Source organism: Canis lupus, chromosome 32 (assembly GCF_003254725.2).
Source record: "Canis lupus dingo isolate Sandy chromosome 32, ASM325472v2, whole genome shotgun sequence".
Taxonomy (NCBI): Eukaryota; Metazoa; Chordata; class Mammalia; order Carnivora; family Canidae; genus Canis; species Canis lupus.
The window spans coordinates 30,560,844-30,684,380 of record NC_064274.1 but is presented as its reverse complement, the minus strand read 5'-3'; the positions used below and the strand labels follow the sequence as shown (position 1 = coordinate 30,684,380).

The 123,537-nt window shown below is 37.5% G+C and overlaps 1 protein-coding gene, 2 long non-coding RNA genes and 1 pseudogene across 6 annotated transcripts; 3 read left to right on the top strand and 1 right to left on the bottom strand.

Annotated features, from left to right (window-relative positions):
* Positions 1–9,601: 9,601 nt before the first annotated feature.
* On the bottom strand, positions 9,602–97,436 carry LOC112671654 (glutamyl aminopeptidase). Its single transcript, XM_025465924.3, has 20 exons — positions 96,668–97,436; positions 85,532–85,673; positions 83,318–83,449; positions 67,978–68,098; positions 64,889–65,043; positions 64,325–64,438; positions 61,279–61,413; positions 59,422–59,487; positions 54,456–54,521; positions 54,178–54,329; positions 44,470–44,549; positions 34,481–34,617; positions 34,290–34,345; positions 25,398–25,548; positions 24,331–24,404; positions 24,119–24,223; positions 23,860–24,030; positions 21,902–22,042; positions 13,478–13,556; positions 9,602–12,496 (listed from the first exon to the last, which is right to left on the bottom strand). Exons 1-20 carry the CDS (start codon positions 97,300–97,302, stop codon positions 12,344–12,346), a joined length of 2,865 nt encoding a protein of 954 aa, XP_025321709.1. The 5' UTR covers positions 97,303–97,436; the 3' UTR covers positions 9,602–12,343.
* LOC112671657 (uncharacterized) lies at positions 12,234–56,159 on the top strand. 4 transcript variants are annotated; one of them, XR_004811445.2, is made up of 5 exons: positions 12,234–13,663; positions 14,556–14,726; positions 37,499–37,702; positions 54,963–55,019; positions 56,004–56,159. It is a non-coding gene; the product is annotated as an uncharacterized LOC112671657 (long non-coding RNA). The 4 variants fall into 4 exon arrangements; XR_004811444.2 differs by lacking the exon at positions 12,234–13,663 and adding an exon at positions 13,670–14,076; XR_004811443.2 differs by lacking the exon at positions 12,234–13,663 and having other exon boundaries at positions 13,670–14,726.
* LOC118353138 (uncharacterized) lies at positions 56,428–67,559 on the top strand. Its single transcript, XR_004811442.2, has 4 exons — positions 56,428–56,523; positions 57,891–57,969; positions 61,289–61,382; positions 67,130–67,559. It is a non-coding gene; the product is annotated as an uncharacterized LOC118353138 (long non-coding RNA).
* LOC112671592 (dnaJ homolog subfamily C member 8-like) lies at positions 68,161–71,447 on the top strand (annotated as a pseudogene).
* Positions 97,437–123,537: the final 26,101 nt, after the last annotated feature.

Sequence of the window (123,537 nt, the reverse complement as noted above, 5' to 3'; positions counted from 1 at the left end):
ATGCAATGAAACGCTTGGACACCTGCACCCCAATATTTATAGCAGCATTGTCCACAATAGCCAAACTGTGGAAGAAGCCTCAGTGTCCAGCAAAAGATGAATGGATAAAGAAGATGTGGTCTATGTATACAATGGAATATTACTCAGCCATTAGAAATGACAAATACCCACCATTTGCTTCGACCTGGATGGAACTGGAGGGTATTATGCTGAGGGAAGTAAGTCAGTCGGAGAAGGACAAACATTATATGGTCTCATTCATTTGGGGAATATAAAAAATAGTGAAAGGGATTAAAGGGAAAGGAGAGAAAATGAGTGGGAAATATCAGTGAGGGTGACAGAACATGAGAGACTCCTAACTCTGGGAAATGACAAGGAGTAGTGGAAGGGGAGGTGGGTGGGGGGTTGGGGAGACTGGGTGACAGGCACTGAGGGGGGCACTTGACGAGATGAGCACTGGGTGTTATGCTATACATTAGCAGATCGAACTCCAATACAAAAAAATATACAAAAAAAATCACTTTGTTTTTGAGAAGTTTTTGCATACCAATCAAAGACAATCATTTCATTGTCTCTGAGAGGTTTGGAATCCTCCCTTTTAAGACTGTCCCTTAAGGTGGACTTACATAAGTTAAAGATTCCCCAAAGTGGCCTCTACAATTCCAAAAGTTCACCCATTTTCTAAAAAGGCACAAGATTCTGGTCTTTAAACTAGGTGGAACCGAACTTTGCCTTTGGATTCCCTAAGACCTTTTAACTAAGAGTGGCTTTGTTTTCCAACAACTGCTCTAAAACACATGGAATCACATGTTTCAAACACTCTTTTAAACAAAATAGTTGGTCTAAATCAATACTCATGTCAACGACGTTAGATAACCTTTCAAAAGTCATTAATGGCTGAGTGAAGTAAGTCAGTCAGAGAAGGACAAACATTATATGTTCTCATTCATTTGGGGAATATAAATAATAGTGAAAGGGAATATAAGAGAAGGGAGAAGAAATGTGTGGGAAATATCAGAAAGGGAGACAGAACGTAAAGACTGCTAACTCTGGGAAACGAACTAGGGGTGGTAGAAGGGGAGGAGGGCGGGGGGTGGGAGTGAATGGGTGACGGGAACTGGGGGTTATTCTGTATGTTAGTAAATTGAACACCAATAAAAAATAAATTAAAAAAAAGTCATTAATGAAATTGCAGTGGAAAGTAACTCAGAATCAATTTATTTAATTACAAAAGAACCCTTTCTACAATAAATAAAATAAATTCTAACTCTGCCACGGGTGGCATACCAAGAAGCTTCAACAAACAAAATAAAGGTATGCACAATAAAGTTAGAAAGCTCAAAATGCAGAGATAACAGAGCTCAGAACCAAGAGAGATCCTCAAATCCCAGGGTTGGTGAGAAAGCATCAAAGCTCAGTGGGCTCTGTGGATACCAGCTTCTGTTTGCTTACTGCCCTTGGAGTCATTTAAGATCTCCTTTGGATCCCACTTCTGATGCCATGAAATGTCCAAAATTCATAAATAGCAGAAATAAAACCAATGAATTACCAAAGTAATCATTAGTAAAAGTTTAGTGTGGACACGTCTAAAAGACAGTTTGCAAACCAGAAACACTCAAACCAAAACATGGGATGAGATTCAGTATAGTGTTATAAAGCAGTGACTGTTGATTCTTTATTGTCGTTGATTATATTAGAATTTTCTTAAGTGATAGGGAATTGGTCAGTGGTTACCTCATATCAACTTTGAGAAGTAACTGAAATTTTGCTTTTCATGATTTTCAGAGGCATAGGTAAGAAATGACAGGTCAAGTTAGTCTGGCAAAATAAACTAACCTAAGCTTTGCAAAACTGGTTTTGTTTGCTCAGGGAATTTTTAAGGCTGGTCTTCATTTTTCTAATTTTTTTAAAACAGTTTCATTTATCAATACCATAATTTTTACTATTTCCTTTCCTCTAGTGGCATTAGTTTACTCTTCTTTTTCTAGTTTCTGCAAGTAGAAACTTAGGTTATTGATTTGAAAACTTTTTTGTCTTTAATATACATGTTCACAGGTATGAATTTCTCTCTGAGAATTGCTTATGCTTCATCCCACAAGTTTTAGTGTATTGTATTCTTGTTTTCATTCATCTCAAGCTATCTCTTAATTTCTTTTGTGATTTCTCCTTTGATCCATTGGTTATTGAGAATTGTGCTGTTTAATTTCTGTATGCTTGTGAATTTTCCAAATTTCCTTTTGTTTTTGATTTCTTGTTGGAAAACACACTTTATATGATTTCAGGTTTTTTTTGTTTTTTTTTTAGGGTTTTATTTATTTATGTGACACACAGAGAGAAAGTATACAAGTGGAGTAGAGGAGTGGCAGTGAGAAACAGAGGGAGAATCAGGCTCCCCACTGACCAAGGAGCCCAACAAATGGTTCTTTTTTTTTAAAATTTTTTATTTATTTATGATAGTCACACAGAGGAGAGAGAGAGAGAGAGGCAGAAGCAGGCTCCATGCACCGGAAGCACAATGTGGGATTCGATCCCGGGTCTCCAGGATCGTGCCCTGGGCCAAAGGCAGACGCTAAACTGCTGTGCCACCCAGGGATCCCCCCAACAAAAAGTTCTATCTCAGAACCCTGAGATCAAGTTGCAAAGGCAGCTGCTCAACTGACTGAGCCACCCAGGTACCCAGGTACCCTTTATTTCAATTCTTTTAAATTTACTGAAGCTTGTTTTCTGTCCTAACACATGGTCAGTCTTGGAGAATGTTGCCTGTGCACTTATGAAAAATGTGTATTAAATAGTTGTTAGGTACAGCGTTCTAAGCATGTCTGTTAGGGGCATTCTCTTTTAATAATTATCATCTTTGATGTAGAAAAATAAGTTTTAGACTGAGAAAAATAAAGACAGCAGCTCTTTGAGAGGAACACTATGTAAGTTTCATGTATAGAAAAATTCAAAAAAGCATTATGAGTTATTCTCTAAAAATATGTTGCCCTCATTTCCACTTCTGGACTTTATCCCTTCTTAGATTATAAGATCACATTCTTCTAATTAGACAAGTATGTATCATTACAGAAAAAGGCAAAGATTCAAAGATACAGAACAAGGTTTGCAACTGACCACACTTTTACTTATTGCTTAGAAAAGTAACACACTATAAAATTTTAAAAAATAAATTGATATCTGTGATAAAAATTAAAATTCTTCCTAGGCATTTTATTTTTTTATTTTTACTTTTTTATTTTTTTAAATATTTTATTTATTTATTCATGAGAGATACAGCAAGAAAGAGGCAGAGACACAGGCAGAGAGAGAGAAACAGGCTCCATGCAGGGAGCCCGATGTGGGACTCGATGCTGTCTCCAGGATCACACCCTGGGCCAAAGGCAGGCGCTCAACTCCTGAGCCACCCAGGCGTCCCTTCCTAGGCATTTTAAAACACATAATACAATATGACACATGCTTGAATTAACAAACATATCTTATAGGCTATGTGCTTTATCCTGCTTCATTAAATAATTTTTTTTCTTCTTCATATGGTTTAGCTTCTTCCCTCAGTATCTCTTCTTGGTTTATTTGCAGGGAGGGAAGGTGGTTCTTTTTTTTTTTTTTTTTTTTTTAAGAGACTCTTAAATTTTATTTTATTTTTTTTATGATAGTCACACAGAGAGAGAGAGAGAGAGAGGCAGAGACACAGGCAGAGGGAGAAGCAGGCTCCATGCACCGGGCCCGATGTGGGATTCGATCCCGGGTCTCCAGGATCACGCCCTGGGCCAAAGGCAGGCGCTAAACCGCTGCGCCACCCAGGGATCCCGGGAAGGTGGTTCTTTTACTTGTTTTTCCTATAGCCTTAGAGATTTAATGATTGATTGCTTTTGTTTTCATGATAATGAATATAACATTGGTCTCACTTACTAGGGTTATTATTTAATTTTTCTACTTCTTATTGTTTTTTGTTTTGTTTTGTTTTAAGATTTTATTTATTCATTCATGAGAGACACGGAGAGAGACAGAGAGGCAGAGACACAGGCAGAGGGAAAAGCAGGCTTCATGCAGGGAGCCTGATGTGGGACTCGATCCCGGGTCTCCAGGATCAGGCCCTGGGCTGAAGGCGGCGCTAAACTGCTGAGCCAACCGGGCTGCCCTACTTCATAGTTTTTAAATGGAGAAAAAAAATGCTATGGTAATATTAGAAAACAAATTAGAAGGGTTCTTCCATTTACATGCTGATATGTGATGATAATTATCACAATTTTCTTATTTTTCCTTCCTTTTCAACTAAAGTGCTCCCTTCCTCTCTCTATCCCTCGCTTCTTCTTTTCTCTTTTCTCCCTCCCTTCTTTCTTTTGTCCCTTGCTTTCACCCAGCAACAATTGTTGACCCTTTCTTTAGTTTTAAAAATGTATTTTCCGTAACATTCTCCTCTAGCTATATAATTTTCCTTGGGAGAATGTGAGGGAACAAAGTATTGAGGTTCTTTTCATTGAAAGTGACAGAAACTCAATTTAAACTAGTTTTTTTTTTTTAAAGATTTTATTTATTTATTCATGAGACACACACACACAGAGAGAGAGAGAGAGAGAGAGGCAGAGACACAGGCAGAGGGAGAAGCAGGCTCCACGCAGGGAGCCTGATGTGGAACTCAATCTCGGGACTCCAGGATCACGCCCTGGGCTGAAGGCAGCGCTAAACCACTGAGCCACCTGGGCTGCCCTAAACTAGTTTAAATGCAGAGAAAATATATAGATTTATTTTTTTCCCAAAAGATCTAAGGGATGCCTCCATACAGACAGAATCAGCGGCTCAAATAATGTCAGGATTCTGTCTTTCTCCTAGTAGCTCTGCTATTTCTGCTTGGCTTCTCTTTATGTGGTAGTAAGATGGCCAAGAATGGCCCAGGAATCTTCTATCTCAGCAACCCCAGCAGAAAGAGGACTTCTCTAATATTCATGTATCATAACCCCAGAACGTGTTAATTTGCTCTGCTTGGGTCAAGTGATCACTCCTGAGCATCATGGGGGTGGGACACCATGGTAGGAAGGGTGGGAGGTACAGGAAATGAGGCACTATGATTTTTAGTTCTGTCAAGATCACATGGAATTCTGATGATGAAAAATGCAACTTACGAAACAATCTTTGAATAAAAATATAAGGATCTCGTGGAATTAATAATGCAAATTATTGAATCTGGAAGTAGAAAAAATTTAAGGAGAACAACTTCTTAAGCACTTAGTGCTTATGCCACTAAATTTCCACTCTCTATTGCAGAGAATATAAGGCTTTCTCATGAACCAGTACTATTCTGTGATTTGGTTTAGTGAGACTCCAAAAAGGAAACACAAATTTTTTGTAATAGGTTTATTGAGATATGTCATAGATCATAAAATTCAACTTTTTAAAGTACTATTACAATTCCGTGGTTTTAAAAAAAAAAAAATTCCGTGGTTTTCAGTATATTCAGACTTGTGCGACCATAATCATTATTTTGTTTTATTTTATTTTTTCATTTTGAGTAGGAACCACACCCGACATGGGGCTTGAACTCATGACCCTGAAAGTAAGTCACATATGCTCTACTGAATGAGCCAGCTAGGTACCTCAGCATTGTCTAATTTTAGAACATTCTCATCATCTCAAAAGAAAGCATTAGCAAGAAGTCCCCATATCCTCTTCCTGAGCCCCTGGCAACCACTTATCTACTCTCTGTCTCTACAGATTTGCCTAATTAGGACATTTCATGAAAATAGGGTTGTACAATGTGAGGCTTTTTGTGACTAGCTTCTCTCAGCACAGTGTTTTCAAGTCTCATCCATGTTAAGGTACATGTCATATTATTTCATTTCCCTTTAAAGTATGGTTTTGGGATCCCTGGATGGCTCAGTGGTTTAGCACCTGCCTTTGGCCCAGGGCATGATCTTGGAGTCCCGGGATCGGGTCCCCACATCAGGCTCCCTGCATGGAGCCCACTTCTCCCTCTACCTGTGGCTCTGCCTCTCTCTCTCTCTGTGTCTCTCATGAATAAATAAATAAAATTAAAAAAAATAAATGAATAAAAAATAAAGTATGGTTATACTACTTTTTGTTTACCCATTCATCAGTTGATGGACATTTAGATTATTTCCACTTTTTGGTTATTATGAATGATTCTTTGAATATTCATGTATCAGTTTTTGTGTGGACTTATATTTTCAATTCTCTTGGGTATATTGTTGATAGTGGAACTGCTATATCATTTGGTAACTCTTGTTTAACATTTGAGGAATTGAGGAAGTCAAGTTTGATGGTTTATCAGTGATGCATTCTAGTGTGCTTATGTATCCCAACACAAAAGGGAAACACACCACTCCAGCTTTTTTTTCTCCTTTATTACAGATACGAATCTGACTCAAATGCTCCCTATCATGATTTCTCCTATACTGTAAAACTCATAAGGCTGAAAGTAGACTCTCTGAGGGTCAATCCAGTCTGTGCCAAGCAAAGGACCCAGCTTGGAGCTTTTTATATGCTAAGGACAATGGCAGGAAAAGGAGCAGTGAGTACAATGGAAATATAAACCCAAACAAAATCTGTAGTTACACTTTGTATCACTCAAGGGTCAGTTCAGAAAAGACTGTAGATATTCCAAGCAGAAAAAATATCAAATACATGAAATTAGGCACTTATACATCATTAAAAGGCGAGGAGGAATAAAGTGAGAGGGTTAGTGCCAGTCTTTTTTTTTTTTTTTTAACTTATTCAGAGGCAGAGAGAGAGAGAGAGGCAGAGACACAGGCAGAGGGAGAAGCAGGCTCCATGCAGGGAGCCTGATGTGGGACTCGATCCCAGGTCTCCAGGATCACGCCCCGGGCTGCCGGCAGTGCTAAACCACTGTGCCACCGGGGCTGCCTGGTTAGTGCCAGTCTTCTGCAGAAGTTTCAGGTTTGCATGTCATCACCTTTCTGATCCAGAGATCAAAGCTGCTAGTATCACCCAGAAGTGAGGAAACAATGACTGTCTCTTCAGAGCTTCCCTGCACTTCAGAGATGGCAAATACACAGGGACATGACATCTACCCCAGAAACTGCTTTCCCCTGTGTTCTCCTGGAAAGGAAGAACAGCCTCTCTTCTCTCTTTTCCTTTCAAGTCTCATAGAAGTGCTTATCATTGGCAGAACTTAAATAATCTGGAAGCCAGGGAAGTGCAATTTTTGGCATCCCAGCTTGGCAATACAGGAGGATGGGGACAGAGAAGATGGAAGAAATGGAGGCACGGTGACAATGGACAACGTCTAGCACATTGTCAAATACAATCTAGATCCGACGATCTAAATTACCATTAGGAAATACATGTTTTATTCATGTAAGTGGAAAATAGTATTTAAATGCTTTCCACTGGAGTATCAGGTCAAAGTATTATCATTTGCTGAAGTTAGTCAGTCACTTCCCACATTCTCCTTGCCCCATGTTTTTCACCCTGCTCTATTATTTCTTCCAGTTGTCTTCTTTTTATTTTTTTTAAAAAAGGATTTTATTTATTTATTCATCAAAGACAGAGAGAGAGAGAGAGGCAGAGACAGAGGGGGAAAAGCAGGCTCCATGCGGGGACCACAGGATCACACCCTGAGCTGAAGGCAGATTCTCAACTGCTGAGCCACTAAGGTGTCCCTGTCTTTTTTTTTTTTTTTTTTTTAAAGTAGATTCCATGCCCAGCAAGGCACCAAACGTGGGGGGCTTGATTTCACAACCCTGAGATCAAGACCTGAAATTGAGATCAAGGGCCAGTTTATCTGACTGAGCTGCCCAGGTGCCCCTCACCTATGTTCTAAATCCATTCCCAAATCTAGGTCAACAGGTTTGTCATATAATAGATTTCTTTCTTTCCTTTTCTTTTCTTCTTTCTTTCTATCTTTCTTTCTCTCTCTTTCTCTCTCTCTTTTTCTTTCTTTCTTTTTCTTTTTTTCTTCTTTCTTTTCTTTCCTTCCTTCTTTCCTTCATTTCTTCTCCTTTTTTAGAGAGAAAGAGAGGAGGAGAGAGAGAGAGAGGGGAGGGGCAGAGGAAGAGGGAGAGAGAATCTTAAGCATGTTCCACACCCAGCACAGAGCCCCATGAGGGGCAGAGATCATGACCTGAGCCAAAATCAAGAGTTGGACACTTAACTGAGTAAGCCATCCAGGCAGCCATATAATAGATATTTTTTAAATATTAGTTATCTGAACAAATATATGAATGAATGAGTACTTTGTTCAGCCTTCTTTTCATTATCATTCCTTACCTCAAACTTCTTTTTCCTTTCAAGGGTCTTTGGATTTCTATACTCTCCTCACCTGTCACTTACATTGGCTAAATAATGTCCATGGTATCTCTTCACAAGTTTAATAGGCAGTGATCCTCAACTGGGGAGATTTGGCCTCCTCCAGGACACTTGGCCATGTCTAGAGACATCTGGGGTTGGGGGGAGACACTACTGGCAAGATAAAGAGGATAAAGGATAAAAGATAGAGGATAAAGACCAGGGATGCTGCTAAACATTCTACCGTGTGGAGGATTGCCCTCCACAGCAAAGGATTAACAGACTCCAAAAGTCAAAAAGTGCCGATGTTGAGAAACCTTGGGTTGGAGTATGGAAGAAGGGGGAGGAAGGGGAAAGCATTGAATGAAAAGTGAGGTAAGAAGTAAAGATAAGATCTAGCAGGGGTCTGCAAACTTTTTCTGTAAAGGATCCAAGAGGTAACTATTTTAGGCTTTGAGGACCATAAGATCTCTGCTGGCAACCACTCAGCACAGCCATAATTAATATGTAAATGAGTGCCTGTACTCATGTTTCAATAAAACCTCATTTAAGGGCACTGACTTATTTAAATTCCATATAATTTAAGGCAAGAGAACTGGAAAAATAACTCTGCTAGAGTACCACATTAGTTTGGTACAAGACAGATTAGGCTAGAATATGCTGAGGTACAGACAACCTCAAAATCTCAGTGGTTCACTGTAACAGAGGGTGTTTCTCACTCACAGTGCAGGTGCACTGTGTGCAGGCTACATTCTACTCCATGTTGTTTTCATTCTGGAATTCAGACCCACAGAGCCACCTTTATCTGGAACATTGCTGGATCTAGTGGCAGAAGAAAAACAGAAGGCATGGCAAACATGCTGACTTTGGACATTTCTGACTCAAATCAGCATACATCACTTTTACTCATATTTCACCAGCCAAAGTCAGTCACATGCCCCTGCTACACTTCAGTGGGGCGAGATAATGGGACCCTCCCCAGGGAGGGGCAGGAGCTATTTGTGAACAATACCCTAGTCTGACACATCACCTCCCCTTAGTGCCTTCACTTGCTTAGGTTTGGTTTTTCTTGAACCCACGTTTACAGTGTTGTCCAAACTAATGTAATAGTGGGGACTAGGAGAAACCATAATTATGACAATAAAAGCATCTAATGTTTATTCGATGATTATTATTTCCCATCCATTGAGACTTGACCTGCATTCTTGCATTTCATTTTCACAGCAACCCATTGAGGTAGTTATTATTTTTGTCCCCCCTTTATAGATGAGAAAACTGAGCAACAGAGATTAAAGGTACTTGGCTAACAAGTAGTTGAGATTCAATCCAGATCACTCCAGTCTAATTTTTTAATTTTTAATTTTTTAAATTTATTTAAATTCAATTAATTAACATATGGTGTATTATTTGTTTCAGAGGTAGAGTTCAGTGATTCACCAGATGCATATAACTCCAGTACTCATTATATCACGTGCCCTCCTTACTGCCCATCACCCACTTACTCCATCAGATCAATCACTCCAATTTTAAAGCACGTTTCTATTCTAACACTGTGGTTAAGAACACAGATCTAGTGATAAACTGCCTAGGTTCAAAATCCTGGCTGGTGCCAGACACTACTTTATGGCTTGAGCAAGTTTTGTAACCTCTCTGTTTCAGTTTCTCCATCTGTAAAATAGGATATTAACAGTACCTACCTCATAGGGTTTTTGTAAATGTAAATATAGAAATTAACATATGTGGAGTGCTAGTGTTTAGAACAGTGCTTGGTTAAATAAAAAAGTTTGCTATTATTATTGTTATTATTTGCTAATGTTTCAGAAAGCCCCTGCCGTCTGGTCCCTCCTTATTCTCAATTTCCTTTGAGAATTACTATTCTAAATTTTTGTTCCCACATTATATTTATCTTTTTTTGGACTAATTCTTTACTAACATGGAGGGTAAACTATAGGAATACCAGTGCCTTCAACTCAGTTGTATATCTCTGCTTCCCAGACTTTCCCCACCTGTCACTTTTACGTTCATGGTTTATTATTTGAACTGCTACTTTATATTTATGTGGGTGCATAACAATGATCTGGAATACAGGAGTAGACTTCCTAGGTCCAAGGCAATAACACAGACCCTGCTCCTTGCTACATGACCTTGCTGATCATTTCTTCCAGTTAATTTTTTTAAGTTGATGGTTTACTGCGGTTTAATTTTGGAAACAACATACTAATTTTCCTCCCTTGTGAAAATCAGGACAAACCAAGCAAGCAGAGTAGTAAATTGTTCTTGGCATAGATCTGTCTTTCGGTCTTCAGCCTTTTAAAAACCAGATGCTGTTTGAGAAGGGCCTGATGGGCTACTGAAGTTATTATGACAGAGTGGGCATAGCTCCTTTTCACGTGGAGTAAAGAGAACTAAACAATTCATTCTCCATTTTAGGCTTAAAAGGGAATGAAACAGAATGACTTGTAGGCAAGTTGGAATGGATTTATTCCTTAAACTTATATTTTTCTTTAAAAAAATTATTACATAAAGCAGGAGGATCAACCATGAGGATAGTGGGGCTTTCCTGATGATTTATATTGTTAATGTATTTTTTCTTCCGAAGCAATTTAAAATAATATTTTTAAAGTTCTGGTATGGAAATTCCTTTTTTTTTTAAATCTTCTCTACCCCACCCCCCACCTTTGAATTTGTCAGTTTAGCTGTGTAGATTGAGAAGCAATAATTAAGAAATAGCAGTAGTTTAATTAAGGCCCATTATTATGTAAATAAAGTCAAAGCTAAGATTTTGATTGTTTTCGTGTGCTTTAATTATCATTAAATCAATCTTATTTTATACTTCTGAAGATTCTAGATAAATTTAGATTTTCTAGATATAGCAGACTCAAATACAGTCATTTACCTTCTTTTCAATTGGACTTACATTGTGGATCTACTAGGCATCAAGTGCCATAGTAAACATATTCTTGCCGCTGGCTGTTACAAAATTGATACCTTTAATCAAGTCACGAATATGAATTTGATCAGTGCTATTTTGTATGGATTAGGATCTAAGGGTTTGTACATAAAAGTTATCTATGAGAAGATATAGCCTCAGATATGCAGAGTCATGCTGGAGATATACATGGGTTTCCTCATTTTCACACTTAGATTGCTAGGTTAGATCAAAGCTAAATTCTAATTCCATTTAGTTTTATGGAATAATCAGCCTTCTCTCTTTCCTGACCAGTTTCCAATTATTTAGCTTTTTTTCTCTAAAATCCATGGAGCAAAGTTAAGCACCGTCTTCCCTCTAATTTCATAGCATGTTTGAAGGAGCTTTGTAGGGAATGGAGCAGGACGACAGAGTCCCAAGCATGAAAAAAGCTAGGTTCTTGAATTGTATTTGCCTCATGCTAAATTATTTAGGGAATGCTGCAGTCATTATTATTCGAGAGTCAAGTGACACTGGAACACAACATTTTTTTTTTCAAGTTAATCATTCAGATTTATTTTAAAAAGGAGAGGAGAGTTCTCTTGTTGATTTTATAGTGAAGGCAATAGCCATTTCTTTGGCTAATTTATTTGAGTAAAATTTAAACCTGGGTTACTGTGGTAGGATTTAAAGGAATAGGACACATGTGAATACAATGATATTAGGTATGTGTAATTCTGAATAATAAAATAAAGATTAAGATGGTAATTTAGGTCCCTCAAGTACTGGTATTTAAACTTTAAAAATCAATCAAGAGAGAAGATTAAGTAGTGTTTCTTTGGTACTAAAAATGTAAAGCTAAGACCAAATTGTTCTATTTTCACAGATTTAAGATATAAAGAATGATATTTAAAGACATTAAAATGGCTATTAAATTCTCTTCAGTTTGCGAAGAATCTCCAATGAAGTACACTTAGAAAAAAATCCCTGAGTACATTAACTACTCTATTAGTATCTTCCTTCATAAACAAAGAACAATTTAAAAGCTTTGCAAACCATATAAACACACTACTTAGCAAAAGCAGTATCTGTGTATAAGACTCCCTCCATAGTACTTGTAAATTTGGCCACCAAATATAACAGATTCACAAAACCAAAATATGACATTTGGACACATTAGCCATTCTTAGGTAAATCCAAAAACCACTGTCTTATCGTGTTCCTATTTTGTCTTAACCACTCGATATTGTTCTTCACTGTTTCCAGCACTTGTTCCCTGGGTTTTTCTCCTGCTCCAGCATCTGGATATCTTTTGAAAAAGCTCTCCATCTAGAAAAGAGAGGGAAATAATTAAGAAAGTCATTTTAAGCCCCATTAGTTTTCAAGGCTTTTATTTACAGGCTGGATTTGTTTCCTTCTTCCCTGGAAATTCACTATCATTGCACATGTCTTGGTGCATCATTTGGACTGAGCCTGTCTCTTCGATTGGCAATCATTACCCATGGCTTTTGGACTGTTGGCAGCACGTCAGGTCAAAAGAGGCTCTCCCATCCTGGGGAAGGAGAGCAGCACATCGGTGGCTGGTGTGCCCCTCTGTGATTCTGCTGCTTCTCTACTTTGTGCGTTCCCCGGGGTGTTCCCTGGAAAACCCAGTCTGTCAAATGCTGGCTTGGCTTATCTTTCACTTCAGGAGTCCAGAACATTTTAATATACTTTCAGTTCCCTTATTAAGGACTCACAATAACCTCTCTGTTACCTTGGTTCTATCATTTGTCTTCCTTCCAAAATCCTCCCCCAATCATAGTATTGTTTGCTACTTACACAAATAAAAGTTTTTTTTGGTTCTTAACACACAGAATGTTAACATTCCAATATATAATATACAGATATTGAAAATTCATACAATCTCAATTTTCCAACATCCATAAACATTTTCCCCTCTGGGAACTGAGATATTTGAAACTGAAAAGTCTTTAAATTCCAAAACAGTGAATTTTGGAAGGAATCAAATCTTGACCATCCTATTTCAGGTCACATTTACTATCCATGCTTTGGTAAAGTCAAAAGGTCTCATGTAGCCTTCTAAGCCTCTCAAGGCCTCAGCTTTCTCAACTTTTACACTTTGTTTCTTAGTTAATTGAATTTTTTCAGTTTAGAAAAAAATAGGTATACATTTAATTTGATATAAGAATTATTTCTTTCTCCTTGTCTGAGAACTAAATAGAGAAAATGCCATTTCTATTTAAAAAAAGAAAAAAAAATTGTAATCCTGTTCTTCCTAGATGAGTATAGAGGAATTTAACTTCATACCTGCCACAGCTGTAGTTCAGTGTTGAATGGTTCTGCTACTGTGACAATCCTGCCAAGATTTCTGTCATTGATTGTGTATCTGAAGAAAAATTTAAGGAAGTAAAAGGGAATATAAGTGCCTAGAACTTTAAATCTTGGATTTTGTGGATTTTTAATAAAAGTCATTTTCAAAGTAAGCAAAACACAGTAAGTAAACACATTTCATTTAAAATTTCTTTTTTTAGTTTTAAAGATTTTATTTATTTATTCATAAGAGACACAGAGAGAAAGAGAGAGGCAGAGACACAGGCAGAGGGAGAAGCAGGCTCCATGCAGGGAGCCGGATGTGGGCCTCTATGGGCCTCGATCCCAGGACCCCCGGGATCAGGACCTGAGCCAAAGGCTGACGCTCAACCACTGAATCACCCAGATGTCCCCTCATTTAAAATTCCTATTCAAGAACATTTCTTAGCACATCTTTCAGTCTTTTTGTAGACAGGGCCACAACATCATCCCAGATGTGGTCAACTGCTGGTTGGATTCCCATCCAATGATCTGTTCTTTTATCCTGCACATGTGAGAACCCAGACAGAGATAACATCTCTCAGCCTCCCTCACAGGTAAGTGCAGACCGGCAGCTCAGTTCTTATCAGTGGAACAGGAGCAGAAGCTCCACCACGTTCAACCTCTGGCTCCTTGCTTAAGTCAAGGAAAATTGTTTGCCTTGGACTTCTTGGATTTTTTCCCCCTTCTTCCAAGCTTCAATCACACCGACAAGATAAGGTAGGCCTCCTGGGGCAGAACCTTTTAACAACTTAGAGTGCTCACTTCAGGAGCCTAACATGAGTGAGAAATAATTATGTATGTCCTTTAAGCTGCTGCATTTCTGTGTTTCCCATACAGCTGAGAAGCTCAGTCATATAGGCTGATACAGACTAATAGAATAGGCAAGTAGCTAATAAAGCTTTTTGAAAAAAGAATAAATAGCTTATATGATCTGTATTACTCAGGCTACGCAGACACTTGAAGCTAAGTGCAAATATAGGATTTTAGAGATGATACTCTATTCCTGTCTCTGTTGTACTTTTTTTTCTTAAAGAGCAAGAATCAGAAATTTCCTTACAGACCGTAATACAAAAAAATTGTGATACAGATAAACATCTCATCGCAATCAATCACTGTGTGAGAAAAACCACAAGAATTATGTATTAACTTTGAATCAGTGGAATACTGGTGAAGAATAAAAGAAAATGTATCGCTATACAGACAGGTAAGCAAACAATAGAAGAAATTCTACATTTAGTAATTATCACATAACAGGGGGGCCTGGGTGGCTCAGTCCATTAAGCATCTGCCTCTGGTCATGATCTCGGAGTTCCCGGATGGAGCCCCATATTGGGCTGCCTGCTTAGCAGGGAGCCTGTTCCTCCTCCTGCCCCTCACCCTCTCCTGCTCTCTCTCTCAGAGAAATAAAATCTTTAAAAAAAATTATCACGTAACAATCACAGACGCCATGGAGATAAAAGCTAATAAAGTTTGTTGTACATATCTTTACATTTTTTATACTAAAAACTCATAAAATTAAGGCAAAATTTTTTTTGTTGTGAAAAGAGGAAATATTTTCACTATACAAAGAACACTTACAAATTGGTAAAAGGGAAAAATATGCCAATGTGAAATTATGAAAGAAATGAATCAGCAGTTTGCAGAAGAAACATAAAGAGAAAATATACCAATGGGAACAAAACATGAAATGTATCTAATAATTAACACTGATTTTCAGTGGACTAGGTCCAGTGTTCACTCTTATCACAGATACCACTGAATTTTATTCCACTATATCTTTCATCTTTCATGTCACAGAAGTCTAAGGTAAGCAATTTCCCTTAATGTTATCAGTCATCCCAAAATAAGACTGAGCCATCTATTCTCAACATTGTCCCGATAATGTATATGCTGTACTTCCTTGCTCCTGACAGACTCTGAGATTTCCCAATCTCTTGATCCCTTCCACCTAGCCTTCTGGAACTATCCTTTTCCAGGAAATATTACTTCTCATTTGGAGAACGTTTATTTTCCCACATCCTTCATAGAACCAGATCAGAAAAGAAGTTGTATGCTCACGCTCCCCACTGTGGATTCCAGACCTTTATTTCTCCACTTTTTAAAAAGATGTCTGTTCTTTCTAGTTACTCCTTCCCCTCACCTAATTTATGATACACTTTGACACCTGACTTCTAGTCTTCCTCTCTACTCAAGCTGTGATTTCAAGGTCCACATCGATGATAAATATAACATCATAGCTCCTTAGTTTCTTGACATTCTCATTCCCAATGATTTTTCTTTACCTTGGCCAACAATTTTCTATGATCATATCTTGTGGTCATCCATAGGTACACTATTCATTTATGCATCCTCCATGATAAAATTTACCTTTAGTTTTCACTATGACTATTCTCTGACTGGATTACTGGACCATTGACCATGCCTATCTCTACTTTCTCCTGGACCATCAGCTCTTCCTTTTCTTGCACTTATTTCCTTCTGTAATTTATAGTCCATGGTTTACCACTTTCAATAACATTTTTTTCTAGGTCCTAAACTCCCTGATAGTTTAATAGTTTGTTTCTAGCAAAACTCCAGCTTGTGATGAAATCAACTGCCCATTTCCACTATATCTGCCAAGGGAGGTCTCTCAACTTTTTCTAAAATGTTTCACTATAAATTCATGAACATCCGTCTTAAACGTTGACAGTCCTCTTACATTACCCTAGTCAATTCATTCTCTCATTCTTTGAATTACTTTTTTCAAGTGTTTTCACTCTCTTCCAACCTCCAGACATTCTTCTACTTCCCTCCCTCTGCAACAAAGATGACCTTATCTTCTAATTCACAGAGAAAACACATAGTAACTCCTACATCTTTTAGTTTACAAACATACAAAGATGCCTGTTTTTCTTCTATCATCTGTGCATTGCTCCAGTTTCTCCCATTCTTAAAAATTCTACTTTTAAAAGAACCTTTTATGTCTTACGTATTAAATTTCTGGGTCTTTCTCTTCAGCTGTAAAACATATTAAACATATATAAACTATCTTCCACATAAAAGAAGAAAAAAATCTTCCTTGATCTGGCATCTCGATATCCTTTCTTTCACCTTCACAATCATAGTCAAACTTTTCAAGAGATTTCTGTATATTTCATATCTTCTTCATTGATTGATTTATTAATTTGCTTCAATTTAGGTTCGGCCACTTTCACTCCACTGAAAAGCTCTTTCTAGAGTTACCAATAGCTTTTGTGCCGATAAATCTAATGGGCATTTTTCGGTCTTGGATTTACTCAAATCTTAATTAGCATTTGACAAGGGATAATAACTTCCTTGAAACAATCTCCACTTCAATATCTCAAAAAGAGACTCAAAGGCATCATAAATAGCAAACTAAACCCATTGTTCTTCTTCTCCTTATCTTTTCAGAAATCTAGGCATTATCCTTATTACCTCACCTCTGTCCTATTTCTAATTCACCAAGCTCTAAATGTTGTCCTTATCTCTCTAACATCATTATTCTATCCAGAGTCCAATCTACCACTATCTTCTGCTCAGACTGCTCCAATAGTTCTCTAACTGCTTTTCTCAAATTCACTTTGGCCCCCATCTACATCTATGCTTTACCACCACAGCTTTCTTTTCAAAGTAAAATCAATCATTTTACTTTCTTAATTAAAACCCTTTAGTGACTTAGCATTGCTCTTAATACAATAGCCCAAATCTTAACCTGACCCTGCAGATGTTGGCCCTTACTTTTCTCTTTTCTGATAGAAGGTATCAGGAATGCTTCACCTCCTGTTCACCTAATTCTCTCCTGCTCTTCCTTTAGAATTCAGCTCAACAAGCCCTTAATGTCCAAATTCTCTTGACTTGGTCAGTTTCCCTTTTACACTCTTTCAGTGTGACCAGAACCTCTTCTATTTATAGTTATTACAGTTTTAAGTGTACATGTATTTGTGTGATTCTTTTATTAATATCAGTCTCCATTACCAGACCCTAAGCTCCAAGAGGACAGAGAGCCAGGTCTATTTCTACTATCATATCTTCAATGCCAAGCACAGTGTTTAGCTCATAGTAGATGTTACACAATATTTACTGGATGAAAGGATTATAATTTAAAATGAGATATCAGTTTTTATATACTCAATTACCAAGGAATTTTCTATTTTTCCATAATTTAAATTCTAGTCAATTGACAAAGTTCAGTATTACTTCAGGAAAAGAGTTCAGTGGTTCATCATTTATATATAATATCCAGTGCTCATCATAACAAGTGCTCTCCTTAATACCCATCAACCGTCTATTCCATCCGCCTCCCACCTCCATCAGCCCTTGATTGCTTCTCTATAATTAAGAGTCTCTCATGATTTGTTTCCCTCTCTCTCTTTTTCCCCTCTTGAATGTTCATCCGTCCATCCGTATATACACACACCACCTCTTCTTTATCCATTCATCAGTTGATAGACATTTGGGCTCTCTCCATAGTTTGGTTTTTATTGATAATGCTTCTATACATTGGGGTGCATGTACTCCTTCGAATGTGTATTTTTGTATCCTTTGGGTAAATACCTAGTGATAGAATTCCTGGGTCATAGGGTAGTTCTATTTTTAGCTTTCTGAGGAACTGCCATACTATTCTCCAGATTGGCTGCACCAGTTTGCATTCCTGCCAACAGTGCAAGAGGGTTCCCCTTTCACCGCATCCTCACCAACACCTGTTTTCTCCTGTGTTGTTAATTTTTGCCATTCTGACAGGTGTGAGGTGGTATCTCATCATGGTTTTGATTTGTATTTCCCTGATGTTGAGTAATGCTGATCACCTTTTCATGTGTCTGTTGGCTGTTTGTATGTCTTCTTTGGAAAAATGTCTATTCATGTCTTTTGGCCATTTCTTAACTGGATTATTTGTTTTTTTGGGTGTTGAGTTTGATAAGTTCTTTATAGAATTTGGATACTAGCTCTTTATCAGATATTATTTGAAAATATCCTCTCTCATTCAGTAGGCTGCCTTTTAGTTTTGTTGATTGTTTCCTTCATTGTGCAGAAAAGCTTTTTATCTTGATAAAGTCCCAATAGTTCATTTTTGCTTTTGTTTCCCTTGCCCCTGACGATGTGTCTAGTAAGAAATTGCTGCGACCAAGGTCAAAGAGCTTGCTGCTTGTGTCCTTCCCTAGAATTTTGATAGTTTCCTGTCTCACACACATATAGGTCTTTTGTCAGCAAGAATATTTCTAAGGACAGCCCTAAATATTAGCAAGGATTGGAAAAATGGGCAAAGTTAACAGTAAATCTTTTTCTGGGTGACCATTCTACAACATTCATCAGAAGATCTGGAACAGTTTTATTATCCAACAGATAGAGATTGGCTAAATAAACTAATGTATCTCCACACTGAAATATGATTGAACATTAAAGATAAATTGAAGAAGCATACTTAAAGACTTGAAAAGACATCCACAATAGAGGATGATATAGGGAGAAAATCAGGTTATAAAACCATGTGTATTATATGATTCCATTTCTATAAATAAACAGCCATAGAAAAATGTCTCAAGAAAACAGTAGTATGACAAGGGTTATTTCTAGGTGGTAGAATTACAGGTGATTTTTGTGTCCTTATTTTTGCTTATCTGTATTTTGTGCAAGAAATACTTACCTATTTTATAATATGAAAATAGGGATTTAAAAAAGGAAATCACATTAAGTTGCTATATTGATATTCTGTAGATTCAAAGAAAGTCTGTTAATTAGAGGTAAGAAAACAATTTTTCTCAGTGACCTTCTATAATTATAATATTCCTCTTCTGTTTTGTTCTTAGTGATTACAAATTAAAGGATATTTTGGGGAACTAGCAATGAACAGATTGAATTAAGACTGAAACTACTTGTATAAATACTAAAAATGTAAGAACAAAATATGTTTATCCCAATAAACCAGTATCATATGAAGTATAGCATTTAGAGGGAAACATGCTGTAAATTTATCATATTAATTACTTTTAAAATAAGAATTTATCTTAAGGGATCTCTGGGTGGCTCAGAGGTTTAGTGCTTTCCTTTGGCCCAGGGTGTGATCCTGAAGTCCCTGGATCAAGTCCCACATCAGGCTCCAAAACATGGAACCTGCTTCTCCCTCTGCTTGTGTCTCTGCCTGTCTCTCTCTGTCTCTCTTATGAATAAATAAAATTAAAAAAAATTTATCTTAAATATTTAAAAAATAGCACACAACACAACTGACTTGAGTTCATTTACCTTCACAGTTTCATCTAAGACTTTAGCGGAATAAACAAAAGCAAAGACTAATTGCAGAAGTATCTTTGGAATTTTTTGAGTAAATCTCGAACTAGAAAGGGCAATAGTAGTGTGGCCATCAGTTGTCATAAAAATGACATGACAAAACCCTTTATAAAAAAGCAGCTTACTTATTTTAGGATGACAATAAATTGTTCAGGAACATAGGCAGGAAAATCACTCATTCTGAGTTCTGGGAAATATTCAAGAGTTTGGAAATTTTTGTACAAAGCTTGCTCATTTTTGTTTAATTCATCCTATCCAATTTTAGTGGGGAAATTCTAGTTATTCAAACTAACCATAATTAATATTGAGCATTATTTTTGTGTGCCACATGTGGTTGTAATATAATTTTATGTTTGAGGCTATGTAAAATAATACCTCAAGAGAATTAGGTCATTAGACTATGAAGAAATATTAAAAGCCTTGGGCAAGGGTTTTAGAACTAGCACTGGAAATGGTTTATCAATTTATTATTTTTTTGAAAAAAATTCAGGATTAGGTCTAATAAATTTATTTTAAGGCCAGGTGTTTATGACTTTTATTACAAAGTAACACCTGTTTTTTCGAATTCTTAATTTTTAACAGGTATGATAAATGAACTAATTTTTTAAAATGAAAAATGTATTATTTGAAATAAATCATACCAGAACTATTAAAAAAAGGCCTTGAAAAGTACTTTATTTAATAAACAATAAGGGAATGGCCATTTTATTCTACAAAATGGAACATTATTTACTTATCTTTTTTCAATAATTCAAAAGTAAGCATTCTTCTTCATCTGCATAGGTTCCCTGTAGCATGTACCAAAAAAAAATGAAAGACTTATAGTCTTTTTGATTAAAACAAAATACTCAGTACATGTCACTAGGCATATATTAAGCAAATGAAAGGTACTAGCTTTCATAACATGAAGTGTTACCTCCAGATAACGTGTTTTCAATAAGTAGATTTATAATTCTAATTCTAATAAGTAGATTTATAATTCTAAGTCATGAATTTCACTGAAACAGTTAAAAAGAGATGGACAAAGTATCACATGTGCACACACACACTCACATACACACGTGCCAGTCAATTTTCATAGAGATGGATAAGCAGTTACATTCAATCACTGCAAGAACAGAAAAGGCAAAAATTTATCACAAATAAGCAAAATGTTGGGTATTTTAGTTGAAAGCTACAGATATAATCTGGATATCAGAAGGATGAGAAATGTGAAAGAACCTAATGGCAGCCTGGTGAATTGTGGGGTAGAAAAGAAAACAGAAATAAAAGTTATCTTCATGGTTAGTACTTCTGATAAGGCAGCCATTATCAATGAGGCAGTGCTGATGGGAAAACAGGAGAGATTAGGAAGGGATGACAGGGGCTATTACCCATTGTGGGGATTACAGACAGTAAAGGTCTTTTGGTCAATATTTACACATCTATTTGGGATATATAATCTATATTCTATTTGATATTCTGTCAAAAAATTTTTAATGAGACTAAGCACTAAATTTGGAGGATTGGGACCAAGAATAGCAACATTTCTTCTAAATGAGGGTGAAGAAATAAGGAATTTGGGAAACCATCTGTTTAGTTTGATTTGCTCCTCTCTTGTCTCTATTGCCTGGGAAATATAGGTCCCTATAATACCTAAAGTATAATTATCTGGTCAAGGGAAATAAAAGTTATCATCCATATAAACTCAGTAAGATATAAGGCTCTAGTTTGAACCCAAGTCCAGAAACTTACTTAGTTTTCATTAAATATTGAAATTAAATAAGTGCCTGGCATTATACCAGGTGCTAACACAACAGGAAGAATCATATTAACTTGTTTTAACCAAACTAAAAATAATGCAATTTAGGCATCTTTCCAGATTTCAAGACTCTGTAGATCAGATGGAAACAATAATTTCCAGAGAAGGAATTAGGCCTAAAATTAACTAGTAAATTGCTTCCTGAGCAGTAAAATACCATGATCCTTTACTTCTAATAATATGCCATTCCAGATATTGTATAGATGGCAGAGAAAGTACAGCAGAGAGAAAAAAGAAAGAACCTGTAGATGATATCAAACAAAGAGAACAAAAAAACCATTGTCTAATTATCCTACCTGTTAACTAGATATTCCCAGTTGAGCTGAATCCAATTCCAGGCCATAGTCTTTCCATAGCTGTTATATGAGATATATCGGATGACTGTAAACACATCCTGACTTTTAATAAGGTTTGGGTCCTTGAGCAAATCTAAATATCTAAGAAAAGACAAATAGAAAAACAATTCAAAACGTTAACTATTAACTTTAAAAAATTAATTGAATTTATTGAATAGAAGCACTTCACTCACCTTTATCCCACTTAACTAAAAAAAAAAGATTAAATTAAGGGAAAGTACTTATACTTTTATTTTCTAAAAGATAACAATTACATCTTATTTGTTCTTCCCCCAGATTATAAGAAATAAACTTCTAATGTAAACTATATGGTTAGATTAGTTAGCTATAATTATAGTCTAATACAAAGAAGTCAAAGATAAATTAAGTGACCAAGTCAATAGATTTTTATTAACTCTATGCTGTGTCTGTACCTACAGAAATATCTCAACGTACTCTAGACCATTGAACTTCCAGAAACTGCACTTTAGTGATAGTCCTGAATTTTTGTGTAACTTATCATTCATTCTCTAATTCCCAAGAGTCTTAGTAAGACAAGTAAGCATTTGCTAATTTTCTCATCCGATAATCAGCACGCTGCCATCAAAATAATAGATCAATACGATGTTTTATGGAATGGCAAAATGATCAAGTTCTTGGTAGACTATTTTAAGGCAGAGAGCAGGAGAACTGACATCTACCTTGACGCAAGATGATAAAGGAGTATTGTTGGCTTTGCCGGGTGAATACAAACTGCTTCCAGTAGTCCTTACAAACTGGCTATTGCATTGTAATTTCCTAATTTAAATTCTGCCTCTCATGAGCTCTACATTTCTCAAGGATAGATATCATGACTTATTCAGTTTTATTCTCACAATTTATATACCTACACATAGACAGGACATCATAAGTGTTAGTTAAGGGAATGCAGTAAGTAACTCAGAAACCAGAACTGAATTAAGGCAGATGCTAGTTGATTTGGAGCATCGGTGAAGTGGTTGAGGATTCATAGCTGCACTTCAAGCGACTTTCCAAGTGGAATATAAATGTATTTTGTGTTTTCTGTGCATATTGTGGCACAGACTCTTTCTCCGCTGACAGAAACCAACTTTGTTCTGGGCTTGGATCAATGTATCCCTGATCCTAGGAAAGTAGGTAGGCGCCTACCCTAGCCTCAGACTATGATGATGGCCCAAATCAGTCAAAAGAATTCAAGTTCCTCCTAGCTGGCAAATGATCAAGTGGTAGATCTAGAGTTTAACTCAGAATGATCGGGATCCCTGGGTGGCGCAGCGGTTTGGCGCCTGCCTTTGGCCCAGGGTGCGATCCTGGAGACCCGGGATCGAATCCCACGTCGGGCTCCCGGTGCATGGAGCCTGCTTCTCCCTCTGCCTATGTCTCTGCCTCTCTCTCTCTCTCTCTCTGTGACTATCATAAATTTAAAAAAATAAAAAAAGATTTAACTCAGAATGATCAAGTATGATCCAGTTCTGGTTATGAGGGGAAGCAAAGATAACTCACCTTTAGCATAAAAGACAAAGCCTTGTGAGGAGGAACTCTTTTGCTCTTGTTCTTCTTTCACTGAATGTATTTGTGTGAAGACAAAATATTTGGAGCTCTAGAGGTTATGAGACATCCAGTATGTTGAGGATGGAAGAACAGAAAGAGAAACACCCCAGGCCCTGGATGAAAATGTTGAACCACTGCTCACCACTAGAACCTGCCTACTCCCAGAATGTTTTCATAGGAGATTACATTTCCTTATTACACTCGTACACGGATATTTTGTTTCTTGTCGGGAAAATACATTTTAATAGATTTTCTTGGAAATGTATCATACTTTAATTAGCATCTTAAAGTGACCGTGATGCATAAATCATCAAATGCCATTCATATGAGTGAAAAAAAAAAAAACTTACCTTGACAAGAGAGTAACGTTCTTCACTGATGCTAATCCATACAGCAGTTTTTCTTTTTCCTGAGCTAATGAAGTTTTCTGGTATTGATCAAGAGTGTAGTTCCATGAAGTCTCATTGCCAGAGTTCTGCATTCCATACCGATATACCAGAAGCCTCAGATTTACAGGAAGCCTAGAAGAAGAAATTGTGCTTCAGAGATTTTATTTCTTCATTTCTAAGTTTGAAGTCCTCTAGAAATGAACACACAGTGAACAGTCACCTTACAGTCCCACTTAGCCACTGCTGAAATAATTGTGTAGCATTGTTCAAGGCTTCTTGATCTCCCATTTTGCATGCAAGCCCTAATACGGAGGCACGGAGCAACCTTAAAAAAACAAACACACACAAAGCTGGGCCAATGAGCACTTAACTTTTTTAACATACACAAACAAATATTAAATGAAATTTAATTTTAAAAATGTAAGAAATAACTTTGTAAGGTGGTCTCCGACGTCATTCCATCCTAGAAGATCTGCAATGGGCTTCACTCGACTTTGGAAGTATTCCTGAAATAAAAGAACCATGTACAATGAGTAATAATTTACTATTCAGCAGTTACTCATTTGTTATAATTTACAGTTTCCCCCCATTGTACTCTTCTCTCCTACTAGTTCAGAGAACTTTGGGCCTCTCCTTAGGGAAGGAACATTTTCAGTTCTTATCCCATTGCAAATTTGCTTTAATCCTGAAGAACAGAACATCCTGGATCATTCTATAATGTTTTATAAAACTTTGGGTAAGTCCCTTTTAACCTCTACTTTTTAGTTAACATTTGTAAGAAATAGAGTAACACTGGACATACTGCACTGAAAAGATTAATCAAATATTGATGAAATAAAAATAGTGATAACCAATATACATATATTGCCTTTGGATTTACAAAGGATGTTTATTTTATATGATCTATACCTATCCCATTGCCACAGGCAGGGAGGTGCTGACATTCCTATTGTACAAAGGAAATGAAGACTCATAAATAAAATCATCAGTCCAAGTTAGTAAGTAGAAGAGCTAGAGATTTGAATCCAGAATTTCCTTAAAATTGCAAGTGTCCTACCAATGTGCTGCAGAAAACACAGAGCAAAGTATTTAGAATAACTATCCTATAATAAAATCTCAATGTGGAAATAACAGCAGTAGGGATAAGGAAATATAATGGTATATTTTAGCAAGAATAAATTCATTTTAACATAGATAAATCCATTAAAAATAGGATCTAGTTAGTATCCTGTCTATTGCAACTAAAATATTAATTCTTGTATTCTAACACTAAAATACATTAAGTGGTACGCCAAACCAAAAACACTGATACATCTCAAGTTGAAAAAAAATAGAGATAGCATCTCTTTGGTTTGACTAGTCATGTCATTATACTTTCCTTTAATTTCACTTGGCCGGCGGATGTGCTTTTGTGTCTTTCAGAAGCTCCTTCCCTCAGAAACCTCCCTATTCTGCTCATGCTGCACATTTACTTGCATAAGATATATCATTAACATCACCTCAATCACAGGGTAGAGTTCTGTATCATCTTCGAACATGCTAATGATATAGGTTACAGCTGAAATTACTCTCTGCCATGGTAAAAACTCTTCTTCCATTTTGAGATACTTGGTCAAGTTTAGAGCCATTTTATAATCTAGAAGTTGAGCTCTAAAGAAGAGAAAAAAAAAATGCCCCTTAATTAAAAACCATAGACTACAAACAAAACAAAACAAAAAACCCCAACCATAGACTAGTACACATTTGACTGAAAGTACTCATATGGAAATCACAGAATTTAGTGTTAATGAGAATCCTTCTATTAAGCAATTAAGAAAATGCATTTATTTTGGGGGGTTCAATCAAAGAGGTTTATTCACAATGATGTGTTAACGCTTTCATATATTCGATAGGAAAGAGGAAAATAGAACATTAAAAAGTACATTTGAAAAATCACTGAGGCCAAATTCTGAATACAACAAAAGCCCTTTAGCTATAGTTAATATTGATGAATAGACACAAGCTGATTATAATTTACAGATGCAGGGCACCTGGGTGGCTCAATTAGTTAGGCATCTCTTGATTTCTACTCCGGTTGTGATCTCAGGGTTGAGGTATCAAGCCCCGTGTGTCAGGCTCCATGCTGAGCAAGGAGTCTGCTTGAGATTCTCTCTCTCCCTCTGCTTCTCCTTCTACCCTCTCCTCCTGCACTCTCTCTAAATATATAAATAAATACCTCTTTAAAAATCATCTATAAGAAAATAATATACAAATGACACATATATCTTATTATAATATAATAATAATATAATAATATACCCTGATAAATATATCTTATTGAAATTACATTTGATATGAAGAGGAAACATAACAATACTCATGAATTATGAATGCTTAAAAATTCTAATTGAACTTATTTTTCCCATTAAAATAACTCCTTTTTAAGGGAGACAGAACATGGAAGACTCCTAACTCTGGGAAATGAACTAGGGGTGGTGGAAGGGGAGGAGGGTGGAGGGTGGGGGTGGCTGGGTGGCAGGCACTGAGGTGGGCACTTGACGGGATGAGCACTGGGTGTTACACTGTATGTTGGGAAATTGAACACCAATAAAAAATAAATTTATTATTTAAAAAATCTCCTTTTTTATACATTTTCAACAATATTGATAAATAAAAATGGATTTTGTTTCTCCACTAAATTTGAAGTTTCTATCAACATTTCAAAGTTTAAAGAATCCAATTTCTTCCTCCTTAAAAGGGATTCTAGAACTTTGTGAAATACTTTTCTCAAAAATCTGTTATGCCTCAAATTTTACCCTAGATTTTTAAAACAGCCTTAGATGGGAATTCTGTCTTTTCAAATTATATTTTGAAAGTTTAAACTGAATAATAAATCTTGAATTATTGAATTAGTAGTACTGATGCATTGAATGCTATTAGGTTTGATAGTATTTTGTGAATGAAGAATGTAATTATATCTTGATTTCTCCCCAAGAGTTTGATTAGAGGATGAACTAGTAGTTTTGGACATAAATAAGAATGGAAATCTTGGGCAGCCTGGGTGGCTCAGCAGTTTAGTGCTGCCTTTAGCCCAGGGCGTGATCCTTGAGACGCAGGATCGAGTCCCACGTCGGGCTCCCTGCATGGAGCCTGCTTCTCCCTCTGCCTGTCTCTCTGCCTCTCTCTCTCTCTGTGTCTCTCATGAATAAATAAATAAAATCTTTTAAAAAAAAAGAACGGAAATCTTTGGCATCATTTGATTTGTACTAGTGAGATATGATAGAGTTTTTTTTCAGTTCAGAGTGCTAATTTCCCCTATTTTCTCAGGTCCTGATCTTAGTTAGAAAGAATTACATTTTGGAGCATGCAACCTCCCTTAATAAAAGTTCAAATAATATGAAGAAATGGAGGGACGCCTGGGTGGCCAGCAGTGGGGCATCTGCCTTCCGCTCGGGTCGTGATTCTGGGATCCAGGATCGAGTTCTGCATCGGGCTCCCTGTGGGGAGCTTGCTTCTCCCTCTGCCTGTGTCTCTACCTCTCTTTCTCTCTGTGTCTCTTAGGAATAAATAAATAAATCTTTAAAAAATATTGAGAAATGGAGTGTTTTACTGAGAATATTTTTTTAAGTAAGAAAAATTTTAGAATTTTGTGTTGATATTTGAAACTTGAGAATTTTCTAATTTTGACGATTCTCTATTTTTCCTAGGGGTTACAGCAACAACTATGTTCAGTTGGTAATTTTTAAAGGTGTTCATAAAGAATAGTTGTTGCTCTGAGGATCAATTTAGTGAAGAGAATAATGAAAGGTTAGGAAGAACGACAGTTTGGTCAGAAACCAAGTGGTCACCTACATTTTAGGTAGGTGAAAAAATTAGAAGGAGTGGATTTCAGTTACCAGAGCCAGAAAAATTGGCTAATTAGGTAGCATAAGTAGAAGTAAGAAGGGAATCCAATTATCCAAAGGTTAGAGGTTCTGAGGAAATACTATGTATTCAAATGTTGAAAATCGATATCTTATCCTATTGCCTTATTTTTCCAACATGCTTGATAACTATGCAATAAGTCCATTTTGGTATCACTTGTTTTCTTTTTTTTTTTTTTTTTTTTAATTTTATTTATTTATGATAGTCACATAGAGAGAGAGAGAGAGAGGCAGAGACATAGGCAGAGGGAGAAGCAGGCTCCATGCACCAGGAGCCTGACGTGGGATTCGATCCGGGGTCTCCAGGATCGCACCCTGGGCCAAAGGCAGGCGCCAAACCGCTGCGCCACCCAGGGATCCCTCACTTGTTTTCTTTAAGTCTTGAGTCATATGGTCAGAACATTGGACTGGGAGTGAATTTTTGCTGGTTATTATAGGCATAACATTTTGAGAATTTAGTTGATGGAATTTTCATTTCCCACAAATTATGTTACTCTGTAGCTTCAAATACAAGTGTATTTGATACTCCTGATGAAGAGCAGTATCATTTAGAACTATGATTCTCAAATTTGAGCATCTATCAGCAACACCTGGAAAGTTCATTATATCACATACTCTTCACTCCCACCGCCCCAGAGTTTCTGATTTAGCAGGTTTGGAGTGGAGCATAAGAATCTGCATTTCTCACAGGCTTCTAGCCAGAGTTGATACTGGTGGGACCACATGAGAAGACCTGGTTCTGAGAACAAAGGCATCTATATGCCCTTCTCAGATCCCCTTACAGTGCTCTGTTGGCTCACAGCTGCCACCTTCTTCAAAGAATAGCGCTTGGCCAAATATATCCATCTTGCCTAAGAGGTTAGGCAATCTCCATCCCTTGCCATTAATTCTCTGATTCAGGAATGCAACAAGCCAGCCTGCTTCCCTCAAGTTGGACCCACTCTACAGCACAATTTATAGCTTCCTAGTAGAATCTGGCAAAGCTAGACTCCATCTGAGACCATATCAGGGCTGAGCTTTTAATCCCTGCCCTAACCTGGTTTTCATACTCCTTATCTCATTAGAGTACTCTCTTAATAAACTAAATGTACATGAACCTGCGTTTCATACTCTGCTTCTAGGGATCTCAACCTAAGGCAGCATTCTTATGCAACTTTGAGTCTCAAACTCCATTTGTAAAATCCATAGGCACATAGTAGTTCTGAAAGTCAGATATGGTTAAGCATTTTATTTAATTTTTTAAAAGATTTTATTTATTTATTTGAGAAAAAGAGCAAAGCAGGGGAGAGGGACAGAAGGAGAGGGAGAAGCAAACTCCCTACTGACTAGGGAACCAGACAGGGGCCTCAATCCCGGGACCCCATGATCATGACCTGAGGCAAAGTCAGATGCTTAACTGACTGAGCCACCCAGGTGTCTCACAAATATTTTTTAAAGATTTTATTTATTTATTCATGAGACACACACACACACACACACACAGAGAGAGAGAGAGAGAGAGAGAGAGAGAGAGACAGAGACACAAGCAGAGGGAGAAGCAGGCTCCATGCAGGGAGCCTGATGTGAGACTTGATCCTGAGTCTCCAGGATCAGGCCCTGGGCTGAAGGTGGCGCTAAACCACTGAGCCACCAGGTCTGCCCTCCCACAATTTTTTTTTTTTAATAATAAATTTATTTTTAATGGTGTTCAATTTACCTACATACAGAATAACACCCAGTGCTCATCCCGTCAAGTGCCCCCCTCAGTGCCCGTCACCCATTCCCCCCCACCCCCCGCCCTCCTCCCCTTCCACCACCCCTAGTTCGTTTCCCAGAGTTAGGAGTCTTTATGTTCTGTCTCCCTTTCTGATATTTCCCACACATTTCTTCTCCCTTCCCTTATATTCCCTTTCACTATTATTTATATTCCCCAAATGAATGAGAACATATAATGTTTGTCCTTCTCTGATTGACTTACTTCACCCAGCATAATACCCTCCAGTTCCATCTACGTTGAAGCAAATGGCCTCCCACAAATTTTTAAAAAATCTTCCATCATCTAGAAAAAGCCCAGCCTGATGGACTTAAACTATATAACTATCCTATCACCTGGAGAAGATGGAGGCTATAACTTAAAGTTCCCACCAAATTTGATGGAAAAGAGGACAAATGGGTCCGATGAGAGAAATCTTGCCCTCCTATTTTGGGCTGAGGTACCCAGGAAGTTCGGGGAATCCTATAAAAAAAGGTTTGTTTCTGGGAAACAAACTAGGAGTGTTGGAAGGGGAGGTGGGCAGGGGGTGGAGGTGACTGGGTGATGGGCACTGAGGGGGGCACTTGATGGGATGAGCACTGGGTGTTATTCTATATGTTGGCAAACTGAACACCAATAAAAAATAAATTTATTAAAAAAACAAACAAACAGACAAAAGGGTTTGTTTTTGCTTCACTAGATATGACCTGGAAATACAGTATAGTCCTCAGAGAAGCTGAGTTAAGCAGTGTTTTGTCCAACATCTCTCTTCACTGAGACATTAGAAATGGTCCCGAAAGGTGCCTAGGTAGATGCAACTAATCCCATGTGCTCATGTCCCCCAGCAAAGCCTTTGGTGATGTGGAGAATTTCAACAAATCCCCGTTTGTGTCTGCTCTCCCAGTGTTTACTTGCCAATTAAATTCAGATTTCTGGCTTAACACAGTCTCTTTGCAAACAATTAGGTCTTTTTTGGTATCTTCCTGATTACCCTATTTCTCCTATGTTTAAAAGGCAGCATGAAAGTGTGTGTGTATGGGGGGGCAGGGAGTAGGAGGGTGAAGTTGCTTATCCAGTCCTGCGTTGTGCTCTGGTTACCTCTGCAAACACCTGTAAAATGGTAAGACCCAGTGACCCTAGAGGTCTATAACTTGGTGTGGCTTATGCTCATTTGGTGGTCTTTATTTGGTAATTTGCTCCTCACCTTGGATATCATGAGAGCCACTGCTGTGTGAAGCATGTGTGGCTAAAATTCTGTTTGGATGATTAGCTTAGATGGCCTTTTAAACCATCCTTTGCCATTGTTTCCTCACCTAGAGACTCCTGCTTCCACTCACAGGCTTGTTAGGCAGTGCTCTCTGCTTTCCCTTGTTATTCCTCATCCCTTTCCTGGCTTTAGCAAACAGTGGTTACATAGCACAATAAGCTATTGAAAAAGAAAACCCTAATGTAACAGGTGGACAAAAAAGGATTCTTTCTGCCTCTGTTCTGGCAAGACCCCTTGCCTAACCCCCAAACCAGGCCCTTTGGCCTAAACCCCAAAATAAGATACAGGCCCACCAAGTTGGAACTAACGTGGTGACCCTTTTTGTGACCTTAGCTGATAACCTATCACCAGCTATTAAAAGCACTGGAGAGGCTAGGGGCAGAATGAGACATGTTAAAAGAGGGCTTTGGGGGAGCACTGTCAGGGTATTGTGAATATTCTCCTCCCACAGAGAAGAGGAGGATGCAGGAGGCTTTTCCTCTCACATGAAGCCTAGGAAAAGGGGCTTCAATGAAACCACTTGAAGAGTTGTACCTGCGTATCCTAAAGTTTGAGGGCACAGTGGCCTAGTGTTTGATACTCTGAGAAATCTAATAGATAAGAGACTACGGTTGACTACTGCTCTAATCTCAGAGTGAAGGAGTTAAGACTGTATGAAGTCGCCCATTCTTCCAGACTTTGTTGGGGGAAAAATATATTCATACTTCCTTTGGACCAGATATGGTTCAGAGGTTTTCACTTACCCATCTCAAGGAACTACAAGAGAAAGACTCTTAGCAGTAAAAATGGGTGCAGATGGCAAATACCCCATGAACACAGTACACAAGAAAATGAGCTAGTATTAAACATCTACGAAGTTCACAGAGGACCAAACGTAGATAGCATATGAGGATCTTTCTTCCCTTCACCTGCTCTCCCTCCCTGCTCTCCTCACCTTAGTTCTGGAGGAATCAGAGGCAGTCTAGTGAGTAAGGAGAAGTAGAAGTTCCATGCAGCAAAATGGAGAAGACATTAAGCACCTTGTTCCCACTGTAGGTGGCTGGCCTGAAACCAGCCTGAGTTGGGGGCAGGGAAGAACTTTAAACGAAGTTGGTAACTTTGGTGGTTTTACTGGACTTGACTCAAATTCAAAGACGGGGGGACTTGAAGTAGCTGGGAGAATTTTTATTCCTTGTCTTGAACAAATGTGCCCATCTGGATATTCATCCAGGACAGTAACAGTACTAGCTCCTCTATTTTGGGGATAGGAGAATCAAGAATACATTTATATTTAGATGTGCTCTTTTACCCCTGCTTATGAAACACGATAGTTAACATTTCTTTTTAAACACCCAAGTAGAACTGTATAAATTCTTATCTTATCACAGGTACTAACCTGTTTAACTACATGTTTCTCCTTTTTTTCTCCCTAAAGTTTCAGAGTGAACCACACCTGGCTATAGCCAATATTGATGGACTCTACTTCCCTGAGTCCTGTTTTCCTCATGCATTACAGAAGGAAATTGGATGATAACTAAATAGCTCAGGTTATAGCTCAGGTGATTGCTCAACTATTTTCCAGATCAGTTGCTGTGTGATTTTACGTATTTTTTGGTTTTCAAATTTCTTTTACTTTCTTCCTTTCCGTATCTCTCCAAAATTTTACTGGGCTGTGGCCAAGGAACTGGGCAAATGCAAGAAAGTCTTTCAATTGTGTGAATTAATTGCTTTATACACAGTTCCCCAGAGTGACCTGTTCAAGAAGCTTTTACTTCTTAAAGCAAAAAAGAACTGTCTGCATTGTATTATGATGGGAATTTAACCATAAAGATATTGCAGTTCTGTGTAATCTCTAACAGCCAAGATGCCAAGCTTTGGAAAAGGTCATGATGCATTCCTAGGAGAGTTTCCCCCCAAAAGAATTCTTAATAGTTCTATTGTGTTTTCATATACTGATTATCTTCCTTTACCATTTAATTTCCAAGGCCTATGCAGTGTCTGGTACAGTCAAGTGATACACTTTATTAAGCACTTGCTATGGGCCAGACATTGTTTGGGGTGTTTTATGAGCATTATTTCATTTATTTCTCAAATGAGTCTTATAAGATCATCTCCATTTTACTCATAAGGAAATGAAGTCAGTGAGAAGTTAAGAAATTTACTCAAGGTAGGACGCACAGTTAAGTGTCTGCGTTCATGCTCAGGGTGTGATCCTGGAGACCCGGGATCGATTCCCCCATCGGGCTCCCTGCATGGAGCCTGCTTCTCTCTCTTCCTATGTCTCTGCCTCTCTCTCTCTCTCTCTCTGTGTCTCTAATAAATAATAAAATAAAATAAAATCTTAAAAAAAATTTACTCAAGGTAATACAGAATCAAGATTTTAATTGTCCCAGAACCTGTTTTATAACCCTATCCATTTCCTCCTTAAAAGATGTCAAGAAGGTTTTCTGACTTCCAGTGTATCATCTAGGAAGTCTGTGTAAAATAGTTCTCCCATGCCTTTGGTGATGGTATACTATCCTTCAGACATGTGGGGGTCATATTTAATGAGCTTCTGCCATGGGCCAGTCACAGTTAAGAGCCAGGAATAAAATAAACAGGAACATAATCTGGGTGCCTCCCCTCACGTAACTTACAATTTGGTAAGTGAGATGGACAGTTAATAAGAAATGATAGTATAGTATTGTGGTGACACACAGGGCCCATGAAAGGGACACCTAACCCAGACAAAGGGGCTAGTGAAGACTTTTTGAGAAAGTAGCATCTCCTTCTCAGTACACTGCTTGTATCTAGGATGAAGCCACTACAAAGCCAGCAAAACCAGTTGGTTGTGTCCCTGGCTCCTACAGTAATCCCAGAAATTCAACAAACACCTGTTGAAATAGTGGTGTCAGACTACTTGAAAACAAAACAAAACAAAAAATCCCAAAGATACTGTAGTTACTACTCCTGCATTTTCCCAATCTATGCTGATTTTTTTTTTCTAAGTGTAGGTTACCTTCAGGTCATGAAAACAAAAAAAGTCGAATTTCTTAAGCGGTACCTTAATTCTGATCAATCCTAGAGCACCCGGTCTCATTCTTCTTACCCTCATGACCTGAACAAGAGTTGACAACTCTAGCCATAAACTCATACAGTGGGCTTAGGCTCATAGAAGTAAGTTAATGAAACACATTATCATTTTATTAAATCAAATTATGAAGGTGCACTTCTGAGCATTTGCAAATGTCACTCAAATTAGCTCAAAGGCTCTGATATAAATGAACCTTACTCAAAGTCAGTAGGGTAGGTGAGTTTTTCTGTGTCTGTTAAGAGTGAATATGAGTATTTCAGCTATGAGGCTTATATGAGTTTTAAAAAAGAGTTAAGGAAAACAATAATGTTATAAATAGTGACTTTGGATATTTTAAACTACCACTAATACTTAAACTTGGCTGCAATTCATCAAAAAAAGAGATTCATGACAAAATCCACTGTTCTTTAAATAGTCCACTCTCCTTCCAAAACTCACCTTGCCAAGGCAAAAGCATCATCTATAAGACTTGCACGGTCAGCAGAAGAAAAGTTCTGAAAACAAAAAGAAAAAGAGGTAAGTAGCACAATTACTAAAGCAAAGCATGTTGAAAAAATTAATATCATCAAGATGCTGTTCTTAGAGCAATAGTAAAACAATTCACAACCACAACCAATTTTTACTCTTACCTTGTGGTTTAAGAAAAGATTGGTAGCTATCCATTCCCAAGTTGGTATTTCATAATTTACACGATAAAACCCAATATGATCTGGGTTTATTTTGAGAAAAAAATTTCCAGCAGGATTAGAAGAATTCAAAGTGATTCCTGTGGTAGTAAATAAACACTAATGAGAAACATGTTTGCATATGCTGTAAACACAGAGAAATTAGGCCCAGAGGGTCAGAAGAAAAGAAAAGAAAAGAAATATCAGCTCAAGGAGTCAAGTTTGATTGGATTCAAAACCCCAAAGCCTAATTCTTCTTTAGTTGCCTAAGTTTAGAATGTCACTGTAGTGCGTGAGCTGAAAAAGAATAACCAATGTAAATAAGTGTCCTATGGTTTGTGACTTATACTTTTTACTGGTAGAAGCTTGCCAAATGAGTGAAATAATGCTGTGCTTGTCAATCCTCCAATAAAAGAAAACAATGCCAAAAGACAGAAAGGTCCATGCTGTTGGGGGTAGTCCATATATTTTTAATCATGATGGATTAATTACACAAAGAATATTCATTGGGCAGCCTAGGGAGAGGATAAAAATGTAAACATTTAAAAGAATGCTTCATTTTTTAAAATCAACATTTAAATGGATGGAAATGGCTATTGCCTATCAAAATAATGATTTAAGAATCAGTAATGCTTTTAAAATGTCAAGAAGGTTTGCAATAGAACTGAAATCCAAATACAACATTCTTGATTTTGTAATTCATGTCATACTTGCTCTTCTAATTTTATTTATCTTTGTAAAGTCTTCTGTTTCCTTATTTCAATTGATTACATCAATGCTTTTCATCAATGGATTTGCCAAATTAAATCTCTTTCTAAAGTAGCATCCAGTATTTACATAGGGCTCTAGTATATAGATTTTTAGAAATTCAATTAAAGAAACAGAGACTTATGTTTGAGGTAAAAAAATATTCACTTAAAATAATAGCTGTGCTCTGACATGACCAGTATTCATTTGTTGGCATTGCTTTTATATTTTTAATTCATACAGTCTTTTGTCTGCAAGGACAACATACAATTTAAATAATAAGTGAGCAGCAGCATCACTGCAAGAGTGATGGTGGTGGTGCAGGAGGGTGATAATAAAATCCTTTTTTTTTTTTTTTTTTTTTTTTTTACAAATACAGGCTATATTGGAGGATGCTGGGGGGAGGGGCACAAGGGCCATCAGGGGCCATGTCAGTCCTCTTTCAGGCTCCCGAACAGGGCGGCCAGCACACTCTGCTGCTTCAGCCGCACCTCGTTGGGCTCCAGGTCCATCTCGTCCTCATCCTCATCCTTGCCCAGCTCAATCTCCTCGGGGTTGGCTTGCTGCACCAGCTCAGCCAGCCCCTCCCAGGAGCTGTGGGAATGCTTTGTATTGTTTAGAAATTTCAAATAGTTTAATGTAGTGCAACATAGGATGTGATACTGGAAGATGGAAGATGAGGCTGTAAAGAAAGTCCAGGGCTTTGGAGTGCAAGAGCCACGTGCCATGTAAAGGAATCCATCTTCTGATACATGGTTAAATAGAGAGGATTTTTAAGCAGGGCAATAGCATGCTCAGATCTGCTGTCTAGAAAGACAATTTTGATGGTGGTATGAGAGAGATATTGGAAAGAGGTTTTAGAGTCTCTTATAATAACCTATGGCAAGAGGGAATGAGACCCTACTCTAATGTGGAGGTAATGAAAAAGAAAGAAGGTGATGTTTTCATGACACATCTCAGGTCAAATCAGCAGTCAGTTTTCTTACTAGATGTGGACGGTCAGAGGAGGGGAAATGGCTTGCATGATGGGATGAATAATGATGTTGCCATTGCAGAATAGAGGAAGGTGAGTTAGTTTGGGAGGAAAGAAGATTTAAATTTTGAAAGTGTTCACATGGTTTGGAAGATATCCAGGACACAGTAGTTTTTCATAATATGAGTAAGCTCTTCAACAAGACAATACATTTTTTTTAGGAATGTTCAGAGTAGGTACTTGACAAATTATAAACTTTTACCTCACTCATGTAGTATTTATCTTTCTTTGTCATTTTCCCATGGACAAGTTGTTGAAAGGAAGCTAATCTTTTGGCAACCGTACACTTTGAATGTTTGTATCTGGAGGAGAGCCTCTTGCTAAGCGCAGAGCCATATGTTTTAGGAAAAAGACCATGAACTTTTGAGTCTGACAGATCTAGGATAAAACCGTTGCTCTGTGACTAACAAGCTGTGTGATCTTGGCCAAATCACTTGACCTCTCTGTGTCCCCATTCACCATAGGGAAATCGGGATAAAAATCCCTCACAGGGCTGTTGTGAAGATTAAATAAGATAACATTGGTAAAGTGTTGGTCACACAGTTATTTGTTCAACAGATGGTAGCTATCCTCATTATTATGAAAGGGGATATGCCGCAGTTCTATAAATAGCAAGGCGAATATAAATAACATTGAGAAGTTCCTGGCAATCCATCTAAATACTGCAGTATTTCAGTGTGCTTTATATATACCTAGTTAAGCCTGTCTAGAGTTACTGTGATTTTTCTCACTTTATAGATGAGGAAGCTGAGATCCAGGAAGTCAGTAGTTATGGACTTTCCAAGTTCATGCTACTTTCAAAACAGTTGTCAACAGCAAAATACTGTTGGATTGTTTAGTTACATAGTGAAGTAAGATAGGACTAAAATACTGGTGCCCATTCCTGGCATCACATGGCAGTCGGGGCGTATGTTTCCTCTTGTTTCTCCACTTACTTTTAACTGTTTTTCTGATTGTCACGGTCCTGTGTGTTCCTTACAGTTCCAAATATGTATTTGGAAAATACAAAAAATGTTTAATGAATATAAAAATTACCCACCACTAGTTAACATAATGTTTTTGTCTTCTGCATGTGTTCCCTCCATATATGTGCATAGATGTGCACACAATACACATAATGGGACTTTCCTGTTTTTAAGATTCATAATCCTTTTCATTTGAAAGTACATTGTAAATATCTTGCAACTTTGTCTTCTATACAGAGCGCCCCCCATCTGAAAGTGGAGCATTCCTGTGAAACCTTTCATAACCTGAAATGGCATAAAGAGAGGACTCTCATTTTCTAAAAGTCTGTAATAATTCCACTGTGTTTTCACAAAAGACCTACATTAGTACCTGCTTTTGCTAATGGAAAGAAATCCAAAGAGCATCTTCATTTTTATGGAAAAACCCATTACCATACTAAGGTAGGTCTTTTGTAAAAATGAATGGTAGAACATGAATATTCAGAAAGTGGGGGATATCTGTGTGTGAAAATGTGAATCTAATGGCCACATAACACCCTATCATTCAATTAATAGGTCATCTTGTTCTGTTTCTTGCTATTTTTATGCATAAAAGGGTTGAGTGAATTTTTTTGGGGGTAGGAGTTCTTTCTAGAAAACTTCTCTTTTTCTTTTATTTGTCTAGATGGTGAGGATGGATAATTACCTTTTCAAAATTTCATCCAGGGGCTATTTAAGGTCCACACAGATAGATTTCTGCCATAGAGTTCTCATAACAGTTCTTTAATCCATGCATACCTCACTCTATTATACTTTGCTTATTGCACTTTGTAGATACTGCATTTTTTTACAGATTGAAGGTCTGTGGCAACCCCGTATGGAGCAAGTCCATTAGCATTGTTTTTCCCAACAGCATTTCCTCACTTTGTGTCTCTGTGTCACAATTTGGTAATTCTTACATTTCAAACTTTTTCATTATTATTATATTTGTTATGGTGATCTGTGCTCAGTGATTATGACTCACTGAAAGCTCAGGTGATGGTTAGCATTTTTAGCAATAAAGCATTTTTGAATTAAGTATGTCCATTGTTCTTTAGATATAATGCTATTGCACATTTAACAGATTACAGTATAATGTAAATATAACTTTTATGTTATGCACTAGGAAGCCAAAAAATTCATTTGACATGCTTTATTGCAATATTCGTTCTGTTGTGGTAGTCTAGAACCCAACCTGCAATGTCTCTGAGGTATGCCTGTATACTATTTTATATAAATAATTATAACAAAGTTTAGACAACTAGATAGTTTGTGATAGCTTGATAATTACAAAGAAAGAAACATTTTTCTTTAGTGATGTAAATGCTTTCTTGCATTGATCCTTTAAGCAAATTATTTTTTGGTATAAAATGACAGTTGATATTACATTTTCTGTATCACATATTAGTAAGACAGCTGAAAGATACATGAGTAGTACTTTTTGACTAATGACACACTATTTATACTTAAAATTTTCTACTAGGATGCACTATCAGAATTTAGGGTCAAGGAGGAAAATTTTAATCTCTGAAGCTAAAATTAACATCATCTGTTGTAAAATGGATAGGGTATACATTTGTGGTAATATTTTAACAAATCATTTATTTAAGAAAGTATTAGTGATTATGTTATTAGTAATAATTATAGGGTCCCTCTTAAATTAAATGCAAGTGGCCTAGAAAATCTCCCTAAAAAGAAAAGTATAATATAATTAGCAGGAATCTGGAAAAAATGCATCCTGGCTACTATGATGAAGAATGATCACTGGTGATGTTTTGGTGACTACAAAGAAAAGTTGGATAATGGGAAGAAATAATTACAAAGAAGAGTTGGATAATGAAGATCTCTCAGGGTGTGTCAGTCTACCCAGGGAAGTAGGTGCACAGTTGAGCTGGTACATGGACTCCAGATCTTTCAACAGATTTCCTCTTATTGAGAACAGTATATGTGACAGAGATATGTTAGTTATTTACCACACTATTCTTTTTTCTCCTGACTTTATTTATTAGTCTCTCTTGCAGTTAGGTAGCAAAATGGGATTGACAACTAGACACAAACTGTGGGGAGAAGTAATAAATGCACTTCTAGACCTGGTCCCTTCATTATCTTCCTCTGTCTCCTGGTCAGATGCAAAGATCCAGCAGAGGAATCAGAGGTCCAAGGGGCAGTGGAGCCATAAGAGGAAGGACAAGAGGATTTCTAAGTTATTATTTGAGAGTGGGCCACCTAGGAGAAATAACATTTCAGGAATATCTCCATTGGACTGATGCATGAATAAGAAACTTTCATTGCATCAAAATAGCCTCTAAATGCAATAATTAGACTCCCCTGGTTAATGCAATATATGAGGCTATCACAGCGTGATGAAATCTCTAAAATAATTGATCTACCTTAACTCTCTCTTTACTCTTATTAAGTAAACTTTCTTCCTGGAAAGAGATACCTAATTAGCTGACAAGAGTATTCTGGTTCACCTTGGCCAGTGTATTTTTATTTGTATAAATTAACAAATTAGCATTCTTATGTGTTTGCTTTGTGTGAATAAATCTACCAAGACTTGGTTGACCAGGGCTGAATTGATGAAACTGAGCTCTTGAATCTGCAAAACTGAATTCATAATGATCCAATCAAAATTCAAACATTCCATGAAGCTCAGCTTGAAAGAATGAAGAAAGTCTCTCTTTCTCATTGTTATTAAATTTAAAAATATACGCCCATAATTATTTTGACATGAAATATTTAAATATAACTACCATCAACTTCTAGTAATATTCTATTTATATGTAGTCAGGGTTTGGTTATCTAAACCATTCAGAATGTATCCTCAAATCTACAAGAATTATGAAAATGGTCATCACAAAGTCTATACAATTTCCTATTGCCTAGACCCTCTTTTGGACCCTATGTACTTAGAAATACCTATTTTAAAATATTATGTTTCAGTAAGATTAATTTTCTGACATCATGTGATAATCTTCAAGTCTTCTAAATATTAGAAAGCAGAAGATAAAAAGCAAAAAGGTGATATACTACTAAATGTAGTAGTAACTAACTACTAAATGTATACTACTAAATGTAGGTACACTGACAAAATAGTAGCTGGTACTAAAGATAGAGGCATGACTAAAGTATATACAGATATCCTCTAAAATCACAGCAGTCTGAGAGCAAACAAGCATCTATTCAGCAAGGACTCACTAAACTCTTAGTAAGTCTTAAAATGTGCAGAGAACCTTGCTGAGAATAGGGTATTCCTGACCTGCTATCAAGGAGTGTGATGTAGAGGTTGCATCTCCAAGGACTTTATCATTTACTTAAAAAAGGAAATACAAAGCATACGGAGATTAAATTACAATGATGATATTTAAAATATAAAGTAGTAATACTAGTTATAAGGAAGGATTGATTAAACTGATAGATAAAACATACTATAAACAATGAGAAGAGAGATTACACAGGGCAGGTTGGAACAGCCTGAGAAGGTCCTATTCTTTTGTTATAAATTACATGTTTCATTTTTCTAATGTTTAAAATATCATGTACAACACAAATGTAAATAAAAGACCTTGGGGGAAGTCCCAACATTGCCTGGGAAATTTCTAACTGATGAATCATCAAAGAAGCCAAGAGGAGGGAGGTAGGGCTGGTAACCTGAGCTGACTGCCCATCCAGTGCACTTGGGACATGTTTGTCATCTGGGCTCTAAGCTGAGAGCTGAAGATGTCCCCAAACAGGAAACAGGAACTTATTGCATAGCCTAAAAATGGAGCAGACACTTTGAAGTAGGAAGAGATTTCTAGTTTGCTTCTAGCTAAGTAAGCAGTCATGATTCTGAAATTTCAGATAAAGGCAGGTTTGTCATCAAAGCTCTGTGAACATTAGAGCCTCTTCATTCATTCTTGTACTCATTCATTCAATAAACAATTACTGGGTAGCTGATAAGGATATAGAACAACCACAAGCAAAATAAATAAGCTCCATTTCTTCAAGAAATATTGTATGGGGAGGAGAAAGACCACTAAGTCAATAGTTATAGTTGTGTTCAATGTAAAAAGAGGGTTACAGTTGCTGGCAGAGCCTTCTGCCCTAACTTTCCTACTAGCATTCTCTGCCCAGAGCATAGTTCGTATCTACACTTGGTCAATTCTATCCCCCTAGCTCTCAGCCTAGAAGTTCTTTTCTTTAGTAACTTCTCCCAAACCCCCAAATCTGGGCTGGTATTTCTTCAGTGAGTCCCATTGGCTATTACCACATCAGCCACTCACGACACATCTTTGCCTGCTGACTTGTGTGCACCCTCCCTAGACAGTAAGTGCCAAGAGGCGAAGAGTTTTTTCCCCTCAGCATTATCTCCATGCCTACCTCTGTGTCTGGCACACAGTTAGTTCTCAGTAAAAACTTCCTTGAAGAACGAATTAATTGATCGATTGATGATTGATTAACATGGAATAAATTTATTATTCAAATATTCTAATAAGTATATAATCCATATAAGAAAAAATGTTTATTGTTAACTCTTCAACTTTATTTTACAAAACACTTGAGTAAGCTTTAGATATCTGGAAAATTCACTTTTTTAGAAACTTCATTCCATGAAAATGCTGTTAGCAAAGACAAATTATTCATGCTCTGAAATTTGTTAGCAGCAAATCAAGCAACTGCCAAAATTCCTCTAACCCTCAGTTAACCAATAGTAACCAATGTGTGTGCAACACATATACTTGTACATATTCTAATTTTAAACCAAATTCACTGAAAACTTTCCAATGGAATGGTAGCTTATTATGCCTTTTATCAGTGGTATTTGACATTTTTTAAGGAGGTGGTGAGACAGAGGCAGAGGGAGAGCAAGAGAGAGAGAGAATCTTAAGCAGGCTCCAAGCTGGTCGTGGAGCTTTACTTGGAGCTCAATCTCACAATCCTGAGATCATCACCTGAGCCAAACTCATAAATTGGACACTTAACTGACTGAGCCACCCAAACACCCAAGTGGTATTGCACATTTTAAAAAGTCTTTTTTTTTTTTTTTTTGGTCTTCTCCACTTTCCATTGGCAAGCATTCTTATGAGTAAGAGAATGGTCAGAAGGCAGATCTTGAAAGATAGAGCTCAGTATTCAAAACAACATAATCATATGTAAAAGAGTTAGATGAAATGGCATTGATCTGGGAACTCTAGAAGAATTTGGGAGAAATGTTGACCATGACAATCAAAGTAATTGTTAGTATAAATGGTCAAGAGAAAGTTTTGCAATAAAGCAACAGAAAGCATTCTTGTCTCAACAGTAGCAAAGCTGGTAGAGTTTATAGTAAAAATAAATACACACACACACAAAAGAATTTATAATAAAAGTAAAAAAAATCCAACGATGAAAAAAAAACCTGGATTTGCAGAAAAATTTGTACACAAATGTCTATAGCAGTATTAACAGCCAAAAAGTAGAAATAATGCAAATGCCCATTAACTGATAAATAAATGGGAAGTGGTATAATGATATGATATGAATATAATTTGTCAATAAAAAGGAATGAAGTATTGATATATGCTTACAACATGGATGAACCTTGAAAACATTATTCTAAGTGAAAGAAGGCAGTCATGAAATACTGCACATATCATTCTATTTATATGAAATGTTCCAAATAGGCAAAACTATGCAGACCAGAGGTAGATTAGCAGTTGCTTAGGGCTGGGGGTCTGTGAGGGGAGAGGGATGGGCAGCTAAAGGGTACAGAATGTCATTTTTGAGGTGATTAAAATGCTCTAAATTTGACTTTGATGATGATAACACATATCTGCAAATATAATAAAAAAAGCCACTGGATTATATACTTTAAATGGGAGGAACTGTATAATATGTGAATTTTATCTCAATAAAGCTGTTTAAAAAATCAATCTCCTTGAAATGGGGTAAAAATTTTCTTGCTAGGGGAACTCAGACCTCATTAATATTTTATAATATTTTGCAGGAGCAAATAGGCATATGTAAATAAAGGATAAATGATTTACTTTACTTTTATTTCTTTTTTTTTTTCAATTTTTATTTATTTATGATAGTCACAGAGAGAGAGAGAGAGAGAGAGAGAGGCAGAGATACAGGCCGAGGGAGAAGCAGGCTCCATGCACCGGGAGCCCGATGTGGGATTCGATCCCGGGTCTCCAGGATCGCGCCCTGGGCCAAAGGCAGGCGCCAAACCGCTGCGCCACCCAGGGATCCCTTACTTTTATTTCTAAGAGGCTACAGGTGAAAGCCCATGCCAAATGCTTTTCTGAAACCAACACTGCATGGGAGGAGGTGAAGAAGAGTATCATTCGTCTTAGGAAAGAAACAATTTGGAAACATAAAACAAGTACAATGGTAAAAGTATAAAAATCAGGAATCTCTGGGATGGTTGTTAAAACTGGCTCTGTTATTTTTTTTCAACAATTTGGAGGAGAGAACCTGTGTGATAAAAGGCCTCCTTGTTTTTATATAACTAAATTTTTTCAACAAAGGAAGAGATAAACCAAGAGAGATAGAATACACAAATATATTTCTAGTTGATTTAAGTGAGCAGAGTAGTCACATCTGAATTTTAACACAGGCACATGCCAAGTAATTCATTTAGGGAGATGGATGGATAGATGGGAGAATGGAAGGAAGGAAACAGATATAGGTAGTGCCTTGAGCTACTGGTGACAATATATAACTTAGAAAAGATAATTTTGAGTTATTAAAGATTCTAAAGTCATACTGAATTGGAAAAATGGTAAATCCAATTTAATGATAGCATTTTAAGAAACCAGGCTTGTCACATAACCTTTTAAGAAATTTTATGACTTACTTCTCTGATATAAAGGGAAAAGAGTAAAGGAAGAAGGAAGGAAGGAAAGGAGGGAAGAAATGAGCAAAGGAGAAAGAAAGAAAACTTACACATTGACCATCCAATGGTTGGTGTGTGACCCTTACTTGGATATGGGTATTTGTTACTGTTTCAGTCATCGTAAATCTTAAAAAGAATATCTCCTCGGTAGGAAATTTCTCATTATTGTAGATAAGGGCTTGAATTCATTGGTAAGTTACTTAAGAGGTCTCTTTTAGCTGAAATTTACATCATAAATTCCAAATTTATTGTGGTTTCTTTACACTTACATTAGTTTAATGGGGCACATTAATTCGAAAGAAGAAACAAATCAATTGATGATATTTACCTCCTGTTTCTGACCTGTTGTAGAATGTAATACTTGATACATTATCTTCAGTCCATTTAACTGGAATATTCCATGTGTAACTAAAGTTTTTTAAAAAGAAAAATGTAACTTTTATTACTAAAAAATAAAAACATTCCCCAAATTAAAAAAAAATTAAAAAGCCAATAGACAAGCATGTTTTCCTCATAAATCATCATCCAATGAATAGGATATGGTTAATGCCGTTAATATAACACTCTTTAGTGATGAAGATAGGCATATAACTGCTTTAAATTTCTATAAATCTCTAAAATTTGGAACTTTGTATCAACAAATTAGCTAAGCATGAAGATTATTTCAATAAAATGCTTTGAGGGTTTGAAATAAAGATACTGTGTAAATATAATACATTATATGATAACATTGAGCTTTTACACACATACTTGCACATATTCTAATATGCTTAGTTTCTGTCAAGGAACACAAAGCATTTTCAAATTCAGAAGACAATCTTAAAACACCATGCAGGAAATAACACATTTTAGAGATTATGTTGAAATTTAAATTATACCACTACCATCCGTCCCTTAAAGAGTCTCATGTTCTTTCAATATCTCCTATTTTGCATCATGTGAATCAGGTGTACTGCAAAGGAAATATCATCAGACAAGCATGTTTGGGAGGTTTTTAGTGTTCTCAGTATTTTCTTGTGGAGCAGGGGGTGGAGGTTAGCTTCATACTTAGGTATGATATATACTTAATATTTTAGTCTTGAAATCTCACAAAAGAGGTCTTAACTTTTTTTGATTGTTCTCATATCATGTATTATCAATCAGAAAATTCAAGAGACCTAGAAAGAAGACAAATCTGTGTTTGTCTTGGGTTTGGGTTTTGGGTTCTGACTCAAAGTTCGCCTTGTTTTTCTTCATCTGTGATCATGTAAGTCCCGGCCAGAGAATGGAGAATGATATTTCTCCTTCAAGATATAATAAAATTTATGTAATTCAGGGAGAATACATTTTTTAACTATTTTATTATTTATTTATTTATTTATTTATTTATTTATTTATTTATTTATTTATTTATTTATTTTATTTCAGAAAGATAGTGTGTGTGACAGGGGAGAGGGGCAGAGGGAGAGGAAGACAAGCAGACTCCCCACTGAGCAGGGAGCCTGCTACCCTGCTCAATCCCAGGACCCTGAGATCAGGACCTGAACCAAAATCAAGAATTGGAGGCTCAACTGACTAAGCCACACAGGCACCCCATGGGGAGAATACATTTTGCCATCTACATGGAAGAAGTAATCCTTTGTTTCATAACTGTTGAAATATTTTATGGGATTGAGTTAAGTAGTGTTCTTTGAGGATTTTGTTGCTGTGGAATGTTTTTGGCTATAAGCTCCACAGGACCAATACATAAATTGTTTCTTAGGTCATGTTGCAAGCATTGCCAGTGCTCCACCTTTATCCCCTTGAATCTCTTTGTCATTTTTGTACACCCCAGATCCCAATGTGCATGCTCTCCTTGCCAATAGCCAAGCACCTGGGTGTCTCTGTCAGAGGACTGCCCTCTAGCTGCCTGAGCAAGGAAAGCCAAAAGTTCATTGGAATTTACATTCTTAGACACAGCCCTTAGCCAATGATGAATGGGTATGAGAACCTTCCTTGCCCCATCTGTAAGGACCATGCTAAAGCACTATCTCCAGAGTTTCCCTGCTGCGTAGGTACCCTCTATAGCACCCGCTTGATAATTGCACTTTGCTGCTTGACATCCCACTTCCCACTACCCTTTCAGCCTTTCTTAGAATCATTTCCAGGTGAGTAGCTTTCACTTGAATCATCAACTCAGGATCTGCTTTTAGGGAAGCCAACCAAAGAGTGATCCTTTGCAGTTTCTCAAGAGATAGACAAACAAGCATTTTTATGTTATTTATTTATTTTAAGATTTTATTTATTTATTTATTCATGAGAGACACAGAGAGAGAGCGAGAGAGGCAGAGAGAGAAGCAGGCTCCATGCAGGGAGCCTGACATGGGACCCAATCCTGGGACTCCAGGATCATGGCCCGGGCCGAAGGCAGGTGCTAAACCCACTGAGCCACTCAGGGATCCCACAAACGAGCATTTTTAAAGGTCACATCCTATCTACGTATTTCACTCTTTTACTACTCTTCTGTTTTGGTGTTGCCACATAAACTAACATTTCTTTCCTTTACTATATTTCCCCAATGCCAACCTGACTGAAAGGATGAAGCATGCAAGTATCTGGATGCCCTGTGTGCACAATCAAGATCTCATATTTTGACTATCCCCTATAAAATGTGGTCTCTGGGACCACACTGTGCCTAAACATGGACATATGATACACTATGAAGTTATGTAAAAAATATTGCTTTTAAGTCTGAGGGGATCATAAGACTAAAAGGATAGAGGGTTGAGGCTATAGAATTTTACAGTTTTAAAATCCTTTATAGGATCAAATCTAACCTGAGTAAAGTAATAGATTTGAGTACAAAGTGTCAAGAAATGGAAATTACATAAATGGAATGAGAAAGTCTTCTGTATGTTACCCAAAATCCAGGAGGATCAAATTTCATTTTTAAAGATATGATTCACTTTTTTATATCTAACACTATAACAAATTCTGGTAGTATTAAACATGACCAACCTAATTTTCACTAAAGAAATTCACTTTGATTGCCCCAAAATAATACGCCTACTCCCCTTTTCCCCTGTTTACATTGAGGTGGACTGCCAAAGACATGTCCCTGATAGAGAATTTCCCCTGATGGAGACATAAAACTAGTTTGTTTCTAAGAGAAAGTTGAGGCCATAGTGTTAAAACAATAACTTACACATGTGTGGGTCATTTGGGTTGTAAAAAGTTTCTGGTAAGAATTCCCTAATCTTGAAATATTTAAACAATGAGAAAAGGGAGGGGCCCATAGAGTTTATAGTACAGTTTAATCAACCACATTTCCCACCAGACAGGAATATATCTGGACACTAACATTGGAGAAAAGACTGATTCCTTTCTGAGGGCATGAGGGCACATATTATGATCTAGCTTCTCAATCAGGTAAAAAATAATGAGGGGTCACTTTTGATATTATGTCACTTTCTCTCTTACTTGTTCAGGTGCTACTATAGATTTTTAACAAATGTTCTCAACAGGATAGCACATGTTTTCTGGGTTTATTTTCCTGTATACATATAACTTTTTTTTTTTTTTTTACAAAAATGGAGCAAGTAGATTGACTTAATAAGTGATCACTAAAAGTCATGTATCTATGAATCTAAATAAAATAAAAACTGTATCTGAAGGTAAAAACTAAAGAAAATATTAGAGAAACGTATGTTAATATAGTTCTAAATCTAGATGAATTCAATTTAAAGATTTGATATAACTTAAAAAGTGAAAACCTGATAATATATGTCATTTGCTGAGTAATAATTTTTTTTATTTGTGTGGAGTGGAATGCATAACTAAAGAGTAATTTAAAAAATGCAATCCCACAGTTTAAAAACAGTGCTGGGTATGTCTTTGGCTTAACAAATCAGGGGATACATATTATAGAAAGCAACAATTACTATGAAGCTTTTCTAGTGGAAGTTTGTTTCTCCAGAGAGAAATATTTTTAATTTTAATATCCAAAGGCTATTAGATAGCAGTATTAAATATAGCCAATCTAATTTGCTAGAACATAAAACAGTAACTATAAAATAAACAGTTTATAGTTAACAGAATGATTACACTTATATTGATTTTTGTAATTGAATTATCACTTAGTCAGATCTAGGTTTCAATTCATTCATATATTATGAAGAGGAAAGAGTGAAAACAAAACTCTTCTATAATGATCTTTCCTTTCCAAAATAGAAAAAAAGATAAAGAAGTATATACAGACACTCCCTGATTGATCTCATTTGATCGAGGAATTCAGACTTCCTTTGTTTTGGCATGAACTATTAGTTTTCAAAATTCCTATCCAGCAAGATACCCATTTCCTCTGAATTTCATTCATTGTGATAGAGCCAAGTGTCTGATGCTTCCAGGAGAAGAGGCTGATCACAGGCCTTAACAAAGTGAGCACCCTTGGCTTTCTTGATGTTGTTCCTGTTCAGGAGCCAACCAGTATCTTGAAAGTAGCTAATTTAATAATTCTGAGTTCTCATCATTCTCTGATGCCTGGATGGAAAGTCTAATTTGAAATTTGGCAATTTGGATGTTTGGAAACCCCCAAGTGTGCTCTTACTGTGATTTAATTTTTGAAGCCCTGAATCAGAAACCGGAGAACAGGTTCTGTTACTCACTGTATAGAATATGTATAAGTGGGTCTCTAAAGATCTTTCGGCTATGACCACTATAGAACAAGATGAGAACAATATTCTAAAATGAGACTGTTATCTCCAAATTCATCCAGTCCAATTCCCTGCATCTCATTTATTTAATGATAAATTTTAGCTCAACCCAATCTTTGTCAACATCTGCCACCCCCTCTGGCCCATGGCCACTCTCCTAGGGCAGACCCCATCCTCTGCATCATCTCTCACATGAGTCACTCACTGCAATTATCATACTAACTGGTCCTCCTGCTTCCACACTGCCCTCTGTTCTGACTTATTCTACATTCTTATAATGTAGCCAGAGGGAAACTTTGAAAAATGTAAAGGTGACCTGCCAATTCTCTCTCCTTGAAGTCCTCGAATTTTATACTGTTGTTCAAAATCTTTAACACGGTGTTCATGCCTGGCACCTGCCTCCTCTCTCACCACTGTGCCTGGTGCCTCTCTCTGCTGTTCATTTTCTCTGAGCCAGACTTCCTGTATTCAAATCAAAGTTCCATCACATATACTCTGTGTAACCTTGAATAAGTTATTTAGTCATCTTCAGTTATTTCTGTTTTCCCACCTGTTATAAAAAATGCTCTAAAGTGCTAAAAGTAGCACCAGCTACTTAGTAAATGCTCAATAAGTGTTGCATATGATATGAGTAATGCTACTTTTTAAACACTGGGGCCTTCATATATGTTGTAGTTTCTGTTTTAAACATCCCCCCATATCAATCTACTCAGGTTAAATATCACTTCCTTAGGAAAATGTTCCGTGGCCCTCCCTACTCAAGCACACCTGCTGACTCACCTGTTAATCCAGACTCAGTGTACCAATGGGCACATATGACAGGAGAGAGTAATTATTGTGAAACTCCCCAGTGAAAGCTTGTTTTACAAGAGAGAAATACTTTTAAAGTTTTAATATCTATTAAATAGCAGTATTAAATTTGGCCAATCTTAATTTGCCAAAACATAAAACAATAACTATAAAAGATCCATGTTATAGTTATTCTGGGACACCTTTGTCACACCCTATAATTCTCCTTCCTCATGTTACCTTAATTGCTATCGAATAATTGATCTTGTAATGATATATACATAAGTAACTATAAAATAAGATCATTGAGACTATTAAAAAGGAGATAAAGAGGTCAAAGGACCTTTTCAGTGAAAATTGGGCAGTGGAGATTAGAGATCATTAGAGTAGAGATTAGAGACCAAGTGGCAGTGGGTGCAAATGTCTCTCTACCAAACCAACTATTCAGAAGTTGAAAGAAGAGACAATACAAATGGGCATGGGTGATAGTTGAATCTATTGTGGTGGCCATTTCACGATAGACATAAATCAAAACATCATGTTGTATGCCTTAAACTTATATATGACATTTGTCAATTATTTTTCAATGAAACTGGAAAAAAATTGGCAAGGGTGAAAATGAAAGGAAATCTCGACAACCAGTTCTGTACACACTATGTTGTTTGCATTTACCCAGGATCCTGTCTAGGAGGGGACACATCTGGGTAATCGGGACTGAGACGATATCCCCAAAGTGGTATGTGGCCAGCCCTATACCAGAGGTCCTGAGATCCTGATTTCTTTCTCTTCTCTTGGCAGCCATTGGCACCCCAGAAATGTATACAAAAATAACTAGTCATACAGAAATGGATATAATATTAAGAATTTTTTCCATCACTCAACACATGTTCGTGGGGAGCCTGGTGCTAAACCATTCGTAGACGACCTGCTTCTGGGTTGGGGTTTTGTACGTAGCAGAGCAGCTCCCTCGCTACGATCTATTGAAAGCCCTCGACACAAGGGTTTGTAAAAATAATAATAATAATAATAATAATAATAATAATAATAATAATAATAAAACAGAAAAATAAAAATAAAGATTTTTTTGTATAAGTTGTATTCATACAAGTGTGATAAGTGTGACATTTCATCAGCTTTTATAATATTTCAAATGTTTTAAAAAATCTGGCACATTAGAGGGAAGTGACATATTTATAATTTTAACTGAAATTCTAAGGATATCATAACCCAGTAGTCATGTTTAAATTGCCTAGAAAAGTATGAGTTTGTTAAGTTAAAGGTTTGATTCTCAGTATGCTGAAAATGCCCAAGAATTCTGATATGCTCTATGAATTTTAATTTGTTAAATTCATAAAAACATATAGGAAGTTTTTTTAAATTCAATTTATAAATCTATTTCTTTAGCTGTTTGTAAAGCTAAAATTATAAATGGGGTTTAATAAAATTTTAAATAGTGATGTCCAGAAGTTTCTTATAAGAGATACTAGTGATAGAATTTTATTGATCAAATTTATAATTGCTGTTTAAATATTCAGGAAATTTTTATTTGTGTAATTTATACAAAGACACCTCTTCATCAAAAACCAGAAGGACTGCCATTGAAAAGCCAGTCTCCTTTTCCACCCTTTCCGCCCCTCTTTTGGAAGCATCCCCTTTTAAAAAATGCTTCTGGGTTTAATACTTCTGATGGCTAATTCTGTAGCTCTAAATAGTTCCTTTTTTTTTTTTCAGATAGTATTTGTTAACTCATAAATGAGAGAGGGTGATTGAGTTTATTTATACTACTTTCTCTTCCATTTCCCCATTAACAGTCAAAATTTAAGAAAGTAAAATTATTATTGGATTTCTATAGGTTATAATTGTTCTTTTCAATCTATACTCATGCTGCCATTTCCTGTTTCATAAATTTTAGTATTGCTACTCTCTCCTAACTGTAAAATAGGAGATTTTATCCCTATTTTACAGTGAGGAGAAACTGTAGGATATCCTAGGGAGTGCTGGTAAATAACTGCTCTTGGGGGTGGTGGAACAGAATACAGTATTTGCTGGTTTCCATTAACTCACAATATAATCAATTTCAAGCTACCAGCATGATGGCACTGAGCTGGGATTAGGGTCAGCACCAGCACATCACTGAATTAGTAGCCCAGCGCTCTTCTAGCTCTCCTCCCTCTCCCACCTCCTTTCTTTTGCCAGCTTTTTTATTTTCCTGTTACAATGTTAAGACCACTTATAGTTGCAACCTTCTCTGCTACTGTAACAAAATTTTTATGCTATTATTTATCCTTGGTTATAAAAGTTAAAAGTCAATATAAGTAACATTTATGAAATCATACTGTTGTATACATATTGTTGGCTAAGAAGTGTGTTAGAGTTACATTTCCTTCTCTATAGGCCGATTTCATGGCCCCCGAGTCACTTAAATAAAAATTTACCCTAACACTCTAACATAAGGGTCAAATGCATTCCTTTTTCTTGTGTTTATCAATGGCATAAAATTATACTACCTGTTTATATTTTTGGATCACAATTTTTACATACAGCCTTGATTTTGTCTAATTTTCCTCTTTAGAGTTGACCTAACTGATGTGCCTTCATCAGCTCCTCAAGTTTCTCCATTCTCTAAATCATACTTGCTTTTTCCTGGCCATCACCTAGCCGAGGCAGTTTTCCTGCCCTTAGGCAGGGATCATGAGCCCCCTGGGTCCCGAATGGCCAGCCTTTCCTTTGATGGCTTTCCTTGTTGGATGCACTGTTTCCAAGATCCACATCTTTTTTTTATTATTATTATTCATATTTTTTCTCCCTAGTAACTTTCTTTTTTTTTTTTTAAGATTTTATTTATTTATTCATGAGAGACACAGGGAGGCAGAGACATAGGCAGAAGGAGAAGCAGGCTCCCTGCGGGGAGCCCAATGCAAGACTTGCTCCCAGGACTCTGGGATCACGCCCTGAGCCAAAGGCAGCTGCTCAACCACTGAGCCACCCAGGCTCCCCGCCCCTAGTAACTTTCTAAGAAGTACATGTGGAAAGCATTTTCTAGGCTGCATATCTGAAAATGTCTCTGTTCTTTTGCATTTGGTTCAGTTCAGGTAGAGAACTGGAGGTTGAAAATATTTTTCTGCTTCAACCATTTTTAGATGACTGTTTCATTCATGAGGATATAGCTAGGTATATATCTTTTTTCCTTTTTGGTACTGTGTACTCGGTGGGGCTTTTAAATCAGAATCCTTGTGTCCTTTATTATTTCTTTGATATAACTTACCCCTCAAGTTTCTGTTTTCTTTTTTGAGAGACATCTATTAGTTGGGTGCTGGATGTTCCGTATTTGTCTTCCCTTTCATATTTGTCATCTCTGTGTGTTTGCCTTATAACTTGAGATAATGCCCCAAATTTATTTCTACTTGGTCTAATAATTCTTTGACAACCAAAAATTTAATCTTCCGGAGCAATGCTATATCCTAAGTTTGTCTTTTCAAAGACATTCTGCTTTTAATTAACGGGTGTTAAAAGCTTCTTTGATCTCTGAATGTATTTCATAAATTTATTTTCTATTTCCTCAACTATGTTTCTTATAGAGACAGCCTTTTTGTTTGTTCAAGTGGGATTTTATCTTCTATGCTTTTAGACTTTTTTATATGTCTGGTGATCTTAATGGTCCACCCATATTTCAGAAAGAAGGACTATATTATTTTTGGTATCTTGTATGTAATCCCTCTGCTGTTGAGAGGGAGGCATATTTTTGAAACAGGCTTTTCCTCTGACCAGGAAGTCTGACTGGGAGCTCTGTGTATGTATACGGGGAGCTGGCACCTCTAGCCCATCCATCCCGCAAATGCCATAAGGAGGAAAGCTTTACTCTGGGCATCCTAACCAAATGGAAATCCTTAGCTCTCCTCTACCGTTTCAGTCAATTTATTTGGTGGGGGGAGGGGAGGGAGAGGCTTGGATTCTTGCCTTGGGTCATTGCCAGACTTCTGGCAGATTCTGAGAGCTCTGAACAGAGGAAAGGATGGCAGCAGATGAAGGGAAAATGGAATGGAGGTGTGGCTGACTGGCACAATTGTCCTGAGTCCGGACTTCAAATTAATTGCCCAATTTTCAGCCTCACTTCTCATTCCTGCACTCCATTCTTCATGCTGACAGTAAGCCCAGAGCTTGCCTAGGTATAGGGAAGATGTTTCCACCTCTACAGCAAGTCCCTTTTTTATCTGGCTGCATCTTTCTCAGTTTCTTTGTTTTCTACCAATATTTCTCCTCTGGCTTTTATCCTAGAATTCTATGATGCATATAGCCCTCCTCTTTGTTTTCTTTCCTTTATGAGTTTATTCCTTTTAGCACTTTTATTCTTTTATTCAGTGATTTCTGGGAAGAACAGGACTTGGATGCATGTGGTCAGTCCACCATTTTGAACCTGGAGACCATGGAGCTATCTTTGAATGCTTTTGTTTCCCTAAAGATACTGTGTTTTTATATTTTCACCCATCAGTCAGGTACTGAAGAGCAAGATCCAAGCAAATGGCCAGTATTTCCAACAAATTTCTGCCTTTCTCTTGAAATGCATTATAGATGCTTACCCAAGAGGTGAATGTGGCTCAGAAAGATTAGCTCTTGAGTCCAATAGAAAACGTTTCTGTGTGATATTCTTTCTATCTTTCACATTAAGTACAGGATAACCCATCTGTTTGGTCCACGTATCCATTACTTCTTTCACTGGAAACTTACTTGCCTGATATTTAAAAAACATTAACAGTAATTAATAAATTAGGGGAATAAAAGGGTAGAACAGTCAGATAAAGAAATGACAAATCATTTGTTAATCAGACAAAGAAATACTTCAGGATATACTCATTACCTCTTCAAGTGCTCTCCAAAAATCTTCAGTTTTTGCATTCCCAAATTTGTATCTTTCCAAGTAAATCTGTATGTGAAAGATAACAATCATTTTAGAAGTCAACATTTGCTTTTCTCATACTTCCACAACATCATTCTAATGTATAATATGGCAAATGTACCTATAATAAAATAAAATTATATACCACATGTAAAACATTCTGTAACCTATAAAAACATTGTACAAATTATTTATAAAGCACAAAAATATTTTCCTTATTAGTGATATAACTTGTTCTTTTTAATAGTCTAATGGAATTGTGGACAGGAGAGGAAAAGTTCAATTTTTTCAGGACTAGAAATATAAGATATTTAAGGGCAGTCAGGTGTTCAGCCATCAATAGTCTGTAACATTTGTGATCCAATATAAGGAGAGATCCATAATTCTCTGATCTTTACTTAGTGGTGTTAATTTATCACTATTGCTACATCCCCTACTTTCATTTATAGTGCTATTTTCTCATTTCAGACACTAGATGACCCCATCACACATGAGTGATAGAGACAATATCCAAAGATAGAACAGGTGAGTTTGGCTCTAAGACAGGGCTCAGCAAACTTTTTCTATAAAAGGCTATATTGTAGAGATTTTAAGTTTTGTGGGTTATGTATTGCCTGTAGCATCTACTGAACTCTGCCTCTGTAGCACAAAAGTATCCATAGATAACATGTAAATGAATGACCATGGCGGTTTTCTAATAAAACATTATTTATGCACTCTGATATTTGAATTTCACGTAACTCTCATTGTCATGAAATCTTCTTTAGATTTTAAACCATTCAAAATTGTAAAAAGTGATTTTGTTTGGGGACCTTACAAAAATGGGCAGTGGTCCAGATTTAGCCTGCAGGTAGCAGTTAGTAGACACCTGTTTTAAAGCAATGGGTATATGATGTTTTTTGAATAATAAGAATGATGATAATGGTCATGATCATGGATAAATTGGGTAGATTATTCACTTTATATTTTTTAAGATTTTATTTATTCATGAGAGACACACAGAGAGAGGCAGAGGCATAGACAGACAGAGGGAGAAGCAGACTTCACACAGGGGGATCAATGCGGGGCTTGATCTCCAGACCTGGGAACATGCCCTGAGCCGAAGGCAGACACTCAACCACTGAGCCACCCAGGTGTCCCAAATTATTCACTTTAAAGAGTGTCTTCACTCTTCAGTTATTTTTAAGATATGAATTTTTTAACTAGAAGCCTCTCTCTTTTGGCAATTCTGTTCACAAAATTCCGAGTTTTCTCCTACTCTCATAATTGTGATTCTCCAGGAAACCATCTGAAGTTCCTGCTGTATCATGCCTCTGCTGCTGTCAAGAGTTGTTCCATTCAAAATATGGACATCTTTAATAGAAACAGAACCTTCTTCAGTGTTCCTTGAATTTCAAAGAAAATAACCAGTAGTTGACTTTGCACTTGACATTTTTGCTCTAAGTTGCTATAATTTTCAGGAGGCACTGTGCCTAAGTCACGTTATCTTCTAAATTCCTTTCTTCTCAGGCATAGAGAGATAAAACAATATTATCACTACTGTCCCAAGAAGTCTGAATGAGGATTGAGACCAGTTTGGAATGCTGCCTTCATTTTTGTTCTTTTGATGAGTTCACTGCTCAGCACTACCACTGGAGGGCAGGCAGAGGAAGGGAGAAGAAATGAAAGGCAAGTATTTGATCATCAATTTTAGGTATTTGTTCCAGAGCTTTGCACAAATCATTCATTCTAAATAAAATAATGAGATATTTGGAATAGTAATAATTAATTGTAACTATAGCTACCTGTTAATGACAATTTCTAGTGAGTCATAGCTTCTTAAAATTAATTTAGAGGAGTTTATTTGTATACTCACAATGCCTTGAGTTTAGAATGTGCAATCTCAGAACTAGAAGTGATTTTAAACACTATCTAACACAACTCTCACACTTTTAGGGGTATAGGAAACCGGTGCCTAGAGAGGTGAAGATAGGTGAAGAGAGTTTCCTGCAGTGACCTTGAAAGAATTCTGACTCCTGGACCAGTTTGTGTGGGTTTCAGTGGTGTTGGTATTATTGTTTCTTAAACTGCAGTTTCTTGCTTCTCCTGAACTGCAGGCTATATAGTCATTTATATAAACAGTATATTAAACGACATAAATTTTATTTTGTCTAGATTAGTGCACTTCTGAATAGTCTATATGAAGAAATTTCTTTCTTCACCTTGAATAATCACAATGCAGTCATTCCACTCAAAATTTTATGATGAGCTAGGTGCCCCAATAATAGTTCATTAGCTGGTATTGGTGTGGTAAGAATAAAAGGAAAAGAGCACTGTTTCTGTGACTAGTATCCCAAGAAGGGAAAGGCCATGTTCCAGCTGAGCCGTTCCTGTCCTATTAGTGATACTGCTGATACTAGGAGAAAAAGAAAGGATGGATATGTTGCTCAGCTTGATTTCATGACCATATACTGTTACAAACGCCCCATTATCTATAATGATTTTTTCTTATGCACAAGCATATCCTTAAAGATTTTCCAGGTGATGACTTTGCTCTTATTTTCCCACACTGTGCACCTACTTTGTTATCTGGGATGGGGTTTGGAGGAGTGTGATGAGCATGAAAGAGAACAGACAGCTGACCACCCCCAGATTTCATGCCACACCAGGTTAGCTAATGAAGAGTAACTTTGGACAGAAAATTATTATTTGCAAGGAAAAATTCTGAACAGTATCAGATTGTGGGATTTAGGGGCAGCAATCATAGCGTGATAACTCAAGAAGAGATACTATTTGGATACTTGAGTGAAATAAAGGAATGTTCCAATTTGTTGGAGAGCTATTGAGTGTCGCCTATACTGATCATATACTATTTTCAGATATTAGCTAGTGTTTGAAGATTGTAGGGAAAAGTGAATGTTTTAGTAGGGTTTTTTTTTTGTAAATTTATTCTATAGCACTATGATGAGGCATGAAAAAATTAATACCTATTCATTCTAGTTCAGTTTCTAGCTCCATCTATAGTCACAGGGTGGATGAAGACAGTTTTCACCTGAGAAATATTAGTTTTAGACAAGACAGGCTTTTTAATTAATTATACCATAGATATTTGGGTTAAAGGAAATATGAAGAGTATTACTGAATTATTAGATTAGCTATTTACTTTTAAAGATTCTTTTGGTACAGCTCTAGTAGTTTCTATAAAAATCACTTAATCTGAAGTCAGCTTTGAAGATTCCAAGAATGCATTACTGATCAGTTTAATTTAGATAAAAACTATGCAAATGGAATTTTAACTTAATTTTTAAAAAGGAATTGTCTTTGCTTTTTTCTATATTTCATACTACTTATTATAGACTGTTGATTCACTCAAGAAGCATTTTTTGGATTGCCTAACATGTGGATGCATTCTACTAGGTACCAGAGGAGACACAAAGATATAGAAGACAGCATTCCTCCCTAGAGGTGCTCACAGTGAGAGAAGACAGGATGAAATGTGAGTTTGAAGCTGACGGGAAAGTTACAAGATGTTCTCATGTACACATAAGAACATGCACATAGCTTTTCCCGTTCTATTAAGTGTCCACACAGAATATTTTTTTTAATGGGCCAAAGGAGTAAAATGTACTGATGTACTACCTGAATATTCCCCAAGTTCTGGTCCTATTTCTTTAGTAGTCACTTAGGAGTTTTAGCACTGTGTATAAGCGGACGATCTCCTTTTGGGAAAGCATAGAAAGCACTACATGGCACATAAGAAGACCTGGTGGTAGTGATAGCTGAAGGCATGGTGAGCAGGCATTGTCCTGGGGAATTACATCCAGAAGAAGTACTGGCACTCTTTGGGAAAGCTAGCAGGGTGCAGCTCTGATCTGCTGTCTGCTTTCTGGACTGGCCACCAGCACCGCCACTCTGCCGAACTACCTGGGCATTGCAGTAGGGAGGATGGAAATGAACGGGAAAAAGTAGGAAGACAACTCCATCTCTAGGCTGGAATAGGGGCAACCTGCACACAGGACAGTTGCAGGGACAGATTGTAGCAAAACTGATAATATAAAATCTTAAGAGGATTGGCTTAGGTTTTGCTAGAAAAATACAAATGAAACTGAAATATCTACTGGCGTAAAAAGCTTAAGTGGGATGTGTGAAATGCTTTCGAAAATTTATTGTCATTTCTGTTTCCAAAAGGAAGCAGGCCCTCTTTATTCAGTGACTCCATCATAATAGGAATGTGTATTTATGCCATTTTTAAAAACAAGGAAAAAGTCCTTTTTTAACTGTAAGGGAAGACTTAGAGATACATATACATTTTTATATCATGTTGCTATGGACTGAATTGCATTCCCTGAAATTCATACATTGAAGCTCTAATCTCTGATGTGATGGTGTTTGCAGATGAGGCCTCTGGGAGGTATTTAGGTTTAGATGAAGTCAGGAGGGTCAGACCCTCATGACAGGACCAATGTCCATCTGATAAGAGGCACCAGAGAGCTCTTTCTCTTGCTCTGCCACGCGAGGATACAGCAAAGAGACAACCATCTACAAGCCAGGGAGACAGCCCTCTTTAAGACACAAATCTGTGGCTCCTTGGTCATAAACTTCTCAGTTCCCAGAACTGTGAGAAAATAAATTTCCATTGTTTAAATGACCTGGTTGATTGTATTTATTATAGCAGAGTGAGCTAATTCACATATAAATGGTATCCAAAATAATTAAGGATGCCATTCAACTTCTTCATGAGATTTCTGTTAAATGGTAATTACAGATACAGTATAGGCACTTAGTTGGACGTGAAGTCACCTCTTTCTGTTTTGGTATTTAATCTATTCCTGAGTAAGGAGAGAAAAAGTAAAAAGGGAGCCGTCCTTAATCAATCACATATTGACATTCATCAGCCGCATATCAGTGTAGCTTATGTTTAATACTATTAAAAAGTAATAAATCATACCTGGCATCCTTTCCGAAATTTGTCTGGTGTTATCCAGTCTTCAAGCATCCTCAGAATGGAAACTCCCTGTGGTGGGAAAGAATGACAAATTGAACTAGTAAAGGACAGGCAGGAAACACACACCAGTGATCACTATTGTGAAGAGTATTTCATGATCATATTTGTGAGATTATGTCTTCTAGATGACTCCACTAAATTACCTGGCTTTAGCTTTACAGTCTTAGGATAAAAATGCCATTTGGCACAGCCCCTGTATCTGCTTCTAAAGGAATTAAAGAGTAAAGAGAAAAAATTGATAAAGTGGCCATCATTTTATTGATTTGGGGTTTAAATAATTATTGCACTTCACCAAATGAACCAGCAGATGGGGCTTTTCTAATGAAAGAAGAAGGTTAGAAATACTTTTAAAAAACTATTTTTGGGAGATATAAGGAAAGTAATTCCATGATAAAATTCTGCTTACTTCTAAAATATATTTCAATACTCTAAAAAGATTATATTTAGTGGAAATAGATAGTTGAGGAGTTATCTGGTCAAATAGTTTAATATAGTTAGATGTATCACTTAGGCATACAATCATCTTCGAAAGTAGTTTATCTCATTTGGTTTTATTTTGTCTGAAGGATCTGATGAATACCTCTGCTCTCTACTTTCTCTGCACATGTTATAAGATTAATACTAAAATTCACTATTTATGTATTTTTAAATCAATTTTCAGGTGACTTTCCAGAAAACATGTATCTTCTCATTTAAGTTAGCAATTTTTACTGTCATTTAAATACAAATTATTTTTGTACTTAGTAGAAGACTTAAGGCTTAGAACATTCATTTATTTCTGACATAATGTCTTAAATCCATAGAATATTCAGGACTCAGAAACTGGTTTAATAAAATATAAATATCTCCACATGAGATATTAGAACATACTATAAGTAGATTAGAAATGTTAAGATGTCCATTTAAAAAAAAAAAAAGGATCATTGGTGATGTGAAAGAAAAATGAATAAAGGAAGCCTAAAAAGATGCCATGGATAATGACAGGGAAAGCCAAAACTATGACACTATAACTTTGAAATAGTAATATATAGAAGGCTTTTTTCACTCAAGCCATTTTATCTAGTATTCATTTTAATAGTTATAATATATTGTTTTATCAGAATAAAAAAATGCATTTGTTTGCAGTGGCTTTTGAGCAATTTAGCATAGTGGGTAAACCATGAGCAGCAAAAAGGAAATGACTAAATTATACTGCATGCAGTCATGAATATGTTTGGAGGAGGATCTATAGGAAACACTGTAGGAGAAATGGGTCACTGTAGATTTATAGTAGCTTTGCAAAACATGTTAATGGACAAAAATCCCCCATCTACTACATGTTAATAAAGTCATCTTTATATCTTGTATAAAAATGCATAAAAGTCATTCCTTCAAACTGAGTTGGGTTTAAATTCTTCCTGGCTTCTCTAAAAGATTCCATTAGGAAAGATATCCACATATATGGCATTTCTCAAACACCACATAGCAGGAAAAAAAAAGATATGCTGTCTTTTAAAAAAAATCAAATAAAATAATTTTGAATTTGAAGCTTAAAGTATAAATGTTCCAGTAGAATGATAGAGGCTATAAACAAAAGCGAAAGGAGAAATTTTTTAAAATCTGATTCAAAATCCTGTGACAATGACCAGCATTGATCAGTTTGACTAAAAAGTACAAACTATTGAATATTCAGCACCCAGAATAAGCTCTACACTGTTTCCTAAAGTCCATTAGCATAGTCTCACCAGTCTTCCCATTTTTAGTATTTACTGAAACTCATTAAGCAGGAAGATGTTCACAACAATGTCATATTTTCCCTACCTTGCTATAGGATATTCCATCAAAAACAGATGTTATTTCAGCAGGAGTTGCCACAGTGACAACAATTGGGTGTGAAGATATCAAAGAATCATCTTCTTGTACAGGTAATACATCTTCAAGTAACATCTGGTCTCTCTGAAATGACAGGAGGAACCAAAAAAAGACAGCACTTCCTTTATACCAGTTCATATTTCAGAATATCATTTATATAACCCTGGAGGGGGGAAATAAATATAAATGACTCAAATTACTTAAGACAAGGACTAGGTATTCAAATTAATCATATTTTGCATTGATTGATCTATACAGGTTCCATGCCCTTCTTCTGTTATAATTCCTTTGATTTTACCCCTATATGACAGGCCATGAAGACACAAGCATCTGTAAATTCTGTTTATGCTACTTCATGTGTGACTTTCAGACATGTGTCAAACTCTTCAAGCCCTATTTCCATATCTGTGCAATGGGAATAATATCACCTTACAGATTTGTTCACAGAATTAAGTGAGACTGCATGTTGATCAAAAATTGATGTTTAGGATTTTTTTTTGGTCGGTGAATCATTAGAATTTGGATGATTCATAATTAAAGAAAATATTTGTTTTTGCTTTAACTCTAATGATCATCTTCTCATTCCAATCCTATGTTTTTTCAGCAAAATAGAGTGGTTGAGAGGTCTAGACCTATAGTCAGACATTCATGGCTCATAGCTCAATTATTCCACTTTCTAGATTTGTAAATTTAAGCTCCCTAATCCATCAAATTTCATATTTATAGTTTAATTTCAAATAAGGATAATAATGGCATATGCTTTTTGGAATTAGAGAATTCAATGATAATGCATGATATGCATTTGGCATAGTACCTGGCAGAGTGAAACCTAACACTTTAACTGCTATTATTATTTTGATTCTTTATCAATTAGATTCTGAAATCTCATTCTGTTAAATCACTACTAAAAAAATCAAGTCTTATTAGTCTTACTTAATTAAAAATATTCCTCAAAGAAGAGCATACTACTTTCAGATTTTCCAATTTTGTGATTTCCATTATAATAGGCAAGGTACTATTGTCAAGTGATGACTGCCAATTAAGGTAATTTTGACTTGGATTTTAAATTCTGTATACCTGAAAGGCTTAAGTAAGTAGAAAGAATTCAGTTCTCAGTGTCAGGAAATTTGACTCTAGTTTTGGTTGTATTACACAATTGTCTGCATGAGATTGGAGAGTTATATTTCTGGCCATCAGCTTTTTCACCTGTGAAATAAGGCTCCACTGTTGTGTTACTTACCAGGCTCTCTTACAATTTACCTTTATTTATATCTGTTCCCCTCCATCCACCAACTCTTAGTTGGGAACTCCTTGAGGGCAAGAAATATGTTTTATTCTATTTTGTATCCTCTGTAGTATTCACTGAGCACAGAAGACTGAATGAATGGATAAAGAATGGATGGATGGATGGATGGATGGATGGATGGATGGATGGATGGGTTGGACCATGTAATTACATTTCATTTAAGAACTACATACTAGGGGCACCTGGATAGGTCATTTAGTTAAGCACCCAACTCTGGATTTCAGTTCAGGTCATGATCTCAGGGTCATGGAATTGAGCCCCACATTGGGCTCTGCACTCAGCAGGGAGTTGCTTGGGATTCTCTTTCTCCTTTTTGCTCTGCTCCACCCCACCACTCATTCTCTCTCACTCTCTCTCTCTCTCTCTCTAATAAATAAATAAATCTTAAAAAACTAAAGAACCTGCATACCAAATTCTTCTGAAATTTATTTGGTGTTTTGAAGTACCAAATTGGAATATTAAAATGTTAAATGTATTATACATAATACAACAATATTAAAATGTTATAATTTCTTACAATATCTTGCAATAAGAAAGGCCTCAGTTTACTTTATAGAAAATAAAGGAAAATATAATTTTTCATATTTATAGTTTAATTTCAACAATACAAAATCAAATTTTCAACATATACGAGTGATTCTCAACTAGGGAAAATTTTGTCCCCCAGGGGACACTTGGAAATATGGGGACACATTTTTGGTTTTACAACTTGGGGGGAGGTGACCTGCATCTAGTAATATAAGCCAAGGGTGCTCCTAAGTATCCTAAAATACACAGAACAACCCCCACAAATGTCAACCACTTTCAAATTATCTGGTCCAAAATGTCAATAGTTTCATGGTTGAAAACCTTAAAGCAGGAATTGTTGGAAATTAACTTTCTCACTCTTTAAAGTAGGTTATGGAAACTACCAAGGGCTTCAGGCCTTTAAGGTTGTCTTTTTATTTTTTCCAGTAGAGGGCAGTAGTCTCTATAGTACACAACATGTAATTCTCTATTTTTATACATCTACACACTGACTCTTTCATAAATCCAGGCAAGAGTACTTATACCACTTAAGTATCGATAAAAACAGATTTAGCTTTTCAGAAAAAATATCTTTAGGGTTCATAGGTTCCTCTTTTCAGGCCCCTCACGGACAGGAGGTAGGATAATGGTAATTAAATGTATTGTTTAGGAGCTTTTAAGCTTACAAGGAGAGAACAACTCTCTCTCTTCTTTCATAGAGCAGAGAACTCACTCAGGATATGTCACTTGCTCAAGGTCACATCCCCTGTAACACCCAGTTTATGCCCTTCTCTCTTTACACACTATTTCAGCAACCTGCATTAGGTAAGTCATTTGCAAAATTAGACTTAGATTTTTCAAAGGATTAACACTATAGACACTTCAGTACAGAGCCTCGTTGTCTAAGCTCACTATTTGTTTTCCTGCCTTGACATGTGTTATTGAGTGACTCTATCGAGGACATCCTCAGATTGGGGTGGTCAGTTGCCCTCCAAGGCCTGGGCATTGGCCTAAGCAAGGTATAAGTCAGTAGAATGAATTGACTCTGCTCCATACTGACAACAAAATTCCGAATTCACCATCGGACCAGGCCCCTGATTCAGGGACACTGTCATGGTATAAAGGTTTCTGTGCTTTGCAGGAGACAAATAGACATTTAGAGCTATGTGTTTTGTGGCTCACCATTTGCCAGTCTTTTTCTGCTTGGTTTACTCCCAGGAACTCAAAGAAGGAAGCAAATCCTTCATTTAGCCACAAGTCTTCCCACCATTCCATGGTCACGGTATTTCCAAACCACTGAAATGATAAGCAATAAAGAGAGTTAAATTCTTATGCTTGTGGTACAGAAACCTAGAAATTTTCAATACATTTATTTGTCCATATAAATATTGCCACTTGACACAGAAGTGGCAGACATTGTACTTAAATAACATTTATTTCTTGTTTTTTTTTTCAATTTCTCCTGATTTTTAAATGATCTTAAATTCTCTTTAGTTTATTGCCTTTATTTAGGTATTATTGGGCCTATTTAAAGTCAGAGTGAGGTCTCCTGTGCATTTACTAAAGGCAAAACAATGTGTCTTAACAGGTTTGTATGGTAACATGTTTATTATCACTAAGAAAGACTTTGAGCAGGATTTTCTGATTGGCTGTTTTTTATTTGCTACGTTATTGTTAATTTTCATAATTCCTATGGGTCTTAAGCCACTTTTAAAAACAAGCTAATTTGATACTAAGATTCTATACCTGATGCACAAGTTCATGGGCAACCACACTGGCCACCCTCTGCTGGTTTGAAGAGGCTGATTCCTGAGGGTCATAAAGCAAGTTTGTTTCTCTGTAAGTGATGAGTCCCCAGTTCTCCATAGCCCCAGTGCCAAAGTCTGGAATAGCGATTTCATCTAAGGAAAAAGAAATGGTCCCATGAGAAATACTTCTTTGCATTTGTTTATAACATTTCTTACTAAATTAAGTTCTTTGGATGAATGTTTTTTAAAAGGACTAAAAATAATTTCTTGGAGTAGAAGACAATCATTTATTTGTGCAAACTTTTCAGCCTTCATGCATTCAAACTTTCCATGGAACTTTTCCTGTTGACTCCAGATATCAATGTGTCTTTTAGTTTTCAAGGATACTAATGGCATTGCTCTTTTCAGTCCTCTATAATTTTATGGCTTTTGTTTCTCTCTATACTTCATTTTTGTTAGCTTTTTTTTTTTTTTTTTTTTTAAGATTTTCACTTAGGTAACAGAAAGTCTATTTTCAAGGATAAGCTGTGAGGAATAAGGAGTGAAGTTTTCAAATGAAGACTTAGAAGTACACAGCTTCCAAGTACACAGGAATATATGTCTATATAAGGATGCAGAATATTAGAGAATATGAAATTCTGCTTTTTCCCTACTTCTGTACAACTTAAGATTGTACCCAATTCCCTAATAACTGAATAGGTTTCCATCCATTTCCATGTGTTAAATAAGTTGGATCAACATAAAATAGAATATATTCTTTCTAAATTATCTTCCAGACCTAAAATGTTGGATTCTACCAGGAATTTCTATTCTTTTCTTTTAAAATATTTTATTTATTTATTTATTTGAGAGAAAGATCATGAGCAGGGGGGAGGGGGAGAGGGATAGGGAGAAGCAGACTTCCTGCAGAGCAGGGAGCCCGATGCAGAACTTGATTCTAGGACCCTGGGATCATGACCTGAGCCAAAGGGAGATGCTTAATCAACTGAGTCACCCAAGCACCTCAGGAATTTCTATTCCTTATTTTTGTTTGGGCCTATAATCTTCGATACAACATCTGACAGGAAGAAGCAGTATCTATCAGTTCTATGTTAAATCCCAAACAGAAAATGTTGAGCTTGATTAGTGGACAGAATACAGATTCTTCAGCTAATGAACTATAATAAAATAGTAATTACTTTGTTATTACATACAATTTTTTTACAGTAGGCTTTATGCCCAGCATGGAGCCCAACGTGAGGTTAGAACTCACAACCCTGATATCAAGACCCGAATAAGATCATGAGTTGAATGCTTAACCAACTGAGCCATGCAGGGACCCCATGTTATTATATATAATTTAAATGAGGCACATAAATAAAAATAAATTTTTATCTGACGTATAAGCAAAGGTCCTTTCTGGTTAACATAAAGATTCTTAAAGCTTTTTATAGGGGCACCTGGATGGCTCAGTTGGTTAATCGTCTGCCTTTGGTTCAGATCATGATCCCAGGGTCCTGGGGTCAAGCCCCTGGTGTGTGTATTGGGGGAGTTGTCCCTGCTCAGCAAGGGGCCTGTTTCTCCCTCTCTCCCTTCTGCTCCCTCTGCTTGTACTCACTCTCTCTCTCTGTCAAATAGTTAAATAAAATCTTTTTTTATTTTTATCATTATTTTTTAAAATTTTTTAAAAAAGCTTTTTATAAGAGAATGAAAAATGGATATATTTTAAATAAAAGTCAAGATTACAACAGTAGTTTCCTTTTTATGTCATCTTCATTCATAGGCTTGGTTGTTTTGTCACAAGAATACCATTTAAAGGGTGGAGAAGTATTCCCCCCAAGAGCCATTATTTTCTATAATACTATGGAGTGTAATTTGTACCTAATCCTTGAATGAGAGGACTTTTTTGTAACCTCACTTCTCTAGCGAGTATTGACATTATAATTAATTAACTCCAGTGTATTTAATGAATGGGGAGTGAAATAAATGCAGATTTCAATTGTACAGAAAGTCTAAGAGTGAGTCAACTCGGAAAGGACTGAAAATACATTTAAAAGTATAAAGAAGGCATATAGGAGAAAGAGGAAGAGAAAAGAAGAGCGATATAAATTTGTAAGAGCTCCACTGCCCACTTTTTCCCAGGTGTTTCAAGTGAAATAAAGAGAAAAGAGACTTTTAAAACAATGTGCTTAACATTTTATTAAATATTATTCTGATGTTGATTAAAAGTTGTTTCTGTTCCTGTCTCTTTCTCTAATAGTTGGGAGCTGATGCCCTTGAAGAGAAAATGGAGCATCTACAAAGTTGCCCAGAGCCACAGCCATTCCCATGTAGAGAATTTGGTGCCTCAGTCACTTTGCACTAATAGTTTATTAAAGGAGAAGCATAAAAAGAAATAGAGAAATCAGTTTTGGGTTGGTCGGTTTCCTTATTGTCATCATTTTATCCCTGCAGACATCTATATGATTGTTTCATTTACAGTTTTTGTTAACACCACTTAAGCTTATTAATAAAGCACCTCTGCTATTGGTAGAAGTATCATATCTGCACCATCTTGATTATAGCCCTATTTTTATTTTAAAAAGAAAACATGCCCCCCCCATTAGAAAAAAAATATTTATGGAAGGAGCATCAGTATTTCATTTTAACTGCTGGGGAATCTAGAGTTAATCCTGTACAATGGAAAGACTACACATAGGACTCTGATAGCATCACTTATCCCTATGAATTATCACTTCCTTGATGGTAGGGAGGCAATGTAAACTATTGGAATGGTAATGATTTTGAAATCAACTAATATAGGTTGCTATTTCTGGCTTGATTATTATCAATACCTGCAGTTTTGCACTTTAAATACTTTAATCTTTATTTGGAAATAAAAGTCTATGCATTTATCAGGTAAGAACAGAGTAACTATGGACATTATTCTTGGAGGAATCTAAAGTGCATCTTTCAGCATCTAATAAATATGAGACACATATTTTAGGCATATAATAAAAAGCCTAAGGGGAGACTATTAACTAAGAATACTAAGATTTGAGGAAATGATTTAACTTAAATAAAAGCAAAGGCACTATTAAAAATAAGAAAATAAAAAATGAATCTCACCTAATTTAGGAAGAGCATAATCCATAGCAAAGTATTCTTCAAAATAGTCAAATGCGATCTTAGTTATGTTTGCAGCATATTCAGCTGTGTGCTTTTGCTGTGGCTGGACATATATAGTGAGCTATTAAACAAAACACAAAAATTTAGTGAAAATTATTCTTTATTTGAAAGAACACAAAATCTATGACATATAACATAGTGGAAAGAAGGTGAGCTTTGGAGTCAGGTAAAGACTTATTTGGATCCTGGTTTTGGACAAATCACTTCACATCTCTGAGACTTAAGTGTAAAGGAAAACAATACTGATAACTCTCTGAGTGATTTCAGTAACTAAAAATAATGTAAGACACAATGGTTGGCATATTGTCCAATGTATTTTTAAACATTACTTTTTTCTATTTATAATATATATTCTTAAAATCTATGTGTCTACCTATCTTTCTATCAATATCTATCTATCTATCTATCTACCTATCTATCTATCTATCTACCTACATACCTACTTGCTTACTTCTGAGTAGTTTGTTTCTGAGGAAATGAATCATATGATTTTTCTCATCTAAAGAGCCCCTGGATACATTTTTTCCACTTGTACTCTTCTATCCATTACTGTCCAAATTACCCTTTTAATATTGTAACTATTTTGCTCTGAGAGTCTAAAATACAGTGATTCAAAGTATTCTGAGAGGGAAGCATCAATTCTCTAATTCTCTAAGATGTTATTTCATGTCCCTATGACATGATTTATAAATCAAATCCAAGCATAGACTTTTTATCCCCCAATTTCAACACATATGACCCAGAATAGCTAACCTGATATTGAAGGATAAAAACAAAGTTGGAGGACTAATACTACCTGACTTAAAGACTTACTATAAAGCTACACTAATCAAGACAGTGCAGTATTAGCAAAAGAATATACAAATAGATCAATACAACACAATGGAGGGTCTAGAAATAGACCAACACATACAGTCAATTGTTCTTTGATAAAGAAGCAAAAGCAATACAATGAAACAAAGATAGTCTTTTTAACAAATGGTGCTAGAACAATTGAATATCCATCCACATGCAAAAAAAAATGAATTTAGATACAGACTCAAAACACTTCACAAAAATGAACTCAAGATGGATCAGACCTAAATGTAAAATGCAAAGCTATAAAACTCCTAGAAAATAACATAGGAGAAAACCTGGATGTCCTTTGATATGAAGATGACTTCTTAAATGTAACCCAAGGCTTGATCTATGAAAGAAATAACTGATAATTGACTTCATTTAAAACTTCTACTTTGTGGAAGACAATGTCAAGAGAAGGAGAAGACAAGCCAAAGACTGGGGTAAAAAATTTGCAAGAGACACACCTGATAAAGGACTATTAGCCAAAATACACAAAGAACTCTTACAACTCCACAAGAAGAAAACAACCTGATTAAAATATGGGCCAAAGACCTTAACAAACACTTCATCAATGAAGATACAGAGATTGTAAATCCATATACAAAAGGATGCTCCACATCAGATGTCATCAAGAAGATAGAAATTAAAACAACAATAAGATGCCACTACACACCTACTTGAATGCCAAAATCAGGAACACAGACAACACCAAATGCTAGTGAGGACACGAGTGATAGGAACTCCCGTATGCTGCTGGTGGGAATGCAAAATGGTATAGCCTCTTTGGAAAACAATTTGGCAGTTTCTTACAAAACTGAATATGCTCTTACTATGTGATCCAGAATTGTGCTCCTTTGTATTTAACTAAAAGACTTTACAACACGTACAACAAATACCTGCACATAGATATTTATAGCAGCTTTACTCGCAATTCCCAATGCTTGAGAGAAGCCAAGATGTCCTGAAGCAGGTAATGGATAAATTGTGGTCCATCCAGACAATGGAATATTATACACTGCTAAAAAGAAATGAGCTACAAAGCCATGAAAAGACAGGGAGAAACCTTAAATACATATTACTAACTGAAAGAGCCATTATGAAAAGGCTTCATACTGTTTCATTCCAACTATATTAATTTTGGAAGAGGAAAACCTATGGAGACAATAAAGAGATCAGTAATTGCTAGGGGCTGGGAGGCAGAGGAAGAAGGAAATATGAATAAATGGAGCACAGAAGACTTTTAGGTCAGTGAAAATACTCTGTATGATATAATAATGATAGTTATATGTCATCAAACATTTGATGATATAGAACATACAACACCAAGAGTGATCCCAAAGGTAAGTTATGGACTTTGAACACTATGATGTGTCAATGTAGGTTCATTTTTGGTTAAAAAAAAGGAAAAAGGAAAAAGAGGAGTCACGTGGTTGCTGGGCCGGGGAAACGGCGGCTCCAGGAGAGAGCGGGGCTTCGGCTGGCGGAGGGAGCACCGAGGAAGCATTTATGACCTGTTACAGTGAGGTGAAACAGAGAAGAGAGATTCGTTCTAACATCCAAAAATCAGATTGAAAGATTGACCCGTCCTGGTTCTTCCTACTTCAATTTGAACCCATTTGAGGTTCTTCAGATAGATCCTGAAGTGACAGATGAAGAAATAAAAAAGGGGTTTCGACAGTTACCCATATTGGCACACCCCGACAAAAATCAAGATGATGCTGACAGAGCACAAAAGGCTTTTGAAGCTGTGGACAAAGCTTACAAGTTGCTACTGGATCAGGAACAAAAGAAGAGGGCCCTGGATGTCATTCAGGCAGGAAAAGAATACGTGGAACACACTGTGAAAGAGAGAGAAAAGCAATTAAAGAAGGAAGGAAAACCTACAAATGTGGAGGAGGATGACCCTGAGCTGTTCAAACAAGCAGTATATAAACAGACCATGAAACTCTTTGCTGAGCTGGAAATTAAAAGGAAAGAGAGAGAAGCCAAAGAGATGCACGAAAGGAAGCGACAAAGGGAAGAAGAAATTGAAGCTCAAGAAAAAGCCAAACGGGAAAGGGAGAGGCAGAAAAACTCCGAGGAAAGTCGAGATGGCCGTGTGGACAGCTGGTGACACTTCCAAGCAAATACAAAGGGGAAGAAAGAGAAGAAAAATTGGACCTTCCTGAGACCACCCAAAGTAAAAATGGAGCAGCGTGAGTGACCACCTGGGGTCACAGCCACAGAACCTTTTTCCAACTGTCTCCCCTCCTGCTTTGAAGGACTCATTCTTTCCTCCCATTTCCACCCCAACATAGAGTAGTAGTTGCTTTTTAGTCCATTTTGTTTTCAATACAATTTAATATCGATCAGAGTAATTCTTTTGTACATTGAAATGAGGGGCTCAGTTTAAAACGATACCTTCCCCACCCCCTACTCTTAGACCAACCAGGATTGGAAGGTGCCACCACTGGTGTTGCCTTCTCTTCCCACAGCCTGTAACTTAATGTTTTGTACTTCACTGAATTGTGATGGTTAGAAACTTCGTGTATAGTTTGTGGAAATCATCCAATTAAACATATTGCTTAAAATGGTGCTGCCGTGACTTCAGAGACAAGCCTGGGCCACCTTAGGAATCCTCTCTGCTTCAGTTGCTTGCTTCTGGGTGTGGCATCCTTTGAAGCCCCAGATCAGATGGGGAAGGCATTGGACACACAGAGCAGTCACTCGGTGCCCTGACCTCCTGCAGTGTCTGACATGCGCTCTCCCTTCTGACTGACCATTCCATGTGGCATGAGGCTCCGAGCCACCCAAACCTGTTCACTTTCCAAAGAGCTAGCCATCTTCCATCCAGTATCATTGTGTCCTAGCCTGTCTGCATTCGTTAATGGTCATATTCTGTACCTGTAATAAATTTTTATACCCTAAAAAAAAAAGAAGAGAAAAAGAAAAAAGAAAAAATGTACTATTTGAGGGAGTGATCGTGATAATGGGGGAGACTCTGCATATGTGGGGGAAAAGGGTATATGTAAAATCTTTGTACCTTTCCTTCAATTTAATTGTAAACCTAAAACTTCTCTAAAAAATAAAACTTTTTTAAAAAAAGTTTGTGAGGAATTCAAATGAAGCATATTTGCTAAAATTAAGACCTGATTCAAAACCCTCAAGTAAAGCAAAATATGCAGTTATTTGGTAAATTCAAGCCCATCTACCCAAATGGAACAGGTGACTCATCATTTTAAAAACAGAAAACAGAAAGAGAAATTATGTCTACTTTCTTCCTTTATTATTCCAAAAGTATTGCCAGTTTTGGTGTTCTCTTAGGCACACATTTCAGGCCATCTTTTCTTAGATGTGAAAAACAGAAAAAAGATCCAAGAATTTAAAGGACAAGTACTGAAAGAGCATCCCTGAAATTACCAGAGCTGGCTCACTCTTCGCACATCCCCTGGGTAGTTGACATTCTTGCTTTATTTGCAAAAGTAAAGATGTGTTCATCTTCATCTCCAAAGGCAACACAACTTACTCAACAACCATCCCAGCATTCTTTGAGATTTGTCTTGGGCTTGGTTTTGTTTTTGTTTTTTTTTTTCAGTAACCAGGAGAATTGATACATTTTCTTACTGTTCTCATTCTCTTTATGAACAGTGACCATGCATTTTCCAAGAAGTTAAGTGAAACTAAGGATCCAGCTGGTGGCCACTGTACAGAGCAAAGGTAATTGCCCCCTATGAAATCAAAACCATCATGTTCAGACAGGATTGCCATATTGTACTGAGATTCTCAGAACTTTTCAGCTGTGAATTAGACTGTCAAAGCTCCCTCAGAATCTCTACCATATCTGTTCTCTACCATTAAAAACTTCAGAAAGGGTAGTTCCTCTTGACTTACTCCACTGTTGTCCACACACTACTTTTGTTCCACACATGATGTTTGAAGAATGAAAGAGGGTTTAGAAAAAGGGAGAAAGAGGAAGAACAGATAACAGTGGGAGCCCCAGGTGGAACAACGAGGAGGAGAAAGACTCTGCTCTTTGTACCCAATCTTCCCTCTCATACTTGTAGGTTGACTCCCTTCACACAGAATGCTTCTGAGACAACATAATCTGGTTTTCCTCACTCTCCATATTTCTCTTGTTGGATTGATGTTAATCTAAATTGAATCAGAATGAAAGTAGCCCCTTCCTCTTTTGTTTCTGAGAAAACCAACACCACGGCATAATGTTCTGTCTTCACAGTCTGGCCAGTCTGAAGATCACCTGTGATCTGTCATCAGTCATATTTTATGACTATTGCTCTGATCGCCTAAGCAAACCAATCACAGAATATGTAGATTTAGCCATTAATCTTGTAACATAATCATCCAAAGTTTATCTAGAGTGTGTCCTATCTATGATATGTAACAAATACATTCTGACTTTAAAGACTCTACCATCATGCCAATATTGTGTGCTATTGGAAGCTTCAAGATCCTTTATGTGGCATCCATTTAATAGATCATCTGCAATGTTCGGATTTGGTGACTTAAACATCCTTCTCTCTGCTGCTGCCTGCACTTGTCCTCTGCTCAGCCTTTCCTGCTCTCCAACGTCATCTTCAGCTTACATTCCATCTGCACCTCCCTCTCCTTTCTGTGGGCTTTAGCAAAGATGGCTAGCCTTCCTCCATCGTCAGCTAAGCCACAGTGCTTCTGTCTGTGACAAAGTTAGGAAATTACCCCTGAATTGTCATCACTTTGTAATAATTGTCATCTTTCTAGTTCATAAGCTTGCTTCACTGAGATGACTTTTTTAAGCATCTGACTGGCAATACTGAAACAGCACAGAGCTAGGAGGGGGATATGCATGTATATTCTTTCTTCTTTCTTGCCTTCTAGAAGAGTCATATATCCTTTATTATGCCAGGACTCTGTTAAAGGTCAAATATCAAGTTTATATTTAAACTTTATAATCTTATATAAAATATAAAGTGTGTAAGCCTTCAAGAACCTAATTTGCATTCATATATTTAGTTTTTAGAGGTAATAAGTGCCTTAAGTAATTAAATTACCTAGATATACCACTGTTGGATACCATTAGTCATACCTGAAAGTACTGAATCTATGGAGCTGGTATCAGATCTAAAGTCTGTGCTTTCCAATGTGTATATTCAGCTGATTACTCTTTGAGGAGGTGTGATATATCTATTTTATCGTTGTTGTTGTTACTTTTCTCATCATATGGGAAGGCTTTCATAGTTCTTACTATTGTCCCTTTCATTTAAGTGTCTCCAGGAAATTGAGAGATGGAACTTATGTCAACAAGAATTAAGAACCTGCCTGGTTACTGCTGCTTCCTTTATATGTCATCATTATGATTAATCATTAGACCTACTGAGTGCTTAAAATTTCCAGGTAATGTGATAAGCCCTTTCCATGCACTGTCTCATTCTACACATTAATTCTATGAATCTGGCACTACTGACAATACTAGAATATAATATGTCGCCTCACTGATAAGTTCCACTATTCCAGTTTGCACAATTATAGAATCCAAAGAGTCCTGAAAATAAAAAAGCTTTTTATTGTTCAGAGCAAACTAATTGGGAAGTCTTGTTCAACCTGAACAAACAGTAGTTTTTTTATAATCTTTATCTCACCACAAAAACATTGCTGCAGAAATATGACTGATTGTAAGGCACTGCCCCAGATCCTGCTGCAGTTACTCAAACATATGCAGTAGTGGTACCATATTACCTGTACGAGTGTGAACATTTCTGAATATTAACTTACAACTAGCCCCCCGGTTTTAGATAAGAACTGTAGATCCCTATTTCATATTTTAGAATTTGAAGGGTTTTTAAAATAAACTTCCTCATTGTGTACATGAGAAAAATGATGACATAGTCTTCAGTCCAATGTTGGGGTTTTACTGTATCATGCTGCCTCTTCTCTCTACTCTAAGAGTGGAACCTGATTTTTCCCAGCTGCAAATTTGAGATAACAAGAGCCCTTAGCTCATAGAGTAATTGGGAGCATTAAATAAACTAGTCATAAAGCAGTGCTTGACGTGTAAGAGTTTTATGTGTCCCATCGAGAACACTGGTGTCGTTATAGATAATACATTGAATTATTAATCTCTGTGATTTTCTTTGTCTACATTTTCTTATATGTGAGTGATCGCTACATAACCCTCAGGGACAGTAGGACAACACAGAGGGGAAAAAAAGTAAAACATTTTTGACTGCCAAAATAGGCTTTTCATGCCCACACAATACATCTGAAAGCCAAAACCTTTCAATTTGCAAAAGGGTAGCTAGAAGGCTTTTGGAAATAAAAGCAGAAAGCCAAGAAAAAAACAAACAGCAGAATTTATACTACATCAATAGATTGGAAAGAGAACAGAGGAAGATCCAGCTCTCCCTCAAAAAACTACATGAGACTTGCCTGCACCAGGAGAGGGATAGTGAAGTGGACGGGTTGGGGTTCTTGAAGAGCACGTTAGGGTCTGAGGTGAAGGCACTGAACATAGAATGACCCTATGAACAGAGAGGCATCAGCCTGAACAGAAGGCCAGCCACAACTGTCACCACCGCCCTGGTCAGAAGCCAAGCCAGTGCCTGCAAGTTTCCCACTGCCACCTGAGAGCACTGCAGATCAGCTGTGCCCTGGATCCATGTCCTATTGTCCTTGTCTGTTAAGTGTTTTCTATCGATAAAGGTAACCACATCAGCCAGGTTTGCCCAGGAATGTCCCAAGAATGTAAGTCTATTGCTTATCTGTGTACTCCTCTTGTCCCAGCATTAATAACACTTTCCCTAATATTTACATTTTATAAATATGTAACACCCTGCCTTTCCATTGTTGATTGTTTAGCAGATTTAGCACCTGTTCATCTCTTGAGATTTTGTAGTTTTATCTGAACTGTTCCAAGTAGGCACTCCCCTGTATAGAGCCCAGGACCTTTGCAAGGCCCCTGTAACAGAGGGTGCTATGTTTGGCATTGAAAGAGATGGTATGACCAGCCAAGACCTGAAAACACACTTGGGTGATGCTGGACGGTGGTGACCACCTGTTTCACGTCTCAACTGAAGTTTTCTTAGCATCTTTCATTCCCTTCGGGGTTTAGCCTCCTCCTTGTGCACACTGAGCAATGTGACAATGAATGGTCAAAGCTTTAAGGAGAAATCGAATAGGTACATAAGCTTTTTTTTTTTAAGATTATTTATTTATTTATTATTTATACAGAGAGAGAGAGAGAGAGAGAGAGAGAGAGCTCACAAGCAGAGGGAGCAGCAGAGGGAGAGGAAGAAGCAGACTTTCTGCTGAGCAGGGAGCTCACTGTGGGGGTCGATCCCAGGACCCCAGGATCATGACCTGAGCCAAAGGCAGACTCTTTTTTTTAAATTATTTTTTTATTTTTTTATTTATGATAGTCAGAGAGAGAGAGAGAGAGAGAGAGAGGCAGAGACACAGGCAGAGGGAGAAGCAGGCTCCATGCACCCGGAGCCCGATGTGGGATTCGATCCTGGGTCTCCAGGATCGCTCCCTGGGCCAAAGGCAGGCGCCAAAGCGCTGCGCCACCCAGGGATCCCCCAAAGGCAGACTCTTAACTGACTGAGCCAGGCAGGTGCCCCAGTACATAACATTTATTTTTTTTAAGATTTTATTTATTTATTCAGAGAGAGAGAGAGAGAGAGAGAGAGAGAGAGGCAGAGACGCAGGCAGAGGGAGAAGCAGGCTCCATGCAGGGAGCCCGATGTGGGACTCGATCCTGGGTCTCCAGGATCACACCCCAGGCTGCAGGCGGCGCCAAACCGCTGTGCCACCGGGGCTGCCCCCCAGTACATAACCTTTAGTTATCTCTTCCTATAAGTATTTATTCATCACTGAGGTAGGTAAAATATATCTCCATAAATTCTCTGATAGTCCTCCCTCCAGGAAGTGGGGATTAATTCCTTTCCTTTTGGGAATGGGTTGTAGTAATTTATACTATGGAAACCTAACAGACATCACCTTAACCAAGTGATCAACGTTAGCCTCACCAGTAATAAGTTGTGTTGATAGCATATACCCTGAAATGATCTAATGAGAGGGGTACCTTATCTCTATGGTATTTTTCTTCCAAATCCAAAACGCCACTCTAATCATGAGAAAGCATCAGACAAACTCAAATTGAAGGATATGGTACAAAATATCTGACCAGTACTCTTCAAAAGTATCCATATCATTAAAAACAAGGAAAGACTGAGAAAATGACACAGACTGGACAAAATTGAGGAGATATCATGACTAAATACAATGTGGTATTATCTATTGGGTCCTGGAACAGAAAAAGTACAGTAGTGAAAAAACTGGTGAAATTCAAATAAAGTCTGTAACATAGTTAATAGTTTTGTACAAATACTAATTTCTTAGTTTTGATGATAACCAATTTTGTAAGATGTTAACTTTGGCAGAAGCTGAGCGAATGTCACATACATTGTTGTATCTTTGTAATCCCTGTAAATCTAAAATTATTTCAAAATAAGAAGTTTAAGAACATATCTGAGTATTAAAACAATGAAACTTATTTCTAATAAGACTATTTCTTTTTTTTAAGACTATTTCTATGTAGGGGAATGCATAAATTAAAATCCATGGCATAAAATCTAAAACTGCTCTAAAAAATAAAGTTTATTTTTAAAAACCCCAACAATACATGTATTTGTTGCCCTCAACCAATCTTTCCACTACAGACAAATAATGGGCTAAAGCCAAAAGTAAGAAGACATGGGCAAGTAGGAAGGATTCATTCAAAGATATAAATCCAGTGCACCTATTCAGGAATCATCCTGTAACTTTTTGGAAGCAGGCACAATATAATCTCTTTTACTGAATTAATCAATTAGTATGGTTATAGCATAAACCTAATTCCATGGGTAATACCAGCACTCTCTTAGTCCCCCTCAACTTCTTCCCTCTGATCACGAAAGCCAAGGAGAATTTAACTAGAGTTGAAATAATCTCCGCAAGGTAACTCCTCCTTTCTGCATATCCTCCTTTACAAAAGACAGAGGTCAAATGCCCAAAGAAACTCAAGCCCTAATTAGAATTTACTGTTTCTCAGGAATAGGATTATCCTTTCCACTTAACTTGTCCTGAATTTGGTTTCTGGAAAACTGGGCAAAGCTAAAAATTCTGGCAAAGTTACTGAGGTCATAGGTCAAATATACTTCACAAAGCTATTAGATATGGGTGATTTTCCTTTTTTTACCTGCTTTTTTCCATCCAAACTTCTAGTAATGTATGTGTATTAAACCTCTAAATTTTATTTTATTTTATCTTATTTTATTTTATTTTTATTTTTTTTATTTATGATAGTCACACAGAGAGAGAGAGAGGCAGAGACACAGGCAGAGGGAGAAGCAGGCTCCATGCACTAGGAGCCCGACGTGGGATTCGATCCCGGGTCTCCAGGATCGCGCCCTGGGTCAAAGGCAGGCGCCAAACCGCTGCGCCACCCAGGGATCCCTAAACCTCTAAATTTTAAAACTTAGAAATATATTCATAATCCATGTCCTGGATTTGAAAATGGAATACAATATAGCCCAATGGAAAACTTTGAACTAACCTATCAGGTTAATGACATATTTATCAAGGACATTGTATCCCATAACTTGACTCCTATTTTTAAAAAGTGCATTTTATTGATAATTTAGGAGTTAATTCACTTAACTGGAAAGTCATAGAGTCTCCACATTTTGTACTTGTCAGATCTTTTTAATTTTTGTTTTTCTAAAGTAGAATTCAGTGATTTTGTTTATTTTATTTTTTTACTCCCACAACTTGTTTATTTTATAACTGGAAGTTTGCATCTTCTGACCCCATTCACCTATTATACTCACCCTCCACTCCCTGCTTCTGGCAACCTCCAGTATGTACTGAATCTATGAGCCTGTTTTTTTGGTTTATTTTTATTTTTGTTTTGTTTGTTTTTAAGTTTCCACATGTAAGTGAAATCTTACAGTATTTGTCTGTCTTATTTCACTTAGCACAATGCTCTTAAGATCACCTATGTTGTTACAAATGTCAAGATTTTATTCTTTAATGGATGGATAATATTCCTCTGTGTGTATATAGGTGTGTGTATTTATCCACCTATCCATCAATGGACACTTAAGTTGTTTTCACATCTTGGCTATTGTAAATAATGCTGCAATGAACATAGGGGTGCATATATCTTTTCAAGTTAGTGTTTTCATTTTCTTTGGATAAATACCTAAAAACTTGATTTACTTTAAAACCCTTAAACAATCAACTAAACCTGAAAAAGGCCTCAGGTGATTTCTTACCAACAGAGTTTAAAAAGTCTTTCCACCAATGGCTGGTCCTAATTGTTGCTAAATTACTTGGAGTAACTCTTCAAGTTATTCTGTTTTTTCAGGACCGAATCAAAATGTAATGCAAATAGTATTTGAAAAAGAAAATATACAGAATTAAACTTAAAAGTCTCTTCAACTACCTTCCAAACTTGGTTACCTTTCTTCCTAATAATTTTTGGGATGAGTCCTTGAATCTAATTTTTTCTCAAGAGCAACAAGGACATTTTAAGCATAATGAATGGTTCAACTACTAATATCTGCTATGTAATCTCCAGTAAACAAGAAGAACATAGGTCTGGATTCCATGTTTACTTATATAAAGAATCTATTGCCAGAATGGCAAACATACCCAAGAGAGCTTAATCAGGGTGCTATTGATTCTTGATTGTACAATATAATCTGACTATGAATAGCAAATGATTAATGTACCAGAATAATACTGTCAGAAGCAAAGTGGCTAAGAATGGTCTTTTGGGGGTATGAGGGTGGCTCCGTCAGTTAAGCGTCTGCCTTGGGCTCAGGTGATGATCTCAGGGTTCTGGGATGAAGCCCTGAGGTGGATCTCCCACTAGGCAGGGAGCCTACTTCTCCCTCTCTCTCTCCTTCTGCCCCTCCCCTTACTCATGCTCTCTCTCTCATTCTCTCTCACAAATAAATAAATAAAATATATTTTTCTAAGGTTTTATTTATTTATTTATGAGAGACACAGAGAGAGAGGCAGAGACATAGACAGAGGGAGAAGTCACAGGGAGCCCAATATGGTACTCGATCCTCGGACCCTGGGATCATGCCCTGAGCCGAAGGCAGATGCTCAATCACTGAGCCACTCAGGTGTCCCATAAATAAAATATTTTTAAAAAGAGAATGGTCTTTTGGTTCATGAAATTTCTACTAAAAGTATGATATAGCACTAAAACTACTTAGTTCCATTTTTTTAAAACTGAAATAGAAATATGGGGACTTTGGGTTAAGATGGCATAATAACTTGAAGATTTGATGCATTTCCACATACAGAAATGACAGATGCAATGTAAAAATGGAAAACCCACAAAACATATTAGGACTTTAAACAATATCTCCAGGACTTGATAAAAATACAAATCAGTGGGCAGGACTGAAGCCATAAGCTTATTGGTAATTGGTAGCAGGTTCCTGGAGGTCAGAGCCAAGTTATGCTTTGGAAATCATGTTTTTAAACTCTGACTGCTGATTTCTTATTGTTTTCTCATTGCTTTCTGTTCTAGTTTATGGTGATCATATTCTTGAATCTATGAGAGCAATAATTAAAGGTTGTATGTGTGAGGAAGTTTAATTTGTTATGGATTTTTTGGATTTCTCTTTACTTTCCCCAATTATTATTATTTGCCCCCACTATGTTTTTTGTTTCTTTGCCTTGGATTTTCTCTTTTATGTTGTTATTTTCCTCACATGCCTGTTTATTGTAAGTTGTCTGTTCAGCTCTAAAAATGTAGTACTGAGGCTGGTTTGCATTCTCGTTGATGTCTCATCTAAGCAGATCTAACTAGGTTGGTTTCCCTGTAATTTTTTCTGGAATGGCAAATTGTACTGGGGAATTTGTGCTTGAGTGTTAACTGCTAGATGTCAATTTAGAGGGAGTGGGTAGGAAAAGCCAGGCAGGGAGACTCTCAAATGCCAATGAGGTGGAATTTACCATAAACTGACATTCACATTAGATGGCTTAAAAGTTTTCTTATAATGTTCTGTTCACATTTTGCAGAAAACAGCCCTACCAGGTTTTGCAGGAGGGAAAAATGTGGTTGCCTGTCTCCTGTAGATGGGGTGGAGGGAAGGGTACCTACTTTGCTTAGCTCCATGCTTCACTTTCACTGAATTCTCCTGACCCAGATCTCCAGTAAGTATCCAAAGAGATTATGGCTTTCTGTTCCTCTCTTATCAAATAGATGGTCAGAAAGTAAATACATTATGACAATATTCATTTCCTACTCAAATGGTGAAAACTTCACCAAATTTACAACAGAATGTTATGAGCTCAGCTCTGATACTTAAGAAATATTTACCACTTAAAAGGCATTGGGATCTTTTGCCAAATTATATTTTTCATTATGTCACCCAAATCCTTGATATAAAATCCATCAATAGAATGCAGCTAACTAACCGGGACAGGCTTTAATGACTCAACCAGCCAGTGTCACCACCTTACAAATAAGTGTCCTTGGTCAGAGGACCAGGTGATAGAGTCCCATTGGAAATGCAAACTCCTTGTCACTCTGGAAAATGGCTCCAAGTACACTGTCGTTTTGCTGATTGGTTGGTTGCGTTGTCCTTATTTAGGGAATTACATCATCATTAGTGAATTGTTTAAGCTTTCTGCTTTGCCTTGGCATTTCTTTTTTTTTTTTTTAGTTTTTTTTTCATTTATTCATGAGAGACACAGAGAGAGAGAGAGAGAGAGAGAGAGAGTCAGAGACACAGACAGAGGGAGAAGCAGGCTCCATGCAGGGAGCCTGATGTGGGATTCGATCCCGGGACTCTGGGATCATGCCCTGAGCAAAAGGCAGGTGCTCAACCACTGAGCCACCCCGGCATCCCATGCCTTGGCATTTCTACTCAAAATTTAAAAACTTGCCCCAAATCTAATCATCATGTTTAAAATGTGGTGTAGAAAACACCTGCACATGATGAGACATTCATGCAACTGAACCGCAGAGGAAGAAGAAAGCATCCTTGGATGAAAATCCTATGACTGCTATGATATAGGAAGAGAAAAGCAGCTGGATGAATGCTTTTCCCTCCATATGACGAAGGAGGAGCCCCAGCGATGACATTTGGCACAGCACAGAAAAAAAAATTTCCTCTTTCCAATGGCATTTCCTTTTTACACTGAATATTATCTATTAGCCCCTGGCAGTGCTCTTCACCATGACTGAAGGTCACATCAAAGCAACACATGCGATAAGGGATGACAGAAGTCATCACGATGTACAGCCTCTTTGAAAAGGTCTCAGGACATTCCCCTATCCCCTCTAACCTGGATACAGTACAGGCAGCATGCTGATAACCACGCTCGACTCCTACTATCCGACACAAAGGTAAATTCCCTTGGCAGGTAGTTGCATGGGAAATAGAAGAATTCATCCCTTCCTTCCAGTGATTGGTGAAGAGGTAAAGATATTTTTAGAATATTATATTTCAGAAGGTGCAGCAGAGTACAGTATTTGGAAAGAATTTGAGTCCCCTGACGGGATGAGCAATGGGTGATATGCTATATGTTGGCAAATTGAACGCCAATAAAAATAATAATAATAAAAAATTCAAAAAAATTTTAAAAATTTAAAAAAAGAATTTGAGTCTCCACCATTTGCCAGGCAGGTGATCTCGAGCAAATGACCTGAACACATTAAGTGTCAATTCTCTCATCTGTAAAATAGAAGTGATGATTTTTTTTCCCTAGAAAGTTATACTGCAAAGATTATGAAGTTTTATATATATGATATGTAGCAGAGAGGCAGACTAACCAAAAGGCAGATTAAGCAAGTGTTTAGGACATAAACAAAATGGGGGCCTCAAAATGAGAAGACTGATTAGGTCAAAGTATTTGTGTTTTCAAAAGGAAATTACTGAATTAGTTGTCTTGATTTTTAAAAGCTTATTCATCTCTTACACTTTTTAAAAATGCTTTTTGACACTTTTTTGTTGTCTTATTTTGAATTACGTGAAGGAACTGCATCCCAAACTTTAAAGAATACTCATCTTCCTGTGGTCTCCTCTCACCCTGGTCTTCATCCAGGACTCCACCCAAATACATATACTCAACCACTTTGCTAAACTGGGCATGCTCAACTCTTTTAATATATGTGTGCTGATATAATTAGGAGTGTGCTTTGTTTTTAGAGTGAATTTTCCTTTTAAAATAATTCAAAACTAGTTATTCCTATGTCAATTATATTTGCTTATTCTTCATGTGTCCTTTCTGCTTATGATCTTCTATATTGCTCAGAGTATCTATCATCAAGTGCACAGCCCCTGGGAACTAATGGGCTCTCCTTGTCTGCATGTGAGGAGAAAAACTATTCAAAAAACATGGAAAATTAATCACAGATGCATAGGTAGGAAATTTTTAAAAATATAATGAGACTCACAGGTATTCCCTTTTTTGATGTTCTCTGAACATAGTCAAATTGATGTACAGCAAAGCACACCAGGTAGGTGCTCATAGGGACAGACTTCTGGAAAGTTGTTCTATTCCATTTATCATCCATCGATTCTTCTTTCTATTGAAAACAAAAGATAATCTTTTATTTACCAAAAGATCAATCATGTACAAGACAAATGATTTCTCTAAACCTGCCTTTTCAGTCAGAGCTCCTTTGTCAAAGCTTAGGGATAAAATTTGTTTTTCCTGCTCAATGGTGATATTGAAGAAGACTGAGGGAAAGGCATTTAGTTTTAGTTCTGTGAAAGCGTGATTGAACTATGCACTGTATGAGGTTTCCCAGGGAAAAATACAACTTTGACTATGATATAGGAGTTTGTCTTTCTACATTAAATACACAATCCTGACCATAATATTTGAGGGGATACCGGATCCATCAATGAAGAAAATGCTTGTGCTTGGTGCCTTGTACACAGGAAGAATGGAGCAGATATTTACACAGAAGGGCAATGGCTGTACCAGGCATAGCAGGATGTTGGGTTCTCTTTTCTATCTCCAGTGTCTACATCAGAGATCCAAGGTATCATCACTAAAGTTACTGCCTTGGTTACCACGGACAGAAAGAAGGATTTCATTACTTGATGTCACTGATGACTCCACCTGTCTGGTTGCCTGTCCATGTCAGCTTTGCCTTCCTCACTGCCAATCACCAGCCCTAATACTTCATCCATGAATACTTGCCTGGCTCCCACTATCATTGTTTAAATACTTCCATGTGCCTTGCAGCCATGCAGTAAGTCACTACTGTGGAAAGCTTTCAAAGGTGATTCAGCGAGGAAGGCTGGACTAGAATCGATGCCTCATTGACAAGCAAGCCTGCTTGTGCAAGTGCTTGTAGAGAAGTGTCCGAGTGCCAGCAAAGTTACTCTACAATAAGAACAGTATCAGTTTTGTACTCCTAAGGATCCAGGATATTCTCTTTCTTCTGGTACTATTGTCTGGAACAAGTAACAAGTGAGGAAATATACGCCACAAAATGAAAAGGTCATCTGAGAGGTCTACAGCAGAGGTTGGGAAGGTTTGCATCCTCTCTTCTCCCGTCGGCACTCCTCCTTCCAGATGGAAAATTCAAAGGGCCTTTTACCCTGACCCACTCTTCTAGATTAGTGTGTCAGACTTGTTTATCTTCTCCAGTCGAAGCTCAATTGGCCAAGTGACCAACATCAGAAGAAAACAAATTGATAAACTAATTCACATCACAAGGTGCAAATGACTAACAATTTACTTTTTAACCCTCTTAAAGCTTTTGTTTGCTTTATTTTGTTCTTGCTTTTTTGAGGAATATTTATCATTAAAAGGGATGAATTTCAATGATGACATTTCAGATAGTGGATCAGAAAGATGGGAGATAAAAAAAAAAAAGAAAGATGGGAGATATAATTTAGGCAGGGTGTTTTTCTAGTGTTAAGGAGAATGACAATTATATCTAAGGATGAGTCTGACCTTTTAACATGTCAATATATGTGTATTTATTATATGTATAAGGTATAATAACCCTCAACTTTAGCTAATGACACTTTAGTTAGCTGCATTACCCACTCTGTGGTTGAGGAGCAGTAACAGAGGAAACAATCTTATGCCAATCATTACAAAGAACTTACTGGAGCCTATTCTTTGTTAGCATTTCATAAGTACTACTTGTTTACTAGAAAAATCTATGGGCACAGGTTTCTCTGAAGTTGGCTTCTATACTCCAATAGTGGAGTGATGTTTTTTTACTCTATCTTTTTACTCTATCTAGCTCTATCTTAAATACTATGCTTATATTCAACTGAAAACCAAGAACAGTGACCGGGCCCAGGAATATTTTTGAGTCTCTAATTCCATGAGTTTGCCATTACTCTGTCATGACTAGGAGGTTCTTTAGTTAAGTAGAGCCCAGCTGATGAGTGTCTACTATATTCACTCATGTTTGGAACCCAACCATGGCTTTCTGACTAGACCATGATATGTTGGGTTAAAGACTATCACGACTCAGAGAAAAGAGATTGCCAAAATGCATTTTCAAGCCTCTAAATGAACTATGAGAGCATAGTTTAGAATTTTAGAATTCAGTGGCTTTTCTCACTGCAAAGAAGATAACTTACCTGATATTATAAATAGACGATCTGCATAAATAAAAAAATTTTAAAGTACTTACCTCCACTGGCATATTTGAAACTGCTTTGTATTCTTTGGGGTGGATGATGGATATATTATAAGTTGCCTTTTTGTTGGGCTCATCAAAACAAGGGAAGGATTTCCTGGCATCTGTTGGTTCGTGATCAGTGGCTGCTATGCTCCTTAAAAACAAACACACAAACAAAATACATGTCACTTCTTCTGACAGCCCGTGTTTCTATTCATATAGAAAAAGTCAATTGTGTGATTACAACGGCATATAATTATAACTACTATGTAATTATATTACATTCTTAAGATGATTTTCAGTCCAGAAAACTATCAAATAGTTCTGTTTCCTGGAATTTTCAGGTTAACAAATAAATGAAAATCTGGAAACTACTTCAGATACTTTATATGAATAGTTTGATAGTTTGGTGCCATAATGAAAAATCTGTGAATCATAGATAAGCAAAAATAAATCCAATTATGAGCTATCACTCTTTCCACCCGAAAACTATCGAGCAGCAAGTAGATAAACACAAAGCCAAACTCAAGGACTTGTTTCTAATTGTCCTTGTGAGAGGGAACAGCTGTGTCCTGTCATGGAGTGGAGGAGTATCTTCCAGAATCCCCAGATCCTATCCCTCATAGCACATTCTTTCTTATTTATGTTGCACCAGGGACAAACTCCAATTTCATTTCCATGCAAAGGCAGTGAATGCTCTGAGTAATTTCCCAGGTGAAACAACCTTTGGCCAGGCTGAAAGCCTGCTTCTGAAAAGAGACAGCACTTTTTTTTTTTTTTTTTTTATGGCTCTAACTAGGCAAATGCCTGTGTTAATTTTTAGTGTTTCCATCATTTCAAAGTGGAAATAATATTTTTTCTGAGTAACTGCTCAAAAACCCAAAATATATATTTTTACACATAGTTATATCATGGAAAGATATCGTATATTTGCTCATTAGAAGAGTAAGCAAAATAAAAAGGTTTAAAAGAAAGGAGGAGTAAAGCAATGTTGACCTATCTGTTAACAACTTGGGTAAGGAAAATATTTTGTCCCTTAGGTATAACATAAAGAATACCAAGTTAAATTATTAGATATTTCCCTCATCCAATATTTATTGAACCCTTTCCTTCTATACCCTTCCCCCTCCCCCACACCACACACACACACACACTTGCCAGTCATTATTCTAGGGGCTAAGGGAATAACAAAGCCTAAGTAAAACATCAGGAGATTGATAAGAGGCATATGGAAAATAAAATAGAGGAAGTGACAGAGAATAACCTAGAAAAATTGTGAGTACCGTTAGGTAAAATAGTCAGGGACAATCTCTTGGAATAAGTAATGGTTTGCTGAGATCTAAATGATGAGAAAAAAACCAGACAGGGTAAGCATAAGAAAAATATATTCTAGCAGAGGGAACAGCAAGTATACAGTCACTAGGGTGGAAAAGAACTTAATGTGGCTGAGGACCTAAAAGGTGTCCAGTGTAGCTGAAGTCTACTGAACCAGAGGGACTGTGCCAAGAAAAAGAGTTTGGCTAGTCAGTAAGGACCATGGTAAGAGTCTGCATTTCATTTTGGTTCAAGAATGTATTATATACATTGACATCTAAGAAATAATATGCCATAGGTCAACATCCGTCTATAAGAAATTAAAATATTTTTGAATTAAAAAAACTCCACATATAAAACTTACTTGTTAAAGCTCAACCAAAAAAACTAATCTGTAAAAATTAAAACCTGAAAGGTGGCTGTCTTCTGGCAGATGATTGACTGAGGGACAGAACTTTCTGGGATGATATATCTGTATCTTATAAGGGATGTGAGTAACAAAGATGTATGCACTTGTCAAAATTCATTGAATTGTGTCCAATAGATTTGTGTGTTTACCATATATAAATTTTACAAAAAAATACTTGTAAATGAATATTAATTTCTAGTAAGTTGTATTTTGCGGTGGTATAGGTTAGCAATTCAGAAATAACCTTCTCTGTATTCTAGGCTTGAGCAAATAAAAAATAAAAATGAGGATAATGGAAGGCAGGCTTCTCATTGTTGGGGAAGAGAGTTACAAATCTGTAAAAGGGAAAGACTAGAATGTATCCTTGATATTGAATTGTAATTGAGGATTTGGTGTAAATTCAACTTTTATTTGTATAGGTAGATGGAAAAAAATTCCAAACTGAGACATATATTTCTTAATTCTGTCTGCTGAGCCAGAACTAGAAGCATTGACAAGGTTGCAGCAAATGAGCACAGCTAGTTCCTAGATGATGATTTCTAAATACCACTCTCCACATAGAGGAACCAGACTCCTTAGAGAAATGGTCAATTCCAGAAATGGGTCAGGAAAAGTCCGAGATGATCCTGGAACAACATCTTGCTTTGCCCAAAAGTAAGGAAGTTCTCAAAGAACCATGGGAACAAGTCAAAGGACACAGAAGCTCACTTGAATGGAGTATCACCGGTCAAATCTGGTCCCCCAGATTAGAATGTCAAAATAAATAGTGAAATTATAACCCACTGATTAAAATAAGAATCCTTGAATCCTTACTCTGATATATATATGGAGGGGAAGAGAAGGGAAGCTGTTTTGTTGTTGTTGTTGTTGTTGTTAGTTTGTTAACAGATTGCCTATTAGTGATTTTAGGAGGAATGATGGCTTTAGAAAATCATCAGTGGATACCAAAACAAGTGAGTGAGAGTTTGATGAAAGGGTATCTGAGGTTTCAAAGAATCTCTCAAAAGTTACTTACAAGGAGAGGGTACTACTTTAAGCGAAGTGATTAATGACAACATCACTAATCATTGGACAAATCAACGTAATCTGTCTCCTGACATGACTTCCTGAGAGGGGCACAGCACCACTTCGGTGAAATTCCTGACAAAAACTGCTTAGTTTGCATTTTTAAATATAAGGAAAGTCAGATAAACTAAAATTGAGGGACATTCTCAAAATAACTGGCCTGTGCTCTTCAAAACTATCAAGGTTGTGAAAGGCAAAGAAAGGCTAAGGGACTGTTCCAGTTTGAAGGAATCTAAAAAGGCATAACCTTAAATGCAATGCGTGAATCCAGACTGGATACGGGAGTGAGAAAAAATAGCTCAGAAAGACATTTTGGGGTTAATAATTATGACTGGATTAGATCATTGTTCGGTATCAATATTAAATTTTCTGATTTTGATAACTGCACTGGGCTTATGTGGGAGAATGTCCCTACGCTTAAGAAATATATACTGAATGTTAAGATGTAAAGGGAAATGATATGTCAAATACTGTAAAGCGAGAGAGAGACAAAGAGACAGAGGCATGGGATGGGAGGGGGAACAGGACAAAATGTTGATAATTGGTGAGTCTGAGTAAAATGTTTCTAGGAGTTTTTTTGTACTATTCTTGTAATTTTTCTGCAAGTTTGAAATTCTTTCAAGATAACCTATCCCAAAAAAAGCCTCAAGAATTTATTCTTCAGTAGAATAATTACTGATTAGCTTTTGTAATGATAACAGCTTAATCAACTGAAGTTTCTAACATTGGGCAGACAGTAGAGAATTGCAAACACATCAGGATATAATGAAACCTGCACACTTTCCCAGGGTACTAAGGTTTTGCAATAAACTCCACCAAGCTCTAGCCCCATGTTTAGTCAGCTGCCTTTTCTTCTGAATTCTTCTGGCTTCTGATTTCTTCCAGAGGCAGAAGAAAAGGAAAAATCACTCTCTGCAAGAATGTTTCAGCTTAGTCACACTTCGGAAATAAGCCAGCTAACTAATTTGGGAATAGGAGAGAGAGAGAGAGAGAGAAGAGAAGAGAATGTGTGTGTGTGTGTGTGTGTGTGTGTGTGTGTGTATACACACGTGCACCAGAGAGGGAGAGAGAGAGAAGGTGGGGTGAGGGTCAGGGTGAGAAGGGAATGAGATTCCACTTTCCTAAGCAATAGCCATTGGTAGGTTTTCAAATCTGTTTCAGTCTGTCCTCCATGCTAAAGTCCATACCCCCAAGTGCCCAATAGAGAGAACTTTTGGTCATTCTCACCTTCTCTCTTTAAAAGAGATCACACTCGGTTGTACACAAAAAGTTGCCTCCCTGACTTAGAGGATCTCAGAACCTGCCTTTGGAAATGGAACAGAACAGTGTTGGTGGTGTTTCTGCATCATGTGTTTGGTCTACCTCGGTGGTCCTGTCAGTGAATGTTAATCATACCAAGTCCAGTTCAATTACAGTGATTGATGTAGGTAAAGCGATGTAAAGTGGCATTCATCTACCGGAAGGGCTACCAAATATCAAATATGTACTATTTTCTTTTTTAGAGTACAGAGCTGACATGATTTCATGGGGAAAACCTTTTTTTTTTTTTTAAGATTTTATTCATTTATCTGAAAGAGAGAGAGAAAGAGAGAACACAAGTGGAAGGGAGGGGCAGAGGGAGAAGCAGACTCCTCACTGAGCAGGGAGCCCACCTCCGAGATATGGGGTGCCATCCCAGGACCCTGAGATCACGGCTTGAGCTGAATGCAAATGCCCAACTGACTGAACCACTGAGGCGCCCCAGGGGAAAACCTCTTCTAAGAGTAAAAATTCCTAGATTCCAATCCTGCTTCAGCCCCCTAAAGTGTGATCTTGTGCTAGTCACAAAGCATACTGATTCTTAGTGTCCTGAGCTATCAAACCTGGTTACCAAAGCACATCTGGCCTCTTCACAGGGTTATGTGGGGGTGACAAGGGATAACTCACATGCAGTAATGTATTTGAAATTCCCTTCACATTTACATGATAGTATTAGGATACACCTCATCTATTTTCTTTATCTCTAGAAGGCTGACTATGCTTTCCACTAATGCACTTTTCACAATGAACAGACTTCAAAGTTCATCCATTAAACAGGAATATCTGTACTGGAATAAAAGTACTTAGTGTGTAAATGCTATGGGCAATATAATGAAGACTTTCAATGGTAACTTGTTATTTTTTCTCATCAACTCCTGTATAACTCAAAAGCCCCTATTTATATATGCTAAATTCCATCCAAAGTTATTGAAGTTTTCTAAATATTTGCAAATTTTAAAACAAGGTGTATAAGATGCAAAGCAATTTTAGATCATAACTTCTTTGGGGAGATTTTATTCGGTGATTAAAACTTTTTTTTTATAATCAAATGTGTTGTACTGCAAATTAATGGACACAGCCTAAGGCTAAGAGCACAGTATGTTCAGGAGTGATTCCTGAGAATGTCCTGAATAATTATAATGCCAAGCAAATGTGCTGAGTTAAACCATTTTTCCATAGGGGCCTCTCTGTGTCATGTTAATAAGTCACTTACTAGACCCAGCACATTAAAAATACAATTCTGTGTAGCTTATTAATTCACAAAAGGGAAAAAATCCCTCTGACTTCTCTGAGTACCTCAGATCAAGGTGATTTTAGAGAAAGAGGAGGTGAGGATGCAAGTCACATACCAGTTCACTCCCAATCAACTTAAAAAAAAATTCTTCATTACCTCATAAATCATCCGGCACACTGTTTCCAACAAAGACTCTCGGGTATGTTCAGCAATTTAGTCACTCAAACCAGCAAAATAAAGGGCAAGGTCTGGGTGAAAACCTTAAACAAAGGCCATCTGATGCAGGGGAGGGAGCCACAATTGCTAAGAGTCTGTGCAGACTAAGTGAAGGGTTCCAGAATTAAGTACGGGAGCTGATTAGTACAAGACAACCCATCTAGATTATTCAGAGTCCAACATATTTTTTTTAAGGATTTATTTATTTGAGAGAGAAAGAAAGCATGTGCTTGTGAGTGAGGGGAGGGGGAGAGGAAGAGGGAGAAGCAGACCCCCCACTGAGCAGGGAGCCCTACAAGGGCCTGGATCTTAGGACGCTGGGATCATGACATGAGCTGATGTTGGACGCTAAACTTACTGAACCACCTAGGCGCCCCCAGACTCCAACATATTTCTATGGTGGTTTGAATAAACCAGTTGATTATTTAAATTCATTGTCCAATTGCTTTTTTTCTATGTAGAAGACATTCAAGGTCACTTAACGTTGCTTTTTGCTTCCTTGCTTCCAAAATAAAACAAATTACCCTGCCTCCTGTAACAAGTAATAAGACCAAAAAGAATCTATTCTTTATTGATCATGGGTACATTGATAGCTCAACATATCCATCTAATGAATGATCAATAAACTGACACACAACTAAAATTTCAAGATCAAATCCACAAAAGAACATATATATCCATTCATGTGAGAGTGTACCACCATAGACTTAACTGAGACCATCACACTGGCGTCTCTCCTGCCGTGTTTCCATCTAACTCTTAATCTTTCTCCTAAGCCCTAAGCTTGTGCTTCAGATTTATTTATCCAAATGCCTACTGGACCTGTCTTCCTAGATGCTTGACAGGCATCTGACAACAAACCCATGACCTTCTCTCCCAAACCTGGTTCTTCTCTTCTATTTCCAGTGTCTATTTCCTGTCCTACTGATCCTCATCTTCTCTTTCTAGGATCCCTCCAATATCTCCCATATACCCACACATGAATTTAGCTCTTTCCTTCACCATCCACCTAAATAGTCACCAGTTAATTTTTCCTACATGCCTGCCATTAGCTGTCCTTCCTTTCTTTTCTCTGACAGGCTTCCCAGAGTTGTCTCTAGCTGGCCTCTTCATATAAACCTCTCCTACAAACTAATTCCTCCCCCTCACTCTGCTTTTCTGACCTAGCACCTTTCCCTTTTTACCTGCTTTTTTTTTTTTAACCTGCTTTTATGTTCTCACTTGCCTCTTGCAATCCCACCATTATATCAGAATTCACCTTCAATCCTAGCAATCCTGTAGACATCCAGAAAACACAAACTAGAAACCATCTGTCCCTCTTGTAAATTTTTGATGTGATTCTTGTTAAGCAATGATTCTCAGTCCTTAAAATATGAAGACTGCATTCCCAAGTTAAAAAAAAAAGATTTTATCAATTTCTCATCTTTTCAGTGAGATGGGGAGAAAGGGAACCAAAGAAACATGTCCATCCTGAGTGAGTGGAAAAATAGAGAAGTTGTTAGTGGACTAATATTAGACTCCTTAATGGGAAAGGGCTGTGGCTCTGCAGTACATCCCAGCATGTACCATAGGACATTAATCATGTGAGAGTCTATGTGAAAATGTTTCTATATATTTATTTAGTAATATTAAGTACTCCTTGTGCTAGCTAGTGAAAAAGAGAGGGACAGACCAACTCCCAACTATGGAAGATTCCACAGTCTTGTACAGTTGGGAAACTCCATACTCCAGAGATTCATGGTAGTCTCTAGAGGTTCATAATGGATGTTCTTATATAAAAGTCTCTCAGAAGACGCATCATTTAAACACACACACACACACACATCACTTTTGTATTTAGTGTTATTGTCCAAGCTAACTTGGCCACAGAATCCCTCCCCTGCTTTTTTTTCAGGCAATAGCTATTAATATCCTATGCAACTAGAACTCTGTGGAACAGCAAGTTGGAAAATGCTGTGTAAGAGTAGTTCAAATGCTGAGAAGGAAATGCTGACCCTCAGAGAGAAGAAAATAGTATATACTTTGGAGATGTTGAATGGAGGGGAACTCTGGGAAGAGAGCAACTGGAAATGCTACATAACACAGTGAGAGTGTGGAGGGTATTGGTGGTAAGGGCAGAAAAACACTCTAAAGATTCCAATTATTTTAAAAGTGGTTTCTTCAGATCATAAGGAACAGACCACTGTAGTAAAAGTGACTTAAGTTTCTCAAACTTTCTTCTCCTAAGCCTCATTACAACTCTTAAAAAAAATAAAAATAAATTGTAAGGATCAAGTATTACGCAGCTTACTCTATAATATGAAAGAAGAGTGTTGCTCCCAGTGAACCCACTCCTGCGTCCTTATGTCGATGCTGTGGATGAGCACCCCCATAGGCCCGCATGTCAAAATGTCACAGGCTTGAAAAAAAAAAAAAAAACCCAAAAACAACAGACTTTCCTCATATGCTTGAAATATTTCATAACAAGAAAAACAAAAAGTGTTCCATTTAGACTAACTGAGGTTACTGAGTATGTGCCAGAACTGTTCCAAAACCACATGTGGATGCAGAACTGGAAGCATCCTGGGTAATATGAGAGCCTCAACTGCCACCAAGGAGAGCAGACAAGCTCCGGGTTACCAGTCGTCCCTGAGAGCCCGCCTCTCTCACCAGTCTTGCTGTAATGTGGTATTTGTTGTCCAATAATTACGACAGCCGAGTTTCAGGATATCAGCTCTCAAGTATATATCTTATGGTAAAATTTATTGGTACGATAAAATAATCCAGAGTCAAATGACTAATATATATTTCAGTATATAATGCTTTCTTAAATTTATAAAGTACGTAAGAGAAATTTATTAATGGAATTTTGTTCCATATCTTTTGGCCTTCCTGTAGTATATGGAATTTTTAATAATTTGGTGGCTTTACTCAGATGACGTTTCTACTGTTTTCTCAACCCAAGAAACAATTTTAAAGTCTTAGCAATAAACCACTTACAAGTTTTGATTTGTTTTCACTTCAATTAATGAATTTTTAGAATCTCTTGGAGGTGGATATTCTTCCAAATATCTTGCCTTTCCCCCACAAATTGAGAACATTTTAAAAACTCACTTAATCCTTAGTGAATCTCAGAGAAATAGGCATTTTTATTCCTTATTTGTGGAAACATAATTTGAGATATATTTTTGGAAGTCAGTTTGGAGACACACACACACATGCATGCATATCACATATTTATGTGTATGTGTGTATACATACACACAGATTCATGCATCCATACATAGGTAGTTTGAGCCAATTTCCTAAGAATTTTCCTATAGAATTATTAGAAAATGTTATACATATTTTGATAAGGATGTTATTATATTTTTATAGGTGTTTATTAAAAAGGTAAAAAAAGAAGAAACGTAAACGCCCAAATTTAACGGAAAAAGTGGGGAAAAGAAGTGGAATAAGGTACATTATATTCATATAATAGACTATCATGTATCCATTAAATAAATCCTCTACCAAGCCATGTTAAAGTGTTGATATATTCTAAAAACATGTTACACAATACTATGTACAACATAATGTCATCTTTACCTGCATTCGGAAAAAATATTGGAAGGGTATCTGCCTAAATATTAACAATGACTATACTTCGGTGGTAGAATTTTCTCTGTTTTCCAAGTTTTCTAGAGTGACTGTGTGTTATGAAATCAACAAAATAACTGTCACAAGTTTCTCGATACTCTTTGACCCAGCAATTCTATTTTATTGAATATATCCTAACATAAGGAAATAAACAGATATATACTTAAAGATTTACTTACAATTATGTTCTTTTCTGACTCTTTTATTGTAATAAATACTGAAAGCAATTTAAATATCCAGTATTAGGAAACAGGTCTTAAAAAATAAGAGTGCATTCATGCACGGTCTTTAAAGTCAGATTCTTGAAAATATGGAAGACTGAGAGGAAATGCTTATATGAAGGCAAAAAGGTATATATACATAAACATTATGTAATTACAATCTGATTGTCTAAAAAAATATTAACATGTAACCAAAGTTACCATTCGATGTGAAGTTTCTCTTTATAGTTTCTTTTGATTTTCCTTCTTTATAATTTTACATGCTTACACTATTTTTAATTTTTATAAGCAGAAAAAAAACAAGTCAGCAATAAAGAAGCCTGTTTTATCACTAGTGATATTAAGATACAGTATATGAGCATGTTCCCTTCAAATGTTTTTTTCAAACTATCATTCCTACTCAATTTATTAGTGTATCCCACAGTAATATAGGGATACTTAAACATTTCATTTAGTCCTTGGGTCTCTCTGACAAACAATAGGAAGAATTTTGACCAAAAGCTTTACTTTGCTCTGTAAGATGCTTAAAACAACATAGGGAAGGGATATTCAGTGGGCTGGCCCTGGACTCATCACATTTCTGAACTATGACACTAAGGTTTCTTAATCATTTACCTGTCAAGAATCGACATAAGCAAAGGTCAAAGCAGTTTCAAGTTCAGTGATACCTCAAGATAGCCTTCCTTCCTGATGCAAAGGTCACACCCACAGAGTGAAGGTTTTTTTTTTTTTTTAATTTATTGAGAGAGTGTATGCCCTTCATGTGGTTCTAGGAATAGCATCTGATTGTCAAGGCAAGTAACCATCTTTGCTAGACGCAGAAATGAAAAAATGCATATATTCATCACCTGACATATCTTTATATCCTTAATTACTTAATATATCTTTTATACTGCAAAAGGCTTAGCATTACCATTGCATGTTGCATGATGGACAATGAGCCCAAAGAGTTATCCATGTGCTGCCACGAACGTGTGAACTCTGTTTGGTGAAAGCTTATGTGTGAAACATGGTTCTGGCCACACAAGATAAAGACGGAATCGCGCCTCCCTTCCTAGTGACACCAAGACAATTTCGCGGACTTTCCATACTCTTTCAGCATCTCTTCTCCAATAAAATACTCAAAATTATAACTGTCACTTGCTGAATTCCACTTAAACTTAGTATAAAAGTTCACTTTGAAATCATTGTCATGTAGCCCAAGACTATGGCAGCGAAATACGTGTATTTTTAGAATCTGAGGTAGTTTCTCTGGGCAGTTTCTGCCTTCTGACAGGATGCAGTACCTTATGACTTTTCCTGATGAAGTAAAAGACTTACATTGATTCTTTGGACTCCGTGCAGCTCACTCTGTACTTTTAGGTTTTTTGATAGGCTTTGAAAATACTACGGGTCTGGGGGGATCCCTGGGTGGCTCAGTGGTTTAGCGCCTGCCTTGGGCCCAGGGCATGATCCTGGAGTCCGAGGATCGAGTCCCGCATCAGGCTCTCTGGCTGGAGCCTGCTTCTGTCTCTGCCTCTCTCTCTCTCTCTCTCTCTCTCTCTCTCTCTCTCTGTGTCTCTCATAAATAAATAAATTAAAAAAAAAAAAAAAAGAAAATACGACGGGGCAAGAATTGGGTTTCGCAGGTGAAGGAGCAGAACGGAAACCAAGTGTGGGTAACAATCAGAGCAACATAGACGATTGAAAAGGTGGAAAGCGAGAAGGAAAGGGAAAGAAATGGAGAACAAATATGCGAGCTGAGGGCAAACAAAGCAAAAATTAGTAGTTACTTGATCTGTCCGTTCTCCTCGTAGGTCGTCCTGTAAAATCCCACGAGCGAGCCGTTCAGCCAGCCGGCGAACCTGAGGGTCAGGAGGTAGGTCCCCGGGCCAGTGCTGGGGGCGAGCTCTTGCTCCGCCTCCACCACCACGTACTCCTGCTTCTTGTACTCGAAGCACCGGCGGACCTGCACCTGCGCCCCCGAGGGCGCCTTCAGCTCGGGCAGCTGCGTGAGCCTGGTCTCCCGCAGGTGCAGCCACAGGTGCCGGGTGGGCGCGCTCACGTTGACCGCGATGGCCACGCTGCCCGTGTACGTGTCCTCCTGCAGCAGGGGCTTCACCTCCAGGTCGTAGTGCACCGGGCTGATGAAGTCCGGCAGCCGGAAGTTCTTCCAGTCCCCGCTGTCATCTTCGCTGGCGGGACAGACCCCCTGGTCCCCGGGCGGCGGGGTCTCGGGCGAAGGGCCCTGCGAGGGGGGGCCGGGCGCGGGGCCCTGGCCGCCGCCCCCCGGGGAGCTGCCGGCCCGGGTCAAGCCCACCGACAGGCCCACTATCAGTCCCACCGCCGCCACCACCGCGCAGATCACCGCCACGTGTCTCGTCCTGATGCAGTACCTCTTGGCGTCCTCTCCCTCCGCAAAGTTCATTTTTGCTTCCCGAGGCAACTAATTACACGTGGGAGAATGTTAGATTGAGCTCACTAACGTCCGCCGACTTCCTTTTCAAGTTGGGAGGAATTCCCGGGCTTGGCAGCCCGTCTGCGTTGTTTCCCACCCCCCCACGCCCCCAGCCCCGGCCCCGGCCCCCGGCCCCCGGCCCCCGGCCCCCGGCGCCTGCGGCCGTCCCCGCCGCTCCCGCTCACGTCCCGCTCCAGCCTCTCACGGTGGACGCGGGGCCCCGGGGGTGGGCGGAGGGCCCGGGAGCGGCCCGGCCGAGCTGGCGGAGGAGGACTGGCGGGGACGCGGCCACAGCCCCTTAAGAACACGCGTCCCCACCCCGCCCCTCCGGCGCAGGAGGGAGTTCAATATGAAACAGGGCTGCGCTGGTCGGGGGGCGGGAGGAGGAGCCTCTGCCAAAGTCCGGTCTGCAGCTCCCAGGGAGACAGCGTTCCGGGAGAGAAGTGTGCTTGCAATTAAAAAAAAAAAAAAAAAAAAAAAAACCAACCTCAACCTTTGCCACTGAGTCTATGGCTTCTTCCTGTTGTGCTCACAATCTCTCTCCCTTAACGAAAGGGGCTTCTTGGATTTCAGCTTGTTTCATCAGGTAGCTTGCCAAAGATAAGTGTTTTCTTTTCGGTATTTCCACACACGCACACACACACACACACACACACACACACCCCTCTCCTATTACATAAACATGCAGACTCTGCCTTTACCGAAGTCATTCCCTGGGCTTGGATGCGCAAAGGGATACATAAATTCAAGGAGCACTTAGTAAATATTTGTTGGATTGCTGGATTAGCAAAGCATGGCCAAGTTACTCTGAATCAGTTCAGTAAATGCTGGATGGGAGAGGGGGGAAACAGGAAAGTAGCCAAAGCAGTCCTGGAGCTGAATGAAGAGAAAGAAGAAAGGAGAAAAAGAAGAAAGAGAAGAAGAAGAAGAAAGAAGAAGAAGAAGAAGAAGAAGAAGAAGAAGAAGAAGAAGAAGAAGAAGAAGAAGAAGAAGAAGAAGAAGAGGAAGAAGAGGAAGAAAGAGGCAGAAAGGGAAAGGATTGAAAGGATAGATAAACTTGTTAGGTTAGATAACTAAACTGGGGCAGATAAACATATCTCTGCAGTTGGCCTCTGAGTGAGATTGACTTGTGTAGACGTGTATGTGTAGATCATGTTTGCAGCAGATTCCAGATGTGAAAGCTGGCCTGTCGGGAGATCCATTTTCTGTGTAAATCTATTGCCTCTGAATGACAAGGGCAAAATGGCAATCACAGCAGTGACCTGAATGTTTGTGAGTAGCTAAGGTGTAGACCCCAAGCCACCTCTCATACTAACAATTCAATAAGAATTATCAAAAATTTGAGAGCTCTCTATGAGCCCGGCACTATGCTAAGTACATTATAGAAGTATTAGTTAAGTCTTCCCAATAACTCTAGAAGATTGGTACTATTTTGATGCCCATTGTAGAGGTGGGAAGACTGACTTTTGCAGAGGTTAAGGCACTTGGACAAGGTCACACAACCTGCAAATAGAAGAATTGGAGTTTGGGGCAGCCAGGGTGGCTCAGCGGCTTAGCGCCACCTTCAGTCCAGGGCGTGATCCTGGAGACCCAGTATCGAGTCCCATGTTGGGCTCCCTGCATGGAGCCTGCTTCTCCCTCTGCCTGTGTCTCTGCCTCTCTCTCTCTCTCTCTCTGTCTCTCATGGATAAATAAATAAATAAAATCTTAAAAAAAATTGGAGTTTGTACCCATATTGTCTGAGTCCAAAGTGCCTCCATTGTCTGAAGAGGACAAATATTTAAGGGTTAATAGCTCTAAAAAACTTCATCAATGTTTCCTACAGTACAATTCATGGGTATTAGTTGATACACTTGTGGAGCAGGCTATGCTGGATTAGATGAAATTAAGAATGTTCTTTTACTACCCTCCATTCTCTCAGAGCCTCCAGATGGTAACATACGTTGTAAATCTCCAGACAGGATAGACTATTGAGTAATTTCTACATTGAGTCGATGAGAGAACATTTTTGGTGAGGTAACTTTTGTGGGACTTGTGTTCCATGGAACACTCAGAATGCTACTTTAAACTGTTCCAAATTACCAACTAAACTTTAAAGGCAGAAGGGAGACTTTAAAGGCAGAAGAATCCATTTTACTCTGTACATTTCTATTCTCTCATAAAACAGTACTATGAAAAATGGAATTAAAGGGAGGAGGAATATACTATTCTCAGTTATAGGTTCATCTTGCATTTATTAATTTCCCATTCTGAAGCAGTCTTAGACTTTTTAAATCATAGTATGCTTAGTTTTGACAAATCAAATTCTTGAGTTTGAGCTCTCAAGAAAGCCTCTTTTTTATTGGAAAGATCACTTGACATTTCACTAAATGAAAGGGAAAATGTGGATCACATTTATCTCAACATAATGACTAAAACGAAAAGTATTTGGAAGAATGTACATGAAATTGTGTGAAACCGGAAGCATTTCTAAAAAATCTCAGTTGAGACAAATACACCTGAAACTCTAAGATTCAACTTTATCTAGAAAGACAGCAATGTTACCACCAGACCCTATGCTGTGGCTAGACTGAACAAAATAGATAAAAGACCCTTGGAATAGAGTGTACTTACAAGGCATTAAGAATGGTCAATCGCTATAAAATACCTCCTCTCTTCTGCCAAAAATTCCACCAAAAGGGATTCATTATTTAAACATGATACTTTTGATAGTAGAAATAAAACAACTTAAATCCATGTATGTAGTGTGTGTATATACATACATGCACACGTCTGTGTTAATTTTGAATCTAAGTCCCAGTTCTAACCACAGCATCTTAGTACCAATCCATGAGGGCTGCCTACACCCAGTGAGGGGCACTACATCTTATCAGTATCAGGGTGTTAGAAGTCCCCTAATGTTACAGAGCTAAATCATTCAGCCAGATAAGTGGGTGTAGCAGAGCCAGCATGTGCATTAAACATGTTTAGGATCAACATATTAGGATTTACTAAATATAAAGCCCCTAGCTTTCATAATTTGATAACACTGCACTCCATTGCAGCAGTACTTGCTGTCCTTCCTCTCATTGACACTGAAATATTGAGTCTATGAAAGGAGGCTCTTGATCTTGAAAGCCAAATCTAATCCACAGCAAAGGTCAAGGTAGTCACTGATGGAGGACAGAGAGAGACAGAGAGAGAGAGAGAGAGAGTCTATTCCTAACAGGAGACCAATGAACCATCATAGGTGCTCACCTAGATTAAATAGTTTACACTGGCTAATCCTACATTAGATACAAGTAACATGAAAAGGCTACCTCTGGTCAGTTTCCACTTGGTAGGTTCAAGCCAGTGGAGTGGATGCAAAGCCATTCATTATAGATACTAGACCACGCTCTGCTTGCCCACAGCTTTTGACAATGTGTGTTATCACTTTTGTACCCAAGAAACAAAGTTCAATATCTGTTCCATATGTGGCATAAATGTTCATTGATTGCTGACTGAAAAAACAAGTGAATAGATAAATAGAAAGGAGGGAAAAGAACACCAAGAATCCAGAATGAGAAGGGTTCATGGGTATAATATACCAGAAATGTCGAGATAAAACAAAGTCAGTTCAAATTTTAAGAATGACTGGAAAGAAATTCCATGGAGATTAGGACCTGGAAATCATACCTGATCTTGAAAAAGTAAGGGATTTCTTGGCTAATTCCTTCCCACAGCAGGTAGATTGATGCAAGAGACCCACCATAATACTGAATACACAGTGTGCACCTCTCTTTTTCTCTAGGAGCTTCAGTTTAAAGCTTTTCTGTTAGGTCCCAGGAATGACATGTACCCAAGAGGCAACTGGGCCTTCTGTAGACATGGGGAGCTGCCAACTCACGCGAGAACTAGGAACATCTCCAAGACTGTTGTCAGTAATTAATACAACAGTGTGACTATTTGACTGGCTCTTTACTCCTATTAGTTGGTCAGAGCCAAACTCCATGGTTCAGCAAAATAACAAACCATAATGACAAGCTGCAGTCGTAATAGGGGAAGCAGAATAATCTGCAACTCAGGCTGTATAATATAGGGAGCAGGGAGGTTGGGAACCTGCTTGTCTTCCCCTTGTGGCTGGGTCACTATTATCAAGCATATCAACTCTATAGACCCCATGGTCAATCCAGGTATTTCCAAATTTAAAGATTTAGTTAGAATTGAAAAGGCATTGCATTTGGCTTGGTGGACCAGGAAGTCTAAATCCATACTGACAATGTTCAGTGTGATCTTGGTCAATTACACGTTATTTCCTAGCCTTCATCTTGTTTTGGACTCAGCAAATCTTTTAAAGGGTTCAGTTGGTTTTAAGATTAAGTGATCTCAACTAACTTTTTCCAAGAGCTGAAAATAGCTGCAGATATTAGGACAGAAAATGTTGAGCGCTCCACATCTAATTTTTATTGATAGGTAATAATGAATTTGTCCAAAGACTGCCACAATGTGGAGAACTACACAGCAGGCAAGATGAGAAAGCATAGAATGAGAATGAAGGTCAAGAGGCAAGGAAGAAAAGAGGGAGAAGAAGGATTTTCAAAAAATATGTTGAGAAGAAATCTCCAAAACACATCTAAACATAATTAAATAAAAAATAAAAATCAGTGAAAATAAAAATCATAGATGTACATCTTCTCTATCTATTATTTGCAGACTGATTTGAGAGTCCTTCTGCAGGCTTTTTTGGGATACACAGATTGTATTCATGATGTCTCACACCCACATGATGAACAGGTACCAGGGATTCATAAGTCACAAGCAACAATCATGTTTCTTTTTTTTTTTTTAAGATTTATTTATTTATTTGAGAGACAGAGACAGAGAGAAGCAGAAGGAGGGACAGAGCGACAGGAAGAGAATCCCCAATCAGACTCCCCACTGAGCACAGAGCCCAACAGAAGGCTCAATCAATCCCAGCACCCTGCGATCATGACCTGAGCTGAAATCAAGAGTCAGACATTCAACTGATTGAGTCACCCAGGCACCCCAGCAATCATATTTGTTACTCATTTGGATCACCTCGGAAAAAATCAGTTCACTTTACTTGCCTTTCAAAAAGTGTCTGTGGGCCACTATTCAGTTATTCTTTTTTTTTCAATCATTCGACAGATATATATTGACTCAATAAATACTTAATTCTTAACAAAAACCTACTGGACAAGGAATTCTAGGATAAACTTTAAAATGTAGACTTTTTAAAAAATGTTAGTAAATTCTCTTAAAAGCATGTATGTAAACACCTGCTTTGTTCTTAGAATGCAGAGGTTTTGAAAATACTCAGAAAAGCAAAGAAAATAAAACAGAAGGATTTATTATTTCTATAATTTTAAACTGCTTTTATATTGGGTTCTCTAATGTCAGTAATACACTTAGGAGACTGTGGCAGGATATAGAAACAATAGGAGAAAAATAATAGTGATAATATAGTCTAGATTTCTGTTGCTCTCAGAATTTCAAAATAATCTTTATAAATTTTCTCAGTACACTAAACAATAGCTCTAGATTCTGAGTTTTAAAACTTCCTAACATGCTGAATTCACTCAGCGTTTTCTTTCAGTCTTTGTAGTGTCAAAATTCTTGGCAATATTTTCTCGTATTTTCTCTCTCTCTCTCTCTCTCTCTCTCTCTCCCTCCCTCCCTCTCGTCTCTCCCATCTGCAGAAGTCTGCAAAAATAACGTTAGTGTAAGCAAAATATCTCACCCGATGTTCTTTTATTCTATAAAAAGTCTAAGTGAATTACACTAGCAGTGATGAATTCAGGTTATATCTCCCACAAAAATTCTAATAGATCTATTCTTCATCTTCTTTCAGAAGAAAGAACTGTAACATCTCAAATTTTATTTATTAACACTGGCTGTTGGTTTGAAATTTTTTTATTACCACATTAATTTTAACAAATACAGTTGTCTTTGGCTGCTGTTTTCATTGTGAGTAAGGACTTTAACTGCATTAATAGGATCAAAGTCATCCATATGAGTAACAGGAATGTTGTTTCTACTGTTTGTGTTCTATTTTTCTGGCACCTCTTCTAGTTTTTGTTTATCACATTTTTAGTATGCTTTTGTCTCAAGCATTGCTTTCACTCACAATCATTGGCCAGAACTAGTCACGTTATTCCTCTTAAAAGCAAAGAGGCTGGGTTAGGCAAGCAGCAGCAACTCTACCCTTCGGAAGAGGGGGACACGTCTTTGGTGGTCAGCTGGCCATGTCAGCCTCATGCTGGCCTCCCCTCATCGTAGGGCTTATCTTGCTTGGGACACCCCAGTGACTCAGAAGAAGAAAAAGTCCATACATGGAAGAAAAATGCTGTGCCAATTGCTGTTAACATTATTATTAAGACCTAAACCATATCCAAGTCAAAGTACCTTCTAGCTTCCCATACCTGTAAAGATTATTCAGCTACGTGCTGATAGTTTATGCCTATTTCTTACCACTGCTGCTCTGAATATTTATTTTTAACTTGATTTTTTTTCTGAACAGACTTGTATTGTGAGGGGGATACCTTTTTATTTTATTTGCCAGAGGTCATTTTATCTGCCTTTCAGAATACTGCAGAAACAAATGCAAGTAAAAGTAATTGCATGTAGGTGAAAGGAAAGAAGAAGAAAATGGAATGACACAGAACTAACCTTCATGGTATAGATTTACTGCCAGATGTCTTTTATTTGCTATCTTTTTCATACATCCAGCAATTCTATAAGTTATTTATTATGAGCCCCAGCTGCTACTTACCACACCATGCTGCCTCCAAATCTAACAAAAGGAATTTCATACTATTTACGGGTTTATCCAAACTCCTTCATGAATAGTTTTATATTTTGGTTACATTACAGATTGTATAGATCTTACAACTAGCCTAGGCAACAAATCACAATATTGTTTCTAAGAAAAAATGTACTACAAGATCCAACATATAAGACATACCTATTTATCATCAAGCCTATGAGGTCGTTGGGAGAGTCCCCTCCTCAGCATGCACTGAGCTGAGGTGGCTCTCGCATTACTTTTTCCCCTTCAATGCCCCCAGGGTGCTTCTCTCACCCTGGGATGCTGAGAAATTAGATTCGTAGTTATACTACTACCTAGCTTAGTAGTTAAATGAAATGGCAAATATTAGAATAGTGAGAGAACCAAAAACTAACCATGAGAAGTGTCCTGCACTAATGTTGTTTAATGCAAACTGATTGTTATTCTATTTTTCAAATAAGTTGTAGTAGATTTGAGGAGCTGAGCAAGTTATCATTGCAGATTATTTTAATGAAGGCTACTTCAGGTTCTTGGCGATAGATGGTTCGAGTGTCTCAGCTTCATCATTACAGACATGAAGTAAGTATACAAACCCCCATATCCGGAGAGTCACCGTGTCACTTTCCTGAGGTCACCTTGGCTATGAGTTCAAGTTCCCATCCAATCTGTCATTTCAGTCCTAGCACCTAACATTCTATCCTGCATCCCCTTGAAGGCCAGCATTGGTCATTTGCCCCAAATGCTTATAAAATTACTTGCATAATGAGTGTGGGTCATTCCACAGAGAAACCTTTATTCGTTTTGTTGCTTTTCTTTATCAACCAAAAATACTGTCAACTCTAAAGCAACAGAGACTGCATATGGCAATAAGACACATGGAAACTTAACCAACAATTTTATCAATTTGACTCATGTAGATATTCAAATCTGATAATTAAGGACAAAATGACATTAGAGGTCCAGGGTAATTGTGGCTTATTGGCAGTGACTGGCTAACTGTTCATGAAGCACATTTCCTTTTCCTTCTGGGTTCACAATGGGGCTTTAACTGTGGAAATGTAATTCTATTTTAGCTAATAGAATGTGGAGAGAAGTGATCTATTCTCTTCAGATCTGGTCCATAAATACCACCTGTGTGATCCCACATCGTCTCTTCCTTGGCCTGCCGGCTAAATGTTGACATCCACAGAAATCTGGAAAGTCATATACTGAAAATGGAAGAGTCACAAGCTGCAGGGATTTTTAGCTTCCCCACGACGACACATCCCTTCTCATCTCCACACCACCCATGGACCCTTATCTGAATAAGAAATTAAATTCTATTCATTAAGCTATAAAAAGTTGAAGAACTTATCTTCCAGTGTAATTTTAACTAGTTTTCCTTACCATACGTCTTAGTATTTAATTGTTAAATTTTTACTTCAGACAGGTAGTTGTCAAAACTTTAAACCTCAACATTTGCCTTTTCACCACTACAGCCTCCTTACCATGTTTACTACCACCATAGTTTATTGCTATGTCTCCAGCAAGTCCCACAATACCTGGCACACATTTATTAAATGTGTGGTGAATTAAGACTGAACAAATACAAACAAAAGCACAGAGAAAAAAAGAATGAAACATTCCTTGCTCTCAACCATCCTCTCCCTCAGCTTCAATGACATGCCATTGTTTTAGTTCTTTTCACCCCTGTCTTCTTAATGTCTTCTCCTCTTTTCTCCTAAACGTAGTTCTTCGACAAGTCATATATTTTCCCTTCTTTCTCTTTCTTCCTTGGATAACTCAACTATTACATCTACTTGGAAACCCCCAAATTTCATCACTTATCCAAATTTTCTCCTTAGATTCAAAGTCAAAATAATGCCAGTCTATGTCACTAGCATATCCCACCCTCACCTGTAATTCAAGTTTGTCTAAAGCTGAGTATCATCATTCCTCATGAAAACATTGTATCTACTTATTCCTTTCCATGTTTGATTTTTAAATATGAATTACCATTCTTTATTGGCATCAGCCAAGACTCTTCCCTCTCTCTCCCTCACAAACTGCTAGATGGATCGTTAAGTGCTTGACCATCTCAGCCTCTCTTTCCTGTCTCCCTGCACATTGTAGAGGCTGTCTTGTGTGGCTTTATTTTGTCATTTTCTTGCTCAGATTTTAAAAATCCATAGCAGTACTGATTAACAGAAGTATAATGTGACCCATAATTGTGACTTATAATTTTCTAGTAGCCACAGTAAGAAATGAAAAATAAACAGGTAAGACTAATTTTAGTAATATATTTTATTAACATAATAGGCCTCCAACATTTTCGTTTAATGTACTTAATTTTTTTAAATGTACTAATATAAAATTTAATAATATATTTTACATTTTGTTCATACTATCAAAATCTAGTGTATTTTGTGCTTACAACACATCTCAATTTGGACTGGACACATTTCAGCTGCCCTGTACCTAGCTAGTGGTTACTCTAGTGGACAGCATAGCTCTAGAGCTTCAAGATTTTATCTCTTGCTTGTTTGTGTTCATAGTATTTGGTGCAATCTCTGGCACACAAATGTGCTTGACCAAAGAAGCTAACTTTACTTTCACGGAATTGGCTTTTCTTTGTTCTAAAGTGCTGCAGAATGTGTGCTGCACACTGTCTTAAATTTATTTTTTTGCTGGCTTGAGTTGTTTTTACTTGCTTGACATATTTATGAATTTTTCCCCATACAATATATTGAGGTTAGGGTCATTCACTATGTTTTCTAATCTCTTTGTATTCCCCAAACTACACTGCATGGTGCCAAATTCATAGAAGATACTACACACGTAGAATGAGTGGATAAAATGATGATCAGGTAAAATTTAAGCTGAAGGAAAAACTAATTATAAATTTAGGGGCACGTGGATGGCTCAGTCAGTTAAGCGTCTGATTCTTGATTTTGGCTCAGGTCATGATCTCAGGGTTTTGAAACTGAGCCCAGTGTCAGGCTCTGTGCTGAACATGGAGCTTGCTTAAGATTCTCTCTCTCTCCTTCTCCCTTTACTCCTTTCCCCTAAAAAAAGAATTAATTGCACTAATTTAAATTATAAATTATAAATTTAACTTGCACTAATTATATGCAACAGCATTTTACCAGTATTTCTCTTTAAAATACTAACCAGTTTTATTGTAATGTTATGTTTAAGTGTTTTAATAACAAATATAGACATTGTAAAAAAAAGAAAATGCACAAAATGTAATCTCTGTGTATATACATTAAGTGATAAAGGCAGACAACAGAACAATATGTATAATATGAAGTTCCTGTTGTAAAAATATACACATAGAAAAAAGCCTGGATTGCATAAATCAAAGTGTTAAAAACAGTCATTTTCTTTGGTTTTCCCATATAAAATTACAGGAAAATTATCTTGCAGTTTTTTTGTGTGTTATTCTTATTTTGTTTTGTGCATTTTCCTAAAAATATGTTATTTAGTATTTAGTGAAAAATAAACACATGCGTATTAGTACAGTGGGTCTAGTCCTTCATGAAAAACCTAGATGTTTATTAGCATCTCTTACTTCCCTGGACTGTAATAACTGGCCCTTCCAAATCTTGATCCATTAAGTTAAACAAACTCAGAAAAGACATTATCCTGTCTCTAGAAAATACAAATCCATTTCCTGTTATCATTCCATATTTACAGTTTATTAGGATAAGATTATTTATCTGAGTTCCTTCTTTTTGCATCTAGCCATAAATCATATTTTTGAGTGCTGACCTTTAATTTGTGCTGAGATTCCTATTCCATGTGCTATCCATTCCCTCCCAAACTTCTCTCCTACATGCCCCCACCCTGTCCATCCTGGGCCTTCTTTTGGTCATTACTCTGTCACTCCTTCCCTTGGAGTTTGTTCTTACAACATGGATTACAGGAGAGTCAGATAACAAATAAACACTAGTAAGCCTTTATTGAAGACATGCGACATGCAGACATACGTGCAGATAGAGCAAATGTTGCACATTTGAAATCTGATTTTATTTTTTATTAAAGAAAAGCTTTATGAAAAGTTTCTATATAAAGTTTGCTTTTTTCCCTTCTCAATCCCACACAATATAATATACACAGGAGTCAGTAATCTTTTCAAATCTTTTCAAAGTCAGTAATCTTGTTATACTGACAGGAATCAGTAATCTTTTCAAAGTCATAGTATTACTTCTTGCTTAAAACTCTCAATGGGGACACCTGGGTGGCTCAGTGGCTGAGTGTCTGCCTTTGGCTCAGGGCGTGATCCTGGTCAGGGGATTCCTGATCCTGGCCAGGGGATGGAGTCCCACATCAGGTTCTCTGCGAGGATCCTGCTTCTCCATCTGTCTATCTCTCTGCCTCTCTCTCTGTGTCTCCCATGAATAAATAAATAAATAAAATCTTAAAATAAAAAAAAAAACCTCTCAATGGCCTCCCTGTGCAATTGAAACAGCATTGAAAGTCTTTCCTATGGTCTGCACGTACTTCAAGTTATCTATTCTTTTTATCCCCCGGGGTCCAATCTCTCAAGCTTTCTGTTCCTTTAACACCCCAGAGTCCCCTTTCCGGGCTATTTCCTTAAAACACATTTTTCCAACACCCTCACAAGGTTGCCTTCTTCTTGCCTCTCATGCCTAATCTCAAATGTCGCTTCCTCAGGTTCCCTTAGCTTCATTATCACTGCCCTGCTCCCTCCTCCCATTACACAGCTGCATAGTTTTCATACATAGCCTTCTCTACACCCGACTTCACTCCCCTCAGTTACTCATTAATGTGCATTGCCTGTCTTACTAGACTGTAAGCTCCACCAAGCAGGAACTTGCTCTTGTATCCCCATTGCTAGAAGGCCCGAAATAAAGATCTCTTGTTTGGGAATCTAAACAAAAACTGGCTTTGAATAATACACAGTAGCTGTGCCTTGTTTTCTCCCTCAAATGGCTACAGAATCTGCTACTTAGGATAAAGGAGCACACCTTCCATTTTTAAGTACAAAATCCTTTCTCCCAGTTTCTTCAGCTTCTCAAAGTCACCATCCTCAAACTGTCAGTGCCTTTTCAGGCAGCCACCAAAAGGGCAATTGTCCTGGCTCCACTTGCACTTTCTGCCTTTCACCGAGTTCCTGGAGAAATTTCTTATTAGTTTCTATCATGGAAAATCAACTGGAATCAATGAATCTCAGTGTTGTCCTTTGGTTTGTAGAGGTGATATTATGGTGCTATCCTCATAGAGTTTGGGATTGCAGTTGAATTGCCACTTATCTATCACACCCATTCCCTAACCTTGAATCAGGTTTCTGCAAAACTGGTCAATAGGGCATGGTATGAGTCTGTTTTAGAACTTAGGTCAAAATGGAAATTGTGAGAATGGTTTCATTAGCATCAAAGCCTAACCAATTCTTGTAATTTGTCCTAAAATTTTATTCAATCATATCTTATTTTAAAATAAACACATATTTGTTTTTCATAAGAACATGGCAATTTCGAGCTGCAAGCAATTTTAGATATAATATAACTTGCAGATAAGGAAACTAAAACCAAGGGTGAGATTAACCTTCCAAAGGTCACTAAGCCAGACAAGGGAAGAGCCACATTTAGACATCCAGACCAAGGCTCTTCCCACTACATTTCATGAAATCCAGTGTTTATTAGTTATAAGATGGACTATTTTGTGATATTTAATCATTTCTTTCCTGTCACAGTGCCTTGCACATAGAAGGAAATCAATAAGTTTGGTGATACATGAATACACAGTTAACATGAAGTTTTTAAAAACATTTTTGAGTTTAGGAATTGGCTTCAATCTGGAATAGTGGTTATCATGTATTGGTGCTTCTCATTTATCTCTGTCTTTTGAGGATATAAACTGTAGATGGACTGTTACACACAATCATTTATTTTTTTATCTATTTATTATTTTTAATTGAAATTTTAGGTAGTTAATATGCAAGTGCAATATTAGTTTCTGGAGTACAATTCAGTGATTCATCACATACATATAATACCCAGTGCTCATCACAAGTGCCCTCTTTCATGCTCATCACCCATCCAGCCCATCCTAAACCCACCCCTCCATCAACCCTCAGTTTGTTATCTGTTGTTAAGAGTTTTTAAGGTCTTGTTTCTCTCTCTCTCACCTTTTTTTCTTTTCATACTTCCTATATGTTCATCTGTTTTCTTTTTTAAATTCCACATGTGAGTGAGATCATATGGTATTTGTCTTTCTCTGATTGACTTATTTCTTTTTTTTTAAATATTTATTTATTTATTCATGAGAGACACACACACAGAGAGGCAGAGACACAGGCAGAAGGAGAAGCAGGCTCCATGCAGGGAGCCCAATGCGGGACTCAATCCCAGATCCCAGGATCTCACCCTGAGCCAAAGGCAGACGCTCAACCACTGAGCCACCTAGGTGTCCCTTGACTTATTTCACTTAGCATAATACACTCTAGCTCCATCCATGTCATTATAAATGGCAAGATTTCATTCTTTTTGATGCCTGAGTAATATCTTCTTTATCCATCCATCATTTGATGGACATTTGGGCTCTCTCCCCATAGTTTGGCTATTTTTGATAATGCTGCTATAAATGTTGGGGAGCATGTACTCTTCAAATCTGTGTTTTTGTATCCTTTGGTTAAATACATAGTTGCACAATTGTATCAAAGGATAGTTCTATTTTTAACTTTTTGGAGAACCTCCATACTATTCTCCAAAGTGGCTGGGTGAGTTTGCATTCCCACCAGCAGTGCAAGAGAGTACCCTTTTATCTACATCCTTGCCAATACCTGTTGTTTCTTATGTTCTTAATTCCAGCCATCCTGACAGGTGTAAGAAGGTATTGCATTGTGGCTTTGATTTGTATTTCCCTGATGAGTGATATTGAGCATCTTTTCATGTGACTGTTAGCCACCTGGATGTTTTCTTTGGAAAAATGTCTGTTCATGTCTTCATGTCTTCTGGGTTTCTTAACTGGTTTATTTGTTTTCTGGGCGACTCTGATAAGTTCTTTGTAGATTTTGGATACTAACCCTTTATCGGGTACGTCCATTGTAAATATCTTTGCCCATTCCATAGGCTGTTTTTTAGTTTTGTTGATTGTTTCTTTGCTGTGCAGAAGCTTTTTATCTTGATGAAGTCCCAATAGTTCATTTATGCCTTTGTTTCCTTTGCCTGTGGTGACATGTCTAGTAAGAAGTTTTTACAGCTGAAGTTAAAGAAATTTCTGCCTGTGTTCTCCTCTAGGATTTTGATGATTTCCTGCCACACATTAAGATCTTTCATCCATTCTGAATTAATTTTTGTGCATGGTGTAAGAAAGTGGTCCAGTTCCATTCTTATGAATGTGGCTATTTAGTTTTCCCAACACCATTTGTATACACAATAATTTAAACAATATTAATTTATATGATTATCTAACTCTCACATGCTTACATGATGAACATACCCAGAATGTGTATACATCTTGGTATTCATAATGCAATTTATGTAATTCCATTTCTGATGTGAATAATGTTCTGATATATAGTAATGCTATTTCATGTACTTACTGGTAGTTATTTCTAAAAGGAAAATAAGGAACGCCTGGGTGGCTCAGTGGTTGAGCGCCTGCCTTCAGCGCAGGGCGTGATCATGGAGTCCTGGGATCAAGTCCCACATCAGGCTCCCTGCATGGAGCCTGCTTCTCCCTCTGCCTGTGTCTCTGCCTCTCTCTTTCTCTGTGTCTCTCATGAATAAATAAATAAAATCTTTAAAAGAAAATAAAAGGAAAATAAATTATGGTGGAAATGCTGGATTTAATTATCAGTACTCTTCATGTAGAAATTATTTTAAAATATTTGGCACTGGAATAATAAAAACAAAAATTTGGCATTACATCTTTGGATGCTCTCTTCACGCACTCAAAATATATGAAAAGTTACATGACAAATTCTTAGCATGATGAAAAAAAGTTCAATTTGACATTAAATGTCGTAAGTTGTAGGAAGTAGGAAATTAAATAAAGAAGAGTTCTTGAAATTTCAATCTGAAGAGAAATTATAATGGTGATAATTTTATGAAATAAAATGCCAACCTTTATTTAAGATGTTTTGAAATTATGCTTTATATCTTGAGTGACACAATCGAGCCAAGTCCAGACACAGTCTCATAATCCTATCACTCAGAAGCCATCCAGTGGGAAGCAACTCTATCCTGCTCCATTTAGAATGCAACCCCTGCCCCACCACAGACTCCTCATTGGCTGCGTGCACCCTTCTCTAACTTGCCCCACTTCACCTTTGCACACAACATTGCCCTTTCCTTCTTCAGTTTGTCTTTATTTGTCCAATTCCATGAAATCTTCACTCGCGCTAGTTCTATTTAGCATTCCTCTTGGTATATGTGGAACATGTTTGCTTGTCCTATCCAGTGGGTAGACAGGAGTGAGCAGCATACTCTCTCCCGCTTCATTGGCCAGAGTTCTGACTGCAGCATTTTTCTTGGCATCCCATCTATGAGATATTTCTACAGACAGCAGAAAAATGATGCTACCAATCTTGCATGAACATACACAGCAGTATTGAAACAGTCTTGTCTCTTGTCCATCAGTCATGTTCACTGACTCAGGTAATGATCAGAGTGATGAGTGATTCCTTGCACTATTTTGTACTGAATGAAATGGTACCCGCCTTATGGAAGATGTCTCTCCCTCCTGGCCGTGGTGAGGTAAGAGTCTGCAAGCAGTTTTGTGGGACTGCCACAGCTTCAGTACCAGGAGCAGTCAGGATTCAGTTGCCTCTGGGACATAATGCTTTAGAGTTTCAACTGTGAGAAATGCAGAATTTCATAAGTGTTGCCACTTTCCCTTTCTTGAAAGTTTCCCTTACCCCTAAAGGTGATCCTGAAAAATGTAAGTTCTGTGGAAATGAGTAAGAATGCATCTGGCAGGGGAAAAAAAAGCTTCAAAATCTGTTCATTGACATCCTCTAAAGCTCAGCATTTAAGCCCCATTTTTTTCCCATGAGGCCATTGTAAGCCATCCCAGGTAGTGATTGCTCATCCTTCTAAACTGAAAAATACTATTTTCTCTATCATTTATTTGTAACCTTCAACATTGACCTCTTATGCTACTTTTCATAAACAGATGACTTATTTCCTTACTAGGTTACGCGAGTACTTCCATATCAGACACTTCTGTATTTCCTGCAGCATCTAAAACAGCCATTTTTTTGTGAAGTTCTTTAAAAAATTTAAAGATGACTTTATTTCCATGTGGTTAAGTGTAGGTTCTTGCAAAATATGATGTCTGCTTTAGAGGTGCCAGGAACCATAGTCTCCGTAAGAACTCAGGTGGAGGGCAGGCATTTCTTAGATCAGTATATCCCTGTGCATGCACGGGGGAATAAACTCTTTTTCTCCCATAGTCCCTACAACTAGACTCTGGAGAATCACCCAGGCTTCATGAAGGAATGCATGGGGCTGCTTTATATCCACATGAAATATGGATAGTAAATCTTGCAAATGTGACCACATAATTTCAGCAGGGTTGTGCTTGTTAGCTTCATTCCACTCCTGCAGTACCTCATGCTATGGCATCCCAGATCCACAACTAAGAAGCCAGACGAGGCAAAGTTCCAGAGCAGAAAGATCTGCTAGGTTCTTTATATTCTACTAGGCATTCCCCTTTCCGTAGATTAAGTTGTTGAGAGGAGGTGGGTACAATTTTAATTTTGTGTGGGTAAAAATATGATGTCCGAATCCGCTGTTGAGATTTAGAATAGATTTGTATAAGAATCCCATGAGCTTATTCGTAGAACAGAGATTGAGACCCCCAACCCTATGGCAGCCCCAAGAGCAGGTTTAACTCCCTCCACATAATCTCCCTCATTCTCTGATATAATGTATTTTTTCAATATTATGTAAAATATATGCCAACACAGCTGTAAGTCTTTTCTTTGAATAAGATTACCATCTCTAAACCTCTCTTATTTAGACATTCTTAAAACACTGCCTCTTCAGATCTTCCCTTCCAAGATGGAAAATTATTGAAATCTGCCTAGTGTTCAAAATTTGGGTGGAACTGCTATTCAACATAGTACTAGAAGTCCTAGCCTCAGCAATCAGGCAACAAAAAGAAATAAAAGGCATTCAAATTGGCAAAGAAAAGGTCAAACTCTCCCTCTTCGCCAATGACATGATACTCTACATAGAAAACCCAAAAGCCTCCACCCCAAGATTGCTAGAACTCATACAGCAATTTGGCAGTGTGGCAGGACACAAAATCAATGCCCAGAAATCAGTGGCACGTCTATACACTAACAATGAGACTAAAGAAAGAGAAATTAAAGAGTCAATGCCATTTACAAATGCACCGAAAAGCATAAGATACCTAGGAATAAACCTAACCAAAGAGGTAAAGGATATATACCCTAAAAACTACAGAACACTTCTGAAAGAAATTGAGGAAGACACAAAGATATGGAAAAATATCCCATGCTCATAGATTGGCAGAATTAATATTGTGAAAATGTCAATGTTACCCAGGGCAATTTACATATTTAAAGCAATCCTTATCAAAATACCATGGACTTTCTTCAGAGAGTTGGAACAAATAATCTTAAGATTTGTGTGGAATCAGAAAAGACCCCGAATAGCCAGGGGAATTTTAAAAAAGAAAACCAGAGCCGGAGGCATCACAATGCCAGATTTCAGGTTGTACTACAAAGCTGTGTCCTCAAGACAGCGTGGTACTGGCACAAAAACAGACACATAGATCAATGGAACAGAATAGAGAATCCAGAAGTGGATTTTCTACGGTCAACTAATGTTTGACAAAGCAGGAAAGACTATCCACTGGAAAAAAAAAAAACAGTCTCTTCAATAAATGGTGCTGGGAAAATTGGACATCCACATGCAGAAGAATGAAATTAGACCATTCTCTTACACAACACACAAAGATAAACTCAAAATGGATGAAAGATCTAAATGTGAGACAAGAATCTATCAAAATCCTAGAGGAGAACACAGGCAACACCCTTTTTGAACTTGGCCACAGCACCTTCTTGCAAGATACATCCATGAAGGCAAGGGAAACAAAAGCAAAAATGAACTACTGGGACTTAATCAAGATAAAAAGCTTTTGCACAGCAAAAGAAACAGTCAACAAAACTAAAAGACAACCTACAGAATGGGAGAAGATATTTGCAAATGACGTATCAGATAAAGGGCTAGTATCTAAGATCTATAAAGAACTTATTAAACTCAACACCAAAGAAACAAACAATCCAATCATGAAGTGGGCAAAAGACATGAACAGAAATCTCACGGAGGAAGACATAGGCATGGCCAACACGCACATGAGAAAATGCTCTGCATCACTTGCCATCAGGGAAATACAAATCAAAACCACAATGAGATACCACCTCACACCAATGAGAATGGTGAAAATTAACAAGACAGGAAACAACAAATGTTGGAGAGGATGTGGAGAAAGGGGAACCCTCTTGCACTGTTGGTAGGAATGGGAACTGGTGCAGCCACTCTGGAAAACTGTGTGGAAGTTCCTCAAGCAGTTAAAAATAGAACTACCCTAAGACCCTGCAATTGCACTGCTGGGGATTTACCCCAAAGATGCAGATGCAGTGAAAGACCGAGACACCTGCACCTCAATGTTTATAGCAGCAATGTCCACAATAACCAAGCTGTGGAAGGAGCCTCAGTGTCCATCGAAAGATGAATGGATAAAGAAGATGTGGTTTATGTATACAATGGAATATTACTCAGCCATTAGAAATGACAAATACCCACCATTTGCTTCGAGGTGGATGGAACTGGAGGGTATTATGCTGAGTGAAATAAGTCAATCAGAGAAGGACAACATTATATGGTCTCATTCATTTGGGGAATATAAAAATTAGTGAAAGGGAATATAGGGAAAGGAGAGAAAATGAGTGAAAATATCAGTGAGGGTGACAAAGCATGAGAGACAACTAATTCTGGGAAAAGAACAAGGGGTAGTAGAAAGGGAGGTGGGCGGGGGGTTGGGGTGTCTGGGTGATGGGCACTGAGATTGGCACTTGACGGGATGAGCACTGGGTGTTATGCTATATGTTGGCAAATTGAACTCCAATAAAATATATATATAAATTTGGGTGGACTTACACATTCAGCCAGTACTGATCAACAGGCACCAGATTTATTGGGGGGAATTAAATACATGGTTTTCAGGACAGCAGATATCGGGCAACATAGGACAGTTCCCCTCAAAGGACAGGATACAAATTAGATGAGCTCTATTTTTGCCCTAGGAAAAGTGAGTTTCCAGATGGCGGCACAGAAAAGGGAAATACAGGAGGAGCCTAGAAGACTCCTTAAGTTGCAAAGATGGAGCTAAGAATCCAGGGAGGCAAAGGCCACAAGACATGGGTAGAGGACCGAGGAGGGGAAAGAAACCCAGAGATCTACAGTGAGTGTGTCCACAAGATTATGTCACACAATACTCATTAGTGCATGCTTAGGTAATGAAACTATTAAAGACAAGGGAAAGAATCATCAAAAGAATTAGAGGGCACAGTAGGAGTACCCACATAGACCAGGTATAGTTCCTAGATAACAGCCACATGGGAGATTTCTACATGCACTCAGCATTGGATAAATTGTTCAGAAGAGTTTAGCTATAGCTGTGGGAAATAATTAGCCGAAGACTAAACATGGCTCTGTTCTCACCTAATAAATCTTAAAAAACAAGACTCAAAGGATCAAAGTATTTTCCTACACTCTTAACTGTATCTCAGAACAAAGCTCAAGAATATTGATAGGAATACAGAAATATCCAGCACTCAACATGATAAATTTACGTCTAGCATCCAATCAAAGATTACCAGGGATGCAAAGAAGTGGGAAAATAGAAACCTTAAATAGATGAAAAGTCACTCAATTAAAACCAGAACTGACACACATACTGGAATCAACAGACAAAAATCCTAAAACAATTATTATAACTATATTTTGTTTGTTCAAAAAGTTAAGAAGATGTAGAAGTAGTAAAAATAGCCAATTGAACTTCTGGAGATGAAACTACAATGTTTGGGTTGAGAAATACACTGAGTGGGATAATTGATAACTTACACGTTGCAAAAAAAAAAAAAAAAAGATTAGTGAATTTGAAGGCATGGCAATAGAAACTACCCAAAATTAATGGATGCATGGACCCTGACTAGATCAGGAAAGGGCATGAAAGGTCCTAGAGAAAAAAGTTTCCATGAAGGTAGAAAGAAATAGAATTGGTGAGCTGATCTTCGCTATGAGTGTGTAGTCAGGGGGGAATGGTTTGGGTTTATGGGTGGCAGACACTACTACCATTCCCAAATTAGTCATCCACCTCTGTGGTATGGGAGTATCACACTTCTGTACTTAAAGAATGGTCCATGTAACATTAAGAACTGTTATATTAGAAGCTCAGACCAATCTAAGGGTGCCTGGGTGGCTCAGTCTGCTAAGCATCAACTCTTGATTTTAGCTCAGGTCATGGTCTCAGGGTTGTAGGATGGAGCCCCACTTAAGGATCCCTGCTCAGCGAAGAATCTGCTTAAGATCCTTCCCCCCTTCTCTCTCTCTCTCTAAAATAAAATATATTAAAAAGAAGGAGGAGGAGGAGAAGGAGAAGGAGGAGGAGGAGGAAGAGAAGAAGAAGGAGGAGGAGGAGAAGGAGAAGGAGGAGGAGGAGGAAGAGGAGAAGAAGAAGGAGGAGAAAGAGAAGAAGAAGAAGGAGGAGGAGGAGAAGGAGAAGGAGAAGGAGAAGGAGAAGGAGAAGGAGAAAGGGGCACCTGGGTGGCTCAGTGGTTGAGCATCTGCCTTTGGCTCAGGGCATGATCCGGGGTCCTGGGATCAAGTCCTGCATCAGGTTCCCCACAGAGAGCCTGCTTCTCCCTCTGCCTATGTCTCTGCCTCTCTCTGTGTGTCTCTCATCTTTTTAAAAAAGAAGAAGACACTCAGACCAATCTAAATGCTAACTAACTAACACTTGTGGCTTGGTGATAACTGTCCTTTTTTGTACCTTAAAGAACTACTCTGGTGATTGCAGCAATCCTCATCATGAAGGCACCAGCAACATGATCCAATGCTGGCTATGATTAATGCAGAATTTCCTTGGACAATGCAGGTTTTAACTATATTAACATGTAGAAGTGACATAGCATGTTCTGGACACCCAGCCTGTCTTAGCATTTGTGGAGTTTTTCACTCTCAGAGGAGAAACAATCTGAGTTCTGGTTCCAGCAGCAAGCCACAAGCAAACATGGCTGGTCTCTCAGAACAAGTAAACATCCCGAGACATTCTGGGACATATCAAGGAGGAGCCACCCAGGCATCCCCTTTGTGGTATATTTTAAAGAGCAGAAGTTTTTAATAAAGTCCAATTGATCAACTCTTTCTTTAATACTCTTAACTTAATATTTTTTGTGTCCTAAGAAATCTTTGTGTGTCCTGAATATTTTCTTCTAGGAGTTGTATAGCTTTTACTTTTCATTAGTTTTCTGATCCATTTTTGAAACACAGTTATGCTGATTAGGACTGGGACTAGTGTGAGGAAAGTGAGGCACTCACCTTAGGCACAAAATTTAGGGGAAACCAAAAATCTTGGATAATCAAGAAAAATATTTTAATGCAATATTTTAGGATTAAAATTAATGCAATAAAGTCCATGATGCAATTGTAAATGGGATTGACTCCTTAATTTCTCTTTCTTCAGTCTCATTATTAGTGTACAGAAATGTCACTGACTACTGGGCATTGATTTTGTATCCTGCCACGCTACCAAATTGCTGTATGAGTTCTAGCAATCTTGGGGTGGAGGCTTTTGGGTTTTCTATGTAGAGTATCATGTCATCGGCAAAGAGGGAGAGTTTGACTTCTTCTTTGCCAATTTGAATGCCTTTAATGTCTTTTTGTTGTCTGATTGCCGAGGCTAGGGCTTCTAGTACTATGTTGAATAGCAGTGGTGAGAGTGGACATCCCTGTCTTGTTCCTGATCTTAGGGGAAAGGCTCCCAGTGCTTCCCCATTGAGAATTATATTTGCTGTGGGTTTTTCATAGATGTTTTTAAGATGTTGAGGAATGTTCCCTCTATCCCTGCACTCTGAAGAGTTTTGATCAGGAATGGATGCTGTATTTTGTCAAATGTTTTCTCTGCATCTAATGAGAGGATCATATGGTTCTTGGTTTTTCTCTTGCTGATATGATGAATCACATTGATTTTTTTACGAGTGTTGAACCAGCCTTGTGTCCCGGGAATAAATCCTACTTGGTCATGGATCTATACCTTAAAAACTATAGAACACTTCTGAAAGAAATTGAGGAAGACACAAAGAGATGGAAAAATATCCCATGCTCATGGATTGGCAGAATTAATATTGTGAAAATGTCAATGTTACCCAGGGCAATTTACTCATTTAATGCAATCCCTATCAAAATACCATGGACTTTCTTCAGAGAGTTAGAACAAATTATTTTAAGGTTTGTTTGGAATCAGAAAAGACCCAGGGGAATAGCCAGGGGAATTTTAAAAAAGAAAACCAGAGCTGGGGGCATCACAATGCCAGATTTCAGGTTGCACTACAAAGCTGTGGTCATCAAGACAGCATGGTACTGGCACAAAAACAGACACATAGATCAATGGAACAGAATAGAGAATCCAGAAGTGGACCCTCAACTTTATGGTCAACTAATATTTGACAAAGCAGGAAAGACTATCCACTGGAAAAAAAAAAACAGTCTCTTCAATAAATGGTGCTGGGAAAATTGGACATCCACATGCAGAAGAATGAAACTAGACCACTCTCTTGCACCAGACACAAAGATAAACTCAAAATGGATGAAAGATCTAAATGTGAGACAAGATTCCATCAAAATCCTAGAGAAGAACACAGGCAACACCCTTTTTGAACTCGGCCACAGTAACTTCTTGCAAGATACATCCACGAAGGCAAAAGAAACAAAAGCAAAAATGCACTATTGGGACTTCATCAAGATAAGAAGCTTTTGCACAGCAAAGGATACAGTCAACAAAACTAAAAGACAACCTACAGAATGGGAGAAGATATATGCAAATGACATATCAGATAAAGGGCTAGTTTCCAAGATCTATAAAGAACTTATTAAACTAAACACCAAAGAAACAATCCAATCATGAAATGGGCAAAATACATGAAGAGAAATCTCACAGAGGAAGACATAGACATGGCCAACATGCACATGAGAAAATGCTCTGCATCACTTGCCATCAGGAAAATACAAATCAAAACCACAATGAGATACCACTTCACACCAGTGAGAATGGGGAACATTAACAAGGCAGGAAACCACAAATGTTGGAGAGGATGTGGAGAAAAGGGAACCCTCTTGCACTGTTGGTGGGAATGTGAACTGGTGCAGCCACTCTGGAAAACTGTGTGGAGGTTCCTCAAAGAGTTAAAAATAGACCTGCCCTACGACCCAGCGATTGCACTGCTGGGGATTTACCCCAAAGATTCAGATGCAATGAAACGCCGGGACACCTGCACCCCGATGTTTCTAGCAGCAATGTCCACAATAGCCAAACTGTGGAAGGAGCCTCGGTGTCCATTGAAAGATGAATGGATAAAGAAGATGTGGTCTATGTATACAATGGAATATTACTCAGCCATTAGAAATGACAAATACCCACCATTTGCTTCGACGTGGATGGAACTGGAGGGTATTATGCTGAGTGAAATAAGTCAATCGGAGAAGGACAAACATTATATGGTCTCATTCATTTGGGGAATATAAATAATAGTGAAAGGGAATAGAAGGGAAGGGAGAAGAAATGGGTAGGAAATATCAGAAAGGGAGACAGAACATGAAGACTCCTAACTCTGGGAAACGAACTAGGGGTGGTGGAAGGGGAGGAGGGTGAAAGTGGGGTGAATGGGTGACGGGCACTGAAGGGGGCACTTGACGGGATGAGCACTGGGTGTTATTCTGTATGTTGGCAAATTGAACACCAATAAAAAATAAATTTATTATTAAAAAAAATAAAGTCCATGATGAGCTAAATGTCAAAATTTCAGATAAGTTCAGTATTACCGATTTTTCATTTTGCTTCAGGATCCCATATAGCTTGTCACAGTACTTCTGTATAAGATTCTTCACTGACAGATTTTTACTTTATTTTTTTTAAATTTATTTATGATAGTCACAGAGAGAGAGAGAGAGGCAGAGACACAGGCAGAGGGAGAAGCAGGCTCCATGCACCGGGAGCCCGACGTGGGATTCGATCCCGGGTCTCCAGGATCGCACCCTGGGCCAAAGGCAGGCGCCAAACCGCTGCGCCACCCAGGGATCCCCAGATTTTTACTTTAAATATGTTATGTTACTGCCTTTTGGTCATTATTGTTTCTAATGACAAATCAGCTGTTAATATTAACATTTCCTTGTACATAATTAGTTGTTTTTCTCTTGCCACTTTACAGATTTTCTCCTTGCCTTTGGCTTTAACAATTTGATTATGCTATGTCTAGATGTGGATGTCTTTCTGTTTATCCCATTTGGAGTTCTTTAGGCTTCTTGGATGTGTAATGATTTGCATCAAATTTGAGAAATTTTTGGCTTTTATTTCCTTCAAAATTTTGGATTTTTTCTCTCTTCTTCTGGGACATATGTGGATATGTTTAATATGTCCATAGGTCCCAGAGGCTCTGCCATTTTTCTTTATTCTTTTTCTATCTTTTCTTTAGATTAGATCACTTCTATTGACCTATCTTCAAATCCTGATTCTTTTTCTCTACTGGCTCAAATTTGCTTTTGGACCCCTCTAGTGAATTGATTTCTCTGTCTAGTTGTTGTTGTTTTTAATTCTTTTTGCTTTTAAACCTGGCTTCCTAGAATTTCCCCTGGATCAGCATACCTCAGTAGTCAGTCAATGATTGGTCAGAAGTTTGCTTAGATCCAAGAAAGCTTCTACTCTTTGCCATTGGCTCTGTGTGTGGCTTGGGGAATGCTTTGAAACTTCAGGCAGTTCAGAAGTCTGCCCCAGATTTTACTTTCTGCATATACAAGGCCCCATACTCAGGCAATGACAATTAGATAGCCTTCTCCAGTCTTCCCAGTGTGTAAGCATGTCCTTGTGCATTAATGCAATCTTCCTGAATCCTAGAAATACATGGGAGCTTACCAAGACCCATTATGGTTAGCTCATTTCCCAGATCTTCTTGTTAAATTTCTTGCTGATCTGCTCATCTGCTATTTGTTCCAACTAGTGTAATCTCAGGCTAACTGCAATGTTGGCCTCCCTGCATATTTGCCAGGTATCATTATTACTTCATCAATACCACTAGGCATGTGTTTTTCTGCATTGTTTTAAATCAATCAGCCTGTTCAGCCTGCTCAGTTCAGGTACTGAGGCTGCCCATCTTCACAGCCCACTCTGCCCTGTGTCATGGAGCTAGCTGGTGGGGCGTGAGATGCAGGATGGATACAGCCCTAGCCTAAAACTTCACAAACTCCCATTGCTGGTACAGTGGATCAGTAGTTTCCCTTAAATCAATACTTCTCAAATAGTTATATGTCTGTGTCTTGAAAGTAGTATGTTTGAAAAATTGTATCCAGTGTTATCATTACTCTTTGAGGCTAAGCTTGTCTCTGAAGAAGAGAGAGTCTTATTTCTGGCCATTCTTGAAGTTCTGCCTCCTGCAAGGCCTTTGAATAGCACTTAAAGCCACACAGCATCATTTCTGCCTATTCTATTGGTCAATGCAAGTCACAAGACCAGTTACGTTAAGAGAATGGAAAAATAGGTTTTACCTCTTAATGGGAAACATGCCTCAAAGTTGCAATGCTAAATGGCAAGCATACAGGGGCAGTAGAATTGTTGCAATCATCTTGCCAGCAATCTTTCACAGTGGGAAAAGATAGAGATAGAGATAGATAGAGATAGAGATAGAGATAGAGATAGAGATAGAGATGGACAGAGATGTGGATATGGATGCAGATATGGATATGGATATAGACATAGGATACCTTTACATTTTTCATTGTAACTTCCTTATCCTCACCTAAATACATAGTGAGAAGTGAAAGGCATGCTAAAGAAGAGACAGAAATAAAAGAAATCATTGAAAACAAAACCTCTATTTTAGATCTAGTTTACAAAGTCTTTGCAATGTCCAAATTAAAGCATATTTAAGTAAAATAGCTTGAGAAAAAAAATAATGCATCTTTGTGGGACATTAGTCACTAAAATTTCATAGCCTGATTCACCAGTCCAGTTGAGAATAGCACAGTCCTAATAAGGCAAAATTGTGAACCTGCACAGAAAGAATCTATTTCATCCTCCCCCATAATAATCTGATAAGGTAGGTAAATGCTACTAATGAGTAAACTGAGATATTAAGTTGCTGACAGAGCTGACAAGCAATGGAGGCAAGATTTAAACCCAGACAG

Excerpts from the sequence above, each read along its gene's own strand:
- LOC112671654 (XM_025465924.3), bottom strand. The coding sequence starts at position 97,302 with ATGAACTTTGCGGAGGGAGAGGACGCCAAGAGGTACTGCATCAGGACG. Across the intron at positions 54,522-59,421 it reads AATTTCGGAAAGGATGCCAG|ATTTACTTGGAAAGATACAA; the intron begins GTATGATTTATT and ends TTTCACATACAG. Across the intron at positions 13,557-21,901 it reads TGGGAATATCTAGTTAACAG|ATACACAATCAATGACAGAA; the intron begins GTAGGATAATTA and ends ATTTTTCTTCAG.